This window comes from Falco biarmicus, chromosome 4, assembly GCF_023638135.1.
Source record: "Falco biarmicus isolate bFalBia1 chromosome 4, bFalBia1.pri, whole genome shotgun sequence".
Lineage (NCBI taxonomy): Eukaryota > Metazoa > Chordata > Aves > Falconiformes > Falconidae > Falco > Falco biarmicus.
This window is the reverse complement of record NC_079291.1, coordinates 53,168,014-53,312,192: the sequence shown is the minus strand read 5'-3', so window position 1 is coordinate 53,312,192 and position 144,179 is coordinate 53,168,014. Positions and strand designations below refer to the sequence as shown.

General features: G+C 40.2%; 1 protein-coding gene across 6 annotated transcripts; it reads left to right on the top strand.

The window, feature by feature from the left end:
• Positions 1–36,467: 36,467 nt before the first annotated feature.
• Positions 36,468–142,149, top strand: RBM33 (RNA binding motif protein 33). Of its 6 annotated transcripts, none has more exons than XM_056338530.1 (19): positions 36,468–36,711; positions 47,557–47,635; positions 52,358–52,406; positions 54,400–54,476; positions 56,642–56,942; positions 58,031–58,141; positions 64,519–64,690; positions 71,217–71,425; positions 73,174–73,480; positions 78,610–78,668; positions 96,532–96,691; positions 97,594–97,925; positions 98,662–98,910; positions 99,739–100,026; positions 107,039–107,677; positions 120,791–120,997; positions 122,414–122,602; positions 134,915–135,003; positions 135,203–142,149. In XM_056338530.1, the coding sequence occupies exons 1-19, from the start codon at positions 36,684–36,686 to the stop codon at positions 135,249–135,251; spliced, it is 3,594 nt and encodes a 1,197-aa protein (XP_056194505.1). In that variant the 5' UTR covers positions 36,468–36,683; the 3' UTR covers positions 135,252–142,149. The 6 variants fall into 6 exon arrangements, with proteins under 6 accessions (XP_056194505.1, XP_056194504.1, XP_056194509.1 ...); XM_056338529.1 differs by having other exon boundaries at positions 120,788–120,997; XM_056338533.1 differs by having other exon boundaries at positions 36,469–36,711; positions 73,324–73,480; positions 120,788–120,997.
• Positions 142,150–144,179: the final 2,030 nt, after the last annotated feature.

Here is a 144,179-nt window from a genome sequence, read left to right as displayed (position 1 = left end):
GAAACAATATAGAAATCATTGTGAAAAATAAACTACAGCAATTTAGATATTTAGTTTTTAAATCAGTTGACAGGCATAGCAAGGAAATGTTTTTACCTCTGAAGAAATAAATGTAATAAAATACTGTTTAAATAATGTTTAAGTGATGTGATGAAAGACGGGTTCACGAACCCTCTGTTATGTTAACAATTAGCAGTGCAGGACATGGATTTTGTTGAAGAAATGTGTACTGCTAATATTAAGGTCAACATATGAATAAACAAGAACAGCAGTGTGCACTGGAGTCAGGCTTCATTAACGTATGCTTAGGTATCTGTATGGCTGTACTAATCATACCAAGATCTACTGCAGTAAGGTCCTCTGTGTCCGTGTGTCCACAGGCAGGTGTGGGCACCCACCCATGCTCTTGCCCACACTGAGACATCATTTGTGCACTGATAGGACTTTCTTGCTTGAAGTGAGGAAGACACACATGTATCAGCCCACCACTGAAGTCTGATGCCAACCCACGCTGTTAAAGGCAGCAAGGCCCAAGGGTTGGGGTGCTGACCTGGGGCCGCACCAGGAGCTATCACTATCACTTGCTCTGCTACAAACAATGCCGCTGTGTCCTCCTCTCTCTTGTAGTTGTTTATCTTATTTGACCAGAAGCTGGTCTCTTGCTGTTGGCCACAATGGTACCTGCAGCTTGAAGTTCTCACTGACAATAAAGATAAACTTCTTGGAGCTGGACTTCAGGAGACTCAGACATCTTGGACAACTTCCAATTCATCTCACCTCCTGCTGCCTTGGAAAACTGTGGCCTCTTTCCAGACATATCCTTGGGCAGCTTGGTCCTCAGTCCTTCTCAGTGATAGCCTGGGAATAGACATGTAAAGCCAGGCCTGGGAAGCATCATCTTGAGAAGGCTACTGCCATTTACAATGAAGAAGCTTTCATCTTCATTATGCCTTAAATACTCTCTTAAGCCTTTTAATTTACAGACAGCGATGATGGAGAAGTCCATTACTCGAGTCAACAACAATCCTCTGAAATATCTACTTAACAACTTAGCTCACCAAATGTTTCCAGAGGTTTTTCAATTTATATGTACCAAGTATGATCTCTATTTTCTGTGCTGCAAAACACACAGCGTAAGCCAAGCTCTGCTCCTGGAAGTGTGCAGTGTGAGGGTTTGGTCCAGCAAAATGTTGACCACCCTCAGTTCCCACCATGGGTGATGGAAGTTGAAGGTATTCAGCACCACAAGAAGCCCATGGATAGCAGTGGACACTATTTGGACCTCCAGTGCAATGCCTGACTGTCTCTAGGTAGAACATATATTGTCTTCTTTTCATTCTCCCCTTTTCTTTCTCTGTCTTAATAATGTGCGCAGCTCTGATTTATTTTTTTATCAAGATTAACAATGGAACAATACTGCTTCAAATATTAAAAAGGCAAAGAAATGTAGGTACTGAAAAGGAAGGAAAATACCTCAATTTCAAGCCTAAAGATTACTTTGGGTCCCAGAGGAAGCAGAAGCAATTTAGTGGCTGATACCCTTAGCAAGAAAAAAGGTTGTAAGATTAAGACCAACTGCTGTTTGGATAAGTGGTTGGTAATTGCACATATCAGCAATTATGTGCTGTCATATCATTTTTCTGTTACCTTACTCCTCTCTCGTGTCCCGTCAGGGTTTACTTGGAATGACCCTACATCTATGGTCCTCTTTGGATTCACCTTCTTAATGTCATACAAGAGTGCCTTGCAAGTTCAAAGAAAAAAGAAGTCATTATTACAGGAGATGCCTGGTGGAGGTGCTCCTCTTCACAGACGTAGCTAGAGGCTACTGCTATAATAACCAGGCTTCCAGGAGGAGAAATAAAGAAAGGCCTCCTGAACCTGCAAAACCCCTTTCTGTCCTCCAGCCTTGCAGGGGGAGAAGTGGGTGTGCGGGGAGGGTTTTAGCAGGGAGAGGTTTGAGTGAGCAGGAGAGGCTGCCTCTGTGCATGGCTCAGGTGCCATCCCACCCGTGATGCTGCAGCACCTGGCTCTGGGTCACGCTGGGGGTCTCAGCAGGACCGGGGGCCCCTGAGGCTTGCTTGGGTGGGGCAGTACAGGTTACTGCATGTAATCCCCTTCAAATGAAAAGGGGGACCTTCAGTTCACTGTATGCAGGCTGCTTATAACTCCTGCCCCAGCTGGTGACATCTCGGGGGGGTAATGGTGGCCCACCCTTGAGCTGAGCAGCGGGGCTCACTTCTGTAGCTTGCCTGAGGATTTGCATCACTCAGAAAGGCAAACACAATCAGAAACACCTTTTCTTTCACAGAAGGAACTGATTCCCCAATAAAATGTCAAAAGATAACAAAGTCTGTTCCAGCTAAACTCATCTGTTCGTTGCCTGAGGGAAGCCTCCAGCTTATATGGCATTGGGTGCTCCCACGGAGCAGAAAATATTTAGCTGGCTAATCAGATTCAGGCAGGAGTTGTAACTGCTGCTGCCTGCAGTGTGCCTACAGTCCATCTAGAGAGAGCGGGTGATAGCCGGCTTCCAGGTATCCCAGTACTGACCTGCAGTGATGCCTCTGAAGTCAATGACTTCACAGGGGCGTAAAGGAGAGCAGGGTTTTACACGGGGATCCCACCACACAAGCAGAGCGAGTCCTGTCTCTGCAAGGGCCGTCCTGGTGAGAAGCTCTGGGAAGGACCAGCGAACCTCTGTGTCACACTGTGGGAGATGCCAAACTGCAGCTGAATGTGGGAGTCTTCGCCGTGATAGTGAGGTGCCACCGAACAGCCCATGGAAGAGCCAATACCCTCTGAAAAACCGATAAAAGATTCATCAGCACAGATGAAGATATGAGGGCTTGGGCTTAGACAGCCTGTAGCTCCTGCCAAGAAATTGCGTGGAAGGTAGAAATGAATTTAAAAGGTTGAGTGGGGGCCAGCAAGTCAATAACTGAATAATCCCACCCAGATAGGAAACCAAAGCATAAACAAGAGTCTCCACATACTGACGAGTTAGCACTGGTTGCACTCTGGAAAGGATCCTAAAATAACAGAGATTCCTGGAGACAGAATAAACACATCTCTCAGTTGTCATCCTGAGCAGAGGGTAATTGCCTAGATGTCTGATTGACTCACTGCTAGGGCTAAATATGTAGTTCTCTGACATGCTGTCACCTCCTTCGCTGTGCGTTTGAGATTTTTCAGTAAAGGCACATCAGGAATCAAAGCAAATGTCCACAAGGAAAGATGCATCTCGACCTTGAACTTTAATCACCAGCAAAGGGCTGAAAATGTATTTCAAAGAAGTGAAGTTACTGCATTCCTGAGAGCAACATTTAATCTCAAAATTCCCTGGGGGCTTGTGCACATACAACCCACCCCCCGCAACAGAGGAACATGGAGCTGCAGCCCTGCCTGCGGGTGAAGCTGGTGCGTGGCTTTCTGAGCGCCCCAGTCAGACCAAGACACGGTCCTCAGCTTCACATCGGATCCCCATTTCCTTTCCCAGGGCTTCCACTGGGGTTTCCTTCAGCACGTCTCTTCCCAGTTTGCACTGCTGGAAGAGACAGAGGAGCAAAGTTCCCAAGTTAGTCTTCCTTCTAGTTTTAGCAGCTTTTTTACCCCAAATCTGAATGCTTGATGCCTTCTGAAAGCCACCACAAGGCTCTTGCTTAGTGATTCCTACCAAGTGCTGAGCAACCCTGTATACCCTGCTCACGATTTGCTTCCTTCCCACCTCAGAGCTAGTCTCAGTTTCAGCTATGTTAAACCTTTATTTATGTAAATGTAAGAGAACCTACCCCGAAACCTTAACACTGAAACATGAATATGAATTTTCAGTAAGTATTGGAACTCGCAGGGGGGTGGACAACTGTCAACTTAATACTGATTTTCAAAAGTAAAAAGACCTGGCCAAACCCTAGGGTGGCCCAGCTCCTGGGAAGGATGATGTGCTGGTTCAGCCTTCAATTCATAATAGAGATAAAAAATAATACACTAAATGCAATGAAGTGTGAATTCATGAAGGTAACTGTTAACTTGGTATTATACTCTAACGTGTAACAGACTATTTTTATAAAGTAATTTACTCCATATTCTGTGTCAGCTTAGGTACTGGACAAAATTAACCTGGCACATCACAGGTGAATGGAAAATGTCTAAACAAGGCCTGTAAAGGTAACTATAATATAAAGAAAATGCGATGAAGATAATTCTGAAAGAGTCCCAGCTCTAAGTCCTTGGTCTTTTGTATTATGCATTTGAGGAAAAAAACCAAAGATCACCATCATCAGAAGGCACAGACATTGGACATGTGATTAACAGTGAAAGGATAAATCATGGATGTGGGGGTGATCTGCTTCACCTGGTGAGCTGCACGCAGGCAGTCGGTGCAGTCAGACATGAAATAATTCCTCAGCAAATGATAAATGCTGGAGAGCTTCCACATGGGCTGCCCTGGAACCAGCCAGAAGCCAGCGTGCAAAACGACTAATGCAAAACTGGGGGAAAACCTGCAAGACTGGAGGAAGCAGGTCACATCACCTCCCACCATGATCTGTGATGGTCCCTGTCACCTCCCACCATGATCTGTGATGGTCCCTGCTGTGAAACTGCCTCCAGGACAGCTGACCAGTGCTACCATCATGCGATAAGCTCCACAGAGACCAGGAATCCTGGCATGGGGCAGAGGGAAGGACAGATTCTTCTTTCTCCCCCCAAAAAAGGGACACTGAAGGCACAGGAGGGCTCAGGCACGTGGCAAGGCAGTGGAAAGCACGCACCTCAAATCTGGGTTGGTGGCCCAAGGACAAGACTATCTTCTCTATCTCTCTGCGTTTGAGAATTCACCCTGGAATGAACTGAATTCCGGGTCAGAGCGAGCTTGTGAGGCTGATTTACAACCTCTCCTCTCCCCTCCCCTCCAGACTGTGCAGGAAAAAAAAGCATTTTCTAGCAGAAACTTCAATGGAGCTATCACTTTGTAAGCACTGCAAATATATATATATATATATATATGTATGTATATGAAGCAACTTGTCTAATATATGTTCAAGATAAAAGTTTGAGGTGTCAGAGAATTTTATCTAGAAAAAACAGGCATTCATGCACAAGAGGATAACTCCAAACCTATCTATCTATTCAGCTCTGAGCTTTAGGTAGATAGAGAAATCAATCATTAGCTAAAGCAGGCAGACACATGTAAAATGATTTCTGCAGGCAGAGGAAAACAGGACGTCCCTACAAGTACTGCTAAACTGAGTTTTGGAGAGAAAAATGTCAATTCCGCAGCCTGTGCCTCCTGCCCTCACAGGTGCGACCTTGGGAGCGAAGTGATGCACTCAGCTGAGGCAGTCACATGTGCCCCCGAGGATGGAGATGGCACACGTCTCCACTGCAGCCAGCAATTTCCCTACCCACGATGACCTACTCCTCTTTCTCCTTTCCTTCAGTGAAGGAAGAATGCTACAACCACCCAGGGAAAAATGGGGTAGGAAGGCGTGCAGCACGGACAGGAGGAACCCAGCCCAAGCAGAAGACCAGGTGCTGTGTCAGAGCTCCCCTGGTCTGACCATACCAGCGATGACTGGAAGTAAGCCCAGTGATTTAAAACCAGCATAAATGAGTCCTAGCTTGGACTCACTGGGCAGTGAGTTCCCTTCTCCAACAGTGTATTTGTCATCAAGAATCATCACTCCTCGAGACTGCAAAGCCAGAAGGCTCTCTCCATTAATTTACATATTAAAACTCAACAGATGATGAAGAAGCAATTACTGGAAACAGGAATTGTAGTTTTCTTAGTTATGTTTATTAATTTTCTTTTTGCTTAGTAAACTCTATGGTTAACGGACAGCTGACTGTTCAGACACCTTTGGAAGCGGTGTTTTACACCACCGTACACCTATCTACAGCACATTAACTTAAAGTGATTTAAAGCAGTCAAAATGAATGAGATAAAGTAACGCGAAGGAAATGTATGGCAACATCTTTTTCTCTTTTCGTGAGCAATGCCTGCCTACACACCTGCAGGGAGCCCTCCCATTTCAGCTGGGCTGTGTCTGCCTCTCTGTTAGAGGTTTGTCTGCAGAGCCAAGAGCTGAACAGCACCTTGAGGCAGTGCTTAAGCGAAGGGTGCTGCTCCCCTGCCCCAGGCAAACAGAAGTTCACCTTCGTCCCAGCAGCAAACTTGGCCATTGCAACCTAATCTTCATGGTTGCTAACAGGTTGGGTGCTCGCTCTCACCCAAAAACCTCTGCACAGAAGATGGATCCTGGAGGTGATATTTTAAACTTCCATTTTCCCTTTAAGTGCCATTTGGATTTATTTTTTCTCTCTCCCACGTTGTTTCACATTAACTGTATTCAACTACAGGGAGTATCAGAAAATATTACCTTAGCTTGAGAACAGATTTGCTCTCAAGTGACATCTTCCAATACTAGTGATTTATACCCTTTTCCTGCATTGATCTGTTGGGAGCTTTCATCAGCTATATCTGACATAAACACTGTATTATTCTGTATTGCATTATACCCTAGAAATCCACTCAAATCCCTTTGCTCCTCAAATTAAAGCAATATGCATTACAGTGTCCTGATTTCCTTCTATTCTTGCATTTGCATTTTTGTATCATGCTCTAGATTACTCATGTATATTTTGGCATAAGCATCTCCCTGTTCATTTAAGAATATTGCCTTTAATCTTCATTATACCTTGAAGCATACAAAATCCTGGCCCCAAAGGACACGTGGAGACATTTAGCTCCCACAGTGGCTGAATTTCTGTGGAAGTTATTTAAAGCAAATGTCATGTTGTGCAGAAGCCCAAGCCTTGTGCCAGGGCGATCCTGTGGACACCCATGATGTGTCTCTGGTCTCGCTGCTCCGCACAGCGTGTGAGGTTTGTCTGCCGCACTGCAGATCACCATGCTTTTGGGAAGGGATTTCTCCTGCCACAGCGGCACAGACTGCAGCTCTGCAGCCAAAAGGTTTTTAGCCGTGTGTCTGTGCTGGGATGCCTGAGCTCCTCAGTAGTTTAACCATGGAGTTTGTTTGCCTGCAAGCAGCTTTTCAATAGCAGAAATAGAGTAGCAGCTGTAGGTTGTACTTTTGCTGCAAGAGATTGGGTCGATGTAGTGCATTGTTCATATTCACTTTGAACATCTTCTGACCACCAGAATGACCCACTACTGTATTTCTTACAAAACATAATGCTACAAGAGTACACCTAATATTATATCTCATAGTTTGGTGGTTTGGGAGGTGTTAGAGATTTTTTGTGGGTCTACATGACTTCCCAGATTTGTTCTGTGGTAGGACTCCATGTAGGTCGATGTTTGCCTTAATCAGGTATTAATGGTTATACTGGAAATACATTCCGTCAGCCAGAGCCCTGAGTTCAGTAAAGCTACATGACATATAAAAGGGCAGGATTTTCCTTGAAACAGGGGCTTCAGACTTTTCTGAGGTAGTATATAGGCGTGTTGGTTCAGAGTTGCTCCGTTTGATAGCCAGTCTAGATAACCTCGCATACTCTTTATTCTAGACTTTTCTGGATTATTACAACCCTCAGAATGAGGTCTGAAGTAATGCTGGTAGGAAACGACATCCAATTTAGGGACAAGTAAGTCTTTCCATAGGTGGGAGGGAAGGAAGAAGACCCAGGCTTTATTCTAGTTAAGGCTGAGACTGGCATGTTTGAAGTGACCCTATTATTGTCTACTCTTATTTTCAAACATCAACTGTTAAGATATCTGAGATCTGGGTTAAAGATTTGAGCACTACAGACTCTGCTGGCAATCAGAGCACAAGGTGCACAGAGACACTAAAAATGCCCATTTGACCAGGCTCAGGACGGGCTCTGAAGAAACACCTTGAATGCTGCAGTCCCTTAAAGAGCAGCAAGCAACCCACGAAGCTAAGGAAGATCCAGCGGCACGTGCAAGCCGTGACCCGTTGCAATGAGCACATACAGTGTAGCCTTTGGGTCCAGTGTCAGCAAACCCCCGAAATATCAACCATGGCACCTGGAAGGGAGGAGCCTTTGTATAATGCAGAGCAAGAGTGATAGGGGAAATGTGTCTTGCAACTTCCATGTCTGAACGGGAAATCTTCTCCACCCATATTTATGCCCTCTGCAATGCCCTCATGCAGAGCCACTGGTCCAGCATGGCTTCAGTCACAGCCAGTAACATGGAGCTCTCCTTGGAGGACAGTTCAACACCATTGATGTACCCATAAGGACAGAGTCTCCTGAAATCTCCCACAAAATGCTCCTCCCTGGCCTGTTCACATACAAGAGCAAAAGATAACTATCACTGCTAAAGTTAACAAAATTTTATATCCAACTCAAGCAGAAGAGACCCACCTCTGTTAATATCCACTGGGCAAGGAGTAAAAAGGACAGTTGAAAAGACAGAGGGCTAACAAAAACAGTTATATTGTGCCTATCAGACCAAGCAAAATACCATTGCATATTCATTAAGACTTGTTCAAAAGTTCAGAAAATTCCCTCCAGTAATATAATGGGTGATAATTCAATTTATTTATGTTTTTAAGGCATGAAGACTAGCTTTAATTTCCCTCAACTGTGCCTCTATTATTATTAATCTACTTATCTTTTAAAAAGATCATCTAAACTACACTTCTATAGGGAATGTGATCTTTGGCCATGTAGGGCTTTGCAATTACCCAGTTCTGAATGAACTTGTTGTTAAAACATTTTTTAAGTCTAATGAAAACATTAGATCAATTCCTTGCAGTGATAGTTGTCATTAAATCAATAGCGTGTGTAAGTCCATTATACTGATATTTGACACAAACTGCCGAAGGTCTGCTAACAATGAAACCATACTGAAGCGTGTCCTCTGCTGCGCATATTTCATACGAGATAAAAATCTGTTAAGTCTACAGTAACTGGAACTTTTCTTCTTTAACTAAAATAAACAGATATCTGAAATGTTGCTGCAACTCACACTAGGACCACCATGATCACATAAGGTTTTGGAGCTGGTCCTTTTATCACACCTTTATCACAGCTGTGCTCTCAAATCAGTTAGAAAACTTTTTTTTTTTTTTTTGATTGTTTATCTTCATGGCTGACAAAGCACAGGCAGAGATTTCACAATGAAGTTCCACTAAGCATAGGGGGCCTGATCCTACCCCCTTCAAAAGCAGCAGCACTTTCACTGACTTCAGTGGGAGTCAGGCTGCTCCTCAACTCCCTGGGGAAGGAAAGGTCTTCCCAAGGAGGAACAGCCCCTCTGCATAACGGTGGAGCAGCTTGCAGGAGCAAGAAACGCAACCAGAACCCTTTCTCAATGGAGTAGAGCGGTGTCTTTGTATAGGCCATTATACCGCAAATGGGAAAGATTATTGGAAGACCTCCAGCTCTGTGTTCTTTAAACATTTTTCCAGTGGCCTGCAAACTCAGCTTCTACTCCTGCCATGGGTGCTTCAGTAACAACATCGCTATCAGTGCATTCCTGTGAGAGTGTGATGTCTGATGCATGTAATATATTACAGGGTTTTTACCATGAAAGAAATATAAAACTTGAGAAAATGGCTAGCTGATGGAAAGACTGAAGTCCAGAGAAGAGCATTTAGCATGCCATTTCTTATGATCTATAAACCTAGTAATTTTTCAGCAGTAGTATGTAACATTTGCTCACAGGCAAAGAACCTGTGAGCACACAAATGTAAAGGGAAATAATGTTCAGTGGCAGACACACAATTTTCTGGCTGAAAAGACCACTTTAAACTGAAAATTCAAATGAATTTATTTGAAAGATGTTAAAAATTTATTACGGAGTGGGCAGAGGACCAGCGAAACTCTTCAAACAATTTTTGGAAATTCTGATCCTCAGAAACAGCATTTTTTCACAAACAAATGAACTAATCCATAAAAAAAATAATCACCTGAGTCATTGGCTGAGACTTTGGCTTCCGTAATTCTTGCAGCAGAAAAAACCCAACCCGTGCAGCGGTGGAGGGAGAACCCAAGGAGAGCAGGGTCCTGCCCTGCCCTGTGCTATGGCTCCCACTAACGGCAGCCGGGGAAAGCTCGGTCACTCCCAACGGCAGAGCCAGCAGAAAAGGCTCTGCAAAATGTTCTTCAGCCCATTTTTGGTGTTTGGTTTTTAAATGTCTAAAAACGCAGCTTCCACCTACATTTTCCTGAATCGTTTCTGCAGTCGGAATATGAAATTAAGAGAAAATAATCTGAGTATTAGTCTCCTTGGATGGATTTTACCTTCAGATATCTGGAATGCAGACTTCTAGTGCTACATCCTCATTGCACTCAGGGAAGCGAGATCCAGGGTGTGATTCCCACTGACAGTCTGACCTATTTCAGACATGGGATGATTCATGATCTCTGTTTTGCTGCCAACTTCTGCTGTGCCTGTACGTGGAGCTGGTGCCACCGGTTCAGACACGTGGTGGAGGTTGCCCTGGCGTGGCTGCAAGGAGATGCCACGCAGAAAACAAAGGCCGTATGCTCACCTGGTGAGGATGATGGGGGTTGAAATGAGGACACTATGGAGGACTCCCCTTTAGGGAGCCTGAATTGGGGGATCAGTGCCATGGGATGGAGCTTCTTGTTTACGGCTGAGGAGAGCTTCAACCCCCTTCATGTGGGGTCTTTAGATGTTGGTCAAGTCTGTGCACCAGTTCTGTTACAAAGATGGGAAAGTCCAAAAATCTCAGGTGAGAACTGGTAACTGTGGAAGGAGATGGAAAAATATGTTTGTTTTACATTTCGGTTCTGAGCATGGTGGAGATTATCAAAACAGCTGAGTAATTTTCTGTTGGTAACGCCGCAGAGATATCTCCCCACAATCAGACACAGAGACCAGGTGCAGGCTGTCCTTGGGTCCCACTTCTAAATCTCAGATACATTTTTATAAGGCCTTTGACTCAAGGAATAAACATGAGAGGATTACAGCTAATCAGATAAGTATGTCTTTATTTAACTGTAACATCAAAAATTAAGCTTGCAGTATGTTCTTAGGAGATAGAGTCTTCAATCTAATTCAAAGATTTTTTTGAGAGATTTTTTTTCCTTTTAATTAAATCGTGTTGATTTTATTTGACATTTGATTTCAAGAGAACCGCCAGTGTTTCTCCTTCACCGTCGGTCTCAAATCTGTGTAATGTCACAGCCAAAAGGCTACTATCCTGCTTCTCCTGAAGGTTACTGTATTATAGCTTCTCTGTGGGTCACACACATATCAGCCTAGGTACAGATCAGCCACTTACACATTTCCCACCAAAGATCTGGATTTCTATACAGCACAGCAGAATGCTGTGCAGGTAGCACAGTATGCATTCGGCACGTACGAATGCAAAGGGAATGAAAACCTGCTGACACAAGGTTGGCTTTCTCACACCGAAGAACAAGTTAACATGGGGATAAGCAACACAGCAATCACCCTGCCAACACCCGGGAAGAGGTTTTGGCCAGCATGTCCCCCTGCACTGGTCTGTGGTGGGGCCAGACCAGCACCCAACAGGTGCAGCCAACAATGGGAGGTTGAAGAAAAATATTCATCAGCCTGTTCGTATTGCAATGCGGTTTGTATTTCAGCTCCACGGTTGAAGCCTCAGCCTCAGGTCTTAGCCTGGGTCAGTGCTCTGGTCTGGCCGCCCTACTCGCGATGGTGACACCGTGGTGGAGGTGGGAAGGGCAGAGCTCCCCCTCTTGATGGCAGTGCTCCTTGTAGGACCACAGTGGTGGCCTTTGGGGACCTGCTCGTGCTCAAAATCACACATATAACTGCAGAGGCCAAGAAGGAACTTACAGAGATACTCTATGTGTTAAAACAGAGTGTAAGTTCTTTGGAGATTGGATCTGATGTACCAAACCATAAAAGACCTAAAACAAGGATGCTGTGCTATACAGAAGTAATTACACAAATATATTAAGGTTGCAAATCAGGATCTCAGAAGTCAGAAAATGCCTGCCTTTGCATCGGCTGGGAAAGAGCCCTGTGTCCACTGAATTCCCCTCTCATTTGTTGCTGAAGCTGGAAGCTGCCCAGTGAACAAGGCAGGAAATTTGAGGAGGAAGGAGACATGGTGAAGGCAGCTGAATGGTGTCCTGGGGAACTGGCTGCTATCTCTGTCCCTGCTGAAGAGTTTCTCTGAGATACTGCCAAGTCATCCAAACCATACATCGAAAGCCTTGTCTCGGTAATTGTGGGGGGTTTTGTTTTTTGAATGCATAAATTAATGCCCCAAGTTCTGATTTACAAAACTGCTGAGCACTCGTTGCTGTGAAAGAAAACAAGGGCACTGTCCTTCCAGAGTATAAAGTGCTAGAGAACATGAAGTGTTCAGAAAAATCAGGTCATTAGGCATGCAAATTGGGTCATCAAAATTAGTGGATCTTTTTGACATTAATCTCTCTAGACTTCTTCCTGGGAAAACAGGGAGATCCCATACCCTACAGGAGAGTTGTGAACTAAATTAATTTAATGTTTGTTTCCCCACCAGCTCCCACTCCATCTGATGCTGATGCTATTTGCATGTCAGGCGGGCTCTTTCCGCTTCTTCCTCGCTTACTGCAATCACTGAGGACACGGTTGAGGTGTGGATCGCTGCTGCACTGGTACAGAGCATCCCCAGCCCTGGGCAGACATGGAACAGGAGTCCTGCCCTGGCCCCTACAGCCACACCAGCCACCACTGGTGCTGATGGGTCCATGGGGCAGCAGATCACTGTGGTTTCCAGCTCCCAAATTCTCAGATTTGGTCGTACTTGAGCATTCCTTCACATGTCCAGAGTTTCACAAAGGCCAGGATGACCTACCCACTGTCCAGCTTCAGGGCACTGCTCCACTGCATAGAGCTTCCCAACAGCAAAAGCAACTTCTGAACATGCTTGTTTCTCAAGGTGGTTCTGCTCCCCTTCCTTTTAGACAAGCCCGAATCTATTGTCCCTAAAGTAAAATGCTAAAACTCCTACCTCAGATGTTTAAAGTAAGCATTTCTCAGAACAAAGAGCTTATTCAGCTTGAAAAGACTTACTACCTATGGAGAAGTACTAACGCCTTAGCTCCCCGCTTCTCCAGTCACCAGCATCTGGGGGCCGTCTCAGTCACTGCTCAGCCTGCCACCCCAAATCCTGCTGCTGGCAGAGGAGCAGGGTGGGACCCCTCAAAACTGCTGTGCCTCCATCACCCACAGCTTTGTCAAGGGATTCAGGGAGAGAGGTATGGCTGCGTCTGAAGCCACGGCGTTCATCAGGGAGGACTTATTTCAATATGTTGTTGAAACTATCTGATGTCAGGTTATATGTCTCAGGGGGATGCACATTTCGTGTAGTTTGTTATGCCATCTGTTAAGAAATGCAGCCACTCGTCTCTCCGCTACATGACCACAGATGGGGAGTTTTTCCCCCTGTGTGCATTACTGTCAATATATGCCAAAGCCTTCTTAGCTGGAGCCAGGTGGAATCACCACCACGACGAGCGTGCCTGGGAAGCAGGGTGCTGCACAGGTCTTCCCAAGCACCCTGGCTCATGGTGTGCAGATGAGCTTAACGAACAAAGCCATTCTATGCTGGTGAGGTCAGGTCCCCAAAATCCCTCCAGCCTGCAGGGCACTGAATGATGACTCCAGCAGCAGAGCTCGAGGAGGAGGTTACGCAGCTTCATGCAACACAGCATGTGGCCCCGTTGCAAAATTAACCCTCCTGTTGGCTGGCCATGGATGGTGCTTGCCCCAAATCACCATCTGGCAACGGCATCGTGAATCTCAGACGCAGAAAAAAAATATCCAAAGTCTCAACTGCTGCCTCTGTGGAGATGCCGCAGCTCTCAATGAAGGCTTGGTGTGCGCTTAACTAAACACTGTGTCTCCAGTGCTCCAGACTGTGAAGGAAACTGTGCTCTGCTGACTGACCGACCGAGTCCTGCAGGGGAAAAAGCAAACACGAAGCAAGCAGCAAGTCCCCCAATGGCTATAAGCAGCTATTGACTTAAGCATCAATAACGCTTCTTTTTTTCAGGGGTGATTATTGCACCTTTTAATATTGAGCTGACACTTTTCCAGTGTGACTGGGTCCATTTCTGAGCCTGCGGGTTGGAAGTTTCAAGGGAAGGTTTTACAGAAAGGGGACTGTAACTGGAAGTTTTATTGAAAACTGGAAGATTTACAGAAAGGGGATGTTGGTTAGGAAAGGAAGTTTTACAGAAAAGGGATTTCATTAGGAAGGAAAGTTTTATAGAAAGGGAACTGCAAAGCCAGCCTGTTCTGATCACCCTCCACTTGCCAGTCCCTTTGGGACAGGTATTTCACTCAAGCAGAATAGATACCAGTATCATATTTATTTTCACTAGAAAGCAAATGGTCACCCTGCTCTCACAACACTATCTCACAACCCATCACACGGCTGGCAGCACGTGGCAACGTTCCTCAGTGCAAGCAGCACTGCTGTCCTCCGGGAAGACCCAAGTCAGCAGCAGAAGCAGCAAAGCAGCATAGTGGGGATGAGGAAGCCCTTCTGAGGCTGATGGGCCTGCCAGAAAGTCTGCCTGAGAACTGAAGCAAAAAAATATAATTCTTTCCACCAGAAAGATCTTTCCCCTCCACCCCCAGCCCTGCTCCCAGGTGTGGGTGGTGCTCAGCCCTTCTGCAAACCTGCTTTCGAAGCTCAGACCTGGGATGCTGCCTTGGGAGGCAGCATTTTGGGGTACCAGCAGGCATTTGCATCTATTGCTTCTTATATGAAAGTCTGGCTGGCCTCAGCAAACGCAGCCCCCAGCTGAGCCCCTCACATCCACAAAGCCCCGTGGGCTCCTCCTCCCCATGCCCACTCCAGCCAGGTTCTGTGCACCAGCAGAGGCAGGTGAGGTGGTTTCTGCTCCAGATGTGCCACACTGGGGACCAGGTGGCAGCCCCAGAAACCATCAGAGATGGGGGAAGACCTGGAGGTGCCATGGAGCAGTCCTGAGGCACCAAATGACCAACACTTGCTCATCCTGGATTTTTACAGCCAAATGCAACTTTTGACCGATGACCACTTCATGCAGTGCGAAGGCAGATGCTCTACACAGATTTCACCAGTACTCTGTGTGGACTTCAGGTTTCTTCCTCTAGTCTCACACTGCAGGACTGAAGCTTAATTTACCAAGTGACGTAATCAAGTAAAAAACTTAATTTTACTTTTAACTGTTAAAGTGAATTACACTTTAACAGAATACTGTGACTAAGGGATAGGATATCTTAATTTGCAGATATTTTCTCTACTTCTGCCATTAATTTACTTCTGCCATAACTGAAGTTTGCACACGCCCATGGAAAAAAAAACCCAACAACTTATAAACCCCTTTTCAAATAAACAGATATATTATGCACATATGTCTTTGTGGCATGTAAAGCCCTGTATCTAAAGCAACTTCCAGCAGAGCTATGCCTGCCATGAACTCTCAGCAGGGACTGCCCGCACACATTTATTTTGAGTGCCCACATATTGCACCTGCGGCTCTGATGGCATGGCAAGGAGACAGCTGGCAGCATCCCCCGGCTTGGGGATGCTTCAGTTATAGACCAAGTTCATCAGCACTTATGGGGAGCCCCACGTAGTCAAAATTTTCCTCCATGTCTCTTACAACTGGGAGGCTGCCAGTACTACATCTGCCCCTACAAGTTACGAGTCCTGTAATAAATATTTGGACTCCAAAAAAACAGGGCCCCAGGAGAGAAAGGATTAGGCACAACCCCTAAAAAAAATGAAGTCTTTGTGCTTTAATATCCGCATTCATATCTCAGCCTCTGTTGAGCTTTTCACACTGTACTTTGGGTGGGGAGCAGCCAAGAGTCACGGTACCTCAGAGGGAACTGCTGGTTGAGGGAACATGTCCTTAGACACCAGAAAGGGCAGTAACAATGCAGACCTTCCAGAGGAGGAACACTTGCTCCTTTCTGCACCTGTACAATTCCCCAGAGGGACATCCACTAGGGCTGCCAGATTTAAAATCTGAATATACAAGATACAGAAGCCGTAGCAGCTGGAGGAAGCTGTGAGGAACTACTTTTCCATCACAGCGCTGAAAAAATAAAAATTGGAAATGGAAGATGGAAGATGGAATAGAAAGAGAAAAAAAAAATAGAAAAGTGAAATCTGCAAGGAGGATAGGGTGGGAAGGAGAGGAACAGAAGTAACAGAAAACAGGAAAATAACCCACTTTCAGTCCTGAAAATGAGTACATTTGGAGAAAAATAACAATTCTGCTCTTACAAAAATTTGCAGAAAAAAACCCAAACAAAAAACCCCGAATGGGCAAAAATGTTGGCCCTAATAAAAACTCATGATCTTCTCAATTTTTTAGGCAAATGACCATCAACATGGCAACTTTTGTGCATCGATCCTTAGGAAACAGCACTCCCCCCGATTCCTGTCAAGAAGGACAAGGGATTAGCTCAGGCACCGAGGAGCTGACATAGTTAAACACTGCTGCTGGCAGATACAATCCAGTTTATGACTGAGGTTGTGAAAACACGCATGAAAGCAAATTTGTAAGAAAGATACTCTAATGAAGATGTATAGAAGGGATGTAATGCCATGTAGCCTCTTGATAGCTAAGGCCCTGATCCTGCAAATTAAGCTAAGCGGTGAAGTTAATCAGATGCATAAGTGTTTGCAACATCAGTGTTTTTTTTTTTTTCTTCCCCAAATGAGCTAAATTCAAAAAGCCTTGGTTTAAATTACACGAGGATATTAGCAACATCGGTTCTTTATTAGAAGCAGTTTATTCATTCAGGGTGTACAGTACGGAGCAACACGCCTGGCATGGTTAGTGATGCGTGAACCTGAAGGGGAAGAAATCCCTCTGCATTCCCTTCACAGCCAAGTTGCACAACAATTCAGGCTGCTGCCTCAGCAGCCAAATGGGCAATTTTCCAAGCCTAAAAGTCAGCAACAAACCCAAGTGTTAAGGCAGCTTTGTTCTCCCTTAAAGCTGACCAGATACTCTTGGAAAGCTCCCTCAGATCATTCTTTTCCTCCCCATCTTCTCCCTGACAGCCTCTTTCACTAGGAAAGTACAACCATGATGTCGCAATTCCCAGCTCTCTGCTCCAAAGCAATGGGTGAAAACCTCACGTGGCTTCACAGGGTCAAAGGCAAAACCTTTGGTTCACGGCAAAGCTATAAATGTCCTGGTGAGGATGATAAAACTAGAGCAATGCACCTGAGGGATGAGGAGAAGCAAAAATCCAGGCTCTCCGACCATTCATCCTCTACCTTGGAGGTAAGTTTCAAGCTGTGGCAAATGTGTGTTAGCAGCCGGCATGGCAGGGTGACACCCAGGAGCCAACCTGGGCTTGTCTTCAAGGCAAGGAATGAAATACTAACTCAAGGCAGCAAATCCTGCTTATAATTTGCACACCTCAAAGACGTCACTAAAATAATCTCTTTTGTGTGATGCAGTATGTATTGTTCAATGAGAGAGAAAAAGTGTCAAAAGTTGAACAGGCAAAGGAGAGCAAGAAGCCCTCTCTATGAGCAGAGCAACTCCATGATTATAATATAACATGACCAAAGCTGGAGGCCAGGGGACCTCGTTGTCCTCTCGGCACACCCATCCACACCCTGATAAGATTTTTTGCATTGATCAGTTGAATGGTAATGGTTTCTCATTTCAGTAAATTTTTAGAGATGATAACAAAGCACCTGAGCAGCGACCTGAAAGGACATTGTAGGTAGGTGGGGGTCAGTCTCTTCTCCTGGATAACTGGTGACAGGACAAGAGGAAACGGCCTCAAGTTGTGCCAGGGGAAGTTTAGATTGGATATTAGGAAAAACTCCTTCACTGCAAGGGTGGTCAAGCATTGGAACAGGCTGTCCAGGGTGGTGGTGGAATCACCATCCCTGGAGGTGTTTAAAAAATGCATAGATGCAGTGCTTAGGGACATGGTTTAGTGATGGACTTGGGTTAACAGTTGGACTTGATGATCTCAAAGGTCTTTTCCAAATGAATCTATGATTCTATGATCCATCAGGTGTGCTCATGAGATACTGGTGTGAGGTGATCAGGAACTACCTCCTCTGCAGTGAAACGCAGGCGATGCTGGGATGGGATGTTTTAAGCTACACCGTAACATACGGTAATGCTGTATCAAGTGGAAAATTGTGTAAAGCCTTTTAGAAAGAAATTACTTTATTCAGGAAGAAACACAACACTGAGGAGAAAGAGGAATACCAAAAGAACAAGCGAACAAAAATCTCTTACTTTTCTCCACCATTTTTAAGAGGCTTAAGTGAAAATTTCCAAACATAATTTTCAGTCATTTTCCACTTTTTCTCCATATATATCCTCTCCATTTTCTACTGGCTCTGATAAGATTAATTTCTCACCCAAGCCTTCCAGCAACCTCCTTGACTAGTATTGCCTATTTAACAAATATTTTCACCCCATACCACAGCCGTACTTAGCTCTTCTGTAGCCCATCTGTGCTGAATGGCCACAATGCATTTAGAAACCAAGAATGCCTATAAATATTTCACTGTGCATAACCGGAAATTTTGGGGAAACCCCCCAGATTCAATGGTCACTTGTGGCTGTTCATGACTTAAATTTTGCAGCAAGAGCAAAGGGTCTAACCTTGTGTTTGAAGCTTGGTTCTGTACTAAGAAGCAAGATGGCAATGACAAGAGTGAAACAGTATTACACATAAAGGTATAATTTCTAGCTCTCCAGCCACAAATGTATGGAAAATATTTGGAGTACATGTAACTGTTCTTGCTCCTTTTTTTTGGTCTTGGCTCTATGTACCTCTTACTGGTAATTCCTGGAGATCAACACTGTGCCAGATGGACTTTTTTCCTGTACTTGCTACACAACTTCCTACATGGTTGTAGGATCAAGACCCAGCTTTTCAGAATTTCCCAGGTTTGGAAGTACTGGGAAAATAGAAAAGAAAAAGAAATGCCATCAATCTAGCAAACTTTTTAAGATGTTTTTTCCCCCCATTCTTTCCTGCACCACTTGTAATAGCCAGGAAAGTATTAAATAGTTACAGAGTGACAAGAGGAAAAGCAGAGGGAAAAAAGGAAAGAAAAATCCATAACAGTTCATCTTAATTTCTACAAGGCAAAAAGAGACGAAGCAAGAACTAAAATTGTCTTAAGAAGTGAAAACAAATGCTAAGATTGATTAGCAAAACAAAATGCTGTTTCATTTCAAATCTGCAAAAGAAAATCTTTTTTTTTTTTAATTCATTAAAAATGAATTAAATTAATTCAATTCATTCATGAGGGAACCTCTTCATTTCAGGCTAACCCCTCCACATCAGAGCACCGGATGAAGGGAACATAGAGGGAAGAGAAGAGGGGGCTTCCTGGAGTGCTTTGTGCTGAGGCTATTTTGGGTCGCATAGCAGCTGGTGGGCAACTGTGGGCAGCATCTATAAGCTATAGCAACGCATGGGGTGACGGCTGGCAGCCGTGCCAGCCCTTGGATCAGTCCTGAGGCCCAGAAACGCAAAGACATCATGAAGCCGTTTCCCCCCTTGTCTTGTTTTGAGCCTCCTGGGACGCGCAAGACAAAACCTGGCACTGATGTTCTTCTTGATCTCTATCAGCCAGAGCTTCCACACCCAAAACACACAGAGACATCCACCCCATACGTATTCACAGAATAAGTTTTAAACGAATGTGTTTCAGACATTGCTCTTTTTTTTACAGTCAGAACAATAACAAACTCTACATGTACGCCAGCTCTTTGGAAGAAGTGCTGGAACAAAATCAAATTGGTAGGCAGGAGTTTAATCCAACAAAGCCTGGCTTTCAAACCAGAAATGTTTGGTAACAGCGCTCCCTTAGCTTGCTGCAGAAGATCCCTTTTGCTAAATTCAGGCACAAACAAGAACTGCTGACATGGTCTGATTAGGGGATACCTGGCACAGCACAAAAGCACTTTCTGAAATAGTCTAACACAACTGCACAGCTGCTGTGCAAATGTAAGGATGGAACATGATCTGGTACTTGTGCAACCACTAAGATGTGATCTTGAGCTCATTCATGTTGACAATGCAAATATATAGGTGAGCAGGTTCTGGGAGGTACAGTGCAAAGTCAGCGCCAGTGGTACGAGAGCTGACAGTGTTGATTCATGCCTGCCAGCAAACTTTCATTTCGGCATAGCTGCTGGAAGGAGAGGAATGCAACCATCAGTCCCTGGCTTCTGAATAACTAAACACAAAATGCTTGTCAAGAAAAAAACCAATAAAATTAATCTTTTCTTTAAGTGGCTGCCAAACCTGACGTAGAAAAAACATCGAGCAGGTGAAAGATGCTGCAGTTTTCCCTGCAGATCTCTAACTGCAGAGAGCGCTCCGCCACAGCTCTCCCCCGGCTTAGCGAGAAGGTCAACAGCTTCCATCAAAGAGCATCCTTTGCTCTGCCACTGCAGCCTGACACCTGTCAGCTTCATCAGCTGGAACCGAACCCTTCCCCAAACCTGGCGGCTCTGCTGGGAGCGGGCAGCCCAGCCCGAGCTCAGGCTGGACCCATTCAGAGCCCAGTGCCGATCGGTAAGTGCCCTTCCTCCCACTGGCATCTGCAATCTGGCACCTATGCTGGAGAGAAACAGCACTTGCTGGCAGGTCAGCAGTCTGCTCCAAGGGCTCTCTGCTACTGCCACCGTGCCAGGAGGTGACACCAGGGACCTAAATGAATGGAGAACCTGGGAGCCTCAGCAGCAGAGCCTCCTGCCTTGCCTGCATGAAGCTCCAGCCAGGTAGCAGCAATCCAAGGATGGAATTGGAGCTACCATAGCAAACTACCTGGCATGAAATGACCTCGTGGGAGACTTCCTCCTTACAGGATTTCTGGGGGATGCAGTAAAGCTCATTGTAATGCTTATTTTCTTTCAGAACTGCAGGGCTGTGCTTATGTCAGATGCTAAGCACCGCTGGTTGTAGGACTGGTCCCATCCCACTCAGGGACTGGGAATCCTGCTTGAAGTCATCAGCAAAAATAGTTTCGGTAATCCCCAGCTGGTTGCATCATAGGAGTATCACACACACACACACAGACCAATGTCTGCTTCAGAGAGATCCAGAGCAAGGACTTTGGGGCTAACAAGGTGGTTTGGGCTGCAGCTTGTACTGGCTTCAGCATTGGTGGCTGAAGTCAACCCTCTGTGTGCTTTAAGCCTTACAAATGCTCTCAGACTAAGCACAGTCCCCTCACCCCACAGCAGAGGTGAATGCTGCTTCCGAAATAACCTTAAATGCAACTCAAATGGTTGGACACAGGTGCTGTGCTTGGACAGCAGTTTTGGAAAGTGTTACATATACATGTGTTTATGTGAAGGGATGTATATGAGACACCCTGACATAAACAAATATTGGAAATCTCTGCCTCCAAGATTCACTGACGCACTTTAAGGTGTAGTTAAGGTTGCGATTTTTGCTGTTGCACTAACAGTTGCACCAAGATGTTTGGTGACAGACTGATTTCCCTTCTGTGACTTTACCCTGCACTGGTCTTGTTCATGCTTTGACTTTCTCTGATCTCATTGTGCATACCTTGAGTCCAAGGCAGGCACACCTCTTGAAACCTGGTTGTACTGATTCCTGGTCTCAGGTGGTCCTGCAAGCTCTCCTAAAGCACAAAGCCTTGCCATTCAGGGGCACCACACTTGCACAGGTGCAAAAGTTCAAGCTCTATGAAAGCATGCAGTCAGAGGGGAGGCAGCTGCTCCCACATCAGTGGGCAGTCCCAGGGCATTTACATATCCAGGGAAATTGTTCTGGTTCCACCCAAATCAAGTGTAAGTTTTTGCTTAAAGGATCTATATGACACTTAGTAGCATTTATCTGCTTTAAATTTTCTTGTCTCTCTTCTCTTACATTGGTTATTTCTCAGCTTCTCTTTCCATAGGTCTCCAAGATCGGAAGGGATGGTGGCAATTATTTTGTCTCATCTCTTGCACTGAACAGGCAACAGTTTCATCAAACCCTCTGCTGAGTCTATTATTTCTGTCTGAGCTAAGAAATATTGCTACATAAACATTCTGCTCCTGATTTAAAGATTTCTGCTTGTGAAGAAGCCACCACATGTGTAGGTATAAGCACATATGTACATTTATGAGTGCACACATTTCTTTTAGAGATTACACCCTTAATAGATTTTCCAACAGGAATGACCCGAGATGGTCCAATTCAGGAAGGATATCTGTAGATAACTGAAAGAAATAGACGGAGTATGTATTGAAAGATGACTTCTGATCTCACTCATTAAGCAATGGGCTTTCTGCAGGGAAGGAGTGTGGTCCCATTTGTTACTGACTTGCAGATTAATCCGAGGTCTATTTGCACACAGCTGTTAGCAGTGCTCCTAGAACCAGAGGTGGATGCAGAATTGCTTCCTAACATGAAAAAAAAACCAAAACCAATTCAAATGAGCTTGCCCAGGGCAATTTGGAGAGGTACAATGGAGCAAGGAAAAGTTTCCTCTGTCTAATTTACCAGACATACTCTAATCTAGACTATCTAGTAATCTCGTTCCTGGTACCAAGAACAAAAAGATCCATTAGATACACAAAGATGTCAGAGCTCTTTTCACTTGAAAAGTAAATCATGAGCATCTATGGGAAGGTTACGTGAGTGCTCACGTGCAGAAGATGAGCTATGCTCTAGTTTGACAGACATGCCCAGGTTTGGAGAGAAGGCCAAGAAACCAACTGAAGAAACTAAAATTATGATGCAAATGTCACCTAAAAGATTTAAACAGCACAGCTTTGTTTGTTCCAGACCACTGAAAGTTCAAATTAACATCTCTGCAACTCTGGCATGGTGTTTATTGCCAGTCTATGGGGACATCACATTCTTCACCTCTTATTGTAAGTGTAAACTTACAAAAAATAAAATAAAATAAAATAAACTTACAATAAAAAAAAGTAAGTGTAAACAACTTCACTTCTTTGAGCCCTTATTCTTTTTGCTATCTTCTCTGTTTTATCTTTTAGATTGTCATTTTGCTGAGACAGGACTACCTTATCCTGAGCTTGTGCAGCACCTTATGCAACAGGATGATGCTCTCACTGAACCGATTGACACTGGAATGTTGAAACACAAAGAGAAAATGGAAATCTAATGTTAAGCATTTAGGGCTTCATTTTTTCCCCCTACTTTTGAAGTAAAACTGAAAACTTCGTTTCACCCACCTTGGCTTCCCATCAAAGCCAAGTCAAAGGTTGTTCCCACAGCTGCGATTCTGAGATCAGATGACAGGAACAGCCACCAAGCAAGTGGCCATGCATCCAGTTCTGCTTTTGTCTCTGGGATTGTCCAGGGGTGGACCATGGATGCTTGCCCCTCTAGACCCCAGCTGCTGCCATTCTCCCTGGACGGCAGGGCATGAAGTCAGCATGCTGGAGACAGGTGCCACACTGTATAGTCTCCATATGACCTTCCTATGGACATCTCCAGTCCTCCAGTGTCTCTCAACTTCTTCACTTTTCTTATATAAGCAGATGAGAAAATGGTGGGGTTGATGTTTTTTTCTAACAGGTAAAAATCAAGCTTGTTCCATATTATTAAACAAATTTTTACTGTCTTGCAGCTATTGAGAAGAATTTTCAAGGTATTTTGCCATTTGAGGTTCAAAAGTGTTCTTGTCTTGACATATTTTGTCTAAGCTTAGTTTCTTTGTCTAACTAAATCAGTAAACTGATGTGTGACCCAAACATAATGACTATATTTTTAAATCAGTAAAAACTTCAAAGGAGTATGTTCATTGCAGACTACAAAACCATCCTAGAATATTCACTGAGATGCTCTACATCAGGAAACATATACATATTCATTAGGAGTTTTTATTTATCTTCAAAACACTACCGTTCTGAAAAAGCAAATCAAACAGAAGCCTAAAAAGCCTTTGTATTCAGCCAAGACTTCTCAGGAAATGATTAGTATTACTGCAGTTGTACTGAGTAGACAGGATTATTAATTAAGACATATTGGTTTGCTCTGGTGCACTCTATCCTCAGCAGAAGATCTGTCAAGTTATTGTGGTTTGTACAAAAGTTTTATCCACAAACCATTTCTCATGCTTTCTAAAATGAAAACTCACTTGAGGTCTTCTAAGGGTTATATTCACCAAAAAACATGGCAAAATTCCTACCAACAACAATCTTAACAGACTCAATCTAGAAATATATTAATTACAGATTTAAAAGCATCTTGCTGTTCCCCCAGTAGATAACCACATAAGTTATTTTATGGGCCTTCAAGTCTGGGAACAACTGCCAGCAGCCTGTGTTCTGTGGAACAACGGTCTTTGGGAAACTCATGTTTGATTTGCCACAGAAATGAAATCTAATCTCCTAAAGAAAGGAACAATGAGCCAACAGTCCTGTATAAGACTGAGATTTAGGGGAAAGGAATTCAATTTTGCCATAAGGTCAAACTTCTTGCGTGATCTTGAACAACACCCTTGTGAAGGTCTACACTGGGAAGCAGTCTGACTGTGATGAACTGGTGTAGCTGGAGCCTCGTGCTGTTGTGGCTTGCCCACTTCTGAGTCCTGAGCCAGGTCCAAATGAGTTCATGACAGTACCTTTACACTGATCTGCATCATAACCCTGAGGGTATATCTGTAGTCATAGACTTGAGACGACTGGAAAATTAGCCTGCGTTGAGTCCTGTGACACTAGACCTCTAGCAATAGCTAAGGTAGCTCAAATATCTCTGTAGACCATTAGTCCTCCTGTATTATTTTATTCTTAACTTCAAAATGGAGATGATAGTGCTGACTGGGGAGGTGGGTCTGGCCATCCCGTTTTGATTGAGAGAGTTCATTGAGCTGGGCCACACATCCCGAGGGCCAGAGAGTAATCTCTGATGTCTTCTTTTTACTGATGCAGGTGTAGCCACTCTCTTCATTCAAGGACTCACTTGCTTTTTAAATAATAAGCCTATGGTAAACAGTGTGAAGTGAGATTGTGCTGTCTGAATAAACGGCCTGCGAATGTATCACAATATCAGCACTTCCTGACAGTATTGATGCCTAACAGAAGGAAATCGCTATCTTCCCTAAACCAAAACTGCAAAGAAATATAAGCAAATTTGATCCAGTCTTCAATGAAAGGCACTAAACAAGATACTTCTTCTGTTTCTTGAGCTACTTTTCCCAGTAGTTGCTTAGAGCAGAACTCCATACTGATTCTTAATCTTCTTCAAGCTTTGACCAAAGTGATGTTTTTTTGAGGTCTTTGTGTTTCATTACACCTGGAGACTTACTGAGCATGGGATCTGTCTTTTCTTAGCTTTTGTGCCTGTCTCTACCTCAAAGACCTCACAAAGTAAATGTACAAAGCAAAAGAACCAGTATATTTATAAAACAGTCCTGAAGGTCATTAAGGAACATTGGCAATTACAAGAAGTAAAACAGCCACTGTCACAGCATGCCAACTCCACATAAGGCAATTTGCATGTTTCACGTCCTAAAGTAAGCATGGCCACTTCAGCATTGTGCAAAGGTGTTCTTCTGAGATAAGCACAGGTCACAGCAACTCTTCTTCTACCCAACACACATTCAACGCACAGTCCTTGTCATGTTCAAGGCTGCAGACTGCATCAGCACAAACTTCTTCCTGCAACTGCCTATTAAAATTGGTCTTTCTTAAAAAATATTCCATCTGGAAATTTCACAGATAATATTTTGTCTGAAAAATGAGCACCAAATGACTGTTTGAGTTGTTTTATTTTTCATTCTTCCCTCAAAGATAAGAAGAACTTCTTTGTCTCAATGCAAATATTAAAGCATTTAATTGATATTCTTATCTTTTCTCTGTCAAGTAGATGTTACTGGATTCAGCCCAAATCCCTGTGTCCAGCAAAGGCTGAATTATCATCAACAACCTGACATGACTATCTACAGTTTGAGTTCTGTTGTGCTCAGCTGGAGCTCTGTCTTCTTTTTGCTGTTTTTGGAGTTCTTTACCTTCTTTTTTTTTTTTTTCCCCAACTCTCCTTCCTCCACAGGTCTTGTAAGCAGCTTTTCCTTTGTTTAGGTTCTCCATAAGATACTCCTTATACCCTGTAGTGGGAGGACATACACAAAACTGTTACACTTCCAGCTCCTCTGAGTCTGCTTCTCAGCCTGGAAGTTCCCTCTGCAGTACAGGTAATTTCTGAAGAAGTGAAAGCTTGAGCCTAGACGGATGTTGTAAAGTACACTCCATGGAAAATGCTCTGACTGTTCCAATTAAGATGGGTAAGTCTTCACACACCATCCAGTAGATGGAGTAAGACTGTATCTTTGGCTTTACTGAAAGGCTTTGCAAACATCAGGGGCTTGGCTGTGCTGAGGTAATGTGAAACGTTTCTACTTCAGTGGATTTAGCATCAAGATTGCAAGCAAAGAGAAACCCACAGCGATGTGGGGTCTAAGGCTCTACAGAGCCCCCCATACTGAACAGCCCATTGGTTTCTTCGGGACTTTTCTGGGTGATAGGGTGTAGGGTTGGTGCTAAAGATTTGCACTTTGATATAATGAAAGAGTTTAAAATTCCTCTTTATATTAATATAATGAGGCGTTCGCAACACACACGTGGAGAAGGATGGGAAGGAAATGGAAGCAGAGAGAGGTGCTGGTCTTGAGGAAGCTCACAGAAAGGGCCAGCAGCAAGACTCAGAACAGAAACCAGGTGTTCTGGCTGGGGCTTTCGTAACAAGAAAACACCGTCCCTCTTCTCATAGGGATCCCTCACCTTAGCACAGTGCTGGAGTAACTGCTGAGGGGACTGTGCAAACCCAAGCATCAGCCAGCCACCTTTTCCAGTCGGGAAACCGAGAAATTTTGGCAAGTGTCAAACATCTCTTCCCTAGAACACAGCACCAACATATGGTTGTGACAAGTGTGACATCGCAGCATTGTTATCAGCAATACCTGGCAATGTCCTCTGGAAAACTCACTTGCATTAGATGGCACATTCAGATGCACACAACTTCAAAAGCAATAATAACAAAATTAACAGCTGTAGGGCCACCACCTACAGACTGGCCATTTCCTGCAGAACTGGTCTACCTGCAGCCAGGGTTTTTTCTTCAATTCTGTTTAAAGACTAAAGGACTTCTCCTTCATTATTTTCTCATATTATACAAGATATTCTAACAACTGCTGGCAGCTGAATACCATGTTAACAATACATAATTTAGTAAATATATGCCCATACTGACACTGAAACAAAACCTGAGATTGCACCACCATACTGTGCATTTTTATTATACTGTAAGTACAGTTTCAACCATAATAGGATTTATTCATAGTGTACTTACTCCGCTGAAGTGAGCATAAATATGTAAATGTCTAAGGCTTAGACTGGGAATTGCCTACTGCTGCTTTCAAGTCATGCAGCACTCTCTGCACTCTAAATGCAGGCTGACAGCAGAAACGCCAGAACTGTACTTCCAAGGAAAGTATTACAGAAGGATCAAGCTTGCATATCATTACCTTAGCCCTGACTTCTAATACAGAATGACAGTGGACACACAGTTGTAGCTTTCACACTACTTTAATGGAACAACTACAGAGAGCAAGCAAGAGAGCACACATTGCTGAGTGGGGCAGCTCCCATCGGAGTGGGATTTGAAGGAAGAAAAATCCCTTTTTGTAACATACCATTCAGATGTATGAAGCAAAATAATTTCATGTTGAAATACACGTAAGCAAAGGGGGTTGATTTTGTTCCCTAATTGTCAGGGAAGAAGAGGACAGCGGAGTGCCTACTAGCCATAGGTAAAATCTTTCTCTGAGTGAAATAAGCATGAAGCACATGGTGGGAAAGCTATTCTGCTGAAGCCAGTGGAAACAGCTCTGCTGGCTTCTCTGGAGCGTGAGCCATCAGAGCCCTGTTTCAAAGGCTTACAGGTGTGAGAGGCTACACCAAGGTGAAGGAGCTCTATGTGAGGGACCGTGCTTATAGCTTTCTCTGAGGCAGGAAGCTCAATCAGTTTTCAAAGTTGCCAATAAATAAGTAAAAAGAGACAGCAGAAAAATTGCTCGCAAGGCAATTACCGAAGGGTAGTTGGAGCAAGAGAGAATAATCCCACCTTCGCAGCTGGGATTTCAGATCTAAGCAAATATCTGAGTAATCATCTTTAGCTGTGTACACATTTTAATTCACACCTTCCCACTCACTTATTGCTTCCGTGCCAGACACTTTTTAAAAAAAGTGAATCAATTGCCCATAAAAGGTGTCAGGTTGTCAACAATGGAAATGAAACCCCCTGGTTACTGAACAAACAGGCTCGGAGCAGAAGTACAAACTTCCACTTACTGCAGCGGCAATTTGCCTCTCATGTAACCTGGAGGGTATCTCTCATTATAATTGCTACCCAGTCCTGGCTTGAATTGCTCCAAGCACTTATAATACAATCTGATCCCTTCAGACCCTGCTTTACTGCCCCTGTTCAAGCATGAAGAATTCAAGCTGGAACAGGTGCAGGGCAGGATGATTAATACAATCTGGGGAACAGGGAGTCTTTCACAAGCAGAGCTGCCAATGCTATCAATTTATGTGGGGGACAACTGCTTTGGGCAGTAACCTACTGGATTTCCAGTATCTGGCAGCTTAGGTTCTTGGACTGCTGGAAATTCAGGAGAATTTCACAGAGCACACACAAAGCAACTTGAGGTGGAACAAACAGCGGGTCTGAAAACGTCCCTGGTCCCCAAAGCGGTACAGAGTCAATTTGTGGTCATTACTTCTGGACCTGCAGGGGCAGAACGGTCCAAGGGGGGCTCAGTTTACACAGCATAGTAAAGGCTGACTGCTGTCTGGGCTTACACAGGGATGGGGAAGAAAAACACCAGGAAGGAAGAAATGTCACTAATGCTAAAAGATGGTATCAGCATGTAAGAACAAACAGGTATGGACTGGCCAGGAATACAGTCACACTGTAAACTGGAAGATGTCAGGTAATTATATGGATGTTGCACAATAGCCTTCCTCTAAGGGAGGGGGAGGCAACAGCCTGGCTACTTCTAAAAAAAAAGCTTGAACCCTTATGAAAGGATTCTATTAAAAAAGTGTCTGTAACATTAGGGATTAAATCTGCTGAGTCTAAAGATCCTGTTCTGTTTTCAACCACACAGTAGCCCTTATGTGCTTTTCTCATGAAAAACACAGGATCTCTCCTTTCTCTGGAATTTCCTCTGTGTTCTCCACTGAGCATTAGCAGTAAAATTATTTTGTGTTTTGCAGGGTGTTCATATTATTTTAAGTGGCATTTCTTTGCATTAGGCTTAATTTCTTTACACGTTTTCTGCTTGTATGTCTTTTCATCACACAGGTAAAGGAGTAGAGATTTTGGCATCATTTAAATTAGTTGACAACACAGTCATTAAAAGAACTGTCTTTAAATTATCTTTATCCCTCATTTTCTTCTATTGTGTAAACCCATTTTTTCCTAAACTTTAAACACAATCACAATTGTAGCCCTCTGAAATCAGAAAAGAATGTATCTCTTCTATGGCCATGGCATCATGGACAATCATGGAAAATCTCCTGTAGATCAGAGGCTAAACTTCCACTTGAGCTGAGAGCTGGTGCACTGTGAATAAAAACTATATAAATCCTATTAATTTCACCCAGTGAAGGCTGCTGGTAACATCCTTCCTTGTTACAACCTCTCTTATAAAAGTCGATCTGAATCTTTAATGCTAAGCCACGAAGAAAAGACAACCTAGAACTTAAAAAATAAGGTATTTTCAATTAATGATTTAAAAACAGGGGAAGGCACCTTATGTACCTTTTTCTTATCTTGCAGATAAAGACCTCTTGGGTAAGCTTGGTAAATCCTTATCTGCTAGATAAAGGACCACTATGATGGGCCTTATCGCTTAATTAAATCCTAGTACTATGTACAATGAAGTCAATAATTTGTTATACAAGATAGCACTTCAAACCATGGCTGCATCGGCTAATGTATCTCTATCGGTTCCCTGTACCACAGCACGCTGTAATGGGTCATGTTCCATAACCTGCTCCTGGGCTGCGAGGAACTCACTAGAGAAAAGGTGCCCAGCTTAATGTGGACGGGCTGTGGTAAATAAAAATATCAACTGGATAAACTAAGGTCCCCAGATGATTTGATATGTAGGGCCTAATTCTCTTGGTCTTCCTTGTAAGGAACTGAGTCAAACATGAAAGATTTGTGGATTGTGGCCCAAGTAAAATACTGATACTGTCGATTACTGTAATTGAAAAATATTATAACCAAAATTAATGTTAGAAGGTGTAGCAAAACCTTTGGAACAAATGCAGCTACTGAAAAAATACCTGACAAGGTCTAAAACCTGACCATCCCTTTACTCATTAAGGTTCACATCACTCATTGCATTTACATCCACACATATCAGGGTGGAAAAAGAAACCGGTCAATAATAGCTACAGCAACTATCACCAGATACCATATTGGCAAGGTATTCCTGAATACTAAACCCAGTTCAAATGATTCTCTTTTCCACACAAACACATTTGCATAAAGAAGCCTAATACTTGCAATGCTTCATTTCACTAATTGGCTTATTGTTAATGTGCTAGAGTGATCTGTTCCCAAGTTTGGCAACAACACTTTTTTACGTATGGATAATCCATAAAATCAGGTGCATTGTATCTCTGAGTCTCTGAAGGATTCCATTAGAGCCTAAACCGATTACCCATTAGGCCCAGCAAGTATAGAAACGGTTTGATCCTGCAACATGCGCTGAAGCTGTAAAAGCCAGGAGTCTCTTCCTGGTAAATGTGAAAAATTTTAAACTTGAGATCTGTTACTGGCTCTAATCTTGCTCAGCACCACCAAAATAGAGACTCTATGGCTAGAATTTATTTCCTTTTGCTTTTATTAAGACAGATCTCCCACAGCTGAGCTGTCATTCAGCTCATCTAATGCAACTAAACTGAGGATGTTCACACAATGAGCTTAGATTAGGCATCTAGCTTTTAGCTAACTAGAGCTAGACAACATTTATCCTTCCCTTAGAAAGAATCCCTGAGGAGTGTCTGAGATCGCAGCTGTAGCAATGCTATGACACAAATTCTGTCCATGAAGGATGTGGCATCAAAGTTCTTGGGTGTTCAGTAAGACAAAGGTCCAGATGCAGACCTCATTCATACTGAAGATGCTAATTGCTTTGAAGTGTGTTGTTTTACTTTATGCCAATGATATGCTTAGAACTACACTCTCAGTGTTAAGCAGAGACAACTCCTGGCCACTGGGATAAACACGAGTAACCATAAAACAACTCTAAATTATGCCAACCAAAATCATTGCTGTTAGGGCTAGTCCATAAACTTAGCATCTCCACATATTTACAGGGTTTGTTGTGATCATATTCATGCTTTCATAAAGCTGGGGGAACAAAAACTACTTCCAGGAACCAGTGGTATTGAGGCTAGGCTAAATACACTTCATGTTGCTAGAGCTGTGTGGAGGAGTTCTTGGATTTCACAGCTGGGTACTTCTAGCAAATTGTGCTCCTTTCTGTGCATAGTCCCGAAGGATTTCCCCATAAATGCATAGACCTAGTTCTTGCATGTCTGGCAAACTCTTCCTATATGCTTGCCAAGTTTTAAAGGGCAAGGAATCAACAGCTGATAATTTATGCCAGGAACCTACAATGATCCAAATTCACCCCTCATGTAATTCTGGTAAAGCCAGCAGAGTTCCAGGGGAGAAGTTGTTGGCTTAGCAAAGTAAATTTTCACTGACATTTGAGGAATACACAGTATCAATTAAAGCAGAGCTAATTATTGCTACTATTATTTGCATTGCAGTAGTTCCAAGAGGCTTTTAACAGGATTATAGCCTTCTGGTACAAGGAGTTTTTAGGAACGCAGCCTCTGATCTGGAAGTTCATGTATGATAGCTGACATTTGGTATCTGTACAGAATGTCTCTGTGTTCAGTGGGGCTCCACAGAGCACGGGGCTTTGCTCACTGGTATGGGCCACAAGAATCTGGGCCACAGAAGTTGCTTGAGGTGCTCTGAGGTTTGCCTAGAGCCATCATTTGTCCTTCTGCTCTTTATGGAGTGGAAGGGGCCAACATGGCCTGTGTCCAGAAAAAGCAAGCGCTTCCCAAAACTTGGCATTTGGGCAAGGCCAATGATGCTGTACGTTGGCTCCTCGTCAGGAAACCTTGGGAAACACTTCCAACCTTTACTTATTCTGATGTTTATCATGGGCTACCACTCCCTTCGCCTAAGAATGAGACATCTTAGACATTTTCCACTATATTCTGAGTCATTCTTGAAAGGAAGGACTGCCTGACATTTGTCAGCTTCACCCCAAGTCCCCTGCTGCCCCTGACACCAGATGGCCTTCCTGGTGAAATAAAGCAAAGCTTAGTTAGTAAGACTTAGAGAATCCAGACAAATAATTGTAAATTAAATGATGTAATAGGTTTATCACTTGGATTCCTCTGGTGTGTCTTGATTTCTTTTCTCAAGATCCCTAAAATATATTGCAAACACTGGGGTCCAGGGTAATACCCATGCTTCTGCACACTGCTTTCAGTTCAGAACCCAAAGCTATAGCCCAAATGCCCCTGCAGCCAGTTGGAGCTGGTAATGATTTATTTATTTTACACTACACTGCAATGATATACACGTTTTATTGAGATTTTGATCTTTGTGGGTGACCAGCTTTCTAGGGACTTCACACGTGACACATGAATAACCCAGGTGACAGACTGTTTAGACCATTTCTCAGCACACAAGCTCTCCTGTTCTCCACCCTAATGGCTGTTTCAGGGGTCCTTAGATCACACTGCTCTGAAGAAATGACAGCCGAAATAAGATGCATCAAGTGGATTGCAGACAATAAGGCAGATAAGCTGCAACAAGTGGATAAATAAGTAACAATGGGGGAGGAAACGGAAAGAAAAATTACAGCAATGACAAAGTCTGTCACACATGGACACTGCATGCTGCTCTGAAACCATGGTCAGTCCAGAGGCTGTAACACATTCAGAATGTTTTCTATTAAAAATTCATCACACCAGTGTTTTTCACATATTTTAGTTGTTTTAATCCTCATACCATTCTCTTTCCTGAAGTAAGATATTTATTAATTGTTAAAGTCTTTCCCATTTCCTATTCTGCCTTTGCCCTTCTGGGCAACATGCTCAAATGGAAAGAATCTTTCACCTGTGTACATCTTTTAAGAGATACTGTTGCCTCCTAAGATTGTTGCCACTGCCATTTGGTCATAAATCAGGTCCAGCAGCATCTACAAGAGAGTGAATTTGCTTTTGCACCCCTTATTTGTGCACTTTAAATCCAGATTTTCCTGTCAGGTGTGATAGAGCATTTGCTGCATCACAGGATGTTGCTGCAATAACCCAAGACCTGTTCAGTGTCTGATTTTGAGAAACTTGTCTGAAGACAGGCTTAACTTCACAGGGAAGATGGTGCCTCGGAGTTAGATGTCACTTTGAGATGTTCATCACAAGAAGGTTATGAGCCAAACCCATGACTAGACCACCCACCTGCCATGCTATGAAAACTTCAGTCTGGTTTCCCCAGACTGCAATGAAAGCTCAGAAAGAGGTAACCGCGGTTAATAAATAAACCAGAAGCACATTTTCTCTAGGGAATTAGGAGCTACTTGCTGTTGATAACACATTTCTTAATACCCTCGTATTAATTTAATGTGTTTAATGGAATTAAATTTGCAAGTCTGCTTTACTGGATTTCTGACTGGTGATTTTTAACTATTTCAGTGTGCGTGCAAAAATAAATAAGAATTTAAATAAAAAACATAAAAAATGAATGTGCCTACTCCAAAAATAAGCTATACAGTATTTTGGAGAAAAAAAAATTAATATTCAAAACCAGCGTAAACAAAACTGATAATGACTACTGCAGTGGAAACAGCTGAATGTAGGGAAGTTAGGACACAAAAATCTTTACCAAAAGATTTAAAATAATCAGAAAAAAAAAGTTTAAATTATCCTCCTCAGCTTGGAGAGGGAAACCTGAGGCAGCAGATGCAAGGCAACCTGCCCCAGTAATGCAGTAAGTGAGTGCAGATCCAGGATTACAGGTTTCTTGAGCTCTGCCTCACTTATTTACTTAATCCTCTTGCAAAACAATCTGTTGCATTCCCAACTGCAGCTGTATTTGCTTTGGAAGACACTCAGGAAAATACATTATTTATGCAGAATTTCCCAAACTATTTAATAAACTGATGATGATTAGTTCACACAAAATCATTTAAATTCATGGATTCCAGAGGCAGCAAGTATGTTAACCCTCATTTACAGAAAAGACAGGAGCATACTTGCATTTTATAGCACAAGTTAGGTAGTATTGAGAAGAAGTTGGGAGTTTTTTATACAGAATCCAGAGCAACTATAGTTCCTGGAATTTGAAAACTCGTGGAAAATCCTGAGTGAAGGTGAGTAGAGTCACCATACCTGCCCCTGTCATCATAGTTTAGGTCCCTATTCCACACCTGCTGAGGTTCAGACATCTGGGAATAGCCGGATTTTTGTACCAGATCTCTGCAAAATGGCTGAAGGGTCTGTGTATTAACAGAGTAATAGTGAAATATCCTGTTACTCCTCTTTAATATTGAATTAGTGTGTTAAGCAAATGGTAACTTGATTTGTGTTTTGACTGTCAGTCAGGGAAATCAAATCAGCTACTAAAATGAGCAAAAATACAGAGCATAAAATACCCATAAAATACACTCTTCTACATATCTGAATGCCACAAAGATGGCCATTGTGAATGCTTTTTATGTTCAACATTTAATTTCCCAGCCTCAAACAGAAGGGATGCAGAGAATTACTAAGAGGAGAGCTGTGAATTTTAAGAGGCTGCTGCTGAGGCTTGCTGAGTTTCATCCCACATACTTCTCCATCCAGCCTTTAAAGGGTTCAAAAACCTTCCTCCCTTGCCAGGAGATTCTTTTTGTGTTGCAAACCAGCTACCCAAAAGAAAGATCAATACCAAGGAGCAATCAATGGTTGAAATCCTGGCCCCACTGAAATCATCCACATCAGGCAATCAGAACTGGACTGATGGGCTATGTATTAAACTATCAGCAAGCATTGCCTACTGATGATCTATTTCCTAAATTAAAGTCTGGGTTTGGTTGTGAGTTTGTAGGAATTTGTAAAGAATAAATCTCTAGCTCTGTACAGTTGTGAAGAAAACCTAAAAAATGAGACCAAATGCAATGCAGAGATAAGTCTGCAGGGAGCCTGGAACAAAGTGACATGAGAACTTCCCTATTCTCATAGCGAGGGTTTTAATCAGATAATGCCGATAATTTAAATACTAACATTGTTAATTATTTCCATGAGGACTTGTCCACTTGGGAAGTTTTGCCGTTTACTTGAACTAGTCTCGTTATAGTATGCTCCATTAAACCGTTTTAGATCAGATTTGGCTTCTTCACAAGTAGCGCAACCTGAAAGTTTGTTTTACATCAAGGCACAGCTTTATATCGCGTTTAACCCAGCCTGTGCAGAATGCCACAAGTCCTGATTCCCTCCCATTAAAACTCAGAAAAGGTGGAAACTCGAAAGGAAAACTCTTCTTGGTGAATTACTTTTCTGTGGTATCAGAGATCCAAACCGATCTACTCTGCAGCCACACGATCACTAGGTCCGCTGAGGAGAGGGTGAGCACATTGCTACAGTCAGGAGGTGCTCAGAGAAAGGACTAGTAGAAAAGGTCTTTTAGCATGCAGTGAAACTAGATTCAAGATGTTATGACACTGAGCCTGTGAAGGATGTACACAGATGTAGTTTGAGTGGAAAAGTGTGAACTACACGGCCTGAACTGCTTTAGTTTATGCAAGCGTTAACTGCCCTGCACACTTAAAAAATGGAGCTCCACATATCTATCTGACATAGCCCAAACTGTCCTGCCAGAGACATCTACAGAACCTCAGCAGGGAGGTGTAGGAGTGCTGAAAGGCAGGGCCTCTTTCTCCCCATCCCACTCCTCACTGCTTGTGCCGCCGCTGAGGTAAAGGTACCGCGGCTGCTGAGGTAACGGTGCCTCGGCGCGCAGCCAGGCCGCGGGCAGCAGCATCCCTCAGGGCCGGCGGGCCTGCTCCCCTCTGAGGGGGAGGCTCGGCCCAGGCACCACCGCCCGCCCACAGGGCCCCGGGCAGGGAACGGGAGCCCTCCTGCACGCTGCCACGGCCCCTTCCCACAGGCGCTGCGCAACGCGGGACCCCAAGGGCAGACGGACCCGCCGCCCCCCCCACCCCACGCGCACGCGCGCCCCCGCCCCTCCGCGGCGGCACGTGCTGCGCGGTGGCACATGCGCACTCCTGCCCCGCCCGCCCGGCCGGCGCCGCCGGGAGGAAGCCGCTCCGCGCGTGCGCGGGGGGCCTGACGCCATCCGGCGTGCGGGGCGCCTGGGCCCTGGGTAACCAACCAGCGGCGCCCGCTGCCCGCCCTCCCCGCGAGGGTGGGACCGGTCCTCCGCCATCCCATGATGCAGCGCGGGGGCGGCGGCGACGGCGGCGGTGGTGGCGGCGGCCGCCATGTTGTGGTAGTTTGTTGTTCTCCTGTGGCGGGTGCGTGCGGAGGGGCGGCAGGAGGGGGAGCCGCCGGGCGCTGAATCCGAGCCCTTCCCCGTCCCCCCGCTCCCCGCCGCTCCTGGGAGCGGCACGGCGTCGCTGGCGGGAGCCGCCGCCTGGGCAAGGCGAAGAGCCATGGCTGCCGCCCTGGGAGGAGGCGCAGGTGGGTGCCGCGGCCCCGGAGGGCTTCGCCCGGGGGCGGACGAGGTTTCGGGGCTTCAGGGCCTGGCCTGGGGGAGCGCGGCTGGCTGCAGCCGCGGCGTGAGGCCTGGCTGAGGGCCGCTGTGGGCTGCGGGGCCTTCCTGGGGCGGTGGCGCCGCCGCCCCCCGCCGCCTCTCGGTCTCCCGCCTGGGTGGGGGTGGCGAGGTTTGCGTGCTCGGGAGTGCGGGCCGGCGCGGATCGGGGGGGGGCCCGCGCCCCCGGCGGGGAGCAGGAGCTCCCCTGGCACCGCAAGGCCCCGATGGCTCCCGTCTTGCTCATAGGAGTCGGCGTCGTGCGGTGACGGGAGCTGTTGTGTTCCCTTGGTAGGGCCGGGAAGGGGCAACAGCTTCCTCACTCACCACAGATGCGGGACCTCCGCGTGGGATAGCTGTATTTATTTAGAGACATTAATTACCGTAATTTTTACAGCTACAGTGTGTGACCTGTTTGAAAACTTACCTCTCATCTGGGGAGTAGTTATAATTTATTTTATAGGCTGCCCAGAAGCAGAAGGTCTCTCTTGGAAAGTGTGAAATAAAGCAAGTGCTTGATCCCAGGATTCTCAAGGCACGCTACTGCTGCTCTTTTTGACTAAGGACAGTTCTTCTCACAGCATTTTAAATGACAACTCAAAACCCTGCATGGTTCTGATAGGTGTATTAAGCACATTTTAATATGAGAACATTTGGTTAAGTGATTGTAAGAAAGACTTGCAGGGGTCACACTGCTGTATTACAGAAAGATACACTTAAGAGAACATGACTGTTTCTGTTGCTGTGGGCCTTGCTTTCTCTAGGAATAGTTTTGATAAAGCATGGTTAGAGTTGTCAATAGATCTGCTTTGTCCTTGTCTGTACAAAAGTTTGTGATTATTTTAGTGTGATTTTTCTGTAGGTAGGTGTCATGGAGGTGTGGCTTTGTCCTAGTGATCACTCACCTAAGTGGTCACACTGTTTGCTATTGTTAGCTTAATGAGTAACAAAGTGCATAAACACAAATTTCCTACTAAAGGTAAATGTTACAGAAAATTTGCCAGGTTTAAGAGATGAGTTTGGAAAGAGATCTAGGAAGAGCACCACCGATTGGTAAAACAGTAAATATTTTAATATTTTGGGCATTGTTTTAATATATTGCAATGTTTAAGTTATTTTACAAAAATCTTGGTGCTAGTTTCTGTGGTTCAAGTCGGTTAGAAGTGATGTGGAAGTAAACTTAGCATGCATGTTTTGTCTTTGGAAGTTTTTTGTAGTGTTATGAAGACAGAAAGTATCACTTTTGAAGCATTTTGCTTCTTGTGTTTTAAACTATACTGAGAGTTGAATGAGCACGCTTTCACGTACAAAGGTGTGTGTAGCAGACAACCTTGAATCAAGTGGTGAAACTGCAGCTTCAAGACTATTTTTGTTGTTGTGGAGTACTGCTTCTGACTAACCACGAATTAGGATCCCTATGTATCAAGTCATTGCCAGCCGTTTGTTCGGTGATAACACTGTGCTCATCAATAAATGGTGGCCAATTAAATATGATCCTTGCCCTGTATAAACAGTGTTTCTTTAGTCTAGGCAATCACTGTGCAGCACTTGCCTGAGTGAAAAAAAACCCCAGAAGTGTCACACACTTTTGTCCATATGACTAGTCAAGGAAAATGCCTGGCTGAAGCTGCTAAATACACTTCTAAAAGCTAGTAAAAAAGCGTGGTACTTATAGGAAATGGTGTATGCAACTCTTTTTGGAAAGGGACTGCTATCTAAACTTTAGTTAGTCCCATTAGTACTAACAAATGGGAAAGAAGCCCAAGACTAAGATGCTATTTGGCTTAAATGTTTTTGGTCAGTTAAAGTTTTAACTGGAGGAACTAATACTTTGGATTTAGTTTTTGGATTTTTCTGGGGGAGGGAAATTCTTTAACATACAGAGGAAACGGCGCCCTAGTGTTTTCTTAATACAAAAAAGGCTCTAATGACTGGTAAAGTAGTACAAAATAGGTCTTGGAAAATACATGGAATGTTAATTTGATGACCTTGCAGGGTAACAGTTGACAAAGTGAGATAGTTTTCACTTTGAAGATGCAGATTAAAGTTTAAATCTTCTCTAAGGAAATGTTGCAGGGCTGAAAAATGAAATGTGAAATGACTATGTCAGCTGAATGTTTAAATATATTTAATGGAAGGAAGTTGACTTGTCTGTTGGACAGCATGTGTAGACTCATTGCCCATTTATAATTTTTAGGCTCTTGGGGAAATACTGCCTTGATTCATAAAAATAAAGTATTCACATGTACTTTTGTGACCATATATTTGTGTTGGTGCAGCTAAGCTTTCTAAGGAATAAGGTAAAGGCTCTTGATGATAAGTTTCACAAACTGGAAAGTTTGCAAGTGGTGTCTGTGAGATCTCTGGGAGTGATTCACAGCTTCATATTCACAAATGCGTTTGCTATGCAGCCTGATTCAACTTGCTTCCAATTCTATTGGAATCAATGGCTGTATTGAAACATGGAAGTTCAAGGTGGGTGTGCTAGTGATAGTGAGGGCCTTCAAGGGTTTATAGTTGCTCATTAGTCCATTGATATGGTTAAGACAATAGTGCCCAAACTTTGCTTCAGGCTTTCCTATAAACACATAACCGGAGCAAACACATTGCATGCTAAGTGACGTGATCTTATTTAATGGGTGGTTACAAAGAGGATGGAGGTTCTGTCTTCACAAGGAAACACACGGTGAAGGCAAGGGGCAATGACCACAAGTTGCACAAGGAGAGGCTTCACTTGATTAAAGAAAGACTTTTTTTTTTCTTTTTTTTTTTTTTTATTACAGTGAGAGCCTCCTCAGGGACATGATGGTGTCTCCATCACTGGAGGTTTTCAAGATGCAGTTGGACAGGGTGCTGATAATATATCTTATCTATGCTCCCTTTCCTACAGAGGGTTGGACCAGATGGTCTTTCAAGGTCCCTTTGAACCTGGGCTGTTCTATGATTTGGTGATCATCTGTTTATGCTGTAACATAATGACTGTGTTGTATAGGTGCTGAAATTTTTTCTTGCTATTCACTGTGCTCAATTTACAGCTAGATTTTAGTCTCATTTAGGGAGAGATGGTTAGAGAGTGAACAACCCATAGCTAAAACAAAGCAAGGAGCACTTCTTGATTGTCTGCAATACTGAAGTAAAGGAAAACTACTGTAAAGTTTCTTCCTTTTGGATTAATTAACTTCTGATGAACTTCAGAGGTCTAGAAGACTTTGAGTGTAGACATCCTTGGTGTGTGAATTGTGATAGGGGGTGGGGCAGAAGAGGGCCCCATCTATACATGTCTACTCCATATTTCTACTGTCAGTCCTGTACCAAGAGTAGCTGAATAGGTGTTTCTCTACCTCTGAGTCCGTTACGTCATTCTCCAGTTTGAACTTAAGGGGTCATCGGTTTAACTTTGTTTTGACTAATCTGAGGGCTGCTGTTGTGCTCTTAGCAGTGTAGTAGCTTTAAAGACCTCTTGTGAGGCTGTTGATACAAATTGGGAAAAAGCTTATTACTGCTAGCACAGCAAGCACCCTTCCCTGTGTTGTGGGTCACTATCCAATTCAAAAATGTAGTAAAAATTCTCCAGTGTGGTAATTTCAATTGAATTTTGTGTGCTTCAGGCTATTCATCAGCAGCCTACAGGGACTGGAAATAGATTCTGCATTGGTGCCTAGATGAGAGTGGGTGGAGTACTGGCTGTATTTGGTCTCTGGGGGTATTGCGTGCCACTTTATTAAGGGAACTGATGCAACTGGTCACTATAACTTAGAGTTGTATTGGATATGCACACACTAAAACTACTGTAAATGTCAAAGGCCTGTAGAGTTTACAGTTCATGAACTACAAATATATGATCATGGGCTATTGTGCCAGCTAAGGACTAGTGCCAAAAACATTACTACTTGAATGAGCGTGTGGCAGGCAGATTTGCTTTAAAAGCATAGCAATTTTTAATCTCTTTATGCATCTTTGACAGTCTTTCACTGAAAGTTGTGTTCTTCCAAATGTTTTCTCATTTCAGGTCATCTAAATTAAATGTAGCCTTAGTATCAAGGCTTGGTTTTTTACAAAACGATGCTTTATTGCATCAAATGCTAAACGTCAGATTTTAGGTCACACAGAACTTGTGATCTAATTTATGATTATGTGTTGACTTGAGTAGAAAAACTCTTAAGTACTGCGATTGGTCCTGTGTTTGATTCTGCTGTAATGCAGCTTCAGTTTTAACTATAACTTCTGGTGGTTCTGAAAGATGCTGGAGAGTTTCTGGAGAGTTGCAGTTTCTCATCAGTGTCCAAAGCCATTTGGGAGCTGAGTTCATGTGGATTTCATTTAAACTCTTGGCCTTCATTTACTGTTCAGTGTTTGTGAGGCAAGGAGTGTGGATGGCACAAATGTTTTTCCAAAGCAAATATATTTTCAAATCCAAGCAGACTTTGGGAATACTGTTTTGTGGCTTGCTGGTTTGGGGTTTAGATGTAGTGTATTTAAAAAAAAAAAAAAAAAAAAAAAAGAAAAGAAAAAGTACTGGTTCTTTCAAGCAGTGGTTAGAGAACTTCAGTGCCAGGAGGCAGCATGTCGTAATTAGTTCTGTTCTTATTGCTAGTGACTTGCTTTGCATCATGACAAACTCTATTAATAAAGTTAGTATTGAGAAGATAAAAGAATTCATATGTAGAAATTAGTTTTTCTACATTATTTCTTTGAGGAAGCTAAACTCTATACTGTAGGAGTGATTTGGAAAGAGAACATGAAATACACTAGTTGAGCATGTTATGCAATTGCTACAAATACTTAGTCACCTCATACTTGAGGTTTCTATGACTAATTGTTTACTAATACAAAGACTACATGATGTCTGTTCCTGAACAGATAAACTAAACTGTTGGTGTTTGAGTGTGGTTTATTTGTGCATGTGTGTTCTTGTGTGCAATGTGGTGGTAGGAGTGAATGTGATTTTTACAATGGGATAGAGAGCTTGATTACCTGTAATAAATGGGACTGGATTCATAGTGTGCTTCGTAATGTGTTAGGTTTACGTTACGGTCTCAGGTTCAGGAGTTCCTGTTGGCCTTATGTTTTTACTACTAGATGCTGTTGTGATTTGTTACCAGCAGTTTTCATTGAGCTGGTGTTAATAGTACAGTTACTTTGCCAGCTTGTGTTTTAGACATGGCTGTTGCTCACAAAACCTGTTGTTCTTCTGTATCACATAGCAAGAGGTACTGAAATGCAGTTCACTATTGGACAGAAGCATAGGTCTGTTTGTAAAGGGTATACTCTGTTCCTGAAGATCGAGGCTTTATAATACTTACATATTGTGAACCCTTTTGCAGTGAAATATGAAGAGAAGTATTCTGTAGAAATAAATTATTACATAAAGATAAGATGGTAAGCTGTTTCTAATCTGGAGACTTGTGCTTGAAATGCTGTCAAGTTGTCATGTTGAGTGTTTTAAATATGATACAGGGGAATGGGATAGATCAAGATGGATTTGTTATATTCAGCTTAAAATCTAAGCATACAGAAAGTAGTGGTTTTTCATGTGGTAAATTACTTTTTTCCCTCTAGTTTTCTTTTTTTTTTTTTTTTTTTTTTTAACTGGAATAGCTCCCTTACCTTTTCTGCCCCAAAGCAGTGTAGCTTAGTTACTTTATCAAAGGACCTGTTTGGTAAACCATGTGTAATAGCTGTTTGTTTTGTTTTTTTTTTCTTATCCATTGAACTGTTGGATCTTTGTGACATCCCTATCTTCTTTTGGATAAGAAGTCTTTGATGCTTTTTTCAATGCGTAAAACTAATAGTATATTTTATCTTCATGATAGTGTAATATTGAAGCGAACCAAATTAGTGAAGAAAATACAAAATTTTGAACTGCTAAGGTTTTTGAGACAACATGGGATTAGTGTTCCAGAAAGCATGCAGGTGTAGTCATCAAGTGTTTTTCCTAGTTGAGAAGTCTTGGCCATCTCATTGCAGTAAAATACTCTATCTTAGCAACAGTTGCTATGTAGGACGACCTTTTTAGGCTATGTTGGTACCATTTTAAGATGCTAAGAGCTCTGCAGTGTTCTTGCTGATTCATCTCCTACACTTGTGAGACTTGACTATGTAGCTTAGGACTTCCGTTTTGCATAGAAAAATGATTAGTGAAGGTTTTATTGAAAGGGTGTCCACAGACTTAGAAACTACTGTCCGCATAACCAAAGAGGAAATGAGGCTTATGTCCTGATTTTTGCAGGGATAGAGTTAATTTTCTTCTTAGTAGCTGGTACAGTGCTGTTTCGGATTAATATGAGAATAATGTTGCTAATACACTGAGGTTTTAGTTGTGGCTAAGTAGTGCTTATTCTAAATCAAGGACTTTGCAAATTTCCCGTGCTTTGCCAGTGAGCTGGTGCACAAGAAGCCAGGAGGGAGCAGAGCTGGGACAGCTGGCCCAAACTAGCCAAAGGGATATTCCACACCACAGGGTGTCATGCTTAGTGTATAAACTGGGGGGGAGTTGACTGGGGGCTGCTGATCACTGCTCAGGGACAGGCTGGGCATCAGTGGGTACTGAGCAGCTGTATTGTGCGTAGTTTGTTCTGGGTTTTTTTTCCCTCCCTTGGGCTTTATTCCTTTTTATCTCTCCTTTTCATTAGAATTGTTGTGGTTGATATTATTATTCTATTTTATTTTATTTCAATTATTAAATTGTTCTTATCTAAACCCCATGACTTCTACCTTTTTCTGATTCTTCTCCCCATCCTGCTGTGGGGGCAGGGCAGTGAGTGAGGTACTGCCTGGTACTTAGTTGTTGGGCTGGAGTTAAACCACAATGGCGTGTATTTTGTGGATTTCTAGTGTGTGTGATCTGTTCTTATTAAGCAGGAAAAGAGTGCAGTTCTGGGCATAACATAAAACAAAAAAATCAACTGCATAGAAAAACTTAGAGCACTGCTGGTGTTACACCAGGGTAAGCATAAAGCAAATAGGAACCTTTTAGTGTGGGGAACCAAATGTGTTTGGCTGTCTTTGTGCTTATTCTGGTTCGCAGCTGGCCACAGTCAGCATTAGACAGTCTCCACAACATCCTGCAACTTCTCCGTCATTTTGGTAATGGTGATTTTCTTAGAGCTGCCTCTTAGGAAGAGCCAAGTGATGGATTATTTGTCTTCCTCTGTAACTGGCCTGCCCTGCTTCCTTATTCAGATAATTTTTTTTTGGTATTTAATAGTTTTGGATTTTTTTTTCCTCTTCCTTCTAGTGCTGCCTAGAAGTTAGAGAGGGGCTTAGTGTGTTCAGTTATCACCTGTCAGGATCTTCCAGTTGATACCCAGCTAATGGGCATGCATCTTGGTGAGCTTTGCAGTGAGAGCCTTGAATTGAAATGAGGAGCCATAGCCATGCCATTGCATGTCTTAGCAAGAGTTGCTATGTACTGCTGGCTTTCTAGGCTGCACTGATACCACTGGAAAAAATACAAAACCTCTTCCAACTCCGACAGTAGTAATTTTTCTGCTAAAAAAGCTTCTGTTCATGGGTTCCCCCCCTTCTTTATCTCCTCACCTCCCACACAGTAGTACTGAGAATCATAAAAAAAATAAAAAATTTTTGGCTGTTGCTCTCAGTGGTTTTGTGCTCTGCTGGTGCTGAGTGTTCTTTTTATACAAGTTAATGTTTTACAGGCACTTAGCTGTGCTTGACACAAACACTGACTTGGAGCTTCTCAAGGAGAAACATCCAAAAATGTTAAGCTGATTGCTGTTTACTGGTATTTTGCAATGTTATTGCCTAAAAAGAAGAAAAATGAAAATATGTGTGGTTTCAGAAATGGAAGGAAAATGATGCCTCACTGAGGTTTGCTGGGTTTTGCTGGCATTGCACTGCAGGTATAAGGCCTGTGTCCATTGCAGTCAGTGCCTGCTATCTTGCAAATGATCACAAATGATGAAGCTGGCGGTGAATGCTATTTGTAGATTAGTGACTGTGGTGACTTCCTTTTCCAAAGGAAAGCTACAAACTGCTTTGGGCTCTGACAATACTTAATGTCAAAATGGCATAATTTGTGATGCTTATTGTCAGTGTCAGCTGTCACAGAACAATAAGCTTAAAAAAGAGAAGCTGGCTTCCTCTGTCCCGAAGATCTTTATATCATATGTGTGTGATGTGATGGGGAGAGAAGAGATGGCAACAGGAAGGTGGTAGGGGCATAGGTAGAGCAGTTGTTGTAGGCTGCAGTCACCACACACAGACTGACCAGTCATTTTTGAGGCTTTTGTGTTCATTCTGCTGGAGGGGACATGTGAAAAGGGCCTTTGCATGAACGTAATTCAGCTTTGGATTATGGTAGGAGTTGCTTATGAATAAGGAATAGGATGTAAGAAATTTGGAGGTGTTGGAAGAGCTGGAGGGGGGAGGTTTGTGGTGTAGGCTGAGTGGGTCTACACAGAAACTTGGCAGGAACTTGGACCCTCTTTTGGTATTGTTTCTTCACTAGCAGTAATACTGGGTTGAAGTACTGTCGCTGTGAAGCTTCAATATCTGGCCTGGAAAAGTACTATGAGTTGTACTGAAGTGTGTTTCTTTTTGCTGTAGAGAGATCTCACCAGAGAAAAAGGGTTTGGCATTTAAGTTTGTGTTGTCTAGATTTAAACCTGACTGAGACGAAGGCTCTTCGATATAAGAATTGTGTGCTGAAGAGCTAAAATCTTGTCTTCAAGTGGTATTGGTTTATAATACAGCTCTCTGAAAGTGGTGTCTGGCATGAAGAAGTGTCATCTCTTGCAAGGGAGCAGATGTAGCTAAAAAGAAGGTACTGTTGTCCTGATAGTACTCATTTTCTTGAGACATGTTAAGTCAGTATGTGGACATGTAATTTGATTGCTGCAAAATCAGTTGCATTACCTTAAAAAAAAGAAAAAAAAAAAAAATCTTTGTAGGTGGTTACATCAAGTCAGTGGATTACTGCAATCCAGCTGTAAAAACAACGACAGCCCAGGAGATCTGTGCCCTTAGAATGGCAATGCGCTAATATAATCACTGCAGCATGGTTTTGAAGGACCATAAAGAGAGCAGGGTGGCATGTTTTTTTTCCCCAGACACCACAAAATTGGATAATTTAGTGTTCAGGAGGAAGATAGTAAATGCTTGTATGTGTCTGGCTTTCCCTGTGTGTGAAATAGGAATTGGAATAAAGTAAGGTTGCAGTATGTAGATATTTGAGCACAGAAATATAAACCTGTTTCAATTGTATTAGCCCATGTAAATTAGTTTAAATATAGAAGATTAGTTAAAATAGAAAAGTATCTGTAGGCAGTGAAGTAGGGAACGTGATCAAGGGGAATTGTACATACTGTTTCAAAACGAGAGTTGCTGCAATTGTGTTGCATTGTAATTCATACTGAGCAGTCTTATTTCTATAGGTATTTATGGCTGAAATTTATGGTTAGAAAGCTTTTAATTTATGACATTGCAAGAACTGAATTTTCTTTTTAAAGGTTTTTACCTCCTTTTAAACTTCTGTCAGTCATAACACTTGTATTTTGATAATATGAAGTAAGAAGTAAGTAGTTTTGTAATTGCATGTGGGGAGTATTCACTAAAGGATACTGGGTTGAGTTTAAAGAGCTGAGGACAGATTTGGTTTTGAAGGTTCATTAAAAAAACCCAAACACATGCAAAAACCCAGTTGATCCTTGGGGTTGGTACTTTGTCAAAGAGTTGAGTACAAATAGTCATATGAGAATGACTGGATAGGATATATGGCATCTTAGTGATCACCAATTCGGACTGTCAGACTGCAAGGACTGGATTGCTCAACTTGTATTTTGCAGACTACTAAATTGCAGCTGGTTATCCCCCTGTGTTAAGCATAACTTTTATTTGCCCATTTTTTTGACTTCTTAAAAAGTCATTAAAATGTGTGAAAAACCCTGAATCCAGGTGTGCATTCTTTGTTGGGCTGTAGCCACAGGATGGGAGAGTGAGGGTTGAGTGTTTCTGAAGGTATGTGCTTCCAGTTTACAGATGATGAGACATCTGGATATCTGAACAGAGCAGATGAGCTTTGCATTTCTTTTGCAGAAAAATGGAAGATTTAGTATTTTTAAGTAGCAAAATTGTCATTTGCAAGCCAAGCTATGCGAGAGTAATTTGCAATTGGACGGACTAAAGTGAAGGTACTTCTTGAAATATATGGAGTACCAGTTTTATCTTGAAGACATGTGCATGCTTAGGTGCACTGCTTCAGTGACTTCTAGTGTTTTTAATGCCCCAGTTGAGATTAATGATGGTGTAGTACACCTGACTTCCCTCTTCTGTTTTGGGTTCCTGGTACTGTCCTGCCTTGTGCTGACCTAAGGTTTGCTCCTGTTTTCAAAGTGCCTTTGCAGCTTAGTGCTGGTAGATGAGCTTGTGGCCCTCAAGGCAGGGATCTGGCAGACCTTGTTCCCTTTATCTCCCTTGTGCCTCAATTTCTGGGGAGCCCCTCCCTCTGGGATGACTTTTATTGCAAAAATTTTCCAGTGATTTGTCTTGTGCTCTGTTTTTCTGGGTTTATATCCACCTCCATAGTGAGAAGAAGGAAAGCTATAAAGTACATTTTTTTTATTATTATTTTTGAAGCATGTTGGTATTCTGTTTTCCTTATGTTGGTGTAGAAAGTAGAAAAAGTATTTTTCCACCTTCTGAAAAATACTTTCAGCCCCCTCTGCCCCCCCCCCCCCCCCAGTCCCACCTATGTGATTGCTTCAGAAACCTTTCATTTCAGCAAGAATTATTTCATGTTGTCACCTTCTTTACAGATGATGACTTTGATCAGTTTGATAAGCCTGGTGCAGAAAGGTCTTGGAGAAGAAGAGCTGGAGACGATGATTGGGACAGGTAAGTAGAATATTTTCATGTTTGGTTTCTATATGCTGAATTACATTGCTCTGTTTTCCCATTCTGGCATTTCATATTCTACCATTAAGAGTTGAGCACATTTAGATACTAATGAAGATGTTGGCTTTATGCATGTGTCAGGCAATGCTAAATTGTGCCAAACATACACTGGCCTAGAGGAATATAGAAAGCACTATGAAGAGGTACCATTTAAAATTGAAGAAACACAAATCATTTGTGGTTTGTAATTAATTTTGCACTTAATATCCAGGTTTTCCTTTAAAATATTTAGTAGATCTCAGTGGTTTAAATAGTTAGATTTTTGCTAGTACTTGAATTTGCCTGACAATTTTTTTTTAACCAGATGTTTAAATTCTTATCTTCAAAGTCCTGTTTCAGTTTTACATTGGGGAAGAATAATGGAGTTTAGGTATAGGCTTCTATTGAAAAATACAACTCACTAAGATTTAGAAGTATGTGTTAACTTAGTTATGTTAGGGGAGAATAAGAGCATGTTCTTTTATGTGAAGGCACTTTAGTAGGGAAGTACTAGAATCGAGCTGCTGGCTAGACTTGTCTGTTCTTTCCAGGAGAAAACTTTTGGTGCTTTTGTGGAGTTTTTTTTTAATTACTCCTTTTTAGTAATAGATTTGTGCCAGTGGTTTTCACTGTAAAACGGTGAAAAAAACATTCCAAACAAATTTTACTTTTCTAATAATAATTCAAGTGATTGTAGTAAACAAATCTTAACTTTTAAGTGGTTTTCAACTGAGCTGGGCTCTTGGGTTGAATCAGCTACTCTAATAATTCCGGAGGGATTAGTTTCTTCTTCCGTGCTTTTCTGCTAGGTTAAGTGGGTAATTTTCATTGCTCTAGGAGGTAAGAATGAATAAGGAATTTGGACAACAACTTTGGATATACTGTGTGTTCTGCTGTATGCTGGTGAGGGGTGGCTGCTCTGTCATGCCAGTGCAGCTGTTTGAGGGTTGGATGGTGAACTGCATTACGAAACTGATCTGGGTTAATAGTGTAATTAAAATAACTTCTTCAGGCTGGCTCACTGTACTGTGCTGCCTCCCAGCCCCAGCTCTTTGTATTCAGAAATACTGAAGCCAATACCAAAGGCAAAATGCTTTGTATTAGAGTATTTTCTGAACTTTTTGCCTTTGCTAACTCCATGGTATGAATAGGTAGGCTTTTAGATGCTGGGTAGTCACATTTGTTTTTAGCTGTCCTACTTTTACCACTTATCTGTAAGAGTTAAACAGCCATTGTGTAGGAAGTTGTAAGCTTATTGCCAATGGTAAAAAAACCTCCCTGCGGCAAAGGTATTTTTATAGAACTTGAGAAAGGTTATAGAGTATTTTCACTAAGCAGAGACTTTGAAGCGCACAAGGATTCAGTTCTAGAAAAAAAGGTTTTGTTTGTTTATTATTAGATGCATATAATTTAAGATAGATGATCAAAAATCCTGTTGTTTATTCTTCAGTGAAATTGTAAGGGAAGTGTTTTCAGGTACAGTGCTGGAGTTTCCAGAGTTTCATCTTGCTGATAATTTCAGAAATTTTTTTTTACAACTGTATCTAACAATTTTATTTGCATGTGTTGGATTTTTTTTTATTATTATTATTAATTCCTTTTAGATTGCCAAGCTGTCTTTGGAAGTTAAATTCTATGATTGTCTGGGCATTTATAAATTGACAAATTCCATGGGTATGTTGTGGCCTAATGTAATTGCTTCAATGTTTTAAGTACTGGTCTGGTTCAGTATAGGATGCAGTTTCTTGAAGATGGAAAAAAGGCTGAATGAATGCAGTAGACTTTTTTTAATCCTTCATGCTTTGCAACCTAATCACTTTTTTTGTGAGGGTGAAAAGGGTATGCTGTCAGTTGTACAACTTGATCAACCATCAAATCTTACTGTGTTCCTGCTTAACTGAGTCCCATCCCCCAGTCATCTGAGTAATTTTGAATTTCCATATCTCTTTCCTTTCTCAAATATTGGAGGGTGATAACTGAGAGTTGGAAGGCCCATGTTATTTAGGAGTACAGATGTAACATTGTTCTTGGAGAATTTTTCCCATTACATTTTTTATAAATTCTTTTCCTGAAACACTTGTGTCCTTACTACTGCTCATGTTTAATGAGGCATGCTTATGAAATTGGAGGCCAAAAAGGGCCAGTCTGATGTCTTTATCACAGGCTGTTACTTACAGAGATAAATGTATAAATTAAGCCAAAGCTTGGTTTTGGGAAAAATACGCAGTTGTGGTGCTGTCCTGTGAGATGGCAGGGCTGATTTATTAGTGACTTCTGTTGAAATTCACTTATCCTGACCTTTCTCTGAGATTATTCATTTCTCATCACTGGCAGAAAACTTCTGTTGTCTCTTTTTTATTATTTTCTCTTCCTTATTTGGTGAGCTGAATTTATTCAGTGAGGGGAATGTTGACCTTTGGGAGCTGACGAAGGGAACAAAATGGGTCCATCTCTTGCGAGAGCAGCAAACTTTTAGATTATTTTAACCCTAATTTCCTAGAATTGTGGTTTTGGGAAGATCTTGGTGTCTTGATGATAGTGAGGGGGAATTGCATTTTGAGCTATCATAGATGTCTGCTTTTATTCAGTTTAATGTATGTGGCTTTGTGTGGCATCAGATTGCAGCCATTCGGTTTTTTGGCTGTTTTTCTCCTCTAGTCTAAAATGTTTGAGTATCTTGGGGTTTGTTTTTCAGATGGCTTTTTTTTCCCCCGCTTTTTATTAATAGTGAGATCTGGTATTTCTGGTCTGTTCTTTCTCATAGATAACTTCTGGTTTGGCTATTTTAAAGAAACTTGACATAGGTGTGCTTTACTATGCAAGCTCATGACTGTTACTTTGTTTATTCAAAAAGTTACCAATGATGATTTTTCTTCTTTTAATTTATCAATGCAAATATTGAATGACATTGAATATTTTAGTAGGTTTTGAGGGGCGTTATGTGAAGACTTCTGTTTCTGTTACGAGCTTAATTTATGTGCTAGTGCTAATTTTTTTGACTGTCAGGTAATAAGCCAAAGCTTAAAAAAATCTAGAATGCGTATGCAATTACTTCTATTGATCAAATGTTTAATCTTTTTTTAAAAAATCACATCAAGGATGTTTTTTAGTAATTGTTTAAAGCCTTAACTATGTTTAGATAATTAATTTGATCTTTCACTTTCTTTTCCATCCCTTTTTGGTTTGAATTTCTTACTACCTGAACTTGCTTTTCATCTTTCAGTGCTGCTATAACACATGATCTTGCTGTCTTTTGGAATATCTCTAGTGCAATTTTATTAAAAGCTGTCAGTTGGTGGACCATAGTGCTGGGAAATATTTTCAAACCTTTTGGTACATTTGTCAGATTTCTGGCAGGTGAAAGATGAGTGACTTTTTCCTACTTCAGTTTTGGCTCTAGATTCTGCTGCAACCATTTGTTACATAGAGTTTTCTGTCTGAAATAAAGGGCTTAAATTCTAGTCAGTTTGCTCTTTGGAACGTGTGATATGTCTTATGTCCCAATTTTTGTTTAATACTGCAGTGTGCACAAAACAATTGCTATTTGTTAATGCTCAGTCATTCCTGGAACTGTGTGAGATCAGTAATTATGGACAAATGCTTTCTGCTGATGATAATGTCCTGTTTAGGCCTGGTTTGGAATATCATCTGTTCTCTTTAGTCCACAAGGTTTTTATTTCCCCCTCTCTGCATTATCTGTACAATAACCAGCTCTGAAAGAGATGTATCCACCTGCAAAAACAACTCTCAGCACTGATTTATGTCTTAGGATAGCTTCCCCATTTTCAAATACTTCCTGTGTAGTTCTAAGGAACTTTTACACATATTCTTGTTCTGTTCATTCTCACTTCGGGATATTTAATTTTCATGTAATATCTAAGGCATGGTGTGAGTTTGTGTTTTTTTAAGGTGTGCAGGTAGAAAGTCTCTCATATTCTTGAATTACAGCTCATACTTCAAGTCACTGGCATCTCATTTTACTATTAAGACATGCAAAGAACTAGTTCTTTGTGTTGCACCCTATTTATGGGACAGATGCTCTGTGGAGGTTTGTAAGCCAGGTATTTATGCTTCCTGAATTCTTAACCACACTTAGCAAATGGTGAAACATACATTTGAGTTTGTCATCTTACAAGCATCTGTTTGACTTCCCCCTCGACGTGAAGAGGAGGAAATAAATATTTATGAAAGATCTAGGCCTAAGTGGCTCCCAAGTCAGCTGGCCTCAGTGCCTCCTCTCCTGGGCCACATGGTGGCCTGCAGACTGTCTTGCCCACAGAACAGTACAGTCTTGCTTCTTTACTCTGGAGGTGGGAAATAACGGATTCGACAGTATGCCTAAAGGGCCTTGAAGTGAAGGATCTGGAACGGGGACCTAGCCAGCTGTGTTTAAAATACCTACGCTTTGTCTAGGTTTGTGCAGTGTTATAGTTGGAGGGATATGGAAAGGGGAGCATATGGAAATGAAATGACTGCACAACAGTGATCTTAATATGTATGGTCTGTTGCTTCATTTAAAACATACCTCTTTTTTCAACTTAGTGAATGCTTTGCTAAAAGGAAGGCTTTGTGCAGACTCAGTAACAATTCTTCTTAAGTTAGGTTTTTTAAGGTGTATACCCCATATGGTGCTTGTTTCTGTTTTCTAAGGTTCAGCTTCTTAAATTTGTTAATGTTTTCCAGTGAACTTGATGATGACCTGCTTGGAGAGGATTTGCTAACTGGCAAAAAGGTAAGAGATGTGCATTAAAGTGAATTGTTACAGATATTAAAATGTGAATGTTGTTCAGCCTGCCCCCTTCAGTTGTTTGGTAATGCCTTTTATGTATTTTACAGTCGCCTCCCCAAAGCCTGACAGCCACAGGTACTTGAGATCTGCCCTGCTGCCAGTGCTCTGCACCCAGAGCTGCTTCCTTTTGTGAAGTACCTCCAAGTGTGGCTTTTCAAGAAAGAACTTTTTTTTTTTCCCTAAGGTCGTATTTCTTCTCATAACACACAGTTCCAAAAGGAGATAGTTCTCAAAATCAGTGTCTTTGTAGCTCATACTGACCTAACAATTAAAAAAGCAAAACAAAAAACCACCCCAGTTATGCTTACTGAGTGCTGATTAGCATTGTGGAGAATTTACTTCAACTGCCAGTTTCCTAGCTATTTAAAAGTTACTCATCAAAATACCAGCAGTATTTACCAGAAAGTAAATAAAAAAGCTATCAGTGGCATATATTAAAGATCCACTCACTGCAGACAATTCACTGCTACTTTGACAAGTAGATAGAGGATTTCCCGTTCTACAGTGAGGGAGGGTTTTGGGAGCAGTTGTCAGTGGAGAACATAAACAAGTCCCCCCCGTGTCTGCTGTAGACTCCTTACTCTGACACCTGTTTTGAATTGATATCTATGGAAAGAACTAAATGGGTATTTGGATTTGCGAGGTATCTGCAGGAGAAGACGTGGCTTTTGTTTGGGAAATCAGAACTGGCTAGTAATCTCTTTCTCCTTTTTATCTGCTAAATGAATTCATTTAGAAAACAATTTTTAAAGTTTTAGTTGGAGATTAGTAGGTTTGTTAAGAAACCCAGAAGTAGTAAAAGTTGACTTTTAAGTCATCTAGCTTTTTATAATCACACTCTTAAATGCTCAAAGTTAGGTTCTTGAAATTAGTGTGTAAGTAATCAGTTTTAAAAAAAGGAAGTTCCTTTGTCTCATGTACTGGTCTGCAAAATAAAATTCAAGAAGGATAGGGATTGCCTATGTGTGTTAGGCATTTATCAAATCCATAAGCAGTTTACATTGCATACATCTTTGTAGTTGAAACATGAGTTGATCATTTTTTTTAAGTAGCTTCATGTGAATACTAACCAATACTAGATTTCTGCAATGTATTATGTCTTCTTGTGCTCTTTGTATTCATGTTTTCAGTTTGCCGTGTAACAGGGCTCTGAGCAGTATCTGTGGGTATGGACTCATATGATGGAGTAATAATGGATTTCTCAGGAAGTTTTCCCTGAGCTATTTAAGCCAAACTTACTTCTATTTAATCTCATCCCAGTACTTTTAGATAAATCTACCCATTTATAACCTCTGTTACTTTAGGGGATGGAAATAATGCTGCTTGGCAAAACTGCAGTTATCTCTTCCTAGTGAGTAATTATTTAAAAAAAATAAAAGGATAAATTAAATAACCCAAAGTATAATAGACACATTAGGAGGAGTTCAGAAGAGGCATGGTATTTTCTTCTTCCTCCCCCCCCCCCCCCCGCCCCCTCCATCACTTACAAACTAATTATGGTTTTTCAGTTTTCTTCATACCATCATATCCTTTCCTCCAGTCTCCTAGGTATCTATGCTTTTTAGAAACTACAGTAACTTAGTTGATTTTCTTCACTTGCCTAATGCATCAAGGTCACAAGACAGTGTACTAAAGCTAACCTTTTTTTCTTCCTGGTATTTAAGTGAGTTATCACCTTTGGCTATATTTGGGAATGCATCGGTGAAAAGTGTTGACAGCTATGCAAATTTGAGTTTTGTAAATTTCTATAAGTTTGTAATTTATTTTCAGATTTGTTTTCTTGTGTAGTGTTAGTAATTTCGTTCAAGATGTGGTCTTAGTCTGGGATGTGTTCTTCATAAAAAGTGTGTAGTGTTCAGAAGGTTCGATAGTTTCAGTACCTAGTTAGTTAAAAGTTTATCTTTTATGTTCATAACTGACTTTTTCTGAAACCTAGAATCAGTCAGACTTGTCAGATGAAGAGCTGAATGATGATCTTCTGCAAAGTGACAATGAAGAGGAACAAGAATTTCGGTATGTCTTTTCTAAATCTTTTGGGTTTTGGAGAACTCTAAGCTATTAATGACTACTACTACTGGTAACTAACAACTACTAAACTTAAGTTTTTGGTATATACTTAAAATAGTTTTGCTTTTTACCTAGCCAGGTATTTAATGGTGTATATATACGTGTTCAGTAGCATTGCTAGCATTTCAGTAAGACAATTTTTTTGTTTAATGGAATCTAATAAATTTAACTCAAATCTATAAAAAAACTTTATAAGGAAGAAACAATGCCATGTCCTGTGTATTTAGAATGAATTATGAATACTTACAGAGCTCTTGTTCTGTGCCGCCCTGGTGTTGTAGGTTTCCTTCTCCTATAAACTCCTTTTCTGCTATCTTTCTTTCAAAAATACATCTTAACCTCCTAAGACTCCAAGGAGGGGAGGTTCATAGTTTGTAAGGCCTGATTTGTGGCTTAAATATTTGTGTACAATTACAAAGCAGAAAATTTTGTACAGAGTTTATAGGCTTGAGCAGATACTTCCGTGGGAGTTTACTGAGGATCCTGCCCTGTGAATACTCTGTGGTGATACAGCTCCACAACTGAATTCTGGGCACTACAAGTCAAAATGAGTGTCTTAGCGTTTTTACTTCTCAGGCTGGACTGAAGGGGGAAAGAAGATGCTTGTAGTGCAGAAGTGATGCAGTACCACTGCTGCTTTTTAACGGCATGTGTGTTCTGCCAGCTTTTCCTTAACTTGTTGCATGCTATGCAGGCATGTCATCTAAAGGGTTAGGAATATATATACATGTGTTACATACTTTATATTTATACATACATACACACACACACACATATATATATATAAAAAAAATATAAGTATATTTTGCTCCGAGATCTCCTTTTTGTCCTTGGCTGGAATTCAGATAAGGAGTCCTGTCCCTGTGTTGGGGTCATGAGGGTGTGGTGAAGAACCTTGGGCCGTCACTTGTACAACTATTGTCTGCTGTTTTCCTCCCTGCAGGAGTGAGGGTTGGACTGTTCCCCCCAAAATGGGGAATACCAGTTCAGTCCTTGCTGTTTGTTCTCTGCATTTCCTCCTTGTGAGGCCTGGGCAGCAGGGATGACTATGAGGCAGCACGAGTGATGAGAAAATATCTGAAGTGTGATAATACTGTGCTCGGTGGAAGCAGGTTTCTGTAGACAAGTCTTGCAATTTTAGCAGTTCTGTTGCCACAAAATGAGAGCCTTGCTCCACTCCTTTCCCCTTTCCCTTTTACTTCCATTCAAACTCATTTATGCCTCTATAGTTGGGAGGATAATGACAACTCTGCATGTCTTCATTTTCATGTCAAATCTTCTCCGTCCTGTAGATGCAAATAGCTCAAAGCTGCCAGGATCTTGTTCCCTCAATCTTAGGAAAATACTGAATAACAGGAATGTAATTAAAAAAAAAAAAATATCTTTGGTTTCCTTGTACCTGGAGCTCTGAAATCAAGAAGAGCTTTCCCCCCCTACTTTTCTAACTCGTCCGCAGTTGGTTAGTTGCTCTTTTATGTGTTGATGGCACTAGCTATTGTAAACAGTAAATTGAGTTTTACTTTCGCTCCAGATTATAAACTTGCCAGTTTTTGTATTGATTGGGATTTTTTTCCCAGTGTCTGTGCCAGTGCTGTTACTAAATTAGAGTAAGTCTTAGCCATTTGAATGACAATTCTTGACTATATATTTTATGTTATTTTAAGCAGAACATTAAAGCTGTCATAATATAATAATGTAAGTTTGAATTCAGGATAATCAAGAAAGAACAATATTAATACAGTTAATAAATAATTTACTAGCATATTCTGAAAGATTGCAAAAACAGATGCAGTTGTAATTTTGTGTATTTTTTTGTTAGTCTTGGAATTAAAATTGATTCCAGTCTGCTTTGGTTACCAAGCAGGACTTTTGCCAGTTTGACCTGCTAAACCATCTGGTTGGTTTGATTCCCCTGGTCAAATAGCCTGCAGCCAGTGATAAGCTGCAGTACAATATGCATTATGAAAATATGGCATGGAGTCAAATAGCGTATGAGGTATAATTTTGTCCACAACTTACAGAATTTGTGTTTGGCTTTGTTTTGCTAAATCTTTGTGAGTAGTTGACTGTTATGCTTCAACCTCTGAATTTTTACTGGCCCTGTACCACAGTTCTCAAGGTGTCACAGTTAGCCTCAATGCTACATCTGGCATGCTTACATCATATGAACTCTCAGAGACCATCAACGATCCATCAATAGAACATGAGTCTGAATATGACCAAGGAGAAGATGAAATTGTTTATGACAAATCTGAAGCACCTGAAATATATGCTTCAGAGTATGCAGAGGAAGGACATTATGAAGGCAATGATCCTGAACTGACAGAAGATCAAATAGAATATGGGGAAGAGCCTGGAGAAGAAGATGAAGTGCTAGACCTCGAAATCAATGAACCACTAGATGAATTTCCAGTGAGTTTCTTTCTATTGTATCTTCAAAGATAACATTGCTTCATGTGCATAGGGTTTTTAGACTGATTTGAAATCTGTTTACCTCCCTAGGGAGGAGGGGAAATTAGACCTATTATCACTGTCTGCCAGTTTCTTTATCTAGGCTGTAACAAAGTTTGTGTTGACAGCTTGTTTGGCGGTAGGTAATGCTCCTTTGTCATGCTGGAAGGCAGTTGGAATCATGACCTTGAGGATTGTATCCTTAAGGAAGAAAACAGCTTTGTGTGGTGGAGATACACTGCCAATTGTTAGAAGTACTTAATGCAAAAGCTTTTATCCAGGCTTTAGACAAGATCTGATAAAGTCCTTCGAAGGTGAAAAGATTATTGACCTGCTAAAGACATCTTTAAGGTGCTAATATCCCACAGTGATTGATGTCCTGCTTGTTCATCCTTTTTGTAACTGAGAACTGTCTAAACCTGAATAAAGAGATTGGAGGTTAATTCAGAAAATGTCACCTGCATAATTCAATGTAATTTAAGCAGTGTATTAGAGAACATGCACTGGCTTTAATTGCTAGTAAAATGATTTAATCATAATTAAAACCGTATGTGTTCAGTGAGGTTTTAAAATACAAGCAAGCTTACTTAAAGATTTTGCTTTATGCTCATAACTGTTCAGAATTGAACCCGTTCATATGTAAGCACTTGCAGAATGTTTTAAGAATGTTTATATTTTTGATGGGGTAAAATCTGTTGTTAATGTATGTGTGCTATAGATGTGTATTTGCTTCATGAATTTGTAATGAAAGGATATAGAAGTACAGAAGTAGATGAGGCAAACAGCGGTGGATGGGATTTTTATGATGATACCGGGATCTGAATAAAAATTGTTTTGGTTATGTATGTGATAATAATGGAATTAATGCATAGTTAAAAGTCCTGCTAATTATACCTTCTGTGATATGTCCCTTGTAGTTGACAATTCCGATAGATTCAATACTTTCTTTCCAGTTCCGGAAACAGTGCATACAGACCCCATCTCTTAAGGGGCTTGTGATTCTGTAAAGTTGGCCTACGTCTTTTCACTGTCCTGTATTACTGCCCTAGGATGAAGATTACATGCAGTCATATAATGAGCAAGCAATGGAAGAACAAGAAGAATATACAGCTGATGAGGAGCTGGAAGAATCCCAACAAATGACAAATGAATCAGAAGAGGTATGTTGTGGATTTAATGGAAACTTAAAATAACTACTTATTTCAGAATTTGAATTTGTAGAATTGTCCATATTGCTGGGTAAGAACTGATGCAACTTTGTCAACGTTGAATTATTGGTGGTATTACCCTTTGTACAAGATGGAATTGTGATGGCATCTATATTGTCAAATATATCAGATCCCCTCCCCCCTTGGGATGAAAATCATAAGGGAGAGCTCAGAATGTCCATATTTAATCTTAGCTTCAGCACTAGAAACTTCAGGGGCCCTTTTGGGTAGGAGAATGATAGTAATACTGCATGCTGTCTGCTAAATCTCTTAACAGCTTGTGGTTCCTCGCTTTCCAGATGGGTAATCTGCTGTTGTTGGGTGTGTAGATACATTCTTTGAGGAGGAGTGTGAGCGTGGAAGGTTATCTGTGTTAGAAAGGGATTGTCAGATTGTTTGTTGTTTTGAAAGAAGTTGTGTTGGGATTGAAGTTTCTGTGAAGTTTATCTTAGTTCTTTGCTTAAGAAAAAGGATGAGTTCCTTCATTTGCAAGAAGAAAGCTTATGCCAAAAATCTGTCAAGTGTATGTTCAGTGGTTATAGCCTGGAACAGTGGTATCATACCTGTTATTAATTTGCAGCAAGTTTTTGATGTGGGATTTTTTCCTTTCCCCACCAGGAATCTTCTTTAATATTACTTTTATTCCAGTTCTTAATTAAATAGGATTGAATGGATTACCTGCTGAGAAGTGTAGTTGGAATGTGTTCCCTCTTTGGAGCTTTAACTCATCAGGAAATTAATTCCTCAAAGACGTAGCAGTGTTATTCTGTGAAGTTCTAACAAATAGGTGTGCTATGATACTGTAGTTGTATCAAACTTACTATAAAAAAACAACATTCTTTGGTAGGTGGAGAGATACATCGAAAGGGGCCACCTGCTTTATTCAGTCTTGGATATTGCAAGCATGGTATCTTACACCAAATATACCTTAACATAGTTAATTTCCTACTACCTTAGTATCACATCTACCCTTTCAAAGAACTGTGAAACACTTAAACACATTTTATACATCCACTGCATTATACACACTTTCCTTCCAGTGTTTTAAAAGCAGACTGATGCATTTGTGCTATCTGCAGCCACAGTCTGTGTGAGATGATGAAAGCACTGCACATCATGTAAAATTAAGTACATAGCTGGGATTCACTGTCAAACTCAACTGCTTTAAGAAAGCACAGCTTCATTCGTAGAGTATGAACCAGTGAGAATTCTGTAATAATCACATTGTCTAAATTTGTCCAATTCAGGATTAAATTCCTTTCAAAAGATAACATTAATGAAAGTTGTTAATTGATTTTCTTAATGGAGCTTTTAGGTAAGTTCATCATGTAACTTCAATGTTTTGGGCACATCTTTATCTACATTCTGGCTTTATTCTGATGGCTTGCAGATTGCTACAGGTTTCTTGTTTCCAAAACAGTACCATTTTTTATTCCTTTATTATTTCTTCTGTAATTTTTTTACATTTCTCAGCAGGCTCACAATTGCACTCTCCAAATGAGAATACCACCGAGAGAGAACCTTTGTAGAATATGCAGTTTGATTTATTACGTGGTTAGATGCATGCCTCTAGCTCTGAAGAGTTTTGTTCTTTATTAAAGTGTTACATAACAGCACTTCTCCTTAAATCTCATAATATTCACTGCTTGTAAACAAGGGTAGTTGGCATTCTGCTGTAGAAAATGCAGCACAAGAATGGAGCTGTAATAGATGTGGTACAAATAAATGGCATTGTTATTTCTTGATTGAAATTTGGCATCTGAATAACTTAAGAGCAAGCTGATAAAGATGTTCAGTAGTGTTGTATTTTAAGCAGTTTCTACTAAAACCAAATAAAGCATTTCAGATCGCATGAAGAAATTTTGTAAACCAAGAGAAAAGCTTGGTTTTTCTTGTAATTTTGTAAACCAAGAGAAAAGCTGGGGAATTGAAACATGATGGGGGAAACTGGTGAATAAGGGAAGTGAGACACCTGTTAAGAGTAGCACTCAGGTGTGGGGAAGAGGCAGGAAAAGTTTGTGGTTTTTGCTAGATCAAATTCAAGGCATACTTTTTCACTTGGTATTTGATGTGAAACAGTGCTTAGAACTCAGATTTTGATTAAATAACAGTTTGTGGAGCTTCTTTGAGAAATACAGCAATGCTTCAGAAAATATTTTTGCCTTGCTGAGGTACAAAGCAAAACTCAATACCCAGAAGTTTCAGCAGCAAATGGGTGTGGTAGAACTGTCAGTTACATGAGTTTTTATGTCCTAAATATTTTTAGAGGAATAATACCACTAATTATTTCTGCTAACTCATAAAACATGTAACCTACTGAAATGAGAATTCATAATTTCTTTGTTTTATATTGGAACTAATCTCCTGTGAAGTCTGGTAGAGGGTTTCTCATTGCATAAATGTAAACCATGTCTTGGGTTATGGTGATAAAAAATGATGAGGACTTTAATCAAGGAAACATTTAATGAAGTGATGCATACTGCTTTTCTTTTGATGGAATACAGACTTGGAACAAAAAAAAAAGCCCATTGTGTTTGTCTGAATTGTTCTGTGTTTTAGCTAAAACTTAAGCATTTTAGTTCTTTTGTTCAAGTTTGAAAGTGCTGTCTGTCGCCCTGGAGGAAAATGATAAAGAATGCAAATCAAAACAGCCAAGTTTTAAACATATTTAGAATCTCTTAGATTTGTTTCCCACCACCAGCCCCCCTCGGCCCCCCATTTTTCATCTGCGAAGTGGATATGCCCGTGGAATAGGTGTGACAACCTCTTACCTGTGTTTTGTTATTTTTTGGTCCCTTAGGGTTGAGTAAATACTGCTGCTTCAGTGTCAGGCTCTGGTCAAAGCCTCCATTGCTTATTTTCTAGCTTGTTAGTAAAAGTTTTTTGTTTCATCTTCATAATGTTTCACATGGAAATAACCTGGTTTAGCCTTTATGATTACCTGTTCTGTACATTTTAGCAATCTCTGACACAAAGTTCTCCAGACCACCTGACAGTCCCATGTTTAGGAGGATCTGTGTGAAGATCAGCATTTGTCATGCTGACTAATGTGTGCAGTTTTCCTTGGGCTATGTCTGTTACCAGTCCTGCAACTGCCTGGTAAGCGATTTGGGGCAGGAGCGCTCACTTTTTCCACAGCAGATCATAAACCAGCATGGGGAGTTCTGGTCAGTGGCAGGGATTTATGGCATAATTATTTAATGAGGATGGCAGAAAAAGCTAACCTTGTGATAGAAGAAAGGTCATTATTTTTCTTTGTAAGGAAGGGTCAGCAAAGCTCTTTGGTGGCTTTGTGCAAGGTGTCATAATAGGAAATGTTAAGCTCCCTTTGAGGAGAGCTGCTAAGAAGCCTTGACTGGCTAGTCCAGTCAGGTGACCTCAGGTGGCTGTTCAGGGGTTGTTTATGTATATGCAGAGATATTCATGATTAGCAAGTATCAAACAGAATCCTCTAAGTACTAGTATGTGTTAATTCGGTGTCTGTACTTGTGGTTTTTTCCTGTGTAAATTTAGTCTTCTGGACCATGGAATCCATTCATATATTGTCATCTTGGCAAAACAACTCATTCTGCGAGGCTGGGAGTTGGAAAAGATGATCTACATAAGTCTTGCGTGCTACAGCTATTGAACAAATTGCGGGGGAAGAGTGTGCGCTCCTACACAGCTCAGATAACCTTTCCTGGAGCTATATGTAGAGAACATATGGTTGGCTGTCAGACATGTTTGTGTCTCCATTGCAACTAATATAAATCCCTCAATAATACGTGTAATCAGACTTGGACATGGGTCAGTTAGCATTCTCGAGCACTGCCTTTCCTTGGTGCCTGCCTTTTTATTAACTCCTTTGATATTTTTTTTTTTTTTGTCTTTGATATTTAATGCTTGTAAGGCAGTTGTTTAATGGGTGGCATGAGTGTTATGCTGATGAATAAAGCGAGTTAGACCCAGAAGACTACAGAATTGGTGTAAGTGGCTAAGAATAGAATAGTGCTGGTCTTGGAAAAGTTTGAGTTTTTTTTTTTATTGTGCATTAAGAAGGTAATTGTCTTGGAGTCTGTTACTACTTACATTTTTGGGCTTTTTTTAGAATGGATATATTTTTTCCCCAGAATGAGTAATTATCAAAAGGCAACAGAATTTCCACAGGTATTTTCTGTAGCGTTTCATTAGAGTTGCAAAATTTTTCAGGACAATGCAGATTGTGTTGATCATTTTAATCTTGATTCTCCAGTCTGAGCCACACGTAGAGCCTTGCACGAATAAGTTTTGCACTCACAGGTTATGTGACTGAGACTAATCTTTGATGAATAAAAAATGGAATTCCAGTGTGGCTTTTAAGGGGCATGCACATAGAGAGTGGATGAGCCTGGTTTATGCTCTAAAGTAGAGGAGGAGGCTCGCTGAGTAAGAGATCATGTCTTGCAAAACAGGTGCTCCAGTTCTGGCTTCCAAATCTTGATCTTGAAGGCAAAGTTTTTAAAGATAGTCATTGAGACAATAAAATTATTTGGTTTGTGATACTTAAAAACATAGATTTGATAGAGATACTGCTACTCCTTTCGCTTTTGGGAGTTGCTCTTTTGAAAATAAAATGCTAAACCTGTCTTTCTTTCTTGTTTTTGTTTATATTAAATCACATTAGCATCTCCTTCCTTGCTAACATCCCTCCTCTCTTCCATGACTCTCATCTGCCTCTCCTCAGAGGTGCTTTGATTATACATGGATATGTTAATCAGACTAGTTGTGCTCAATTTGTATTTGCTTTTGAGGTTTGGATTTCTTTCAGTCTTCAAGGATATTATTTTTTTGCCTGATGTCCTGTCTTGGAGCTGTGTTTAGATGCATTTTTTGGTACAATAAAGTTATGTAAAACTAATGGCTTTTAAAAATATAGGCCTTAAAGCTTTTTGTAAACTTTGGCTGTTCTCCTAGCTGTGTCTTAAAGCATTGTTTTGAGTTAGGAAATGTAGTGCGTGAATGTTTGCCTGGAATGGATAAAACACATTTTGAGGTAAGGAGATGATAAGATGAAAATAACTTGGCATCAGTAGTCCATTAAATTCCAGTAACTAAATATACAGATCACTTACCAGACCAAAGTTGGAGTAGCTTTAAGCTTGGGCTCCTATGGTGTGCTGTCTTTCAAAGTAGAAACTGTCTTGCCAGATCCTGTTTCTGATCTTGTTTCCCATGTTTCTTTTTGGATTTGGGTGGTGATGTGCTCCTGGCTAAGGAGATTTGCCATTAATTCTTGGTTTGTGACTTAGTATGTCTCCACCTGAGTGACACACTTGCTGTACCATTTTCGTATAAATTACTGCACCAATCTGGTTAATTAGACGGTTGTACCATTTTTTACACGTTATTTCATTCATTTTTTAACTGTCCTCAAGCATCATAAAAGTTACCATGTATATTTAGTGGCTTTGCAAAGAATTAAAATGCATGTGCAGGCTTTATGAAGTGAGCAAGTAGGCTTGTACAAGAAATAACCAAGTGCACAGGAATCAAATATTTTATGGAAAATAGTACTAAATTAGAATACTTCCAATTTTCAACTCTAGAAATCAAATATACATTGTGTAACATTCTGAACATGAATTTTATCACGCCAGCACAGGAAAATGGAATTGATTATTTATTTTTTTTTTATCTGAAGGAGAAGGATCCATTTCATTTGGGACATTGTTTCATCTAAATAAATTTTCTGTATTATAGACAGAACTGCAAAGTAAATGAGGACAAGGGAGTAGCATTCCAATATACAAATTTAGTATATGGAAATTTTATCCAAGCCTATTCTCCATTCTCTTTGCTAATTGCTGAATAAAAACTGCTAAGTATTCAAGGAGTAGAAAAAAAGACAAGTACAGTTAAACATACATAGAGGAATAAAATTGAGATATAAGGATATCTTTTTTTCTAGTGACATGCTACTGGCAGTTGTGAACAAACAAAACAAAAAATAAATGATTTAATGTTTGTATTACTTGAATCTAGTAGTCCCAGATGGTTTGCATCTTAGTCAATTCAGTGATAAAATGTTCTGTGTGCAAAAATAGCTACTAATCAGATGGTGGTTTAACTGGAGTTTCCATATTTCCTTAATGCAGTGAACTAGGTTTTCTCAATAGATTTTGCTATATAATTTATATCTTTAGATTATAAAAAAATTCACCAAGCTCTTAAATGTTGTTAGGTATGAGAATAATAATAAAGCCAGCAAAATCTAAGGGACCTTTAAAGAAAGCTTTATCTTTTTCTGATGCTTGCTGATCACAAGAAAGTAGATTTTTCAGGTTATATGTCCTCTGTATTTTGTGATTCAGGCAGCTATTGAATCTCTGGAACTTCAAGAAGAAACAAAAGAAGAATCTGATGAAGAGGAGGATGATGATGAAGAGTCTGGACGATTACGTTTCAAAACTGAACGGAAAGAAGGAACGATAATTAGGCTCTCAGATGTGACAAGAGAAAGGAGAAACATTCCAGAAACTTTGGGTGAGGTTTTGTGGCAATGGACTGTTTTGAAGAGCTATACTAAAAGTAAAATTCAGGATTCACAAAACTTCTAGAGAAGAGTTTAATGGCAAAAGATAGAACAGTTGCCTTTAACTTAGACTGGCCTATATCCAAGTTATCTGAAGTCATATGTAGTCTGTTGTTGTATATGTAGTGTGTTGTCTTCTTCGCAATAATGTTTAAGCATATCATGTTTTGAAAAACAGCACAATGTTTGTTCATTGAGGCTTTTGTGGTGTCTTTAAAAGCTTTCTGTTTTCAAGCAGCAGCTATCTGATCTGTGCTTCACTAGTATTGTGGTGGCATATGTTTCAAAGAATTCCTTTCTTGCAGCTGCTCTGTTTTAGTCTAAATAAAATCCCATTGATTTATGGTTTTCAGAGTTAACTTCAAGACCCCTCATGTGCTCTGTTTACTCAATTACCTGATATTAGTGTGGTAGCTGCCCCACTGGCGATAACTATATTGGCTATGTGGTAATAATAATAATTAATAAAAAATGTAAAAGATGGTGTTAGGGAGATAGGCAGAAATTAAGTTTTGCCTTCAGAAAGCTATACTGTTCTCATAGTTTTGCTACTGTACCAAAATATCAATTCAAACTATGGAGAAAAAGCCCTGTCTTTTGAAGAGAATAAAGATACGCGAGAGGGGCAAACTGGTAATGAAGGCAAATTGTCAGGTACTGTTGGCTAATTGTCAGATACCACTGAGAGAAGATGTATGTTTTGATGGTACTGCAATTTTTGCCAGGCTGTAGGGACTTGATAGTTTTAGGATGGGTGCCATGCCGCATGAGTTCGGAAGCTGGGTGCTTCTGCTTTGTTTCCAGATGAGTCAATGTCTTTGGGACCAGGGCATTCTGGAATTAAGTTCCTAGAGCACATACCTGGATTGCCGGAATTTGTCCTCATGAAATTCCCTTCTTACCTTAAAAGCCTAGCTTTGCAAAGGATGTTAGTTCTAAGGATTTTTTGCTTGAGTTCCATAGCCTACTAATTGTTTAATTTGCTTGCAAGGAATTTGGGCTTTTACTATGCCTGCAAAAATTGAGAAGCCTTAATTCTATTAGAGGTGTTTTGGCTAAGAGGGCTTGTTCATAGGTAGCAAGGAGACAGCTGCAGAGGCTGAACCAGACTTTCACAGTAGTATTCATACAGGCTATATTGTGCATGATTTTGAATCAAGATCTTTTTTTATCTGTTGTTCCTGTTTAGCAAATAGCTCTTTTTGCAATTTCAGGCAAAGTGTGTATTAAGGGCCTTTATTCAGCATTGTTTGAGTAATTAGGAATTGATTCTAATTAGAATAAGACTGAAGGGAACCCTGAGAGACAGAGTAGTGTATATCTTTTATGTATCTTATTTATATGAAAGGTGCTGGTGCCTTTACAAAACAAAATGATTTAAAAACAAGGGTACACTGGAATAGCTAAATCTCTGTACATAATTGCAAGATAAATGACAGCTGCACACATTTTCGCATATTTCTGGTTTTACTCTACAATTTAATGTAGAGGTGTGACCAGACAATGAGAAAACCTATAGTGGATCTTGATTGTTAAAGAATTAGAATTATTTTAAAGTGTAATTTTAAGAGATTTGGGGATGTAGCTCTGAGATACAAGGAAAAGGTGATGCAAATATGGATGAATCTATAAAATAAAGATGTTTTTTTGAAACTGTTCTTTAGCAAAAATAGTCTTTCTGTTGTGAAATGTTTTTTATTCATACTAGTTTTTCATGTTAATTTGCTGACAAAGAGACCAGATGATTGACCATGTGATGAAAAGTTAAACAGCAAAAAATAGGTGTTTGCATATAAGTATCTGCTTGCTTTTGAGATTATAAAGCAGATTTTTGCAGATGCTACTGTTTAAAAATGAAACTTCTTTACAGAGCTACATCTCCTTACTTTAAAATCTGAACATAGTTGAGAAAACACTTAAAGAGGAATTAACATTTCAGTTGAAGTTACAAACGTAATTTCCATCCTGTCACATTTTGGTGACCTTTTGTGACAGCTTGTCTCTATTGGAGGAGTGCATTCTTACTTGCTGATTAAAGATGTCATTTGAAACCATTTTATTACCAGCAATAGTGAAATTAATCTTGACACTTGGAGACACTAGAAAAATAATTGCTGATTCACTGCATTAACTGTGTGTGTGAGAACTGTACAGTCAAGATGAGAATTAAGTGTGTGCTGGTAAAAAAAAAAAAAAAAAAAAAAGGTAAAAAATACAGAGTGTTCATATGAATGTACCAGAGATCTTTCCTAAAATTTCTTTATCCAAGATAATGTAAGTAGTGGGTTTGAAAAGTTTAAAAGAGAGGTGTTGTAGGACAACTATGCACTTGATTTCTGGAGATGCCAAGTTTGTTATCTTTGATGAGAAAATACAACTTCTTTCGGTGCATGTAGTTGAAGTCTTGCCAGAGTGGGAATTGTCATTATGCTCTGGATTTAGTTACCCATTAAGGAATGTGAAGAAGAAAAATGGCTTTGTTTAGCATCACTGAAGTATTCCCTCTGTACCCAATTTAAAATACAAAACTCTATGCTTATGCAGAGCCGTTTGCAAAGTAGTAATAGAGGTAATTGTATGTAGTAGTACTTTTTGTTATTTCCTGCTTAACTGCCTTATGTTCACTCTGACAACTAGTGGCTGAGATTTCTGGCAAGACTAGGAAATTAAAATGAGTGGTTTCACCATTGTCCTGTTGCACTGTGTGCAGAAGCACATGGAGTGTTACCAGGTTGCAAGTCTGGATGATGGGGAGAAAAAAGTCAAAGATGATATGTATGGAATCTAAATTTAGAGAGCTAGTATATGTAAATGCATATGTATATGTTTTTTTATAGCAGTTCTGCAGTGTGGTTTATGTTGTAAATTTCAGCATTATCCAGGATAATAGGGATTCTGGACTTCTCAGACCTGGGGATTTGAAATGCTGTTAGTCTCAGGGAGCAACCCAAGGCAGATGCAGCTGCAGAGACCTGTGCTTAGGGTTGGTGTAGGGAGGAGCCAGCGGTACATCGCTGTAGCAGCTGACACCCACTGTCTAGGGGACATGGCAACATCCAGCCTGGCTCAGTGTTTTGGTCAGACCAGCGCACATAAGCATTTAGCCAGGGAGAAGCAGTGGGCCTTTTCATGTGAATACCTGCCTGTGCTTTGGAAGAGTCTGGGGAGGGAGAGGATCTCTTATCCATCTGTTTACCACCTTTTCTCTAGTTAGCAGTCTGATCTTGCTTTCAGGGAATACAGGGACTATTTTCCTTGCTCCCCTCCCTGCAAAACCATCTTCCCCATTATTGCCTCTCCTTGATCTCTGTATATGTGGCACAATGCTCTCAAGTTCATTAAACAGCCTACCCTAATTTGAGCTGACTGTATATTTTGCTGCATGGTGACTGATAGCAGTATGAAACACTTGAGGTATTAATGAGTGTGGTTCACTGCAGGAGTCTTCACTTTTGCAGTCTGTCTTTAAGGCTCTGAACCTACAATTTTGTGTGTAAGCAAAATTCTTCACAGGTGGGACACTTGCTTTCGGTGGCATGTGAGGGAAGTATGCTTGATGTTAATGTGAACTTTAAAAAATTTTTAAAACCAACTGGTTATATTGCATTTCTGTGTTTATAGATATGGTCTGAATGCAATGATGCTTGCTGCAGTGAGTGCACCGGGACTTTTGTTTTGGTCAGGTGGTTTTTTTTTCCCCATTAGACACATTTTCACTTTTCTGGCTGAAAAACTGAATACCTGGACTGTGCCTATAAGGACACAGCCTTTAAAATTTGAGAACCTTTCTGTAAGGTGAGTAGGAAAACAATTCATTAGTTTCATTTTAAAGAGGGTGAAAATTACCTGCACATTGAAGATAATCAGGATTGACTTTGACCTTAATGCTGTCATCCCTTCCCTGAGCTTAATCAGTGCAGCCCTCTGAAGTAAATTTCTTTGGAGCAGCCAACTCATTCTTCTAAAGCTGTTTCTATTCAGTGTTCTTTGATATGTGCTCAAGAGGCTGAGAGACTCAGACATGATCTTGCCTTTTAGGAAGCCTAACTCTGTTCCCAGGTTCAAGAATTGCTTTCCTCACATGTGACTCCTAATCTGTTTAATAGGAAATTGCTTCTTATCATCTTGAATGAGTATCCATGGTAGGTACTTGTTGCAATGACTGAACTTTGCTTTCCAAACTGCCTTGCTGAGTTCAGGGTTGTAATGTGAAAAGTGACAGAAAAAAATTGCCCTGCCTGCCCTATTATTGGGGAAAAAAACCCTTTCCAACTAGCAGCATGCCCAGGATGCCCTGCAGGATTTGGATCCTCTCTGGTTAAAGGGAGGGGAGCTACTGCTTTGCAATGTAGTGGCACCATTTCTTCCCATAAGTAAACTATATGGGAGCTAGTGGTGTTTTTTCCCTGCAGACCAACTAAAAGCCCATGTTAGCCCTTCCACACTTGCAAGAAACTGAACTTGCTGCAGATGTGGACAGGAAGGAGGCTTGAAATCAGACCTTTCTTTTTCCTGTTACCAGTTTTTTCATCCCTGACAGCCAAGGAAGGATGAGGTGGTGGTTGTAATTGCATCTAATACTTCTGATTGCTTTGGACAGGTGTATACATTTGTCTTAGTTTTCCTCAGAAATCAACAGTATGCACATGTAATGCCATACTACAACTTGAGGGAGTGTGCTTCCTTGCCCTTTTCTAAGCATGCTGTAAGGTTTTCCTGATAAAGCCTGATCGTCTTGGGCTCTGCTGATGTCTTAAGGCAGGTGCTAGGGCACATTTCATAAGAATATCTGGTGTGATTATAAATTAAGCTTTATGCCACTTAATTGTGGTGTCTGAGGGAAGCAAAAAGGAAATAGAGAAATTTGTCTCATCGCCAACATGCACAAATGAAATAAATTATATGGTGGATCCTGGGCTTTTAGGAGTCTGTCATGTTTGCTGTGTTCTTAGACAGCAATTTATAAACTTTTCTTTTGAAAATCAAAAAGCTCCTGCTTTGTGGAGGTGCTGGATACCTCTGGAAACTGGGACATGCAAAATTACAGTCTTTGCAGGTGGTTTTTGTAGCCCAGTAGGAACAACTGCTGTAGTGGGAATGTGTGGCACTCACCCTTTTCTGCCCTTTTGCAAATCCTCACCTTCAAAGAGTTATGAAGATGTTTAAGATGGTGGTTTAGGTAGCTTTGGTTATTCGACTTGCAATAAATTTTAATGGTTTTCTGACTGCTTTAGTTAATGTATTGATGGAGGCTCTAGAGTGATGTAGATACATTGTAGTAGTGTCTCAGCTGCTGGATGCAAACTGTTTTTATTTTGATCTTCAGATATAGCCACTACGTGTAGTATTAGCAAGTAAAACCATGTTGTCCTGAAAAGCAGCCCCTGTACCCGGTCTCCTTCAACAGTAAGAGCAGACTTTAAATGTAGAACTGGAATTCTTGCACTAATTTCCATTTATATGAATTCAAACAATATTTCTGTTTGCTGGGGTGTGTTCTTCTACAGTAGTTTGATTTTACCCTGTTAGTGACAGAAGTCAGTTTTATAGTAAGGAGGGATCTGATTGGTACATGGCAAAATCCTCAGTTGCATGTTTGGGTTCAAGTTTATCCCCTTTAAGTAACTGAAACCTGGTGAGTGGCACTGCTTGTACAGTCACAGTGTGTTTCCTGAAGTTTGTTGTAGACTTTCTTGGCATTTCCAAGTAATTTGATTATCTGGGCCTGTTACTGCATGGTTTTCTCAGTGTTACCAGATTGTCCCAGGCTTCAAGCAAATTTAGCAGTCTTGAGTACTATCTGTTCTGTGGTGTTTACCTGGGACGTGAGTTGCATGGATGTTATCAGTGGCCATGTATTTGGCTTGAGCTGTGCGCAGATTTTGAAGTGTGCTCTCTCTTAAGTGGAAAGATCACTTGTAAAGTACAGCTGGTTCTTAAACCACGTACAATAGACTAAATATTAAGTAATTACATGCTGGAAAAAACATTTCAGTAACCAGTCCGTCCTTCTTTGGAATGGCCAGTGTGCAAAAGTCTGGCAGATAAAATCTGTTTATGTGGAAGACCCAACCTATCCTTTACTGTAAAGTTTACTGGGGTTTTCATTGTACTGCCTGACACATCTGCAGGTAAGTGAGATGTTGTTTAAGATGATGCAAATGTGAGGGGAGCCACAGCCACCTCTTGCAGCATAAGGCAAACTTCAATAGCTTTAAAAAAAACAACCACCAAACCTTTTTGTTCATGCTTGTTTCATTTACCTGCTGCTTTTTTACTGTGCAACAGACACAAGTACGTGTGCTTTTTCCTTTTAAAGATGTCTTTAATGAAATGTTAACATGCCACCTAAAGGAGATCAAAGTGCCTGCAAATTTTATGTTAGTTACAGGGGTGCTTGCTGTAGTTCTAGCGATGTTTTTTTCATTGTGTTTTTCACCTTTTCACCCCCTCCCCTTCATCTTTCTATTTTAACAGAACTTTCTGCAGAAGCCAAAGCAGCGTTACTTGAATTTGAAGAGAGGGAAAGGCAGCTTAAACAGGGACGGTATGGCTCAAGGAGAGGAGGACGAAGAGGAGGCTCGATTATGTGCCATGGAATGGGAGAACAAAGGAGAGACAATAATGATAGGGGAAGAATGAAGGATCACAGGCCTGCACTGCTGCCAAACCAGCCATCAACAATGGTACCTTTTAATCCTTAGTATTCTTTGCACATAACTTTCAGGAAATTGTGGAGAAATGCATTCTAAATTGGAATATATATTCCAGTGTACACTTTTTGCTCTTTCAGGGCACTGTTGGCAGGATGGGCTTTATGTAATGTGATTGTGAAAGTATGTGCTTAGTCTTGTTACAGGCCTCAGGTTGAGGAATCTCAAGGCCTCCAAATGAAGAGTGAATTCAAAATTATACAACCCAATCAGGCTTACCTACTGGTTTGCATAGGATGAAAAAATTAATTCCTTTCAAAGTCCTCTACATGCAACATGGAAACATATTCAGTCCCACATTATTAACAGTAATTTAGTTTTAAAAAAAAACTGTAAAAATATTTCTAGGGTTTTGTAAACTAATATTTTTGCTGACGATTCTAAAAAGATAATCTATTTGTATACCTGCCATGCTACTATGGAGGCAAATAAAACCCTAGGGAGCTAATCACCACTAGATAAATTGGTGTCTTGGGGGTTTTAATTGAAATTTAGCTTTGTTAGGCTTCCCCCCACCTCCCTGTGCTTTATATCACAATCTAAAAGGTGTTGCTTTTTCCATCCAAAAAAGAACCCCGGCAAGTATATGATCAAGGTAGCCCACACTTACTTAACTGCCATGAAATATATTGGAAGCTGAGATTGTAGAACAAAGCCTGTCTATGTCTTCACAGGACAAGGTCATCTGTATTAAACAAAGGGGATTTTTTCCAACAGCAGTTAACTCTAGGTGCTGATCACTAGCAAGAATCGGTGGATATCTCAGCGATTGAGAGCCCTGCAGTAGAATGCTTTGTGCTTTTAAAACAGTGAAGGTGGAATACTTTTTTTCTGTATTGCTGCAGTCTTTGCTAGTTGAGTTGATCTTAAATGATGTAAATGTTTTTGTGCTCATCGCAATGTCTTTTTGTGCAAACTTTGTAGCTGCTTTGCTTTATGTATATGGCTGCTGAAAAAAATGTCATGTCTGTGTTACTAAAAGGTTGCCTGTTTGGGACTCTTACTGCACTACTGTTTAGAAGTTACTGGACTAGGACTGATATCTAGTATCAGCGAGTTCAGAAGCAGAAGAATGCCTCTGAAGAGAAACACGATCATAACTTTTTATTATAACTGATTTTGGCCATTTGTGTTTGAGTGATGATCAGCAAGAGGCTTTCTTCTGTATTATGAAAGGTACCTTTGAAGGGTGTCTTTAAAGTAGTTTTTTCTTTAAGCAGTATGGATAAATGGGCTGCACTGAGATCTGAAGAATGTAGCTTAATGTGTATTTTGACTTCTGTTACTACTGTTAAGTCTCTCTTGGTCAGAGAGGCTCTTCTATATATGAGACAAAAGTTGGTGCATTTGAGGACTCAGTTTTCTGGTGATCATCACATAAACCTTACTGCAGTTGATGACGGTTTCCAGCGACATGTGCAGAACCCTAACATGAAACTAGACAGTTGCACTGTTAAAAATAAGTGAATGAATGTCTCCATTCTTTGTGTTCTTCCTTGCTCTTTGCTTTTCTCTCCTTCACTTGAACGTCTTTGATTGTTTCTTTGCATTCCTGTGCTGATGGTTCTTAACAATTCCAGTTGATGGTATGGGAAAGAAGTTTTTTTCTGTTCATATTTGGCCTTAATTGTTCTCCAAAGGTGTCTTGGTTTTGTGCTGGTTTATGTCAGGATATTTTAACTTTTAAAGCCTATTGACTTTATTCTTTTGTCTGACTTCAGACTCATTCACAGAGGTTAATTCCAACACACCAGCAACCTGTTAGGAGTCTGTTCCAGCAGCACCAGCAGCAGCAGCAGCAACAGCAGCAACAACAGCAGCAGCAACAGCAGCAGCAGCAGCAACAGTTACAATCTCTGCTTCCTTTACAGCATCAGCATCACTCTTCTCCTCCTCCAGGGCTACATATGCCCCCTCAGATAGAAACGCCTAGAATAATGATGACTCCACCTCCAGTGACACCTCAGCAACCGAAGAACATACACATAAATCCACATTTCAAGGGGACAGTAGTGACACCTGTACAAGGTGAGCTTTCTGAAGACCTTCCCAGTCTTGCAAGCGTGACTGATCTTATTCTTGCAAAAGATGCAATGATTTGTTTATTTATCACTTCATGGAAGTGTGCTTCAGGCTGATACTTTTTTCCTTAAGCTTGAAACAAATGTTTTGCTGGAAGTAAGACATAATGATGTTGGACTGTGGCCAGCTGAAATAGTAAAGCCTTTTCAACATCTTTATCATCTTTATCACTCTACTGTGAAGCCTGCAAAGAGCAGTAAAAATGGAAACTGAAAAGAGAATGTGCTTTTTAAAAGTAGCAAATGTCAATTTTCAAAACTAGGTGAGTACTGCAGTTTATAATTTCCCACATCATTCCAGCTTCAGCCAAGCGTTTGCAGAATGACCACCCACCTATTTCAGTGAGAGTACAGAGGCACTCCTTGCGCTGTAATTGCTCTGTGAAAGGTACCAGCTGCTATCCTTACTTGACAGGATACATGTCCTCAGTTCTCCTTTCAGTGCCACGTTTGCAATTGATTTGCAACCTGCAAGTACATTTTTTCTGTAACTTAACACAAGCATTCTTTGGGGTATGCTTTTTAGGGCAGCTCTCAACAGAGTTAACATTACTACTTATTTAGGAAGTGTTTAAGCCTTAAGAGGATTAAAAAAAACCCTGATACCTACATAGCTCTCATTTGTGATTCTGTTGGGACTAGACACAGTAAAGAAATGCATACATGCTTATACATATTTACCATTAAGTTTTCTATATTTTTTCTTCCTTCAAATCAGCAGAACTCCAAGCCAGTGCTATCTCTGCTTCATTTATTTGACCAATGAAAAAATAGGAATTTGGGTGGGTAGGATATTACCAATTTATTATACAGATCTATTGGGATTCTCCCAGATGGCTTGATAGTAGCTGCGCTGTAGAGATTATTTTGCTTTTTCCAGTCTAATAAAATCAGTGCTTCCCGCCAAATTATGGATCGGGACAGATTATCTGGAAGCAGTCCAAAAGGTCCTTTAGTCTTGGATTTATGCCTTCTGTGCATTTCCCTAACATTTCCAAAGCAAAATTGTATTGTGGAAAGCAAAAATTGTTTTCAGACTACTCTAGATGCCTGTTTTTTCTCCTTGTGAAAAAATCAACAAGTCTTCTGTATCTAGGTGAACGCATGTCCTCCTAATGCCAGCAGTGACTGTTGAGGGGTTTTCGTTTTGCTTAACATCAAAAGTATACAGCGTATCTTCTTTCTTTCTTTTGTCAGAGTTATTTCTCCACATTATACGATGGCTTCAGTCTTGGTTTGAGCCTTACCACTACATCTGTGGCACCATGGGTATTCCAGGGACCTTGCTTTATCTTGAGCATAGTCTTTTTTTTTTTTTTTTTTTTTTTTTTTTTTGTCTTGCAGAGTTTCTTTTTAACAAAGTTGTCTACCTCCTGCATGTTGCATGTTAGGAGATCTTTAATACTGGATTTGTAGTCTTATATTTTTTTTAGATCTTATACCTGCTGACTGTGTGCACATTCATTTCTTGACTGATAAAGTCTAGTCGTCCTCTCAGAATGAGCAGCCCTGAAGAATGAGTCATTGATTGATTTGAATAGTGTAAGACATGTATTTCAGTGAGGAAGATCTTTGCGATGTGTATTGATGGCAGCTGATATATGTGAAATACCTTTGTGCTGTCCATTTTACTGAAGGAATCCTTGGCAAGATTATGGAATGTTTCTGCTAATAGGTGTTCAGCATGCTATGAAATGCAATCTTTAAAATTCCTGTAGAATTTTAATCATCTTGATTAGAGAGCATGTATGGGAAGCTGAGTCCTCTGCAGTGGCAGAGTAGTGGCCATCTCAGTCTTCTAGTCTGCAAGCAGTACAATTACGTCACACAAAGGAAAAATGTATAGGAGATCAGTAGACATCTTCAGGGAAGATGAGCATAATTATAAAATCTTCAATTGCATTTACATATTAAGATGAGTTTTTAAGCAGTCACTGCAGGCAAATGGTAGACAGACATTCCAGTGCAGGGAGAGCTGTTCTAAACTTCCTCTGATAAAATCCCCCTCAGTTTAATCAATCTGCTTGAGGCCCCAGTAGGCAGACACTGGTAGTTGACACCACTGGGATGTGTTTCATATGCATCATTTGTTTCAGGGTAACAGGAAGTATGAAAGATCAGACTGAGTTCATGTTCTTGGCGGTGTCCTGCCCCTTCTTGGCTGAACGTTATGTCCAGATACATGAGGGTCTTTATACATTGGAAAATACGGTCAGATAGGTGCAAAGTTTATTGGGATTCTGTTGTTGAAAATGTGATGCCTGGAAGCTAAAAATGCCATGTCTGGAAGTGCATGATATGCACATTTAGGTTCTGGTAATTTTAATGGTGTGCTGTCATGTTTTAGTGTAGACTGGCATTTCTTACTCTAATTTTATGGCAGGGTTAAGCTCACATACTTCTAATTGTCAGCACCACAGACATTTTTTCATTATGGCAAATCATAGAAATATACTTTCTCAACATCTTTTTGATTTAACTTAATCTTGAAATGTGTTGAGTGTATCAGTATTTTCTAAAATACTCAAGCCTCCTGTAAGTTGTATGAAATTTTCATGTGAATAGAAAGAGCATGTATCAGAGCTGTAGTAGTCAGCTACTTCAGCCTGAAAGTGAGTTGAAGCACTCTTGAACACTCCTATGATTGGCTTTTGTCTCAAAGGCAGATCTCTTACAGTGGCCATCATCTCCCTGGCCAGCCTCGACTCTTTTCAAAAAAATAGTTACTTTCAAGTCCGTTTGGTTTCAGACAAATGTCTAGAAGCTTCATAAATGATTAGGAAGGACTCAGTCTGTCAAAACTGCTAAAATGGTTATGTGAGCCTCTGTATACCTGTGCAGATGCTGTTCCATTGGTGTTCATTTGTGCCTTTTGTGGCACAAAAAGAATCCCATGTCTTTTAGTTGCTTGCATATTTAAAAATGCTGGAGGACTGTATACTGTACTATGAAATACTCAATCTGTGATGAGAACACTGAGTTTTTCCCCCTCAATGTTTATACCACAAATAACTGTTTCAAGGATAGTGTGGTGCTGCCAAAGCTGACGTGAGCTAATGAGCAGTTTATGGCATCTTGGTAGATTAGTATGCCATTACCTTTTAAAAACTGTTGGGTGTTTTGGGAAAAATTACATTATAATTCTTCTAAATAATCAATATGGAAATTGCTGCTTCATCTTTTCAGGTATGGTGTTGGAATTCACAGCCAAAAGCAATTTAATCTTCTCAAAGTAGTGTTTAACAACATGCTGTGTATTTTTCAAAAATACTTTTCAAACCTGTTGACGATTTGATGTCAGGAAAATGAGTGCTTATTTGAGACTTCTTTGCTGCTTCAGCAAGTGTCCAAGGATTGAAAGGGCACACAGTTTGAACTACTATCTTTCATGAGTATTAAATTAATTTGCTTAAAATACATAAATATATGTAACTCTGTATGCTACTGCCAGAGGCAGGATACTGAAATAGACACACGAGTACTCTGTTCATTTGACATTTCACTGCATATCCCATCTTATGCAGTTTTTCTCAGTGCCTCTCTGACCTGTAATCCCTGAGCTATTTTTAGTCCTAGATCTGTCAAGAGCACCCTGTCAGTTTTTTCCAGGTGGCCATGGCTGTTTGATATCAACAGATGTTCGTTAGAAACCAAGATGAGACTCTTCAACTCATTTTCTCATGTAACCTGATCCAGAGTTTGCATGCAGTCCTTCGGTGCAGAAAGACTGGTGCAGTTAGTTTACACTGTTAGTTCCTAAACTAGCAAATCACAAGTACTTGACAGAAGTGAGTAGAAACCAGTCATAGACATGAATTAAAAATGACCACTAATGCATTAGTCCTTGTGCCTCAGTCACCAAGGAAAAAGGGATTTTTGGGGCATCTTGGCAAACTCCTCTGGGAAATGCACTCACCTTCTCCCGTAACATAGCTGCATTTCTAAACATCTTCCCTGCTCTGAAATGTAATACAGTAGTTGTCTACAAGGTCGATGTTTAACCCTGTGTAGGAAACATTTTCCTATCAGTTTCAGAAGTGTTAAAAACAAACTGAAGAAAAATAACCTTATTACAGGTTTTCAGTAAATGAACAAACACATTCAGTGCTGTTTGAAATGCTTTAACTTCTCTAGGCCTTTTTGTTTAACATTGAAACATTTGTAATTTTAACCACTTGGACAACGCAGGAAATAGAAAGTGCACTGGAAGACAGGAAATCTGTATTACACTTTGTACTGGGGATTCAGATACAGATTCAGTCGCCAAGGTGATCCAGCTGTAGATGCTTTGTGCATTATGCCATAATACTAATGTTTTGGGAAGTATTTTTTTTTTTTGTGACTAGTCTTTTGAAATGCAGTTGTATGGACAAGTCATCCATGTTAATCCCTCTGAAGTACTGATTTTGGAGGTTATTTTTCAGGAAGAGGGACTCCTAATTCTTCTTGGTGTCTCTTTGTGAAATAGCAGACTTTCATCTGGGATCAGTTTTGGGATTACACAAACTGTGATCACAGTTGCATATACCGTTATGGTGGCAAGGACGGATTAAGTTGCGTTTTGCTTGCTATCAGTTGCCACTGCCTGACTCATTTTACCCTCCTGTGAACAGTGATTTATACCAGATAGTCTCTCATGCCCATGATTACTGTGGGAGGTTGGTGGTGAGACTGGGAGATACCTAGGAAATCTTGAGGGGTGCTAAGTTGAGAAGGGAAATTAATCATGTAGCCTTCTATTTGAAACATGAAATTATCATTAGAGTCTCTGTCAGCTTTGTCTTAAGAGATGTCTTTGGCTGAATAAGTATTCTAGTTTTCCTTCCTGCAACAAGGAGCAATTTAATTCTGGAAAATGCAGAATTAAATTATGTAAATTAACAAGGAGAATCCTAATTGCCCTGTTGCATGTTGCAAGGGAGGGAATGGTTGCTTAAAGTTAATTGTAGGAACCGTGACATGTGAGGGTAAGCATAGCAGATTTTAATCATGGCTTCTTACTGCAACTGCTTTTGGAAATAACGGCAACAACTGTTAGATAAAACAAATGGTGTTAAAAGGTGCCTCTTGTTTCAGTGCCCTTGCTGCCAGTTCCAGCCCAGCCAAGACCTGCTGTAGGACCCCAGAGATTTCCTGTGAGTAGCAGCTGTTTCTTCTTCTCTGATATGGATAAGCATACATTTGCAAGGAAATATTAATATAGCAAATAAAAGCTCTTCTAGTGAAATATAATTTTAAGGATTTGTAAATATTGACAATACACTCTGCAGTTGAAAATGTTTGTTAAAAGCTTAAGGTCAATGGATTTTTGAGAGTAGAATTAATTCTGTTTAACTGTAAAATTGTTGAACCAGTCTCTCCAGTGGGAGAGGCATGAATGCATCTTGTCTTAAGGAATATGGGCTTCATTTTATTACTTGACTCTGTATAAATAGAATCCTTATTTTATTTGATGTAATAAAAGGCTATTTGAAATAATCCCTAAGCTTAAAAAGCAGTAATATATATTTATTGTAAAAATCAGCAGTCATTTAAATGCCCTCATGTTTTTTATATAAAAAAATGGGAATGGCATTGCATGACCTTGCTTTCTCTTATGTTCCTAACTTCTAAAACAAACAAGGCACTTAGCTGCTTTACTGCTTTGCTTTTTTTAAAAAATTCTGTGAATGGAGAGAGTGCATGCTTGTATACCTTTTTTTCGTAATTTCAGTTCTGTTGGCCTAAATTTTTAGTTCAGGTGGCTTGCAGAGTATCAAAACCAGCAAAACAAAAAAATAGTTTTTACGGTATTGCCTTGAATATTTTCAAATAAAGACCCATATATTATGTTTCCCAGAGATATAAACCACACAAAAATTATCCTCTGTTAATGTGTGCAGTGTTGAAGGCGGAAAGTAATGTTTGTGAACATCTGTGTAGTTTCACACAATAAATTACTTGCATAGAGATCAGATGTATTTAAAAGAAGCAGATTTCAGAAACCTGCTGTGACTTTTGATTGCCATGTGCATACCTGGTTGATTTTGACACAGAATACTTTTTGTACAGGACATCTAGCTGAGGAATTGTGTTGTCTGTATTTTTTACAATAACAGAGGTTTTACATTGCCGCGTTACTTCTGTGAAGTGTAAAAAGGTTAAGCACTATGACCACAGTTTCATTAAGTAAATTAATGTAATATAATTTTATCATCAATGCTTTAACCGAAGATACTATTCTATTAAAAAAAATACTGTGGTTTTCAGAGGAAATAGTTTTCTTCAGCAGCCTTTAGTATTATGTGGAGACGTTATTAACATTTTAAAAGTAATTCTAATTGCTTTTTATGAAAACAAATATCTTGCATTTGTTTTCCTTTGACACTAAGTTGTTTTGCCAATAAACACAATTTGGGATGTAAAAGAAATTGGAAGACAAGGAATATCTGTAAAGGCATTGTAATTGACATCTTTGAAGTGTGTTTACATCACTGTAGAAAAATTGGAAATTATTTTTTTTTAAATTGACTGTGAAATTAGATTTTAATTCTGTTCACTTTTGGTTTTGCAAGTTGAGAGTATACAACAGTTTTTAAAAGGGAATAAAATAAATTGAACATTCTTGGTAGGACTCTTGTTCCTTTTGCCTGAAGGAAGATACTTGACTGCTTGCTGCCTTTTTATGTAAGCAATACACTAGCAAAAAGTCAGTGTAATTCTGTTTTCATGAGGAGGAGGAGGAGGGCTAGCTTAACTAAGAGCATCCAGTACTGTGGTTTGTTTGCCCTGAGTGTTTCTTTGGGGTTTTGTGCTGTTGTTTTTTTGGGTTTGTTTTTTTTTCTATTTCAGCTAGTAACCTGCTATATGACACTGAGAAAGTTACTTAATCTTTCCATGACTCACTGAGTTATAAAATGGCTATAATATGGACTTCTCGTATGAAGTACTTTATAAATTTTGCATAGGTTATCAGTCATATTAGGATTAGGAAGTAAGTGTCACTGTGTACATATCTCGTGTTTGTTTTATTAAATGTAGTATGTTAGCTCTTGAGCTAAAGACAAATTTACTTTCTGACTAACGTTTTATCTTGCCGAGCTACCCTTTTTTTGCTCTGTTACATGTCAAATGCCTTTGTGCCATTGTAATTCACTTGTTTATGTATAAATGTTGACTTATAGCAATGGTTTGACAAGCCATTTGAAAAAGATCACAGTAGTATGCCAGGCTATAGTTCATTCATCCTTTTCCTCATTGTAGAAAGAATCTCTGGATATGTAATAACTTGATTTGCTCTTGTTTTTAGGTTTGCCTAATCAAATAGTCAACTGATTTTTCCAATTGCTTTTTCTAAAAAATTGTGGGGTTAGAATTGAATATTTGTAGCCTGCTTTGCCCTTTGACTTTGAACTGGATGGTTTATTTTGCTTGAGTGTGGCAGAGGTGGAAACACTAAATGTAATGAAATTCTTGCAAGGGAGAGACCTAAAAGCTAGTGCCCTAACTGAAGGAAAAATTGCCTCTTGAGTTCCTACCTTATCTAGGAGAGAAACCTCTCAGCATACAGCCTGTGTGTACTCTGAACATAGGAAGAGCTTCAATCAGAGCTAATCAATTGCAAGTCATAAATCCATTGGAAACCAGGTGTTATTAATTTAGTGCTAATGAAGTGACTTGTAACCATGTAATGGTTAATTCTTACAACCTCCTGCAGAAGGATTTAATTGAAGAGTTGAACAAAGTTGTAATGAGCATGTTAGCATATTGGTGTGAGTTCTAAATTATAAGAAATAATGTAGTACTAAATCAGGGTAATGTTGATCAGGATTTAACCTGCTTGGAGTTGGGAGTGATTAAATTCACTTAACCTTGCATCAAAGTATTTCAGGGTAGGGCTCATTGTTCAATTATTTCTTACTTAAAGCTTAACTTGTGAAATGATTAGAGAGAAAGTATTAGACATGACATAATGGAATGGATCTGTGTTCCTTACTAAGAGTTGTTTTAACATTTACAGTAATCTTGAATAAAGGAAGGAAGCTGTCTATCTCTTTAATCTGTGATCATTCAAGGTGACTTGGTGTGAATGGTGTTTGAGAGCTGTATTCAACTGATTAGGACTGAATGAATAAATAGTGGATCTGAGGCATGTTATGGCTGAGAAACATGGTGAACTTATAGTAACCAGGAGTTAAAGACCTGACTTCTGTGAAGGCTTCTCTGCTTGTCTCAATTTCACAGTGCTCTTCAGGTGGCTGTAATGGATAGTAGCCCAGTCTTCAAGCATAGTTGATGCTAATATTTTTCCATGTATTTGTATTAACCTGGAACTGTGCAAGTGCCAATGGTGTGTTTTCTTTATAAACTGTTTAAAGAAGAGATTAAGCTAACCTCTTTGGCAGAGTCCTTCTGAAGATCTTGTTTTACCATGTCTTTGCTTTAAAGTGGTTAAGATGCCTTTTTCTGTTCCTGTCTCAGTGTCATGGTTGGTTTTTCACAAATAAGAGTCTACTTTGGGGACTGATCCGTTTAAAGGAAGGTGACAGAAAAATGGTTGTATGTGTTTTCTGAACTTTTCACACGTTTTCTTACAAAATTATTAATTCTTGTGGATGCCCCAGTGCAGGTACGGAGCCTGTGGATTTTTGTATTACACAAGAGGGACCGTTGTTCCTGTCCTCTGGTGTTTATCTGGGCTAATTTCTCTTTCAACTCCTGCGTTCTGTGAAGAAGGATGGGGTAAAACAAGGGAAGAAGAAATTAAATAGAAGATGGAAGGGGTGTTTCTGAACACTTTGTATGTAGGCTGCTGCTAACTGACTTATAGAGGCCAGATCATGGCATAATATGAAATTAGGAGCTAAGCTGATGGTCCAGGTCTTTTCATCCTTTATGCGAGTCCACCAGCATATTCTGTGTCTGGAGTGTTTCAATGTTTCCTGAAGAAAAATTTATAAAATTTTGTCTTTAAACATAATTTATTTCACTTAATGAACACTGAAGTAATAACCATGTGTGATGTGTGCGCATTCTTGTTAAACACATAGAAAAGTGGAATGAGTGTTGTCATGCCCACTTTGGGATGGAGCATGGCAGAGGGGAAGATGTTTTCGCTGTCAGTGTTCTTCATCCAGAAATTGTGATGTATCACCAGCATCCCAATTTGGGGCTGGAGCCGGGGGTGTTCTGAGTGAACAGGAAGCTGGGGAGAACCTGCCTCGCACTGCTCAAAGCAGAAGAGAGCAATAAATCCTCAGTTTCCTTGCTGCCTGTGCCCTGGATCCTTCTCTGAAACTGCTGCAGAGAGAGCAGAGCCTGATAATGCAGCTGTATGCTTTTTGCCAGGAGGATTGTCAGGAAATTGGGATAAATTCTGATTTAGCTGCTGTCCTTAACCCAACGCTCTGGGTGTGGTGTGAGCTGGGCAGGTGTCCATCCCATAGGCACAATTTAACTTTGGTCAACTGAGTTTCAGAGCTGGAGTTAGGAATAGTCTTAAGTGGCACGAAGCACAAGATAAAGTACCACTAGTGTCTGCCTGACTAATTTATGCCAGGAATGCTTTGATATTTTTTAATGCACAAAGCTTTCCTCTTTTGATAGGACACCTTAATGCACTGGAGGCTGTTCAGTATCGGTTGAATTCAGCTCTGAAAAAGTTGAATTGTGTAACATTATTTTATTCGCTATTAAAAAGAAGACTTTAATAGAGTGACTTGTTGTCAGGCCTTTGTGAATATTCTACTTTGCCTGTCTTTTTAGCTCTCAGAGGGCTTTGACGTGATTTGTTTTTGGAACTTATCTTACAATTTCTTTTCAAAATCATCTTTATCCCAAAGAATACTTTGATTTTTATTCTTTTCCTTAAAGTGCAAAAACCTTAGTAAACTTTCTTTATATTCTTATTCAACATACTTCTACTTGATCTCCAGGACATCAGGTGATGTCTTAAATGGATGCTGTGAAAGGCAGTTGATTAGTTTTGATTCACTTCTTCACCATTTCCAAAAACTCTGGTTTGAATTCTGAGATTTCAAGTGTTTGTGATTCAGACACTGTTTTTAAACACTTTATGCTTTAATCTATGAGAGGCTTTTAAACAGGTGCCCAGTCATTGCTCAGAGCAGAAGTGGCTGTCCTTCATTGTCACTTGCTTGAAACGCTTCTTTTAGACAAGTAATATATTAGTGCTATACAAATTAATTATAAAAGATACATTAGAATACAGTTAACTACTTTTCCCCAGAGTTGTCCTTGGACAGAACTGGATCAACCTACACCATTTCAGTAAACTTGGTTCAGTTTAATGGATATTACAGTGTATCTGGATCTGTGGGTGTGCCTTTATGTAAACACCTCTTGTAGTATGTAGAAGCAGAAATCTGGGGTGCTTTTGAGAACAAAACTTGCAATAGTGTTTGCTGTCTGTTGTGGGAAAAGCAGATAGGGAGAAAATTTTTTTCCCACTGCTTCAAATTTGATGGTGAGTTGCCACATGTGAATAACGGTTTTAGCAACTGTTACTAAGGTTGTGGCTCATATTCTTCAGTACTCACGGTATAGACAATTTAAACAGTTCTACATCTGAGTACGATCAATCTATTTTAAACTGATATTTAGTAAGTAATGGTATTTAGTAAGTTGTATGTGTTTGCAACAGTATGTATGTAGGAGACAAACTGTTAATGGAAATAAAAGCCACTTGTGAAAAGGATTCTCCTACTTCCTCACAATTACTCTGCTTTAGCTATGGGGTTACTATAATGAGTAACAGTAAATGAAATTTTTGCTCTATTAGGGTGTAGCAGTGGCAGATCACAGGTAGCGTAGAAAGCATTTTGTTTTCATTTAACAGGATACATGGTATCAGGTGGTGTTGATTGACATTTCTTGGATACTGCTTTATACAGCATTTCATGCAAATCATGTTTGAATGAGACTGCCGCATCAAATTACATTTCTTTCAGATTATAGCCCTTGCAGATGTGAGACAGAGCTTGTTCAGCAGCTACCAAAAAGCTTTCATTTTTAACACTTACTGTTTTCACAACTTGACTGCAAATCCCTATAATTACAGCATTTAAGATAGTGAAGGAATGATGGGCACTTTCTCTTATCAGATCTATAAGTAGTAGCAAGCAGATGCAGCATGAGATCCCTCCAGCTGTCAAGTATTGTCAGGCTAGCATAGAGGGAATGCAATTTAAAATGCAGGTGACATAATACCCAACATCCTCCATTTGCTAGTGGGCTTCTGATTAATCACGATTACCATACATTATCATACCATCAAATTTAATCATATCAATGAATTCCCATCTGCAGGAGGAGCAGCAGCAGCAAAACATGATGGTAACAGCTATTAAATAAGAGAGAAATAGATGGTTTCTAAATGCAGTAACTCTTCAACTTGTCATGCTAGCACCAGTGTGCACATGCTCTATAGATACTAAAATCAAACAGAACTTGTGCATTTATATTTCGTAGTTAGTGTCATCTACCTTTCCATTAAGAGATTGATATTTAGCACTGCCAAGGAAACCAGAGTTGTAGAATTCATTTTTTTCCCCTGTGCTAATGATGCTAGATTTTCTTCAGTCTCAGCTTTAGTACTACTTAAACACAGAACAGCAGAATGGTTGCAGTGGCAGGGACCTCTGGAGGTCATCTTGTCCACCCCCCTGCTCAAGCACGACCGCCTAGAGCCAGTTGCCCAGGACTATGTCCAGATGGCTTTTGAATATCTCCTAAGGTTGAGACTCCACAAACTCTCAGGGCAACCTGTGCCAGTGCTCAGTCACTCTCACAGTAAAAAAGTTTTTATGTAGATATATTTTTATATATAGGTATGTACGTTGTTTTTGGTGTATTTTTATGAATGAAATTTGAAGCAAAGCACAATTTTTTACCAAGGTAAAGAGGAAAAAATATTAAGCATATAGCTATGTAGCCATTAATTAGGCACTGTTAAAGAGATACTTTGCAGAAGTCAAGGCTTGTAAAGAAATCCAATTAAAATGTACAATTGACTTCCTACTACAATGCAGTAAGAGCTTAAACACTGAATGGAAAAATAAAATACATTTAATATAATACTATAGAGTCCTAGATGATAGCATAGTACTCTTAAGCTATTTTCACTGAGCTGAGAAAATGTCCTTTTAAAAGATAATTCAGTACATTTGTGTCATCACAATAAAAAAACCCCCAAAATCCATAAATGGTATTTATTCACCTTCTGCACCTTCAGTTCTTGCTAATTCTTTACAATGTTAAAGGGAAAAAAAACTTAATTCACTATAAAATAGGAAGTCATACTACTGTTTAAAATAAAATGTGGTAATTTTAAAGGATATTATGGGTTGACTGTAGGATACCCAAAAAGGAATGAAGTGTTCAGGCTTTCATATATAACACGCAAGTAATACATGCAGGCACACTGGAAGCTCTGGGTATGTAAAGTTCTTGTAATCAATATGTTTGCAAGGTCAGAGATGTATAATACATCTCAAAAATGAGATTTCCGTACAGAATTAAAAGTCAGGAGTCAGATAACGTAACCACTAAATAGCCAGGTCTAAAATGTCATTATCTATTACAGATGCAAGTCCAGGTTAGCAGCAATTCTAGTATTTGTCTTCTATAGAGCTGTCTGCTTCTTAAATTTTTTTTTTGTAGCATTTTTTGTTGAAGGGAGAGGCATCCTTTCCCATGTCACTTGTACTTATTTTTGAGGTTCTTGGATTGTTTTAAAATGAACTATAACTGCACCTTCAAGCTTGGGCTGTAATGTAGAAATCCTGAATTTGTTACTCATGATCCAGTTCTGACCTCATACTTGTTTCTAATTGTCAATGATATGCAGGTAACCAAGGTACATTAGGTCAACAAATGCTATAATATTTCCAGTAGTCTCCAGTAAGCCCAAGAAGAAGGTATGAATTTTGTTAGATGTGTTATCTCATTAGTTGTGAAAGTAGAGGAGGTCCAGAACTTGCAGATCCCTAATTTTTTACACATCCTTAAAACTTAGCTTTCAGCACAAAAAATATGCAGAAGGATTTAGTTGTCTTTAAATAAAATGATCATGAAATTCTCATCTTTCAAGGGAGAGTTCATCATTCTAAATGTTTTTCTGATTTGTATTTGTATCGTACTTTAATCTTAAAAAGTTTGAGGGCACCAAGCAAAAATGGTCACAGGGTCTTCTGTACCACACCCCTGAAGAGGATTACAAACTAAAGTGGAACTGAATCTTCCAGATTAATTAGTTTAAAACACCTGTTTAATAAATTATTTAAGTTTGCTCTAATCTGAGTGATTTGGGTTTACTCTTCCTTCAGGCATGCAGGCTACTACAGCTTGTCTGTCACACTGTTTCTTATTATGGCCTTTCTCTGTTTGCTGGAAACATTCTTCCTTCATCCACATAAAACAGATGGATGGGAGCATGGTTTTTCTGCACGTCAGCACTGTTAAAGCTAGAGTTGGGATTGAATTAATACCTTTCCTATGCCTGCATTTCATTTAGGAGCATTTTCTGAGCATTGTTCATGAGTGGGACCACTTCTGTGGATTTTCTTTTCTAACATACATGCTTCAGAGGTAGAGCAAACGGGGGTTCAAGGAACCCATCTGCAGTGCAGTCCTTCTGTGGTAGAACTGGTTGCTTGTGGGCCATTCTGCTTTGCTGCTGCTTAGAAACATAGTGAAGTGGGAGCATTTTTGGTCTCCATTTGCAACATGAATATACCCCTGCTTGATGTATTTGGGGGGATGCTCTGAAGCTCGCTGAAAAGGGATATTTTTAATACACAATCTAATTTTTAGCTTTAGTTTCCTGAACTGTCTGGAATTGTTTTAGTATGCTGAGAGTGTCCTTCTGTATTGCTTGTGTCCTTAGTTTAACTACGTGATCATAAGTTGGCTTAAATAACAAGGGATTCCATGCCTTTCTCTCCTTGCTTGTACTGTTTTTGGGTAATGGCTGATTTCTGTTTTGGGACCTTAAACAGTGAAATCGGGCACTGGTGATTTCTGACAGATGATGTGGACTTGTGCCTAAACCTCCCAACACACTTCCTTATCTTTGTGTCGTATCAAAGAGAAGCTTGTCCAAGTTATGTAGTGCATTTTAGTATTAAAAATTACTTTCAGCTCAGTTGAGGAAAATAATCAACCCATTCTTTCTCAGACGCAATCTGCCTGTAATACCAGGATCTGTGCAGTCCACATACTTGAACCAGTGCTTGCCATCTCCTTTGTATTTTCCCCTCAGAAAATACATTCCAGAAGCTTTGAGGAGATTCATGTATGGGTAGCCTGTGATTGTTATCTTGAGTTTTATAATCACTCTGAACTCTTAATTTTTGTCCTTGATTGAAATGTATCTCAGGCATGATTTTTTATATAAGGTTGTCTTATAAATAATTCCCAATAAATCCATTGGGAAAATCGTGGTGCTTGCTAGTTTTTAGTTCACCTTTGTGGCATTATATGTTTGTCATAAACCTCACAGAGACACTACCAAATCATGTATACTGTATTTAAGGAAATACCAAAATAAGTTTTATAATAAAATGTCAAGTGAATCATTTCCTTTCTGTATGCTGTGCACAATAAATGAGAATAGTATATGCAACCTGAATATGAAGAACCATGGTTTATGGGATATATACATTTCTACTTGAAAATTTTTGAACCCTATCAGAGATAAATGAAGCAGGGCTTCCTACACAAGAGGATGAAAAGCCGGTTTCTTGCACTGGAAGGTAGTCATTTTAGGAAAGCTTTTCAGAAAGTCTAGTAGCCATTGAAGTAAGAGGATTAACATCTTGTGACAGATGGCTATAGTTTTAATTGTCATAGGTTATAGTGGTCATTATTCTTTGCATTTAAACCATATAAGAAGAATTAACTGAGTGGCCCCGCTTAACTGTCAATGGGGTTCTCCTAGCTCTTTGCATTTTAAGTGAGATTAATAAATGAAAACATGTTGTAGAGGCAGGGTGTATTTTATTGAAAGATTCATGAAGTTTCAATGACATTGTTAAGGTATTTAATTAGTCTCATGAAAAAAAGTAGAGTGACCCTTTTAGAGAAGCTGATAAGTCATATAATAGCTGTTAGATCCTCTTTATTCCTTGCTTTATAAGATTAACTTTGTGCTAAGCAATTTATGCTAAGTTTTCCCTTTTATTGGTAACCAAAGTTATCTGTGCTTCATGAATAGATTATTGCAGATAACATCATGTAATTAACAAGAGATGCAGAAAAGTAAAAGTACAATTTGTGTAAGAATTGTATGAGAGAGAATGTTAATTTCTTAACTGGGAAGGATATTTAAAGGGATAAAAGGAAGGCAAAATAGTGCAGTTCTTTGAAAGGATTAAAGAAACCTTATCTTGTGTTCTCTCAGAAGGTGGGATTGCCTGAGTGTGTGAAAGTCATGTTCAATGAGCTATTCACAACTCCTAATGAATTGTAGACACAAGTTTGCATCACTTTTTTTTCTTCTCTCCCCCCCCCCCCCCCCCCAAGTGATTGATAAGGTGTAAGTTATGCCTTAGGTATACTGAATAATGGAAGTTAGTAAAAGGGAAAATTGTACAACCTGCAGGCATGCAGAATTGTATGAAAATGTCAATCTGAGGTGCTCTAAGTTAGTGTGTGTGGGAGGAAGACTGGGTGCATCTTTTTTTCTTTGTCAGAGTAAACTTCACAAAATTAAAGATTTAAGAAAATAAAATACCTGTTCAGTAGCACTTCACTGTGCCATTATCTTGTCCTTTGAAGTATTTCTAAAATGTCTGTGATTGTGGTCTCTGGCAATTCACACAGAACCCTATTTCCAATGTGATTTCCTTCTAGACCTCCCTTCCCGTATTCAAAAAGAAACGGTATGTAAGAATTTTCAAAGTAAAATTACAGGAGGATAAATTAAATGACAGAGTGCAACATACTTCTTAAAAACAGGAAAAAGCACAGTGCAAAAGTTACTTTCGTTGGTAATTTAAGAAAAATCTTGATGTTCAGTACTGTGCTTTCAGTGTTTATGCATTGACGTGTTCTGGTTTCCACAGGTGAGAAGCTGAATAGCTACAGCTGTGTCCCCTTGCAGCCCATAAAGCGTTGCTGGGAGGCTGTTCAAGAGCCTTCCAGCTTTCCAAACCAGTTTCTCTCTCAGGTCTTTGAAATACTTGTTAACGCGAGGGCTGCGGGTGGTGGGTTCGAAGGAACCACAGTGCCGAAGTGGTCGCAGTTTTGTGAAGGGGTACGTGTCTGTAGGTTAAGAACTTCAAGGCCAGACTGTGCCATGAGGGTTATGTCTGGTTTAGGTCTGCTGCTTTTCCTGATTTCATGCTCTTTGTGGAACTAGTTTTAAATCTAGCTAAAACTTCAATTTTTAGGAGTATTTTCTTGCAATTTAGTCCACTTCTAAGTAATCAATCTGATAATGATACTAAATAATCACTATTGCTGATACTAAATCAACAATAGTGATACTATATAATTCAATAACGATGAGAAGGGGACTCCTCCAAAAAGTGCCGTACATGTGCTCTGCTGGGTCTTTCACACATGGACATCTGATAACTCAGTCTTTGTAACTATTCCTGTATGAATGTAAACCAGGCTTGTGGGATCTCGCTGGAAAGGGACATAAATATTCTGTCCTTTCCCTCACAGCATCGGTTGGCCCCATGTTGAACTGAAATGTAGAACCTTGCAACCTTGGCAGATCATAAGAATTTTTAATTCTTTCTTTTGTTAGGTTGAAACCTGTTAACTTCAAAATGGGTATTTCGAAGATTGTGAGATTTATTAAGTAGGGAAGATTCTTAAAAGGTTTAATAATGGTGAAGTAATAGTTAAAATTATTTTTTTGTAGGGAGTTTTATTTGATGTGTGTAGTGAATAGTTGGTTGTAATTTGAAACTGTCCGGATAGCAAAACCATGAAAAATGGAGTAACTGCTGTGCATATAAAGATTTATTATGCATCTATGTTACAGTATGCTTATTTTATCAAAAATTGACCATTATAAAAACTGGCTTTTGCACCTGCTCTTCATTAATTTTTGAAGCTAAATAGCTCTGCGTGATCTTTTCTACAAAATACCACAGGGCACTTGGGGGTTATTAGCAGCAAATACTTGGTGAACATAGTTTTTAACGCTAATAGTAAAATAATCCTCTCCTAGGATTACAGTTGAACTACTGTTAAGCAAAAAAATCCCAAACAAACCAAAACCCACCCTCAAAACCTGTTAAGTAATGGAGAAAGTTGTAGTATTAGTGTATTCCTGTTAAATTGGAAAAAAAAAAAAGGTATTTCAAAAGAACAAACAGGCACCTCATAACTTAGAAACATACCCACTATAGTTCACATATATTCTTTAAAAAAAAACTCATTTGTGTCTGGAAGTAGTAGCTCTGGTTGAACCTTAGAGTTTTTCACATGTAGTGTGTGAAATTAATCACACAATCAAATTCCTGTTCGAAATGTCCCGAAAGCTTTTTCAGAAAAAAACCTTTTCAGCTTTTCAGAAGAGATGCTTTTGCAGCATCTCAGCAATGTAAAAACTGGAAATACAAGCTTCTCCCTATGCATGTTTCTGTAATTTAGGGCAGAATTTTATTTCACACTTTGGGGATAGTAGAAGCAAAACTGGTTTAGGAAAGAAGTAGAGGTCAGTCTTTTTCACAGATGTTAGAAGGAAGAGAATCAAATTAATTTCTTCTTTTTTAGAAGCAAATATTGGTAATTCATTTTTCAGCAAATAACAAAAGTCTTTGCAATTAATTTTGCATGATTGGCCTTTGGTTATCAGCCAAGAAATGTGATCAGTCATATTTTAGTAGTTCTTCAAAATGTCATGTACATAAAGTTAAAATCTGTTCAATGATCAAGTAAGTAGGCATTTCTTAGTGATACGCAGTTGTCTGTATAGCATGCAGCTTTACTGTGGTGTGATTTACATCAGCCGTACTTCTGTAGTTTTGCCATCTTCGGAAGTTTTAGGCTTCAAAAAACCCAGCCCTGTGTGTGGAGTGAGTGCTCTGGCAGAAAGGTTGTTGTTTTCAGCACTAATGAATCCTGACAGTGAGGGACAACTCATGTTTGTTGCAGGGTACGAAAAGTATCTTCATGTTACTTTTAAATGCGAAATGGAGGAGAAAGGTTGGCTTCAGGATTGGGAAATATTTTTATCTTTAAAAACTTATCAGCCTTAAAGTTTAACTGGAATCTTACTTTAAAAGTAAGTGGGAAAACCCCAGAATTTCTTAACTGTGAGGGATGGAAAAAAGAGAGGCCGATAGGAAGAATTCCGAACTTCAAATACTTCTTTCTTGCTCTCATTTTGTTGGACTGTTTTGGAGTTATTTTGACCCAAACTAGTGTTGTGGAATATAATTGCGTGAAATGTAGTACTAATAAAACTAGAGCAAAAAAATATTTTCTCATTGTATCTTGGTGGGCATTTTGGATTTTTGGATACCAGCTTATGGATAACAGTTGGGTAACTGTTAGTTTATTCTTAAAATTAGTGAAAGTATTTAGAGGACAGTAAATATTTGCTTCTTAAATTAAGCTGGATGGACACCTTTGCTACTGAAGGGAGCTTGAAATCAGTATTGCTTATATTTTTAACAGTAAAATATTTTGCTGGTTATTGGTTTGTGTAATTTTTTTGTAAATAAACTAACCTTATTTTTTAAAAGTGTGACCTTTCTTAAGTCTAAAATAACTATGTATTACTCAGTTCTAAAATCTAACTAAAGCTTATTTTGTAAGGGGTTAAAGCTTCCTTATGATGGGAAACATAAAGCTGTTTTCAGCGTGTATAATGCTACCAGATACCCGTGGCTTGAACCAAGATGTGCTGGTTGACTACCTCATTTTGAATAATTTTTGTTGAAATTTTCCAAATGCTTTCATTCCAGGATTGAAACGGTGGAAAAATATTATTATGCCCGAGGGAATTATTTAGAAATGTTTTAGCATTGCTCAGTTTTTCAAGGAGTAAAATTGCATTTGGCTGTACTGAGGATGTTTCTGTTCATAAGAGCTGTGTGAAATTCAGCAGGACTTTCCATGCATTTGCGATTCAGGGCTGCTTTGAGATGAGGTAGATCTGGGTATAATAACGAGGGTATGGATTGGCAGGAGAGGGAAAACCGATATGAAGTAGTATTTATTTTAAATAAGAGCAGATGATCTCTTTCAGCCTGTACTCTCATTTACTTCTCCTTCCCTGGCAGGAAAAAGAGGGGAAATTGTGAGGACTGAGTGTACAGGCAAGAAATGCAGGGTCTGCTTGGGTGGACCACCAGCTTGGAGTTAGGGAGCTGGGAAGCTGGATCCACACTGGGATTAGGAGCCAGCGGGCAGAGTGAAAGACATGATGGGAATGAGAGAATCAATGGATCTGAAAAGCAAGCAGGACCAGGAGAACAGTAAGTCTAAATGGACAAAGAATTAATATTGGGGAAGGTGCTTGAGACTAGGTTACAAATTTGGTCATAGAAGTGGAGATGCCTGTATTTTGTAGCCCAGCAACTAAAACTGAAGCTTGGCAATGAGGGGAGAGACTGGTGAGGATCTGTTACCTCAGCCAGGGCAGAATATATTGACTTTGAAAGAAGCAAATAGATGAGACTATGGTCACTGCAGTGCCATTTGGTGCTTGGAAACAAGCCCAGCTAGATCATTACTGCTGCCAGTTCTTCAGCCTGGGTGGCAAATCTGTGATACTTATGCTTTATTAGGCCAGGTTTCAGTAAGTTTCCACATAATTTGGTTTTTGCTGGCTATTTGAGAAATAACTAAGGTATATATGTAGGCATGTATTGTGTCTAGAGAAAAATACAGGGAGAATTCCAGAGCTTCCCAGTCAAGCTCTTTGAAAATAGGAAGAAGGTTGTCTGTCAAGACTGCTTTCTCTCCCCAGTGCGCTCATGTGACTACGTGCTGTAAATAAGATACAAGATAAAAACCACCTTCTGTGAAACTGCCCTGATGAACTGGTTTCTCCCCTGCCTCTGTTGCAATGACCATATGCATTACCTGGTGATCAACTAATAACTAAATAGCTAAATATCAGTTGGTTTGCTGGGCGCCGCCCCCGAGGTGGTGTTCCCTAGGATGGCTGTAGGAGCACTGCTTGGAGAAATAGGCTTTTCTCACCGAGGCTTCCAAACGGAGGGAATGCATTTAACCTTAGTTTGAAAGTACCTCTGGCAGCTCCCACATGCGGTGATGGTAGAGGTGTGTTTTGGGAGCGAAGGGTCAGGATGCTCAAGGTTTATGTTCAGTTGCTCTTCTGGCAGGCAGCCAGCGCTGTCCAGCTCAACAAAAGGGAAGGGCAATGCAGTAGAATAGCCTTGTTCAGCCAAAACTGAATGGATTTTGATGGGATAAATAAATGTCACTTTCTCCATCCCAAATAGCTCCCTCTTCCTCCAGCTGTGGCTGTTTGCAGACAGCCTGTGAAATTCATAGAATCACTCACTTAGGTTGGAAAGAACCTTTAAGATCACTGAGTCCAACTATTTAATTTAGCACGGCCAAGTCCACCACTAAACCATGTCCTTAACTGCCACGTTGTCCTGGTTTTGGCTGGGATAGAATTAATTTTCTTCCTTGTAGCTGGTACGTGCCGTGTTTCAGATTTGGTGTGAGAATAATGTTGATAACACACTGATGGTTTAATTGTTGCTCAGTAGTGCTTATTATAAATCAAGGACTTCTAAAGTTTCCCATACCCAGTGAGCAGGGGCACAAGAAGCCAGGAGGGAGCAGAGCCAGGACACCTGACCTGAACTAGCCGAAGGGATATTCCACACCACAGTGTGTCATGCTCAGTGTATAAACTGGGGGGGAGATGGCTGGGGGCTGCTGATCACTGCTCAGGGGCAGGCTGGGCATCGGTCAGCGAGTGGTGAGCAATTGTATTGTACGTCACTTGGTTTGGTTTTTGTTCCCTTGGGTTTTATTCCTCCCTCTGCACTTCATTACAGTTATTGTTGTTGTTGTTATTAAATGTTTCTTATCTCAGCCAGTGGATTTTACCTTTTCATGGTTTTCCTCCCCTTCTCATGGTGGGGGGCTGGAGTGAGCAGGTGGCTGCATGGTACTTAGTTGCTGGCTGGGGTTAAAATGACACACATCTACAGGTCTTTTTAAATACCTCCTGGGATGGCAACTCCAACACTTCCCTGGGCAGCCTGTTTCAATGCTTGACAATCCGTTCAGTGAAGTTTTTCCTTATATCCAAACTACACCTCCCCTGGTGCAGCTTGAGACCATTTCCTTTTGGCCTGTCACCTGTTACTTGGTGTTAGTTTCTTTGGAGGTGGCAAGAATATTTTGTGTTGGTAACTGTTCACTTGCAGAAGCATAGTAGTTCCTCCTACAAACAGTATGCCTGTTATGAGGACTATCATGCTTGAGTGTAGTAGTGTATTTCCACTAAATGAATTACCCACAGACTGACTGACTAGAAGCACTGGCAATGGGATATAGACCCTTTAGTCTCTAGGAATGGTAAAGTATTTAGCAGTTGATGGCTGTAAAATGACTTAAAATAAGTAATCAGAGCCTGGCTTTAAAATAAGAGGTTTTAGTATCTTGCATGTCCTTGTTTTGGTTTGCAAGAAGGCCACAGATTCGATGATGCCTGTGATCCTCAGTGCTTCTCATCTCCTTGTTTGGGCCTTGACAATCCCAGTTGTATCGTGCTGGTAGAAGGGTGTGAGGGAGCTTTGTCTTGTGCTGCTTCAGTAGTGAGTAGACTTCTGTTTCCAAGGCAAATACCCATTTTTGCTGTGTGAGAAATTCTTTTCCTAAAATGCTAGAATTTTTGCAGTACTAATAGGATAGAGTGAGACTATCTGTACTGTTCTTGGAGAGAGCAGCTCAAAAGAGAAATGACAAGCCACTGCAACTTAGTGGTTTGGTCCTTTGCTGATGACCATACTTCAGTCTAGCAGAGCATGTTTGGCCTGAAATCTGTTTTGGAAAGCTTGTCTTCAGCAATGGCAAGTTTTAAGCTTTAAGGTGAGCATCAAATGTAGATGATACACAGAACAGATGTCATCACTGATTTCAGAATCCATATAAAGAGGAAAACTTCAGGATGCTCACAGATCACTTTCGTTACTTGATTTTATTTTTTTTTTGATCACATAAGGAAACATAAAGAAACGCTTGTGAATATAATGAATTTATGTGAAACAGAGCTTCTGTTTATCAGAGGTTGCCAACATATTCTGTTAACTTTTGATATAAAAGAAAAATTGATAGTGTGAATTACTCAAGTCTGTCTTCTGCAAAGTTCTGCTTTTGGATTAACATCCTGCTTTCTCTGATACATGCTCTCTCTGTAGGCTTGCTACATTAAAAAAAAAACCCAACAACTAACTGCAGGAAAGATAATTTTGCATTCTTTCTTACAATGCTTTGGATGCTAAGCTGTGAATAGATAGAAGTGTTACTCTCCTGCTACTGCTTTTTGGAAGATGTTTTCTTTAATTTTCTGAATGCCATAAATTGTTCTCCCCACCCCAACGCTGCCCCCCCCCCCCTTTTTTTTTTTTTTTAAAGTAGAGCTGCTTCACTTCTGTAGCTTACATTGTACTAAATTCATGATGAATAATAGCATGGTTTAAGAAGATAAATGTCAGAAGTGTCTTCTGAAGTAGACATTCAGATTTTTTGGATTAATGGGAAGGAAGGTCAATAATTGCATGGATTTCAATAAGCTTGAGAAGAAATGGCATTCCTGTGGTGCTAGTGATTATTAAAACATTGTGAATTCATTTCAAGATACTGTACTCGGGTTTAATATATCTTCCATTGTGAAAGAATGACTCAGTAAGGGTTGCCAATTTGTGCAGATCCTAGGAGGTAATTTATAAAGCAACTGTACTTTTAAGAGGGAAAAAATTTACAGCAGACAGTAAATAAATTCCTGAATGGTAGTCTTAATCTTATTTCTGCCTTACTAAATAGGGCCCTCCAGACTTTCAGCAGCATACACCTGGACCCGTTCCTACCAACTTCTCCCAAGCCCCAAGGCTGCCAATCCAGGACCAGTGGAGAGGGCCACCACCCCCGCCACCACCACTCCCTCCTCCACCTCCTCAGGAAAGGGATCCTTTCTTCATAGCAGGTAAGAATTTTCATTGCTATTAACTTAAAAAAAAACCCCACTTCTTGTAAAGTGGCTATGCAGTGTAAGTGTGTATCATATAACGTGGAGTGTTTGGAAGAACCTGAAGGCTGGAAGACCCTGTTTGATGTAGCCAGACTGTACGTGGCAAAATTTCTGGTGGTCTGGTATATTTGTACTTTTTTGATGTAATTGGATGTCTCCATCTGTAACTACCATCAATCTGGATATTTATACAGATACACAATAAAACTTAATACTGAAGTGGTTGTTGCAATAAAGTTATAGTTTGTTACATTTTAGATAACTAATAGTCTCCATATGCTTTGATTTCCACTAGTAGCTCTTTAAACCACCTAGATTGTGTGTGTACTGTAGGAAATCAGTTAAGGTTAGCTAAAATGATACAGCATAGCAAACAGAATAGATACTAAATGCATATATATAGATGTGTGTATATACCCTATATATGTAATATGCACATAGATAATGTATGTGTTGTAAACATGCTACACAAAATACATAAAAAAAATTTTTTAAAGTCTGGTTTTAAATATCTGGTCAGCAAGTGGTATCAATGTTTTATGAGTTCTTGTGTTTAAACTATAATCCCTGGAATCCTTCACTGACTTCACTAAAGTAGAACTTCTAAAAGGCATTGCTAATTCCAGGAAAGTACCAGTTGTGCTGGTCTTTCAGGCATCAATTCCTTTTATACACAAGTGGCGGAAGCCAGAGAAACATAGCCTTGAGGGTTAGCTCTTAAAATTAAAGCATCCCATGCAATTTTGCTTTCTACAAATTTCAGGTTACTTTTCCAAATCAAAGTAGAGCTTTGTGTTTTGAAAATGTGTTTGTGTCCCAGGGAGGTTGTCATGTAATCACTTACCTGATTCCCACAGATCCAAGGTTTCCAAGTCATCACTTGTTTGAGCAGCGAAGCCCCCCGCCACCACCACCTCCCCCGCTTCTTAATAGCGCACATCCTGTCCCTACCCAAAATCCGATGCCCTTCAGCCAGCCCGGGCCAGCGTTTAACCAGCAGGGACAGCAGCCCGTGTTTCCCAGAGAGCGGCCGGTGCGGCCAAACATGCAGCCTCAAGGTCCTGTGGGGATTCTCCACTTCAACCAGCCAGGTTCAGCAAACCCTCGGCCCTTCATCCCTCCACGGCAGCAGTTCCTGCAGGCTCCAGGACAGCCCTTCCTCGCCGCGCACACGCAGCCCAGCATGCAGGTACGGGACTGCAGCAGCCAGGGGCCAGCAAAGAATGTGTGAAGTGGCCCAGGGCTGCCTCGTAGGTTTATAGGAGTGAGTTACTTGAGATTACAGCTAGGAGGCAGGCGGACCCGTAACGCTTTGTATTGCCGTGCCCGGAAAGGGATTCATTTTGTCGCCAGTTGCCAGCGCTAAGGCAGCTGTGATAGCCAGCCTGCAGCCCGGCCTGGCTGCTCCAGGTGCTTTAGCCCCGCAGCGCAGGGAGGGCGGCCCCGGCGGCGCGGCAGCGCCCTCTGCCGCTCGGCCGCGCAGCCCGCCGGCAGGGAGGAGGCTGAGTCGCTGCTTGAAGTGGGTAAATCTTCTGGAGGTGTGTGGAGTGAGGTGGAGGACCCTGCATGTTCGCTGGGCTTTGTGCAGGATCTGTTTGTGGTGTCTGTGCTTTGAACGTGGGAAAACCCTGAAGTCTGGTGATGCTGGGGAAGTAAAACAACCCAAACAGGCAAAAAACCATTGTAAAAGTCATTAGAAAAGGGTGCAGAGTGCAGGAACACTTGGATTTGTCTTTTTCCACTTCAGCTGTTCACTTAAGCGGGTTTAAGTGTAGAATTGCCTTGCACAGCTTCTGTTATACGGATTGCTTTAGCCCAATCCATACCTGCTTATGAATGTTTTGAGGACTTGGGAGGCTGGAGCTACTTTTCGGGAGTTTATTACCTTGAAACTAAAAGCAAATAACCTTTTTCTTCATGCAAAGGGTCCCTTGCATCCTCCATTACAGCCTCAGCCACAACCTCAGCCTCAGCAGCACCATCACCAGCAGCAGCAGCAACACCATCACCAGCAGCAACAGCAGCAACACCATCATCATCTCCAAGGGCCACCGCAGCCCTTGATGCCCATGAACCAGCCACAGTTCAGGCCTCATATGCAGGCCACGCAGCAGCAGCCAAATAACAACAGGATGCAGTGTCAGCCGCGACAGGGTCCAATGAAGCCAAGGCATGTAAGTACTACATACATCAGTGCTGCCTTGCTTAGTTCTGCATCGGTAACAGGCATGTAAGCACAGGTTTCAAAACTCACTAGTGCAGTTTTTCAGTCCCATTTATTCCCTTCCTGCTCTGTCCCTTTCTTTCACCATTTCTTGCTCCTTTTCTTCCTTGATCATTTTATAACCTACATCCACAAATAGCATGTGTATCTTTCCCTTTTGGATTTTTTCCTCCAGTCTTCAGTGTTTTTCGTGATCTGGATCCAATAAGAGATGATGCAGTTGCTCAAGAACTAGCGATAAAGGGTTTATTAGAGGATAGGTTGGCTTAATAAGACTTTAAAACTGCTGGTAGCCCGTGATTGTGTGGGAGCCCAGTTTTCTGACGCGGCCTTTCAATTTGAAGGCCTTTCTTGTACCACTGCTAATAATAAGCATAATGCTAATAAGAATTCTGATTCAGATAGTACCACTCATGTCTTGTGTGCTTGCTGATGTGCAACATGTTCTGTTGCTCATTGGGGTAGCACAACAGTCTGTAGCAGTGCTCAAAACAATATAACTGTAGTTCTGAATAATTGCTTTGATTAGGAAAGTAAATCACACCGTGAAGCCAATTTCTAAGAAATATCTTAAGCAAGTGAGACTCAGTTTTGCTTTTAATTTAAAAAATATGAAACCATTGTTAAAACGTTCTTATTTCTTCTCACACTGAAAATACTGTGCCTCTTTGAAAAGCTGTTTTTTTCCCAAACGTAACTAAGTAATGAAAATGTGAAACAGGAAACACTTTGGTTTGTAGTGGAAGTCTGCAGGTTTTTTTTGCTTTCTGCTTTTCAGAGTACGCCATCACAAAATATTGTCAAGCGTCCAAATCAGCAGCTACAGTCAACTGCTCCAAGAAATAGCAACTTGCGTGAGTTGCCGATAGCACCATCACATGCTCTGGAAATGAGCAACAACAGGCGAACCTCAACCCCAGCTGCTCAGGTCAAACCCATTGCCAGCACGATGTCAGCCAACAAGTCTGTAGCTGGTGTTGGAAACTCACAGGGAAGGCCTGAGATGAAAGCTAAAGCAATCACACCAGTGGGCCAAGCAAAATCAGAAGTAAAATCTGAACCAGAGGTAAGGCTTTTATTTTGAATGATGGAACAAAACCAAACCACAACAAACTCCCACCTGTTTAAAAAACTTCTAGTCTGACTTGTGAACTGTAAGCACACTTAATGTATTATTCACCCAATATTTTTAGTGCGTCTAGAGGCCTCCTTCTGAGTTGCACTTTCTCTTTAATGTGATAGCAAAACCAGTTTCCATTGTCAAAATAAAAAGACGTCTGGAAGGGTGACAAGGCTGTGGTGACTCTGTTTTGCAGGAGGAGGAGTCATTTGTACTATGAAAAAGCAGAGGTTGAGTAAAGGTCATCAATGGTACAAACCTCTGGAATACTGGTTGTGTCCATTTTTATCTTACAGGATAATGATCCCTTTTGTTTTTTTCAGGTAATCACATCCTTTTAAGTCAGAAAGCCTCTTCTCTTCCATTTCAATTTCCTATGGCTCAAAAATTACCCCACAAAACCCCAAACAATAAGTCTATTTGGAGCGCTGTCTTCCTCATGCTGTTTTCCTTTAGGCTGTTCAGTTTCCTCTATGGTCTTGAGCACTCATGCAGGAGGTTGCAGATCGTAGTTCATAGAGCTTCTTGCTCTTGAAGAAGAAAATCTCTTACGAACCCTTTTGGCATGAGGGAAAATAGGAGATGCTCTTTAAGTTTTTTCCATTTTGGAGAAAATGATGCTGTTTGCTCTGCTAGTACCCTTCACAATCAAAAAATGAGATGCCAGTTTGGGGCTCCATTGGATTGGGCAATGTGAACGGATGACTGTTACCCTCCATAGATTCTCCTGGAAGCTGGAGAAGACTGTCCCATGAGCACTGCTCATTTGAGAGGGTGGGTAGAATTGCACTGATGCTGCTTGCTGTTAATCCTGAACATCAGGAGGTACTAGAGGAACATGACGGCTAAATGCAGCCTGTATAATTTCTGAGTTATTCTGTCAGGTTATTCAGAGCAGAGCTGTAAATCTTTGTATTTAACCGTGAATCTTGTCTCATGGACCAGGTTTTCTTCAACAACTGTTGGAAGCTTTAATTATGATAATACTGTCTTCCCTTTAAGCTGCTCATGAGGAGCTTTTCATCTTATTCTTGAATTAGGGGTGGTCATAACTAATTTTCACAAATGAGGCACAAAAGAAACCCATAGCTGGCAGTGGTTTGACCTCCTGTGCACTTGCTTTTCAATTTAAATACTAAAAAAAATAATAAAAAAATTCCCTTATTTCAGCTTTTAATTTTGATCTTCTTTGAAAAAATGACTTAAGTAATCCCCTTCCCTTCAATTCAGTCTCTTGGAATAATCTAAGTCACAGAAAATGCAATGCCTTTTAGAGAATCCTGTCTTTCAGGTCGTTAGTAAGGTAAGTTTTGAAGCAACTCAGCTACAGGCCTCTTCATCCAAAACATCTTAAAATTCTTCCATAGTGTAGTCATATGAAAATTAAGGCATTAGTTCCAAAATATCTCTGGAAGTGTTAAGAAAGAAGAATAAGTATTTTTTTTCCACTCCTCTTAATCAAATGATTTTTTTTAAAAAAAAACCAAACACCCCCCAGCGCCCCACCCCCCCCCCCCCCCCAGAAAAGAAACCAACTCAACCTCCCTCCCAACCCCCCACAATCATCTTATTCTCTCAAGAATAACATTTCAAGTTACTAGACTTACCCTAACAAGCCCGTAATTAGAAGACTTAACTAATCTTACGTATGTGAATTCTTGGTGTTTTACAAATACAGCTTTCTCTATTTCTTTGTCAAAGCTATCTTTGAAAACAGTTTGATAACTGTTTTATGTAAGTTTTTGCAAAACAGGATAAACAAAAAATGGTGTCTCATAGTGTTTCCTGTTATTAACTAATAGTAAGCCTTTGTAGAGACACTTGGCAATTACTACAAAAGTGTATGAAGGTGTGTGTGACAGAACCTTTCTCCTTCCAAAGCAGACTTGAAGTAGAGCCTTGTGCTGCAAACAGTATTGTAGCAGTTGTCCCTTTTCTGCTGTGCCACTGCAGTAGTCTTGTTCACTGGCACCATTTATTGTCACCTCTACAAAGAGTATTGCTGCACTAGCAATATTCATGCCCAAGCATTTAATCATTGTTGTGATGCAGATTACATTTCTCACCTTAGCCAGATTGTAGTGCTTTGTAATGTTATTTTTGTGTGTTTTTCTTGTAATCGGCTAACTTCATCCTGTTCTTTTGCTTTCTGTGAAGATGAGAAAGAGTTAAGTTCTGTCATCTTTTCTAGCTGTATTGCTCATAACTGAATTGGGCAGGTTATTTTGCAAGTGTCTTCAACTGGAAAATTACGGAGACTTTCCTTTGCATCCTTCTTACTGAAGAATCAGCAGCCATATTTATAAATGCCCTATCATTCAGGAAGCCCCTCAAAAAATGGCAATATTGGCTATTAAAGGCTTTGCTCACCTTCAAAATAGATATTTGATAGGTTTGCAACCTGAGTGACTAGAAGATTAAAAACTAGTTCTGCTTTACTAATGGTATGCTTGTGTTCCTATTCCTGTGAGGCTGCAAAATACTGACTTTAAATGTTGTTGTTTGTTTGGGATAGCTGTTACTCTCCAAGTTTTGAACTTGGGTATCCTCAATCTGAAAAATCATTTTGTCAATACGATTGGAACGTTTGGGTGATGAATGTGGGTGTAATTCTGCTTGTTAGGTCAGTTTAGGATAAGAGGAATTAAGGTAATATTAAGCATTTTTGAGTTTAAAGAAGGGGGAGAATGTAGAAAGGTGATGTAAATCTCTTCAGAAGAAGTATGTGTTGGAGGTCAGAGCAGGAGAAAAAATAGTAGAGCACTGCATAGTCATAGGTGTACTGACATTACTACCTATATTGCAGTTAATGTCCCTGATACACTGAAAGAAAACCTTCACATTCCATTCTCCCAAATCCAGTAAATACTGAAGTTGGGTTGTTGGATTTTGTTGCAGTCCTTTTTTAACAAGGGTCTCAATATGGAAAATAGTTGCTGTATAAAATTATTAGACCAAATTACCTGAAAAATTGTATGTATCTAAATCTGAGCTTTCTCCAGATTAAATAGGCTTGATTTCCAGATTTTTATAATGATTCCTCCTGCCTTGTGCTTAGAAGATTGTTTTTATTACGGTCTTTTTCCGGTTGGAAGATCACAAGAGGGCAGTGTGCTTCTCAGAGTAACTTGTAACCTTGTTTGTAATTCCCTTCCTATTCAAGATGCACAGCACCCGTATATTGTACGGTAACTCACACTTTCCCAGGGTTCAGGAACTGATGTTCCCAGCAGTGTGAAATGTGTGATGTGTATGTAACTGCCTTCATTTAAGATATTTTGTGGTTTTCAACGCAAGCAGCCAAATGATGCAGTTTGGATCTGGCCTTACCTTTTGTGAAGACTCATCATGAATTTTTGGACAAATTATTCTAGCCTATCTTTTTCTAATGTTACAACTGAAAAAAAATAATCTGTACAGCAGATTTATCTTTGTGTTTATGTCACAGATCAAACCATTTTTATTGGTCTGTCCTTGCACCCGTTCTAGTGAGGGACACGAGTGAGCCTGGCTGCATGATTCTTTTTTTGTTCTTTGTTAGCAAACCAGAACACTTACAGTATCTGGTTCTTAGGACTCTGCCTTTAGTTCTGTTAACTAATAATAAAGCCTGCACATGTGAAAATGTGTGGGTTGTTTGTGGTGGTTTGTTTTTTTTAATTCACTGTACGAAAAGCAAGCTACTGATACTAGGACTTAAATTTCAGTAGAAAGTTTAATCCCATTTTAGAGCATGTCTTTGCAGTCTTAGCAGTGCCGTTCTAAGTTCTGGGGAGTGATGTCGAACTGCTGCTTCTCTGACTGTTGCTCTTCAGCTAGACTCAGAAAAGCAGCCTGTAACATTTTCTTTTGGCACTTTACAGCAAAGCTGCTTTGGACCTTAAGGCTAAAGAGGAACCTGTAGCTAAGGCTTAGTCTTCCTTTCAAAACATAGTGAAATACCTTGTGTTCAAGAACTGTTCAAAGATGGATGAGAATCTTCACTTAAAAAAAAAAAGAAAGAAAAAAACCCAAACCAGAACAAACCCAAAACTCAACAAAAAAGACCCCACCTCTACAAAACCATAGGAACTGGTTTACGTCTCTGGCCTGTTGTACTCTAGCATCCTGTGAAAGGAAGAGCCTTATACAATATACCATGTCTTCATGTTACGGAATTTTCTACAGAAAAAAGTGTGAAGCAATAGTTTATCTAAGAAAAAGGCTGCTCTTTAGTTTTTCTGCTTTTTCACCTACAGATAATACTGCTTTTGGCAGCAAACTTCCAAACACAAGCTGTAAACTTTATGACAACTTCGAAGGATGTCTGCTTTCTCCCAGTTGCTTTTTTGGGCAAAATGCGTGCTGCTTTTTTTTTTTTTTTTTTTTTAAGCAGTTGTTGGAGAAACCTGTACTGGGCTGATTAAACTAATGGGATGGAAATCATTAGCAGTAGGCATTGTGTGCTGTCTCCATCTTGACCTGATGTATGGTCTTGTCTGTTGTGCATGATGAAGCTCCTTATTACATAGTATGGATCATTTTTATATACTGTAGGTCATGTGTATATATATACATATATATATATGTTATAGACACCCCCTCACACACACTCTACAGTATGGTGTACATATCAAGTGCTCTTAAAGCTGAGCAGCAGAGAATGTAACTGCCCCTGTTTACATCCTAGTAAGGAGTTTGCTGCCATTCTGTATCTGTACTGTTGGGTCATTGCACAACTAATTTCAGTTAAACCTGACTCCTAATGCAAATATTTTGTTAATCATCACAGAGCCTTTATATTATTTGGTCTTCCTGTAGCTGCAGAGGTGTTTTATGGAGAACTTAGTAGTAGTAGCAACTTGTTTATGAAGATGAAGGATTTAGGTCTGCCTATAGCCCATTAACAGACTGAGCTGCAGTTGTCATAATCTCAGAGCTGTTGGCCTTTTATTTCGAAGCTTACCCTTTAAGAAAAGGGATTGACTTTATAGGATCACTACTGATTTCTGAAGTATTGACTTGATCATTGCATCAGGATCTGCATAACAGCACATCCTTCTCCTGTCTGGATTTATCTTTGTTTTCTCATCCTATGAAAATTATATTGAAGGGTCTTATCCTTTTACTGTGTTTCATAAGGGTTACATTCTTCTTTTTTTGTTTGTTTTTACTACAATCCAGCATCTCCAGTTTTCAATATAATGTGAAATATTTGAATTTCCTCCTGTGGAAGTACGTTGATGTTACCATCTATTGAGAAAGACCTGTAATCTTAATTGTTGCAGTGATTAGTCATCAATTACCACCATTTTAGTCTGAAAAGTATAGAGGAAGATCAGAACCTTTTAGTATATGAAGCTTTTTCATAAAAAGGACAGTGTTGGACCTTATCCCTGAACTGGAGCCCATCAAAATAAATTAATACAATTTTTAAAAATCCAGTTTTGTTGAAGTCTTATTTTAGCCATTGTTTAGGCTGGGCTTCTACTGTGAGAGACGCAAGTTTTTTTTAGTAACTGTGGGAATAGCCCTATCAGTACATGCTCACAGAAGAAACAGTTGAATCAGAAGGAAACAAGCTTTCAGAATTTGTGCATCTGAATTCTGTGAGTACAGATATGAATCTACTGGGCTTTTATCTGTGAACCAACTTTATGGTTGAATCTGTTCTATGCTTTTTTTTTTTTTTTTTGCCTTGGGTTGGGGAGGATTCTGAGGTGTAGCAGGAATAGAAACACTTGAATTAAAAAAAAAAAAAGCAACCATAAAACCAACAACAAAAATGTTGCACATTTGGTTTGTGTATGTGCAAAAAATGGCATTTGTGTTTGCAAGAGTTTGCTCCCAGCTGCTGCAAGGTAAGTAACTGTGCATCATGTATTCCCAGTTTTTGAGAACTATTTTACCATTCTTTATGATGTAATTTACCAACATGCAAAGTATTGTTACTTTGACAGCCTGCTTTTGTTAGGGGTGATTAATATATTTTGAGTAGAATGTTGTGCTCGTTACCATTTGTAAACAGTCTCTACAGGTTGCTAACTTAATATTTGAAATGGTTGAAAAGAGAAAAATAATATAGTGAAAAGTTATGCTTTGTAATTTCAGAAAACACATCTGAATGTAATGCAAGAACAATTTGATTTCTTCTCCAGGATGATGAGAATCTGCATTTCCTTGACTCTTGTCTATTTTTATACAGCTTTTCATAAGAACCCATTCTGCCAAAGTTGAAGAATCTTTAGAAAGGTTATTTGATGGTGTGTAATACTTTCAGAAGGGCCCAGGGCTGGAATATTAAAGGCATTCTCTATATACCATTAATATTCCAACACTGCATTTGACAACATTTTGATTCTGAAGAGAGTGCATGAGTTCAAGGTCAGAGAGATTGACTTGTGCTGTTCATTATAACCAATTATTGTGTGACAAATGAGTTTGAGATCAGGCTGAAAATTCTGTGAGAAAAATCAATAGTTCTAATCAGGGCCTTTCAGGTCATTTACCACCCTACCTTTTGTTACTTTGTCAGAAAAAAGCAAGATAAAACCTGTGTGACAGTGGGTTGCCTCCATATTGTTACCTTCCATTTGAAACATATTTTGATATCTTGAATTATATTAATAGTTTAATTGGTTTTAGAAACTTCTAAATGAGTTCCAATTTGTAAAATTGCTTTTTTTAATTTTTAGTATTCTGATCAGATTTCACAACTGGTATTAAAGCTTTTCTGTCTAGGAAGTGGTATATCTTAAGTCCTAAACCAGATAGGAGCTGTTTGTCTGTAATGAATAGCAAATAAACCTTACCAGCAGATCTGCTCCACTAATAGCCTTAGTTTGGTATCAGGGATAATTTAAAAAGCTTTTCAGAGAGTTATAGCTTCACAACATCTGAAACAACAATTTAGTGTTGTTTTGACCAAGCTGGGTAGTTGTTGAGAATTCTATAAATTCATTTGTGTTTTCCTTTGTAGTATCCAGATGAAGATGAAGAAACTAGATTGTATCGTTTGAAGATAGAAGAGCAGAAGCGCCTAAGAGAAGAAATTCTGAAACAAAAGGAGCTGAGACGGCAGCAGCAGGCTGGTGCTAGAAAGAGAGAACTGCTCGAAAGACTTGCGCAGCAGCAGCAGCAGCAACCTTCTACGCAACAGTCCTACATGCAGCAGGAGGATGACTCCTCTGACTTTCCTGCCAACGGCAGCCCTTACATACCCCACTCCGGCTTACAAACCAGGCAAAATGTGAAAAACAGACTCCTTGTTAAAAAGCAAGATACAGTAGTTCCAAATTTCCAACCCAAACCCACAGATTTCCCACAGGTTGGGGCAAACGTGCAGTATCAAGGACAGCAGATGAAGCCAGTGAAGCAGCTGAGGCAGACTAGAACAGTCCCTCCGAGTCAGCCTCAGGCTCCGCAGAAAGTATTGCAGACAAAACCTGCTGCAGCGTCGCTGCCCATGACACAGACTGCTCGAGTGGCTTCGGTACAAGCAAGGCCCCAGGAACTGAAACCTGGCGTGAAAAGGACTGTCATGCAGCGGACAAACAGTGGTAGTGGAGATGGGCCCCATGTCGGCAGCAAAGTCAGGGTGATTAAGTTGTCAGGAGGGGTAAGTTTCCAAGGCTCATCTCATGTGTGTGTGTTGTCATGGTTTGGTTTTGTGTGTTTCATTCTGTGTAATCCCAAAATAAAAAATGGGCTGGAGCTGATGAGGGAAGCAGCAGGTTTAGCAGACCTAATAGTCCATATTTTATATTTTCAGACCTGTAAGTTATTAGCGGTTATTCAGGAGTTAATATTTCCTGTAATGCTTTACTGCCAGGCAGCTATCACTGAAACCACTTTGAAATAATACTCCTTTCTTTGAAGTCATAACTCGGGTCTGAAAGACTCCTCAACTGAGCTCCCTTTGCTTAAGGTTGGTAGGTCTGATAACTGGTCAGAGAAGAGGATTTGGCTGGCTGTTTTCAAGGTTCGGTTAAGAGCTATGTTTTGCTTATTTGGTAGTTGAAGCCACCTGATCCAGTTTTTCCAGTGCTGGTGTTGGTGTGGTTTCCTTACTCAAGGGAAGTTTGCTTTTATTTTCTTGGGAAGTGTGTTGTGAAACTGATTTAAGCAGTATATTGGAGAGGGATGTTTTCTGTTAGAGGCTGGGTTTAAAATGTTACCATGTCACTTCTGCATCTAAATGAGATTTCCTTATCTTTTGATAAGGGGTCTATTATTTGCAGCGTGTCCCCTGAGCACTGATGTTGTAGAGGACTCACAATGCTGGTCTTGATGGCAGTGTGCATATTTAAGATCTGGGGCTTTGGTTAGAAAGTATCTCAAGCAAATTTCTTGTGTCTTAATGAAAAGACAAGTTAATTTGTTAGGGCTCTAAAGAAACCAAGATGAGGGGGCATAGCAAGGTTGTGTTATCAGTGTAAAGTCTGTCCTCGGGTTTGTGCAGAGGAGGAAAGAAGGATGTGATGTGGTTTAAAGATGTGCTACATTGGAGGTACGTTTTTTTGGAAGAATGCTTCTCAAATTATTTGGAGCATTAATTAGGGAAACTTGCAGAACTTCTGTAATCTGTAACGAAGTGAACAGGGACTGAACAAGGCCTTGGAGGCTAGGTTTTACTCCATAGAAGGGGGGGGGGGAAGTTGAAATGCTAAAATCTTAACTACTTTTTATAAATGTTTTTCTGCAGCTCATAAAACTTAAATACACTGAAAATTGTGAACTGCATAATGACTGTGTGGTCTTTCAAAATATTAACGTAAAGGGCTGCTTTGACTACATAGGGCTGACAACAGCCTGACCTGGAGGATTGCTAATTCCTCAGACATGGTAACTTAAATACAGAAGAAAATACAGGAAGCTGAAAGAAATGGGTTCTGTTGGGATGAAAATATTTGTATATAAGTATGTCTGCAGGAATCCCAGTGGCCTGCAAGAGGTATGACAGGTTTGTTATTCATGAATAATTGAATAAAGCAGTCATGCACAACTTCTTTTATTATGTGGTGAAACAAAACAATGCAAGTCACCACTGTGTACAGCTCTTCATAACAAACAGCTATCAGTGCCCACAGTAGCATTCACAATGGAATAGTTTTTATTGTAATGCTCTATTTCAGAAAACCATAAATGATTTGTTTCAGATAAGTCTCATGGTAAGCAAGAGCAATTAGCTTCATTAAATGCATGTGTAACCCCTCTTCCATTGTATGCAGAAGCAGATTTGCTGTGTCCTTAACTTTCAGATACTGAGGTTTTAGCAAGGTAAAGCAGGTTCTTTACATGTAGCCTTTGTTATTTTTTTTTTTCATATTGCCATAGACGTTGTAAGTTTTCCTTCCAGCTATAGAAGAAAAAAGTGAGCATTGCAATTAGCTGTTTAACACTAGTCAAGAAATTTTTGATCAGCCAGTGACAAAGCTGGATCTATGACTGTTTCTTTGACCACACGAAAAAAAAAATTGAGTGACAGGGGGGCCAATCTTGTCTGTTTTGACAGGATTTTAAAGAATTAAAAGCTGTTTGGACTCTGAATACTCTAAAGATCACAGATCGCATCTAGTTTCCACTTCTAGTATTTAGTCCTGCCACATGCTTCAGCTATTTTTGCAACTTTTGCCTCAATACTAAATATAAGGCAACCAAGTCTCATTTTTCCTAGCCATTTTCCTTAATAGTGCTTCCTCTAATTCCCTGCCTTTTTCCAAAGGGATGGCTGGTATCTCTTATCTGTATGCACTGACTTGATCCTGCAGTTAAGCAGCCCTGCCATTTCTCTCAGTCTAATCACTTGCACCCTTTTTCCTTCCTAGAGCTTTTTTTGTGCAGAGATGTTTTGAATACCCATGTATGAGTGAGGTGGCTTGTGATTAGGCAGAATGCAGGTTCCTTTGCTGAAGCCGTCTTGCTTCATGTTGGTAAAGGCTTGGGAAGTCCCTTGTCTCTCAGCCTGCCAGCTGTGGTACAGCGTGATAGTAGAGCTGTTGGTTGAGGCAGTTGATGAAGCTAGAACCTGTCCTAACTCTGTCTAGACCACATTGACCAAAACCAGGAGTTGGTAGCAAGGACTGTTAGATATTTAGTAGGACCATCCGTAGAACCAGGATTAGATGGTGATGTGTTGCTAGTGATGTTTTTTGTTTTAACACTTAAGATGTGCTTTGTGTATTGGTGAGATTGAAGAAATACTGTTAGAAGAGAATGGCTTCTTCTCCTGAGAGCAGTAGCTTTCCCAGGCTAAGCTGCTGACTATTTATTTGTGTTGCTGTGCACTGCCGTACTACTGAGAATCTCTGACCTCTGGGTAGTAGTAGTATCCATTGTTACTTAAGGAGATAAAATGGCCTTTCATCAGTTTCCACAAAACTCTCTTTTGCGAGGATTTTGTTTTTGAAGTATTTTTATGGAATTGTAAGAATTACGAATTAAATTCCAGTACATATTTTGTCTAGTTTGCCTAATGCATAAGATGCCTTAATTTATGGCTTCTGATACTTAAAGAGGAGGGAAGTAGAAAGTGATTCAGCAATTCCTGTGTGTCGGACTAAGTCTGCCTATGACACATTAGGTACTGTCATTAATTATTTTATCTGTTGAGGCTTTTTTTAAACAAACCCCACCCCATGTCTGGCGCGCGCCCCCCCCCCCCCCCCCCCCCCCCATCCCTTTCTAATACTCCTGTAATTTATGCAGGAATGGCAGTAACAATGAATAGTTTTCCATTTTAATTACTCCTTTAAATATCATGTTCCTGCAAAACAGGGCAGTGTTTAACAAATGAACTTCAATTTTTGTTTTTATGTTGGTTTTAGTTGTTGGTTGTTTTTTTCATGGAGACCCAAATATCTTTTGATGGATCCAATGTGTTTTATGGTTTGTGACATGTCTTCAGAGTTGTCCTTTCCAGATAATTTGCCAAGTATTCATATTAGTATATTTTACTAAGAAAACATCAGAGATTTGCCTGACTTGGTGAGGAGCCTGAAGTCAATCCTGAAGATACTCGTAAGAATAAACCCGATGAGATTGTAAAATATAGGGAAGAAGCACCCTAATATATCCCTTAAAAATATGATCATAAAATTATAGAAAATAGGAGTGAAAGGACTGTAGAAATAATTTATTCTGTCCTGAAGGGTGGATGAACTCATAGAATTCCTGACAGATTTGTCTACCCTTCTTCTGAGATCCTATTATTGGAGATTTCTTTGGCCATCTGTTTTAGTGTCTAACATGTACGTTTAGGAGAATTTTCCTAGTGACTAAACCACATTTCCTTGCTGCAATTTTTAATCTATGACTATTTGTATTATACTTTGAGAGGTGGAAAAATTTATATCCTACTTTGTGGCTGTCTTGCTTTTTTAAAGGTCTCTTAACTGTTTGAGTGCTAATGTCCTTCACTCCCTCCTAATGGGGCATGTTTTGTAACACCTTCTAACACCTGTTTGTGGTGGTCGTCTTTGGACTCTCTGTGATCAGTCTGTCCATAAATAGTTCTAGTAGCAAGTGCAATTGAATTTCTTAAGTCAACATACTAGAAGTGGTTTTAGTCCTGGAAGAACAGGTTTGTACCAGCTACAACCTTACATATCTTTTAAGATCGTATGAAATATGTGCTGAACGTGTTTTACATTTAGTTGGGGGTTCTGTGGGAATTGGTAGTATCTTAAAATTTCTGTATCATTCAGTCATCTTATATTGTTGGGTGATTTCTCTCTAGCCAGAAAACAGCCTGCCATGCTCAAAGAGATGTGTGTCTGTCCCAACAGCCTGAAAATGCTCGTTCTTACGCTGCACCAAGAACACACCAATCTTTGTCTCTGTGGAAAGCTGCACAAGGAGCTCTTTTCATAAATACATTATATATATGTATACAAATACATAAAAATCTCAGTGTTCCCTGTTGCATTAGAAGCAGTATCTTATTAGCAATCATGATTCCTGAAACTGAAATGTTTCATCTGAAAAGCTTGAAGAAAGACCTGGCAAGTTCCTCTGTTTGAAAAACCTGTCACAGAGAATGTCCTTGCATTGTAAAAAGAGAATTGGAATGGAAGATAGGCGATTTTATTCGTATTTAGAGTAACCGAGAAGTGTAAGAGATTAATATGGAGTTCTAAATATGGAAAGATACTGATTGAGATGATTCTTGTTTGATAATGTAAGGTTGATGACCTTATCAACCAACTTCGCTTAATGTTTGTACTTGTTTCTACTTGCATGTGTATGTTCAAGTTTAATTAAAAATATTTGACTTGAAAGATCTATAGCGCCTTTCATCTAACTATGTCAGCAGTTACAAACACTAAGATTTTTGGCATTTGCCTGACAAGTTCTTGAGGGAGCCCTTTACCCAGCTCTGCAATGCTACCAGCTGTGAGAAACAACGCAGGAGCTCTTGCCATGTACAGTTCTATTACTTTTTAAGAAGCAGGAGAATGGCATTGTGGCTTGTTTGTATCCCACTATTTGAAGGAGGCATGGTTAATGTCCATATTCCATCAGCAGTGGACTGAAGATGCTGCAGAAACCATGGTATCCGAACACCCAGGTAGCATGTTTGTCATTTAGTATCAAAATGGGTAAGACCTTCGAATGTAAAAGCAGTACTAATGTAAATGCTGTTGAAAAAGGACTCTGCCTGCCACAACCTGCAAGATTTCACTCTGGAAATATTTCACAAATGGATATTAATTTCTTAGTTCCACCTAAAAAAAACCCCAACAACCAAAAAAACAAGTCAGGGAGCCCTGTGGTATTCTGGGTATGAAAAAGGCATGGTATTTTCCTGAAACATTTGAGAATGAGCAATAAACCCCGTCCTTCCAGACCTTCGGTGAGGATGGTCCCTATAGAGATGAATATTTCATGGCTTGGGGGTGCTGAGGCAGGCTGTGCTGTACTGTTTGGGGCATATATGGTTACTGGGAAAATCAAATACAAGGGCATGTGTGGAACCACTTAGCAATTACAGGGACTTGAGGTGATGACCAGACCAGGTGCAGATAGTACTTTTTGTGGGTTTGTAATAAAATCCTTGAAAGGGGGAAGAGATATCTACGTAAATTGAATTAAACTTTGCTGTGGATAACTTGGAACTAAATTGCAATAAAGTATTTCCCATTGTAAACTGCAGAACAAGTTTCTCCTTTTCCTCAGGAGACTTTTAAATTGTGCGTTGAAGAGTGCTGCTTCCTCCTGAACACCCTGAAAGCAAGGCTTTTGATATTGCTTGTCGCTCTTGTTAAGTCTCAAAGGAGAGTTTTTCTGCCATTGTGTTACAGTGCAAAATTCATATTGCTATGATGTTGGTGTTATGGAGTATCTAGTAGCCCAGTTTCCTGATAGGAAATAACTAAAGGCAACCACTGAAGTGCATTACAGAGAGGAGGTTTACAAATTAGTGAAAACTAATTGAATAAAATCTCTCTTAACTTGGGGGGGGGGGGGGGAGCATGCCTATTTGTCCAATTTGAATTTACTATTTCGAGAAGTCATCGATGTCTTTGTTAAATGGTATTTCAGGCTTGACCATTTGGAGTAGACCTGTAGTACAGAGGTGTGGCTGGGAGCATCCTGACAATCTAAGTGGTTGGGAAGAGGGGTAATGTGGGTTGTCAGTGTCAAGGCTGTACAAAGAGTTTAGGACAATGTACCAGAGGGATCTGACATGCCATTAGTTTTAAGCTTCAAGGAACATGAAAAACTAGACATGATGCAAGAAGGGAAGCTCCAGTTACACCGGTTTCTGATACCCAGTACTGGCTTTCTGTGCCATAGGTGGTGTCCAGCTGGGAAGTGCTCCTTCAGGAGCTGTGGGCTGTCAGAAATTGTGAATTGCTGATATTTTCCAACAGGAGCTTTTTCCTCTTGGCGATTTTTCTGCATGTCTAGTCTTCACTAAAATTCCCTGTACAAAAATTATCTCAGACTGGCAACTGAAAAGGGAACCGGGAACCTTTGCTCACAAACATGTTTATTGACATGTACATGATGTATTTTGCAGACAGCAATGTAAGAATGAAGGCACTTCTGAGAGTATTATGCATATCCAGTCCAGAACCTTGATTTTGCTGTAGCTTTGACACATAATTTATACTTTTTTCATAATGAACTGGTGGGGTGGTTGTACTGGAAAAACCCAGTTGTCATTCGACATCTGATCAGTTGTGTTTCTGTCACTTCTGATGAAACTTCAGTGTAGCGTGGGTATGGCTGGGATCCTCTAATGTCTCTTTGGCCAGTCCTTCTCCATGCCTTAGCTCTCCTCTCAGGCAGAGGAGGAGATACTTCAGGTAAGACTTCTGTTAGTACATGAGATTAAATGGAATTAGCTGCTTTTTCTCAAGGCATTTTCTTCTTGCTGTTCTGACTTTTCATGCATCATTAGGCAGAGAAGATAGTCATCACAACAACGCTTGGTTGAAGCTGTTTAGCAGTGTCTTTATCACAGGAAGGGAACTGTTTCTGCGTTGTACTTACTTATTGCTTAGTTTGGGTGCCCTTGGTTGGCCCATGCAAAAGTTTTAGGCTGGGAAAAACAACCCATAATTCATTGGCCAGCACCAGAAGTGTCTTTTTTCTGGATGAATGGGGAATGCTTTGGTGGTTCTACCACTTCTGTAGTCTGATGCAGCTTATTTCTGTGTGTACCTGCAGTCAAAACTAGACCATTAGTATGTCTTAAACCAGTTGTTAATCATGAGTTGTCTGTTACTAGAGTTGTGTATTCTAGCTTGGCTGGAGAGCAGAGGCTTTTAAGTACTGCTATTCTTGAACTTTAAAAAAAGACTTTTAAAGGTTTTAGAAGGCCTTTAAAGAAAGGTCTCCGGGTGTTTGTGTTTCTCATTGGCATTTGACAGATTGAAAACAGATCTTTAACTGTTCAGAAACAGTGCTTGGTCGTGTCACTTGGTTGTGGGATATTTGGCAAGTGATGAGGCTTCCTATTCCCAGGTCCCCCGTCTGTCAACTGACCATATCAAAGTGGTAAAGCATTTGGAGCACCAGTCAAAGGGAAACAGCTAATTTTTAGGGGTTTGCCTTTAATACACGTTGCTGAGAATTGTAGCGAGAAAATACTTGTGTGTATTATATGATAATCTTTTTCGCTCTGTGGTTTTTGCTTTACTGTTTTGGTTTTTTTCTTTGTTATGTGGGGATCACAGCTGTCTGTAGATGTCTGTCTTCAGGCACAGTATCGGTTAAAATACAAGTGTACATACAAAAACCTGTGCAACTGATGAGTAGTAATTTCTGTTGTCCTTGAAGTGAAGATGAATTTAATAACCTAAAGGATGGTTTGGGTTTGGTTTTTTTTCCCCTCTTAACTACTGTAATACTGTAGGAGTACTCATTTCTAGAAGTATTGACGAGGAGTTTCTCCTTTCTTAAGGGAAATCAATTACAAGACATTTTTGGATTGGGATTTCCCAGCAAGATTTAAGCTTTCATCGTGCTGTAGAGAGTTTGAGTTAGAGTGCATCTAGGAAAAGACGAAAACATTTTGCTTCTCTGTTATTTTTTACACAAATGAACCAGAGGTTTATTTCCTTTAAGTGCTTTATCCAGCATGCACATCCCTTACTATTGGGTGATTTTGAATTAGCTTTATAAAGATTACATGGATAGACACAGCATTGTCGTAGTTAATAGAAACCTGTGCAGTGAGGTCTATGGGCTGCAAGATCACTAACAGTGCCAATGACAGTGAAGTATGGCCTTATCGAAAGGAGAATTCATAAGAGGCTGCCCTGGGACACTGCACCACTGTCCTTCTGTGTATCCTGACAATGTTATCTGTCCTCTCAGTACGGAGTATCAAATGTCTGTCACGAGTACAGAAATTAATTTAATGTCACCTGAAGACATGCAATTAATCTTTTAGAGGTTTTCATAATACCTTTACAGAAAGAGTTGCCAGTTTGGCGGATTTGGATTTTGGGGTTTAGCAGAAGATAAGGAAAATTAATTTTTCATCAGGGTTAATACAAGCTAGCAGGGCCACAAAGGCTGAGAAAAATGGTTTGGGAATTTGTCAAGTGTTGTCACTCTAGAATAATGCTGCTTAACGTCTGATAGGTGTAATCAAGAGTTGAGATTTCTATAGAGGGGGATTAATCAATTTGCTCACTACAGAATGCAAGTTGGTGATACCATTCCTTCATGGGGTTTAAGAATGAAAATAAGATTTGATCTGTCAAATTGCAAGCAGCGCTGACAGTATCAATAGGCATTTTTATCAGTACATTTTAAGGCATTTGTTATAAATAAATTTGTCCTGCTAATGTTGGTGGCAAATAAACTTCATCTTCATTGTAAAACTGTCATAATGATTATGATAGAGTAGAGAGCTTCAGCTTGCTAAATTCAAGCAGTCCCTCATAAAATTCTGCTTTTAGAATTTGTGATCTCGTGTTTGACAGAATAGTCTGTTTCTCAAAACACAACAATGACACACATGTGTATGTGTAGTGAGAAAGTCTTACTGTTGAAAACCAACTTTGATAAGTATCAGGGAATTGGTTCTAAAATTCATGGCCATTGAATGGTGTAATTTCTTTTTCTTGTTAGTCCAGGTTCAGATCAAACTGTGCAGACTCTTCCACGGTAGACGTTTGAAAACCATTCACCATGAAAACCAATCCTCTTGCCTTGGTCTTTTGAATTTTGTTTAATTACACAGAGTATATGAAATTAACTTAAATGTTGTGTCACCACTAACAATCTTGCAGTACTTGAAATATGAAAGGTAGTTTTATACTTTCCCCTGAACATATCTCCTGTCACTTAAAAAAGGTATTTTCATTACTCCAGAATTAACTGAATAATTGTGAAGTTGCATTGAAGAGAACTCTTTGCTGGCTATATGTTAGCTATATGCTTATTGGATTGCAGACAGAGAATGGAAGTTCACATCTTTGCAGAGGACTTTAGAGGAAATACGTGGTATAAAATAGAGCTGATATTGATCAATCTCACATCTCTGTGGTGGACTGAGGAGTATTGTACACGGTTTCAGCACTTTGTGCGCCAACTTGTGTGAGGCAGGCCATGCTGACAAATAGATGCATCTCTGAAAAATTCACTGTTGCCCTGTACATCTCCAAATGCCGTAGAAAAGAAAAGATAAAAATGTGTTTTGACAGGAGAAGACTGACAATTTTAGTAACGCCTTCTGTTGCTACATGTTTAAATTGGGGGAGGGCAGTGATGTAAGCTAATGAAAAATTAGCAATACAGAAGTTGTCTTTAGGAAAAGCAAAAGTTGATTTCAAATGAGCTAGACCTGAGATGTTTTAAGTAGAATAGATGCTAACAATTTAGCTTCTGTGATTTAGCTGTCACTTTGTGTAGCTTGCGATACAGCTTCCATTCACTCACCTGCATGCCTGTAGCTTTGCTGTCCGGTTTGGTTCTACCCTCTGGGTGCCAGCTTACTGTATATCTCATGAGTGAAAATCAGGAGGCAGTGTATGTACAGCCATCTTTTACGGTCATACCTCTTTTCTTCCAAAATGTTTATGTTCTCGTATAAGTGTGTGTCCTGTAATGTTCTGAGATTTTGTAGCTTTAAGTCCTGATGTTAAAAGCTTCTGTGTGGGTGTTTTGCTTGATTTAGGCACTAATATGCCTGAAGAGGCCACTAATTGTCTTGCATAGAAGTTTGAAGGATGATGATGGTGGTGCGTCCAGTTTGCCACTAGATACTATTACATGGGTTTGTTTGTTTTGGCTCAGACAGTGCTTGTCGTTGCGCTGTCATGTCTTTAACCGATGGAAAAGGAATCGGTGCTATCTGAGGCTGTGTTACTTTGTTTGTTAGGCACCTAGTGGCCTAGGAGTCACATTTAGTTTTCATTTTCTTAAGAAAACTACCAGATTTTGTCATCATTTGAATCCAGGGCTGTCTGTAATGGGAAACAACGTATTGCTGACTTGCAGGGAGCACTGTTAGTCCTTGATCACAAGTTGCTCACTCACAGATCTCTGACGAAATGGTGTTGCAGGTTCATCTCTGCTTCCCCACTTCAGGTCATCTCCAGAAGCAGTAGATGTTCGGAGGAGCAGTGCTATAAAGAAAGGGTTTGATCCAGTTGCCCTTTCTTCCTTGTTGCAGGAACAAGCAGACCTTACTCCATCCCCTTTTCTTACCCTATGGACTGACTTGTTTTGTATAATTTTCTTGTTTCTGAAATTCATTAATTCATTAACAGGTCCAGAGATGTTTCTAGAGGAGCATCATGCTAGCAGCGAAGCTCCAAGGTGGCTTTTGAGGCCCTAGGAGGGAACAAACCCTATCAAATTTTTCATCAGTGTGAAACAATCTTGTGTGCTTATGTCTTTGACTCTGTAATAGTTGTGTGGTTAGTTTCTACAGTAGTCTGTACAGTTTTATTTGGTGATAATTGGGTTTGGTAGTTAAATATTGGATGGTTGATGGCCATCCTAACCTTTTATAGGAAACAATTGTTTGCTTTTAAAGTTTCAGTAATGAGCGTGTTTGATGTGTTTTGTACCCGAGGGCTTCAGTCTCAGATGCTCTTCCTATGTGCTGGGATCACTTTTTGGTTTGGAAACAAATGGTTGCAAACATTTCTGGTTGTTTTTCACAGCAGGCAGTTAGCAGAGATTAGATTTTAACTCCCAATTATTGCGTTTAAATTCCTCCTAGAATTTTTTTGTTCCTTTTTAGTTTCATCATCTATCAGCTGCTGTAGGATTGAATGAAAGAAATTATCTCATCAGGGCATAGGGCTTACGGTGATGCTGATATTGGAGCTAATACTAAAATGAGGAGGATTCAGTGCTCTTTTTCTGGTATGGTTTTGTTTGTGTGCAACATTTGGGTTTTTCAGGAGAGGAGCAGAGCTGTTGCTTTTTTATTTTTGAGCAGTAATTGAAGAGAGAGAGACTCTGAAGGGAAAGCTGTGTAGTTTCTCACTAGTTGTTGCTCTCAAAGGTTTAGATACAAATTTTTCTGCGAAGCCACGAAACCATTCAGTTTAACAGAGGAAAAAACTTATGTGATTAGATGCGGAAAAACTAGATGCAGTTTTCTGTCGCTTTATTGCTATGGACACTGTGGACAAAAGAGTGTCTATTTTTCCCTGTGCTAGATTGTGCTGTTGAAGTGTAGATGGTGTGATGAAGCTGATTTGTCTGGGATTTAAGTGGTTGAGTTCTTGAGAAGTTGTTGCCTGAATATACTTGATAATACAGAGGACTTTATAGGTGTGAATTGTGAACTAGTGAGCTTGCAAATACGAGGCTATGCTATGTATCACCTGTACTGGACTATTTATCTTCAAATGATGGCAGAGAGACGTAGTAACCAGCCCTCAGTAGGTGGTTCTTTTGCTTTTGTTTAATCCTGTTCGAGAGGTAATGATTTATGTTCTCAGTCAAGATATTCTTACTCTTACACCACAAGCCTGTTTCTTCTGCAGCCTTGTATTTTGTCTCCGTGTCTGCAGGAAGCGTGCTGGTATATGTGAAAACCTCTGGTTCGTGACACACGTTACAGATGCAAAAGGGGTTTTGACTTGTGTATATTTAAGGGCAGGGAAAATATGTAAATAAAAGCACTTTCATAATTTTTTTTTTTTTTACCCCTTCAGACATGCCTTTTGCAGGGTTACCTGAGGTTGGTTAGGGACTTAGACGAAGCCTTCTCCCTGCAGATATGTTTGCTAGTATTTGAGTACTAAAGTTGGAGCCCAGTCAGGGTATAGATACTGCTGTTGAAACCATGCAATAATATGATGCACTTTATAGATGCAAAAGTACCAGATCTTTTGCCAGTCTCTTGCTCCATGAGATGTTTTTCAGTGATTGATCTGATCTGGACAGTGGGATGCAAATTCAAGGATCACCTGTGTGTCTGTGGAAAAAACCTGAACTGTTTGGCTAGAGGCAGTGGAAGGGAATCACTTGCCTCTTAGTGCTCTCAGCTTACGCTTTTACTGTGCTTGGCTGCACTGAGATACAGTAGAAAGAGCAACACTGGATAAGAGTGGCACTGAGGTAGTGTTTTGTTGTGCTTGTCATTATAAAGATGTGTAACAAGAGCTTTATAAAAAAAAAAAACCACAAAAAACAACCTTGGGGAAGAACCTTTCCAAGTACAGACGGTGTTTGAGGAAGGAGACTGTTCAAAAGGCTGCTGGTACAGAACGTGGTAGAACAAGTATATGCTTCGAAATAAATACCAGATTTTAACTAAAGAGAGGTTGGAGTTCTAAAGATGAGCAGAGTATTTGCCTGGTTCTTCGAGCCTTCAAGGTTCTTTGCTGCTTTTTGTGCAATGTGTATGTCTTTCTTTAAACATAATTAAAAAAGAAGTGGTAAAACAATACAGAAAATATGCACACCATAGTTCACTTGTAACCCTGGGAGGAAGAACGATTTGGAAAGAGAAGTGAAAACACCTTGTTGCTTTATATATGAAAAGACATTATTGAGCATTGTGAGTATAATAAAGTCTGAACAAAGCAAACTGTTCTTCAGATACCATGGATTTATTTTAGGCTGAAGCACAATTTCCAGTCTGAGTCTTTGCCCACACCTGCCACGGCTGTGGATCTGCTTTAGCAGGAAAACTGCTGGGTGTTCCCTGTGCGCTGAGCGAGCTGGATGTGGCAGGAGGCTGTTCGGGGCGAGGGTTTGCAGTGCCTGGACATTGAGCCGCCTGTTGTGTTGTTGATTTCAGCAGGGGGGAGAGGATGCTGGCTTTTTTCACCCAGAGGGCCAACCCCAGCGGCCTCAACAACCCCCGGAGCCGAAACAGCAGCCAGTGCGGAAGGTCACATTGACAAAGGGAATGCAACAGCAGCAGCACCAACAGCAGCATCAGGCACAGATCCATTCACCAGCTCCTCAAGGAGTCAAAAACATCCAGGGAATCCATCAACCTAAAAAGGTGATTTTTAGATGTGTATTGCTGCTAGAAGTTTTATTGTCTAGCTGTGTTGCTCTATTAATTCTGTTTGTCAGTTGCTAGCGCAGGGCTGCATGACCCAGGAGATGGATAATTGCATATAAAGCTTTTAATCTAGAGGGACATGTTTGTACCTCTGCTGGTGATGCCTGCAGGTTGTTTCATCTGCTTTCTGGCCAGCACAGTACTCCCTGGAGGAAGTACCCATGTCCCAAGATATCTACTGTAGGAGACAGTATCCAGTGTGTTTTCTGGCTTTAAAATCAAGTTTTTCTGAAGTTGTGCTTAAGCTTTTATTTCAGCTGTTTCCTGCATACATAGGAGCACACAACGACTATTTTGGGATGCTCTTCGGTTGATCCTCAAAGTTTTTGTCACTCCAGCTGGAGATCTCGTAACTTGATTCTTGCACTGATGCACTGGGAAGAAGCAGGGAGTGGGTTCAGGTGGCAGTGGCGTGTGCCCTCTCTGCATTTGCAAACTGGCACACTCCCTGAAAATAGCTAGTATTTTGGCTTTAAAGTTATTTCTTGGTCTTGAATCAAAGCCATAATCTTCCTGCTTCATGTAAGGATAAAGTTTCCGTGCTGATGCAGAGGTGTGAAAAGTCATTACCCTCCATAGGCTTTCCAAGAATGAAGAAACTGTGTTAAGTGTTAACTCCATGTTAAGTGTTAACTCTGTTTAATGTTTGTTACTGTTTCATTGTTGGTTTTTCTCCCTCCAACTGTTATACCTTTAATTCATAAGAATTAAACCCACCCATTTCCAGAGGATACTGTGGTGCCAGATCCTGTAGGACTTGAGGGGAAAAGGAGCTTTGAAAAAAGTTGTTTTAAAAGTTATTTAGCATATATGAGTACTCAGTCCTGATAACAGACGAGGCGTTGGTTGTAATAGAGGCTGGAGGTGCTTGAAGCAGTTTGCTGATCTGGTGGATACGTAAATTTACTTGTGGGTTGAGAGGAGAAAAAGGAGAGGAATCACTGGTTGGTATTTCTGGCCAGACTTGAAGTATGGGAGCTGAACACATGCTGCTGATGTGATCAGTGTTGAAATCTAGGTTATACGTTTTGGTCTGAGACCCTCCACGACTTGGTTGATCTGTGCTGAAGCCCAGGCTTTCAGCCTCAACACAATATATATAATTCAATATATGAATATATATAATTCAATATATGTTAACTTGCTGGCCTTCTAAGGGGTTCATGTAGGCAGTGGATGAATATGTTAATAAGTGGCCTTTCAAATCAGCAAACAGCAACAAGCTGTTTTAAATCAACATGTATTTTAATCCGGTCTTTAAGTAAATGGCCAACTTTTATATTGTCTGTCAAATGCGGTGAGCAGAAGCACTAGGTAGGTAAATCAAAATACTGTTACTTTTGTTGTTGGCAGGTCATTATGCACGGCAGAGGCAGAGGAGTAGCAGGCCAGATGGGCCGAGGACGCTTGATGCCAAATAAACAGAACCTGCGAGTGGTGGAGTGCAAACCTCAGCCCTGTATTGTGTCAGTTGAAGGGCTTTCTTCATCAACTACTGATGTCCAACTGAAAAACCTGCTGATGTCAGTGGGACCCATTCAGGTAGGTCAACCTCGGTTTATCATTTTTGTGCCAAAAGGCTTTCATTCTGGAAAGCTCAATTAATTCTCTGACACTAAATACAATGTGTGTTTATTGGTAATTTATGTTTGAAGGCACCCCCACCCACACATGCTACACCTGGTAGCAAAGACAAGCAAGTGATGATGCTGCGGCATGGGAGGTACGGTAGGATTTTGCTAACCATCACATTCCTGCTGCAAAAGTCTCCTTCATTTTGGAGTTCCTGTGCTGTCTCCTTTATTTTTTTTAGACAGTACAAGCCTGCCCGTTTGGTGAGGTTGTTAAAGCCAAATGATCATATCAAAGAAAATGTATTTTTGATTGCTGTCATTGTTTTTATTGTTGGCTTTTTACCCACCCCCTTTTTTGACATTTACCTTTTCCTGTCATTGCAGTCCTGGGGTAAGAGCACTTAATAACCACTACCCGGTGGAGATTTTATACCATGTAGCACCGCCTACTTTTTCACATGAAAACACAGTCTCAAGGATTTTATTTGCCCTTTATTTTTTTAAAGTTTCTCTTTAAGAGAGGCCTGTGAGCAAGGTTGAGACACACACATGTGCACACTGATGTATCTGCTGTAATGCTTCTGTTCGTAAGCTGCCTCCTGGCAGTGATGCGTCAGTTAAACCGATTTTAGGAAAACAGGAGGTCTTCAAAGCACTGAAGGGCTTAGGAGGCCCTGTCTGATTTATTGTTAATACATTTGAAAATATCAGTCAATGAATAATGATAGGTACAGATGAGGAGCACTTTTTTGCTTGATTTTTTTTTTTTGCAGTTTTCAGTGCTCCTTTTGACAGGATCAGCATTTTCAGACAAATGCAGTGCATGAATTGGAGCTGTTCTGTGGGACTCCTGTTAGTGGGATCATCTCTCTTTGCAAAACAGGCCACTGTACACTCTGCCTCACTTCTTCCCAATTTAGGCGATAGAATAATGCTGAATTATTTATGTCATCAATTCAGAGAGGTTTAATTTGTTTGTGAAAGCAAAAAATACTTCACAAAATACTTTGTCCCTTCGTGTTCTGTAGTACTCTAGGAAATTATTCATACGGTCCCAAAGCACGTTTATTCAGTGTTTACTTGCTAAATCTTGCATGAGAATATTAGAAGGAGATTAATAGAGGCCCTGCTAGGAAATACTCACAATTGACAGAAGTTATTGAGAATGTGCTAAAAAATTTATTCAGTACTTGCTGTTTCATAGCAGACTCTAAGTTCTGTTCTCTCAATTCAATGTCACAGACCAGTTTAGAAGGATGTACTTACAGGAGAAAAAAATAACTAATTTTCTAGTGGGATTTGATGTATCCCTGTGCCCTATAGAACTTGTGTTCTTGCAGCAGCATCAGCTGTACCTTTGGAAATTATGGTTTCAAAATCATCTGTTTTCACCTTCTCAAAGAACTAGAAGTAGTACTTGAAAGAGATGCTTGAATTTAGCTAATCGTGCAGAAGGCTTTTGTGTTGATTCTGTATTTGAATTTCAAGTCTGACTTACCGAAGGCTAGAGATATCCTGGCTTGTTTGTGGCTGAATGATGTTTCACAAGTGTGGATGGTGAGATACGCAGGGGTGAAGCGATCCTTTTGTAGGAAGAATATGAGACCGGTACCACCATATGCGATATTTAGCCCTTGGGGGTGGGGTTTTTTTGGTACCATGAGAAGTGTTACCACAGAAGTATTAACGCACCAAATGAGGAAGAGGCAGCAGCAATTATAAGTGCCTTGTAAGACAAGAACTGAAAATCAAATGTCTGAAAATTTGTGTTGTCCCTGTTCACAGCAATCACTTTTATATAGATAGTGCTAGATTTTCAGAGATCAGTAGCCTGAAGTGAATGAGTGGATTTTGTTGTGGCTGTAAATTAATGCTTCTACTAGTGATTGTGCTCGGTGCTGTACAAAATCCCTCGCCAACTTGAAATGGTCAGGGGGCTTTGATAGTGAAGGGATGCTCTACTTGGTTATATCCTCATTCTTCCTTTAAAATGCATTTCATGTCAGTGACTTGCAATGAGGAGTATAGAAATGAGCCACTGAAGAGAGCCAGGTAGTGAATGCCAACGCAGGCTTTTTGAGGGTTTCATGCATGAGGACAGAATGTGTGAGAAGCAAGGGCAGGCCATGGCCATGCCCAGAGCAAAGAGATCTTGAGCAGTGCCGAGCTCTGATCTAAGATTAAGTGGTGCAGCTTGATGAACTGAAATAGGAGTTTGGGGAGATGACTGTAGTGAGGAAACAGCAAGGTGAGAAATTCAGCCACTTTTTTTGAAATTAAGCGAGGTGCCCAGGTTTTCAGCTGGTTGAGATAAAGTTCAGGAGGTAGTATGAGGAGGGAAAGGGGAGCCAGTTGTAGCTGACTCCATCTTTAAGAGGTAGAATATCCTGTCTCTAGCTATTGACTATATTCAGCAAAATTTTCCTTGACGAACTGAACTCTTGAGATACCAGTTTCTTGATTTTTATTTATCTTGGGGGGTGTGTGTTTATTTTCATGCTTCTTTTTTGCAAATGTAAAAGAAATTTCAAATCCGAGTCAGATTATCTGTTATCTGCATACCTGGGCAGTGTCTTAAAATGACATGTACTGATTATCCAAGACCAAATACCTGGTTAAAGGTCCAAACTGTTGGACATACGCCTGTAATGGTAAGCGAAGCATCTTGCTTCAAGGCAATGTGCAAACAGAGCTCATAAATCTGAATGTTGCCTGGTGTATCAATTCCTGCTGCAGTCAAGACGTGAATGTGGGAATGGCTTTGCTGAGGCATAGCTCCCGGAGAAGGGGAATGACCTCTGCTCCTTGACAAGAACAGATCACGAGCACTTGTCCCACCTGGTACAGGAGTTCTGCTTAATCCATACCTTCCCTACTGGTGCATCTGTAGAGCAGTTGATCCCACACCAGCTCCTGTTTTCAGATGCATAGCAGTATCCCAATTTTGTTGCAGTGTGCTTGTCCTGCATGTGTTTTCTCAGGAAGAGGATCTTCACTGCCATAACAGAAAGTTTTATTGTATTTATGGAAAAAGTGTATAATTTATCAATGGAGTGAATGGGGAGGAAGAGATTGCTCTGTTTTTCTGGGTACAAATGGGTTGGATTTTTATTTTTAGCTTTTTGATGTCAGTATCATTATTGAGGTACAAATACTTTGCAGAGACTTTCCTCAATGTGTAGTGTTCAGTGCCGTCAGCTTGCATTGAGGGGGTGGTCAGGGGTTGGGAATAGCTAAGGACATATAAGAGAAGCTGAAGGAGACTTTCTCAGTTTAAGCTGGAAATTCAGCATTTTTTCCCTTATTATACCTTAGAAATGGAGAAAATTATCTTTTCCCATATATGAGCTTTGAAATACCCTGGATTGCTTAGTCACTGAAGGCTCTCTAATTCTCATCGTTGCTTCATTAAAACTTCTCTGTTACTAACATAGGAGAAAAAAAGACCATTAAGATTCTGAAGATACTGAATAGGAGAAAATCTTTGGGGCTCCAGGAACAGCCCCTGAGTCATAGCTGCATTTTACAACTCGAACATGATTAATTTAGCTGGAGAAGTGTTTCCTTTCAACATAGGGCTTGCTGTCAGACTCTTTCTGGACAGGATAAGCTTTCAGATACAAATAATACACCTGCAGTAAGATCTGAGTGCTGAATCTAAAATAATTACATGCTATAAATAAAATTATGTATTCTGACGTGTTGGAATGTACAGAAGATTTCTGAGCACACCTCCAAAATAGAGCCTCATGGGGGCTGCTGGAGCAGTGACATTGAGTACACATCCATCCAGAACCACTTGCTAAAGTAGATTACTAATAAATTGCAAAGGTCATGAAATACGCTGTGCATTTTTGTGGTGCTCTTGAATCCAGGTTTAACGTTTACACTGTCCAGAGAGGCTTGTGTTCAGCTAGTTGTGCCACCTTCAGATATTATTTTTTTTTTTTAGGATGGTGGCAGGTAGAGGGAATCATTTGCTAGATCTCCAGGTAATTTGATATTCTGTGGAGGTAGTCTGTCATCATCTTTAATTATTTTTTCTTACATCAAATGATTGCAAACATAAAACATCCGTGCCAAAATCTCAGTATTGCTTTCTGAAGATTTAAGATCATAAATTCTGATGTTAAAAGGAAAAATAAATACTTGGAAAAATTCCCAGTGTTGTATATCAGAGATGATGAGAATGTATTGATTGTAGGTATATTTTGAGTAGTTTTACAAATATGGGTTTTACTCTGATAATGTAGTAATTTGTTTTTTGGTCTCAGAAGGGAAAAACAATTGCCATGTTGATGTGCTGCTCTTCACTTTCTTAGAGTGACAGTGCTACCTAGTGCTCAGTTAGGGTAAAAGCAACCATCTGCATTGACACTTAAAAATTGCTGAATTTAGTTTAAAGACATACTGGTGGAAATGAGAAGCACACATGGAGGAGCACGCCCAGAACATGAGTCCTCTTGCAGATCAGCGGGGTGGTTCTCCACATGACAAGGCACACAAGGCGTGCAGGGCTGGCAGGGTGACCTGTGTGGTCTTCCTACCTGCAAAAACATTTTCAGCTGTTGTAGAAGCTGTGGGAGGAGACATGACGTGGGCAGTCCTGCTCCATCCCTGGGGCTAGGGGAAGAGAAGAGCAGCTCCATCATGTGCCTGTCCAGTTCAGCCCTGCTGTGGAGCAGTATGTGAGCTGCAGATGCCCAGCTCAGTGATGGGAGAAGATCCTTTCTTCTCATCTCATCTTGCACACGGAGATGGAAAGCTGAGCACTTTTACAGGCAGATACTAGAAAGTCAAAAGGTAGCAGAAAAAAGGGACAGAAGGTGGAAGAGATTAGTTGCAACAGCTGAGGATAAAATAAATACATTCTATCCCAGCCTCTATGCCTGTTGGTAATGGCTAGGAAGGGTTGCTCCCAGGAAAAGGTGCTTCAGGTGTCAGGAGACTGCAAGGATAATAAAAATATGTCTGCATTTATTGATGGGAGGGAAGAATAAATGGAATGTGATCTTTCTGTTTAGGAAGTGCCTGCCATGCTGCTATTTGACTTGTTGCAGAGCAGGTTGGATCACGCGCTGGAGACTGTTAGTTAGGAAAGTTTATACTTTCTTTGTGTATAGACATGTTTTTCACAGCTTCGTGTGGACTGCCACTCCTAATCCTAACCCCAGTGATGAATTGAATGTGTGGTCTATCAGGTAGTCCATTTACTTCGGTGGAAGAAATTAAGTAAAGGAGAAAACTTATATTTCCTATATGTCTCTCTAATTGAAATGAGTGCTTGCTCCAGTCTCACTCCTACCTGCTTGCTTTCCATCTCTCAGTGCTCTGTTATCTCCCTTTTAACATCTTCTCTGTGTAACCTCTTAAGAGTTTTTGTGTCAAAGATGTTTGCTTTCTGCAAGCGATCCTCGTTTTCTACTTGTGGATGTCCTGCTGCTTGTCTCAAGGCTCTTTATTTTGCAGTAAAGCAAAACTAGAGGTTATTATGCTGCTATTATCATACAGGCTATTTTAATGTAATTTCGGCTGATATTGTTAAAGTGTAGATTTAATTGCAGAGCGTGTGTAAAGGAGAAATTTGAGGGCAGCGTAGGTCTGCAGGCCTAAAGAGGTCTGCAGAGGGAATGGTCCATTTGTGATATTCATGCTTTAGTTGCTGTCAGTGCTTCAGTTGCAGAAAAAGCCAGAGCTGCTGATTTCTTAAGTTGTTGAATTAAATGGTATGTTTAAAAACAGTTTGTAGGCAACCTCTCAATCAAAAGCATGAGTGATCATGAAATAGTCGTTTTTTTGTATTTTTCCATTCAACACAAGATCTGCATCTTCCCATGGCAGTGCCTAAGGAAGCAGAAAGAGGAGATAATCAAGATCAGTTTGAGCTCTATGCTGTCTAAATTCTTTCCATATGAAATACTCCTGCTCAGCCTAAACCAGTTTTTTATTTTTAATGCTGAGGATATGTCAGAATGTAATCTCTGTTCTCCAGAGTCAAATGGGAACATGCCCAGAATACCACTGATCTCAGGTTGGTCTCGGGAAGCGCTGTATGGTAGATCTGTATGCCTGAATCCATAAAGTAAACTAGTCATTTGAAATCCCTTGGAAGTTGTTGTATGTATTGTCAATCCTTTACACCTGAGTGGATCTGGGAAGGGGTTTTCATCCTCTGGTGAACATCTGACTAGGTCAACTTAAAGAGAAGATGTGAATGAAGTTGTTCACTCAGAGCGGTGACGTTTGGGGAAGATTGTGATATTTCAGTTCAGGAATTAATGATAGAAGGAGAGTCTAGTGGAGCGCAGTGTGGCAGCAGGGAGATCTCTTGTGGAGGAAACGTGAGTGTCCTCCCATTAAATGGGAAGTCAAATGATGCCCGTCTCCAGAGGCAGTGCTGCATGGCCGTTTGTTCCCTGCTTCACCCAACTGCCCTTTTAAAATCAGTAGGTTACAGAATAATACTAAATTCAGATCAAATTCCTAATGAGGTGCAATACTTTGGGAAAGATAAACTCCTATTTTTATCATTATAACAGAGACCATAAAACTAAGGATTACTTTAGTGTTACGTGCTCTTTGAAAATGAGAGAACGGTTGTTTCTGGTACTGTATGAAGACCTGTCTGATGCTGTTAGCTTCTTCATGATACTGCCTTGGGTCTAAAACCAACACGCTGAATTACTTTTTCAGAAATGTGTATTGGGTTTGCATGGCAAGGTTTTGGCAGTGGGGGGGCTACAGGGGTGGCTTCTGTGCGAGGCCACTAGAAGCTTCCCCTGTGTCTGACAGAGCTGATGCCAGCTGGCTCCAACCCAGACCCGCTGCTGGCCAAGCCCATCAGCGATGCTGGCAGCTCCTCTGGGATAATGTATTTAGGAAGGGAAAAAACCCCAGTGCAACAGCAGCTGGAGAGAGGAGCTGAGTCTTATGTGAGAGCAGCAGCCCTGCAGCCCCCCAGGTCAGTGCAGGAGGAGGTGGGGGGACTCCAGGCGCCGGAGCAGAGGTTCCCTGGCAGCCTGTGAGGAAGACCGTGGTGAAGCTGGCTGTCCCTCTCAGCCCATGGAGGTTAGTGATGGTGCAGACTCCCACCTGCAGCCCCTGGAGGACCCCATGCTGGAGCAGGGGGATGCCCGAGGGAGAATGTGACCCTGTGTGAGTCTCATGCTGGGGCAGGCTCCTGGCAGGACCTGTGGCCCCGTGGGGAGAGGAGCCCACATTGGAGCAGGGCTGCTGGCAGGGCTTGTGACCCCGTGGGAGACCCACACTGGAGCAGTGTGTGAAGAACTGCAGCCCGTGGGAAGGGCTCACGTTGGAGAGGTTCGTGGAAGACTGTCTCCTGTGGGAGGGTCCCCATGCTGGGGTGGGTGGGTGGTGTGGGGGGGAAGGAGGCAGAGACAATGTGTGATGAACTGACCCCAGCCCCATTCCCTGCCCCTTGTGGTGCTTGCAGGAGGAGGTAGAATGCAGCAGTAAAGTGGAGCCTGGGGAGAAGGTGTTCTTAAGACTCAGGTTTATTCCTCATCCTACTCTGATTTGATTGGCAATAAATTAATTTTCACAAGTCGAGTCTGTTTTGCCCATGACAGTAATTGGTGAGTGATCTATCCTGATGTACAATATTGTGCTGGAAATACAAGTTAGATATATTGTGGGGAAGCAAAAATAATACTGAAAACGTGATGGGTAAGCTTCTATTCTTGGGCAAACTCTACGATCGCTAATGCAGTAATTCAGGTTTTACTTTAAAAATGAAAGGTGAATGCTTGTACCTGTATGGATTTTTACATTAATGAAACACATTAGACAGTGGTACCAATAATTTTGAAAATTTAGTAGAGCGTTCTTTACAAGTAAGCTGGCTGATAACAGTGGATAGTCTGATTGGTGAAAGATTATGATTAAAAGTAACAGCTTTCTGGGAGGTTATTTCAGGATCACCTTGTAGCGAATGTACAAGCACTAAAACTATTTGAGAATGTTAGGGATGCTAGAAGCACTGAATGTTACCAGTGGGGAAAAAAAAAAGACTGCCAAAGTATTTTAAAAAATTTTAAAAAATGAAGTGTGTTAAACTATCAAGGTAACATGATGAAGATACACAAAATTAATTTTGTGTTTGGAACCAACAAAAGTAGAAGCTGGTGAAGTAAATCTTTTAAGATAATGCCTTGAGCAGCACTTTGAGCTAATAAAATTCCACAGGTTACACAAAAAAAATGTGTTTTCTTTAGACTATTGCTGTTAACATGATTCAAATGCAGGATCAGCTCTAAACTGCATATCATCCTGCATTCAAGGAGACAGAAATAATCCAATAGGATGAGTATGCAGTTATTTTACTTCAGGTTTCCACGGAAGTGGAACGCTAGTTTGTATGCTCAGCCGATAACCTATCTGCTCGGGGTGGAATAGCAGCAGCTCAGACCTACACTCTGGCAGAATCGTACCTGCTTGTCCTGTGCCTGACTGTCAGTGTTGTTAAACATAAAACTCAGGATCTGAATAGTAATGCAAGTAAGGAGATACTGTCCCAAAATCAGAACATAAATTTTCAAGAGATCTTTGTTAGCTGGATGAGTAATGTTCATACTTGCAAGTCACAGTAAATGAAGATTTGTTTGAAAACTCAATGTAGGTCACGATTTCTGTTGAGATATTAAAAATCTTTGTCAGCAAAGATACATTTGTGGTATTTCAGGCCATGGTGGTCATATCGTCAAAGTAACTTGGCAATTGTTGCCTTTTCTTGTTAAAACAAAACCTGAACTTTTTTTTATACCTAAATAAGGTGTATATACCTAAAAAAGAGTGAAGTGATTTCTGCATCATTTTCAACACATAGTTTGAACACAGTGGAGGCTGAGAATTTGTATTAAAACTATTTTAATTAAATTTTTTCGGACAGTTTCCAACTGGAGAGGTATTATTTGTGTTGCATTAGTTCCCTCTTTTGTTAAACCTAGGTACGTGTAACTGCAGTAGTTGAGAAGACCCTGGGCTGTGTGATGGGGGGTGGTTAGGCAGTTCAGCAAAGGATCAGATGGGTTGCCTTTTTGTTTTCAGTTGTCTGTATTGACAAGTGAAATGAAATCTGATAAAGATGCTTTTCAGTAGATCTATCCAAGAATTGATGCCTTGTTGCCAAAGCAATTGAGTATTAAAATGTATTTAGTGGTTTGATTGCAGTGTTGGATGGTTTGGGGTTTTTTTCCTTTGGAAAATAAGACAGTAATGCAACCTAAGAACAGACTGTGACATAATACCCAAACTAGTCCGTCAATAAACTTTATTAATTCATATGAAATTTTAAATAAGTTGTCTATAATAGTATTTAGATACTTCACCTAATTTTGTTAGTAAGTCTGCACTACAGCAGAATGTCTTTCTTTAGTCAGTTTTTTGTATACTAATTACTCAGCAGCTTCTTAATAATTCATCATTACGGGTGTATAAACTGCAAAATCGAATCTTGCTGCTGTGCATCTCAAGAATATTAATGCAATAATAGATCCATTCTTGTGGAAAAGGTCACTGAGTGCAGCTTGTCGTCTTCATTTGATCACAAACGGGTCTGGAGTGTAAGGCATTGGGAGAAGTAACCTGTGGTAGTTGTGTGAGACCTGACTTTGCGAGGGTCTGTTGTCAGCAGGACAGCTCGGGGGGGAAGACAAGCAGATCGATGGTAGAACATGCAGGGTACAGCTGAAGGGATGCATCTCTCAGTTCTTTTCCAGCCTCTCTTGTTTGACTGTTCTCTGAAATACTCATCCTTTCAGTGATTTAAACAGCTTTTTCTCATATTAAAAGTATCAAGTTCTTTTGAAAGGAACAGATTTACTTCTCTTTTTTTTTCTTTTTTTCCCTTCTTATTTGTAATTCTGAGAATTTTTTTCAACTCTTACAAGTCTCTTGTTTATAAATCTTTTTTAATGGCTGTGATTAATTCTTAGTCTTCAAAACTTAATCCTTAGTGATAGGACTTACTTAATCCTTAGTTCTCTTCTAGCCAGAAAAGTGATGTCAAAAGGATGTGTATTACATACAGTTCTATAAATAATAATAAAGTGGCATCAGTAAAGGAGGAGAACACAAACTTCAACACCTCCTTCACCTACTCCAGTAGATAACTTCCAGGAGAACTGAGCTTTGTCCAGGGTCTTTCACTGACGCTTTCTGCAGCATGACTGTATTCTCGTTGGTAAAATGTGCCTAACCTTGTCCAGAGCTTTCTGATTAAAAAACCAAAAATCATCTGCCAAGTGTTTTCATTTTTTAAAGCTAAAACCCATCCCTGCCAGCTCAGAAACTGAGAAGTTACAGTGACTTAGCTAAACCTTTCCATTGTAGCAGCTTTCAAAAAACTATACAGTGCAAATTAACCTGCTGATGCTTATCGGTTTTGCTGAATCCTTTAACTTTTCCTCAGCTTTCACTTTGAAACCACAGGAGTGACGGAAGTATTAAACTTCTGTGATTTTCCTGCTGAGAGGGAAGTTTCCTGTCAATTACGAGAAGGTACAAGGTAGCTACTGCCAAAATTAATTACTTTAAAATCACAGATAAGTTACAGAAAGAGCCTAGAGCTGAATTGTCAGGCTTAGATACAGAGAATTATGTCTATCAGGTGCCTTGGCTCTTGTTAAATAGGCATCTTATCAACGTGAGGCTTACCTGTTCAAAAAAGATGTAAGTAGGCAATTTTAATAGCAAATTTCATCTAGGCATTTGACATCTTGCTTAAAAATGCTGCATTCGATTGAATGAACAGGGAACACATTAGTTGGGTTAAAAATTCTTTCACTGAGAGATCTCAAAAGTATGTCACCCTTAAAATGTATCAACGAGTGTTCCCTAGGAACAGTTTAGTCTAAAGACATGTGGTACTTTTTTAATAGTCTAGGTGATGATACAGAATTTTTGCAGGTGAAGTTTAAAATCCTGGAGTGTGACCATCAGAGTGCTGGAATCATCCAGATGCAGGGGGATGCTGCTGAGCTCCAGGCTACACGTAGGATCAGATAATCAGGCTAATACCTACCCATCGGTAGGTTATAATAAAGTCCAGAAAAGTCTTAACGTGCCTATATACATACATAAACATGTGTGTGTGTATATATATATAAAAAACTCAGTACAAACCAGGATTGGCTTTATTAGAAACTTGCACGCCGAAAAGAAGGTTAGTAATTCTCTAATTCTGTATCCAAAGCTATAAGAACAATTGGAAACTGGGAGGTGAATCAGGACAATTCTGTCTTGGATGTGCTGAGCGGAGCCCATCCAAAACTCCCTGTGAGGTACTGGAATCACCGTGGCGTTGGGGGTGTACCTACTGAAACGTGTAAAACCTCATCTTCTCGAATTGCTCTTTTTGAAAAGTACACTGTTATAATTAAAGTGCTAACTTGAAGTATCAACTTGAATAATAAGTTAATACATTAATAAATAAATAAGTCTGATAATTTCTCATTACCAAGGCCACAGGATTGCTCTCTCGAATCATCTTGGCATTGTCTGAATGTCCTGCTGAGGCAGGGAGCAAGGACACGTGTTCTCCAAAGCCCTGGCTGAGGCATGCTATGGTTTTGGAGACCTCGATACTACATAGGGGGTTTTTTTTGATAGCTACAGTGTTGTGAAATGCTGCTCTCATGGTACGGGGCAGCACATATCAGATGGACTTGTTTGGGTAGACGTGTGTTGCATGGTTTCCCATTACTAGGAGGGCTTGGAAGTGGTGACCTAAGCCATCTCATCGGGGTTGTGTGGTGGTTGGTGTCAAGAGCTAGCCACTTGTTTTTGTTAAAACAGTGTGAGGATATACAGTGTGTAGAGATCAAAACCTACTGCTGCTTTTCCCTGTTTCTATCCTGTTTAACCTATGGACAGCCCTGATCCTAAAACGTACATCAGGTGAATGACTCCAGTTGTTTCTGTGTGAAGTTGAGCTCTGCCCAGTGGAATGTTTCTTATTCGGTTCATGGGAGTTTGGCTGCAGGGTTTGGTTCATCTGTATGGACTGAATTGAAGAGCTGTTGCCTTTGCTTAACGAGCAATGGTCTGGCTTTTCCATTGGTACAGTTGCTTAATGCCACCAGCTCAGACAGCTTCAGCTGGGTCCCTGACTGCAGTCTCAGAGGGCTTTTTCCATTCCCTTGACACCAATAAAAGAAAAGAGATATGGCAGAATTTCAATCCGTTTGGTGCAAAATGAGGTTTTGTAAGTGGACCTCTTAAGTGAATTTTAAAAATATGTTTTGGCTTTTTGTCTCTACAGAGTTTACAGATGCTTCCTCAACAACGGAAAGCCATAGCAAAATTTAAGGAGCCAGCACATGCTTTAGCATTTCAACAGAAATTCCACAGGTAAATAAGTAAGCACTGCTGCTGCTGCCTCGGTTCCTTCCCTCCCTTCACAAGATTAAATCAGTCTCCTCTGCTCACTGTCTCTCTTAATCCAATCAAGCATCTGTTTATTAGTGACCTTCATAGAACCTCCTTGTCTGTTCTCCACCCCTAGAATCAGTTTGAGTACCAGGTTTAAATCTCTTTTAACTTTCAACAGGCACATGATAGATCTGTCCCACATAAACGTGGCACTGATAGTTGAGTGATGTCTGCTGAGAGAAACCCTGACACTAACAGAAGCATACTGTGGAGCTACATGAGGCACAGTGGCAAAACCATCGGGTTGTGAAACCTTTCAGCTTAGTCTTTAATTGCTATGTTGAACTACAGAAAGCAGCAAGATGTTCTCCAGAAGAGCTGAACTTGAGAGGATCTGCAAAAGTGGAATTTCTGTTTGGTTTGTTCACATTCTGTTGTAACCACGTGGAACTACAGATGTTTTCTTCAAAATGCTTTCAATGCATGTAGACACTGTTCTTCAAGATCCTACTGTGTGACTACAGTGACTTGAGCGAGAACGTTTACATCGAAAGATTGAAAAACTTTCTTCATAGCAAAGAATATTTGATAATGGTTGCTCTTATCTTCAGTGCGAGGTATTTGAATGAAAACTCACTTTTCTAAACAAAACACATTAGTTACGTTGCGTATCTGAGAGCACAGAAGGTATTCTTGCATAGATTTAAACGTGGTCTACTTCACTGAATAGCAGTATGCTGAGAAGCTGTGGAGGTGACACTGGAAAATTGTAGTTTTGATCGTTGTAAATAAGTTCAGTCTGTCTTTGCATTTTTCTATTCCAACCCAGATTTCCATCTTCTCCTTCCAAGTCCACTTATTCCATAAAACCCTGTGTAGGAATAACACGGCTGTATTTTCCCGTGGTTGTTAGAAACAAGGATCTTTGCCCTTCAGTAGCATCGTGGGGTAGTGAACTGCAAGTTGTACCTAGGTTATTTTAAATGACCCTTTTTCCAGACACAAGGAAAAAGAAACTTTTGGTGGCTCACTTGAGAAATGTTACATGGAAGAGCGATGCATTCCTAATAGCTCTTTTGGGCTAGCATTTCATGATTGCCTTATGCTTTATTTTGATTAGTTTTTTTCCTTTGAGATTTATTTTGTGACTTAACGCTGAACCATAAGAAACGAGTAACTGAAAGGACTTGGGTTGATGTGGTGTTCCCCATAAATACAGGACTATAAGGACATTGTGAATCTGCTGGTGGATGTGGCAGTTTCCAAAAATTACATGCAAACATTAAGGAGCTTATATTTTATTCAAAGTAAAATGTGTGATATTTCCTTTTGGTTAGAACCATCTAGATGGTGTTGCCAAAGGAACAATTTTTTCAGTTACTTCTGAATAAACTTAACTAAAATGTCATCTTTATATTGGATTCCACTTTTTATGAACGTTTCCATAGTTTTTAGACTGTGAGCTTTTGCTTGGTCCTTTATTTTAGGAATACTTTTAAGAACTCCACCTACTAATCGAGCAGTTGGGGTGGGCTGACAGAAACCTTACAGGTTTCTTACCTGAGTGACCGCGGAAGAATATTATTGCTCTGTAATGAAACAGCTGCGAATGGGGTCCAAAATAGGCATGCCAAGCATGGAAAGCAAGTTTATATTACCATAGATCTTTTAAATTATTATTAAGATTTGATGGTAGCCAAATCATAAAGACCTAATTGGCTTTCTTACAATTTTGGTCCAGATTTTCAATTAAGTAGAAGCTACTAAAAATAATGATTGAATAATAGATCCTGTCAAAAGTCATCTAGGTAAAACTGTTCTTTGTTCATTGAAATTATACAGAATACTGTGGTACTTTGGTAATACTGCACCGGGAGAAATACTGAAAGAATACTCTTAAGCCTGTGTACAACATAGTGACGAGACACAGGAACATCATGAGAATTTTGCATGGAAGTTAGTTTTACAGCCATCTGTATAGTTCCTCATTTATGCATATTAAATAATATTCAGTACAATTACTATACAGAAAGTGCTGTTAGTGCTTCAGGGTAGAGCCAAGCCCAGGACAGAGAATGAGCTGTAGGTAGGAGGTGCCCAGCGGGAGCCGACCCTGAAGATGTGCGAGGTGATGTGCCCCCTCCCACCGCGAGCGCTAGGACCCCTGCGCTGCCGCCTCAGGTTACGTAGTTTTTATTTTAAAGAAGTAAATTCTCATCTTGGAAACAAGTCATTAAACAGTTATTCATGCCACTGTTAGGGAGCAGCTTCTCTGTGATGAGAAGGATGGGAAGACGTGTTGGAGTGGAGCGGTAATGGTGCGTGTCGGGAAATCTGGGTTAGATGCGAATGCCAGACAGGCCAGCAGCTGAGTTCAGCAGTAGGAACATCTGCAGTTGATCAGCTGTCCTGTCAGAAGCAAACGTTATTGGGGTTAGAGGGTTTCTTGGAGCCTAAGAATATGGGTTTGATTCAAAAGTCAAAGTAGTTTGTAGAAATGCTCCAGCTTTGGGTTTTGAATCCATCCCAAAGAGGCTGAGGTTCAGCCAATTTTAAGTTTTAAGAATTTTTATTCAGTTGGGTTTGTTGTTTTTGTTTTTTGTTGGTTTGTTGGTTTTTTTTTTGTTTTTTTTTTTAAATTGAGACAAATGTGTGGCTTTAGAATAAAGATGTGAAATTGCCTCAGATCTATTTTAAATGCAGGAGGCAACATAAGCAATGCCTGTTTAATGACTACATGCACCCTCTTTAAAGGCAGTTGCAGTTGGTTATTGCTTGTGCATAGACAGGGTATGGGCGGATCGCTGGTTATGATTTTAGCTGCTTATCGCAGTCAATACTTGGGTACCTGCTGTACCTTATTATATGTAAATATACTATATGTATGTATGTCTGTATGCATTTTATTATATACATACATACATACATACTCACACCCTGTGTTGTCACCATAACTCTCTAATATCTTAAACTCAGTAGCAAAAGTAGCAATTAGGTGAGTCATTTGTTAAAATGTTCCTGTTTTGTTAGTTCTCAAATCCTGACTTAAAAGTGGATCTCTTGGCAATGATCAGTTTGGATGATAACAGCTCTTTTAGATCCATTTGTTGTCTCCTCCCAAAAAAAACCCAAAGAAAGCAGAAGTAAAACTAGATGGACGTGTTCTTGCCATGTTCTCTTTCAGCACATAGTTAAATCTGAGCATCTTCAGTTCACTTTCTTGGAAGATCTGTTGCAACCATTATCTTGTTCTTTCTTTATCATGCATTCAAAATATGATGCAAAATGGAAAAAAAAAAGGCATTTAATGTAGTATGTAAATATTGACCTTTTAAAATTAAAATGTTACTTAAAGTGCTTAGTCAACCACATCTTAGCTATTTGTTAGTTTTTTGTGTTGTCTTATCTAAGTTTAATGGATACAGTTCCATAAATGTTGATGTGTTTTTGTGTATATCTTCAAATTTTTATAAAGATGCTAGTAAGTCAATACATATATCCTGATCTGTGTATTATTTGTTCACAGTTTCTATTAGCATAATTTTATAATGATTTTAATGGGCAACTCTAGTAGGTGATTATATGGAGCCAACTTTTTTTTTCAAATTATTTTGTTTTCCTCTTGTAGCAACTAATCATATTTTGCCTTGACTAAAAGATTGGATTGGCCATATGATCTGTGGTATTTTAGTGGAATGTTCTACTTTTTTTTTAATTTAAAAAAAAAAAATAAATCTCGGTCCTTTAACTTTTGAGGGGAAATACAGTGCGCTGTCAGACCAGGGCATGGGGTTTCTAGGTTTGTTCTGTTGTGCTGTACCAAGTACAAATCAGGTCTGTCGTGTAATATTGTTCTCAAAAGTTTGGGATATTTTGGTTTTACACGTAATTCAAGTTGGTCATGTAACACGTTGGTTCATCACAATGTTAGCAACTGATGTGGCACGTATACTGTGTGATGGTTAGATGGGGCTTGGAGCAACCTGGTCTAGCGGCAGGTGTCCCTGCCTGTGGCTGGGGGGTTGAAACTAGATGATCTTTAAGGTCCCTTCCCGCCCAAACCATTCTGTGATTCTATGGAACTATGTGCAGTGTTGAAAAAACTTGGTATATGTGATGCTAGGCAGGAGGAGGACAGGTCCATAGCACCTTCATAGCTGGAGGAACTTGCATGCAAGTGTTTATCTCTTAAGTAGTGCTAGAGGATAAATTTAGACAGGGATGTTGTTCTTGGCCCGCATACATCTCCAGTATGACTTTGGGAAAGAAGAGTAAATACTGGCACACCCTCTGTAAAGTATTTGCAGATACCTAGTTTATTCCCCAATTTAAATCTGAAGATTCACTTCAGGTTTCCGAATTTCTGAGGAAGAAAAAAAAAAAAAAAAAAAGGCCTTGTAGCCAGTAAAATGCATAGCAGACTGAGCATTTTAGTTCTTTGATGTCAGCTTTCCACTGCAAGGGTGTAGATGAGAGATTTTTTTTCATAGAACTGTAGGTTATTCCAGAACAGCCTTCAGGGTCTTTGTTGTTTTTTTCTTAACGTGATCTAGGTACTTGAAATAAGAAAACAACTTGATGTTGAATTTTTTAATATTTTTTTTAAACATAGTAATTTTTTATCTGTTTAGTTTAAAATTGTGCGGTTTTCCTGGAAGCTGTAGGTGCTTCCTATCGTTACACACAGTAACTGCGTGTCTGTATGTGTGTGTGGGTGCGTTGCCCTTACGGCTGGGGTGCGAGGGCGGGCGGGAGGGTGCAGGGTTTCGTTTCTTGGGGTTGTTTTGGCCTGTTTTTTGTCTAACTCGGGCTATATCTTGGATTTGTTCTCTGGTGTAGTATTGTGTTGTTCTTGTCCTCCGCGTAGTACTGTGTTTGTTACGTGAGTGGTAATACTCGCAGGTAGAAATCTGGCTTCACCTGTTCACTGTCAAAAAGGCATTTTTGTTCAGAGAAACAACAAATCTTTTTTTGAAATTATTTTTTGTGCTTTTGTTTTTTTCTTTTTAGCAGCATGTTGGGTGAGAAACTAAATGTGAAGGAGACAAATCCTGAACAGACTGCAGAAAGTTAGCTTATATTTTAGAAGTTATTTAGGGTAACATGGGGCTTTTGTTTCAATGTTACCTTAAATCATGCCTTAACCTCTGATTGATTCAGAAGCATAATACTTGAAAGTATTTTGTCTTCAATCAGTATCAAATCCTAAGGATTTTACGTAAGGTTTTTTTGTAACCTGATTTTTAATGATGGAGATTACCTATTACCCACATGAGCACAGGGTCTTGTGTACAAAAACACTGATTCATATTGGATCCTTACGTATACCAACTTCTGGTATAATATGGTTGGGAAGGATCATTTTGTTCTTCATAACGCTGCTTTTTGCAGGGTTGGGGTTTTTTTTATTTAAAAAAACACCTCTGTTTTCTACTTCTGTGCTTACTTTGGTGGAAAGTGTGGTCCTTATTGCACTAAAGAAAAAACCTCAAGGGGGAATTAATCTCACTGGGTCTTTTAGTGTTGCTTTCTCATTTCTTGGTGGAATGCACTGATTTTTCTAACTAACTGGAAATGGGCATTATATACACACGCTGTTTTTCAACAGGTTACACTGCTTTTATTTAATGTAACAGCACTTGGGTTAAGCGATTTTTGCCATCTAAATAACTTTAAACGGTATTCTAGATTAAGAATATTTTTGTAAAAGAGCCTGTGTACAGTTCAGTGTAGCTGTATTGCGATGTCATGTGTAGTCACTTGAAAGTTCACTACTTAAGACTGGTGTGTTAACGTTATGTTCGTTCAGTGGTTCAGGATTTTCTTTGTGTATATCTAACGGTTTTTAATACGCACTGGATTTTTTTCCTTGTGTCTGTCAGGCTGACTCTGGGACCTTACACTTTTATTTCTATTTATATAATAACAAAGCCATTTTTTCGCAGGATTTCTTTTTTAGATGGTGAAACATCTTTCAGCAGTTTACCTTCTAATTAATACACATTTTCACTTACAGATACAGCAAAGACAAGATGCTAACACTCATTTGTTCACAGCTGATCTTCCATACCATTGCATACGATTTTTATTGATACAAAGCGCCCTTACGATAAGTCAACTTTCTTTTTTTCCAGTGGTCCCCTTTGTCTCTACCCTGTGCTGTACCTCATTTCCATCTCATTTGCCTCCGTTTTTCCATTCCCACAAGGATATTTGTATCCTTGTTACGTTCCTGCTGTTTTCCCTCTCTTCACCTCTCTGGACTTTTCCTGCCTGAGTGCCTTGCATTCAGTCTTTCGCTCTACTTTCTGTTCTTACAGCTCTGCTGAGGATCCCTGAAACATAGCCCCCCCCCACCCCGAGAGCATCGTCCTGTACTTTTCTTTGCCGACTTTGGTACATGAGGTTGCTTTTGCAGGTATCACACCTTAGGAGATGCTGCCCATCCCAAAGCACTGGAGAAGCAGTACTTAACAGTTTTGCTTTGCAGTTTTACCTGTGTTGGAGGATTAAACCATTTTTGTTTACATGCTCCAGCATTTGTGGCAAGCCAGGCGAAACAGGATTAACAACTCTTCTGTCCTTTTCACTTTTTCAGGAGTTCTGTTCTTGAATTCAGTGATAGTAATAGCACTTTTTTTTTATCGCTACGTAGAAATATGAACAGTCGACATGATTCTACCTCCTATTACTATTACTGAATGTGATCCTTCCTAACCTGTAAAGTCTTAAACACTGTATATATTTGGGTGTTTTGAGAATCACTTCAAATGTATTGCTCTAATCTGGATTACAGAGTTTGTTTATTAGCAGTTCAGGATATAAATTCAACAGCCGACTGTATCATACTGACTCCACTGGGAGTTCGTCTGCCTCATGTTTTCTACAGCATCATCTGCACAAGGTGTTTACTACTAGTTTCTGGAATGTAATACTGAACTATTACCAAGTCCTCCACTTCCATAAGAGATCTTTGTCGTACCGATTTAAGTGAATGTAAAAATGGAAACACAAAGATGATCTCATGTACAATTTTTTTTACATGTAACTCCATGCTTAAAATGTCAACATGTAAATATATTTATTGTACCTAAAATATGTCAATAAAACTTGATCTTTATCATATTTCCTCTGTTGTCTCTTGATGTACAACTTGAACTGCAAATCCATCAGAAGAAGCTTCATGTGCTGTTTTATTTTACCGTTTTTATTACGGTAGCATCTCTGGGCCCCTACTTTTACACCGGCATGGTAGCATGGGGTTCTTTCAGAGGTGTGCAAAGGTGCCCCAGGTGGAAGAACGAGTGACTGAGCATAGGTGATGGTAAAAGAGGCTTGTGCTTTTGTTGCTAACTCAAAGGGTCTGGAGGCTGACAAGGGTCTCATAACATAGGTATAGGAGGAAAGCATGTGAGTGTAAAAGCTTTTCTGCTTCTTTTATTGGCCATGTCAGTACTGCTGAGATCTCTATTTTCAGAAACTGCCTGTCTTAATTTAGGACGTAAAGAGGAGCTCTCAGCAAGCTCGGTATGGTTACCATCAATTATGTTCTGAACACAATTATATCAACATAAATGGAGGCTAATTCCACTGGTGTATTGTGTATCAAGAAAAGAGGTCAGAATCGGCCACCTTGCACTTTGTAGGGTTTTTTTAATAGGTTGTTAAAATTACTCACAAAGTTAAATGTAAAAAATGCCATTATCATCCTGGTATCACTAGAAGTGGCTACCTGTGATCCAGCATACACATTTTCAGTGAAGCGTTACTAGCGTGCCACATCATTACTGGGGGCAGATCTCAAGAGAACAGTGTTAACCTGGGGACAGACTAACGATACGCCACACTGTGTGTTTCTGCTTGCACCCCAGTAGAGGACATATTAGTGACCAGCAACACAGTGACCTTAGAAAGCTCAATGAGGTAAAAAAAAAAAAAAACCCTCTGCAGTGATTTTTATAGTGAGCAATGTAACAATAATAGTCTTTGCTTACAATGTTCCAACTTCGTTTTCAACTTGTGATTTTGTTTTGGATTAACAATAGGAGCACACTGTAAATATCCATCCAACTGCAGCATCACCTCTTCCACATCTCCTGCTCTACAGAAAGCTCCAAGCAAAAGTAAACCTCACCAAAAACCTCTGAAACTCAAATGTGATGAGTTCTAACTCCTTGCTGCTTTGTGCCGCCTTTCCCTGCCTCTGTTGATCTGCAATCTGTTGCAATCTGGGGCACAAATCTGTGTTTTAGCGAAGCTGGTGTACCTTTGAGCATCAACTCATCGGTTTATGCTTGCAGGACATGGAATGGGTTAACAATTGCACAGGGTTAAAACAAGCTCTCTTTTCGAGGGTGCAGGGTGGGATCATGCATACGAGTGGTAGTGGTTTTGAGAAGTTAAAAATGTCCTGCTGATGAACTGGTGATTTTGTAAGATCTCGGGATTCACGCAGGGGTGTGCTTTGAGAATTCGAAGGCTGACAGCTGCGAAGTGATGGAGGAAATCAGTGGGGCTACAAACTAGTTATTGAAGGGATGGAGAGGGAGTGACCAAGGGAGGTACAAATAAACCTTTAAAATCAAATACTGAGATGCCTAGTGGAGTGCTTCAAAAATTGGTCTTGATTGACCTTAATTTGTAAAGGTCTGGGCAGGAGGAGTTGGAATGTGCTCACCAAGCATGTTGGGAGGCCCATGGGGGAGGGCTCAGATAAGGAAGAGGTTCGTAGTATCTTAGAGGAACTGGATGAGCTAGAGAATTAAAATAATAGAGGTGAGATTAAATTCAATCCTGCAAAGTCCAAGAGCACAGACTCTGGTATTAATAAATAAGGATTTTTGCTATAAGGGCTACTGGGAAAAGAAAGAACAGCGAGTTAATTGCAGATAACTGATCTATGGATGTGGTGAACTATGAGAAAGAAGATGATAGCTTTTCTAGGATGGATGGGTCAGGCACTTCCCACATTGGAACTATTGGCTTGTATATGTGTAGTATGAAGATTTAATGCTGGATTTCAAAATGCAACCCAACCAATGACCTCCCTACTCCCCTAAGTAGAAACCCCCTTCTGAATATTTCAGGGAGCTTTTTTGAATGGTTCAGCTATTGAAGATATTCCCTGTTTTCACTCTACACATCCAGCCCCTCAA

Excerpts from the sequence above, each read along its gene's own strand:
- RBM33 (XM_056338529.1), top strand. The coding sequence starts at position 36,684 with ATGGCTGCCGCCCTGGGAGGAGGCGCAG. Across the intron at positions 47,636-52,357 it reads GGAGACGATGATTGGGACAG|TGAACTTGATGATGACCTGC; the intron begins GTAAGTAGAATA and ends AATGTTTTCCAG. Across the intron at positions 96,692-97,593 it reads GGATCCTTTCTTCATAGCAG|ATCCAAGGTTTCCAAGTCAT; the intron begins GTAAGAATTTTC and ends TGATTCCCACAG.